At 41.5% G+C, this 144,179-nt stretch overlaps 2 protein-coding genes across 2 annotated transcripts in view; one reads left to right on the top strand and one right to left on the bottom strand.

The window, feature by feature from the left end:
• Window positions 1–29,779, top strand: part of LOC124552251 (TBC1 domain family member 5) — a 168,476-nt gene extending 138,697 nt beyond the window's left edge. Inside the window, exons 13-14 of the mRNA XM_047126533.1 lie at window positions 12,066–12,218; window positions 29,378–29,779. Of these exons, the coding sequence (XP_046982489.1) occupies window positions 12,066–12,218; window positions 29,378–29,779 (555 nt within the window). The remainder of the gene's footprint in view (window positions 1–12,065; window positions 12,219–29,377) is intronic.
• Window positions 29,780–69,043: 39,264 nt separating this feature from the next.
• LOC124552250 lies at window positions 69,044–118,373 on the bottom strand. The gene is made up of 4 exons (XM_047126532.1): window positions 118,029–118,373; window positions 100,215–100,422; window positions 89,177–89,414; window positions 69,044–69,220 (listed from the first exon to the last, which is right to left on the bottom strand). Exons 1-4 carry the CDS (start codon window positions 118,210–118,212, stop codon window positions 69,044–69,046), a joined length of 807 nt encoding a protein of 268 aa, XP_046982488.1. The 5' UTR covers window positions 118,213–118,373.
• Window positions 118,374–144,179: the final 25,806 nt, after the last annotated feature.

Below are 144,179 nucleotides of genomic sequence, written 5' to 3'. Positions count from 1 at the left end.
CCTCACACACCTCTCAATCCCCGTCACACCTATCCATCCCACCCCCACACCTCCCACACCTCTGTACCCCCCCCCCCCCCCCCACACACACATCTCTGTACCCACCCACACACCTCTGTACCCCCACACACACCCTCTGTACCCCCACACATACCACTGTACCCACACATACCTCTGTACCGCCTGCACCTCTGTACCCCCCCGCCCCACACCTCTGTACCCCCCCCCCACACCTCTGTACCCCCCTCCACACTTCTGTACTCTCCCACACCTCTGTACCCCCCCCCCCCCCCACACCTCTGTACTCTCCCACACCTCTGTACTCTCCCACACCTCTGTACTATCCCACACCTCTGTACTCTCCCACACCTCTGTACTCTCCCACACCTCTGTACTCTCCCACACCTCTGTACTCTCCCACACCTCTGTACTCTGCCACACCTCTGTACCCCCCCCCCCACACCTCTGTACCCCGCCACAACACACCTCTGTACCCTCCACAACATACCTCTGTACCCTCCACAACACACCTCTGTACCCCCCCCCCACACCTCTGTACCCCCCACACCACACCTTTGTACTCTCCCCCCCAACCCTCTGTACCCCCCAACCCTCTGTACCCCCCCAACCCTCTGTACCCCCCCCAACGCTCTGTACCCCCCCAACCCTCTGTACCCCCCCAACCCTCTGTACCCCCCCCAACCCTCTGTACCCCCGCAACCCTCTGTACCCCCCCCCAACCCTCTGTACCCCCGCAACCCTCTGTACCCCCGCAACCCTCTGTACCCCCGCAACCCTCTGTACCCCCCGCAACACTCTGTACCCCCCCAACCCTCTGTACCCCCCCCCCAACTCCTTGTACCCCCCCCCAACCCTCTGTACCACCCCCCAACCCTCTGTACCCCACCAACCCTCTGTACCCCCCCCCAACCCTCTGTACCCCCCTACCCTCTGTACCCCCCCCCCCAACCCTCTGTACCCCCCCAACCCTCTGTACCCCCCCCCCAACCCTCTGTACCCCCCCCCCCAACCCTCTGTACCCCCCCCAACCCTACGTACCCCCCCCCCAACCCTCTGTACCCCCCCCCCAACCCTCTGTACCCCCCCCAACCCTCTGTACCCCACCAACCCTATGTACCCCCCCACCACCCTCTCTCCCTCGCCATCTCTGTGTCTCCCCCCCCACCTCCGTCTCTCCCCCCCACCTCCGTCTCTCCCCCCCACCTCCGTCTCTCCCCCCCACCTCCGTCTCTCCCCCCCCACCTCCGTCTCTCCCCCCCACCTCCGTCTCTCCCCCCCACCTCCGTCTCTCCCCCCCACCTCCGTCACTCCCCCCCACCTCCGTCACTCCCCCCCCACCTCCGTCTCTCCCCCCCACCTCCGTCACTCCCCCCCCACCTCCGTCTCTCCCCCCCACCTCCGTCTCTCGCCCCCACCTCCGTCTCTCGCCCCCACCTCCGTCTCTCCCCCCACCTCTGTCTCTCCCCCCCCACCTCTGTCTCTCCCCCCCCACCTCTGTCTCTCCCCCCCCCACCTCTGTCTCTCCCCCCCCACCTCTGTCTCTCCCCCCCCCACCGCATCTCTCCCCCCCCACCGCATCTCTCCCCCCCCACCTCCGTCTATCCCCCCCCCCCCACCGCGTCTCTCCCCCCCCCCACCGCGTCTCTCCCCCCCACCTCCGTCTCTCCCCCCCCCACCTCCGTCTCTCCCCCCCCACCTCCGTCTCTCCCCCCCACCTCCGTCTCTCCCCCCCCACCTCCGTCTCTCCCCCCCACCTCCCTCTCTCCCCCCACCTCCGTCTCTCCCCCCCACCTCCCTCTCACCCCCCCCATGTCCCTCTCTCCCCCCCCACCTCTCTGCCCCATCCCTCTCTCCACCCCACCTCTCTGCCCCCCTCCCTCTCTCCACCCCACCTCTCTGCCCCCTCCCTCTCTCCACCCCACCTCTCTGCCCCCTCCCTCTCCCCCCCGCACCTCTCTGCCTCCTCCCTCACTCCCACACCTCCCTCCTTCTCTCCCCGGCCCTTCACCCTCCACTGCAACCATCTCCATTCACAACCTTCCGCTACTCCCCAACCCCTCTTCCCAACCCCTGCCTCTCCATCCCTCACACACCTCTCAATCCCCCTCACACACCTCTCAATCCCCCTCACACCTATCCATCCCACTCCCACACCTCCCACACCTCTGTACCCCCCCCCCCCCACACACACCTCTGTACCCACCCACACACCTCTGTACCCACCCACACACCTCTGTACCCCCACACACACCTCTGTACCCCCACACATACCTTTGTACCCACACATACCTTTGTACCCACACATACCTTTGTACCCACACATACCTCTGTACCGCCTGCACCTCTGTACCCCCCCCCCCACACCTCTGTACCCCCCCCCCCACACCTCTGAACCCCCCCCCCACACCTCTGTACCCCCCCTCCACACTTCTGTACTCTCCCACACCTCTGTACCCCCCCCCCCCACACCTCTGTACTCTCCCACACCTCTGTACCCCCCCCCCCCCACACCTCTGTACTCTCCCACACCTCTGTACTCTCCCACACCTCTGTACTCTCCCACACCTCTGTACTCTCCCACACCTCTGTACCCCCCCACACCTCTGTACCCCCCCACACACCTCTGTACCCCCCCCCACACCTCTGTACCCCGCCACAACACACCTCTGTACCCTCCACAACACCACCTCTGTACCCTCCACAACACACCTCTGTACCCTCCACAACACACCTCTGTATCCCCCACAACACACCTCTGTACCCCCCCCCCCCACACCTCTGTACCCTCCCACACCTTTGTACCCTCCCCCCAACCCTCTGTACCCCCCCCAACCCTCTGTACCCCCCCCCAACCCTCTGTACCCCCCCCCAACCCTCTGTACCCCCCCCAACCCTCTGTACCCCCCCGCAACCCTCTGTACCCCCCCCCAACCCTCTGTACCCCCACCCCCCAACCATCTGTACCCCTCCCCAACCCTCTGTACCCCCCCCCAACCCTCTTACCCCCCAACCCTCTGTACCCCCCCCAACTCTCTGTACCCCCCTTGGCCCCCCCCCACTACCCCCCTAGGCCCCCCCTGTCCCACCCTCCACTTGCACATCCCCCACTTCGCCCATTTCTCCTCCCCTATGCCCCCTCCTCCCTTCCTTATGGCCTCCTGTCCTCTCTTCCTGGTTTTGTCGCTGCTGTGTAATGGTGGTTCCATGTCTTTATCTGCAATTGTTTGATGACACTGGATTGTCTGCCAACCTTTCAAACATATTTCTGAAATGTTCTTCCTCAGTCACTTCTTCTCTGTTGCCAATCGGTATTGCATCTGTCACGCCATCAGTTTCTTCTATTAAACTTCATGCACATTATACTTGCAATCTCAAGTGTGATAATCTTGGTGAATATTATGTTGAGGATTTTTTTTATTTTCAAGGAAAAGAAAAATTTCATGTTTAACTGAAGCAATTTCCATACTAAAACTTTTACAAAACTTCTAGACATGCTAAATGTGTGTGCAGGCCCAAAATCAAACCCAGGAAACTGATTTAAAACTCCAGCCTTCAAGTGCCTGTCTTGTGCGTTTCCAGACTCCTCCTTAGATGCTCGTGTTCATCAGGAATGATGTGCGGTATCTCCAGGTGTAGGTTTTGTTTAGCTTGCTCAAGCTAAATAACATGATAGCTAAGCTCATATTTGGGTCTCCTTGTAACCAGAACAAGTAATCAGTATTCAGTAGCCTTGCTGTTTTTCTCTCGCCTTCCTTGGTTCCTTGAAGACACTATAGCAGCTTTTGGGACAAAGTTTGACTCATTGTGTGGGGTTTTGATGGTAGAGAATTGCTGCTGGAAAGTTCACACTGTAATGGTACAGCAAAGAAGATGCCAATGTGTCTCGTTTCTCAACTTCTGAGGAGCTTTTGGCACTCTATGCTAAAATATGTATTGTAAGTTCCAATGCATGGTATTTGCTCTGTATGCACTTACCTTGAATACTTCCTGAAAGTTGGAAGTGAAATGTTGCCTAGGGCTGAGCCTTCTGCAGAAATGTACACAATGTACAGCAGTTTGCCAGTAGGAAGAAGCAGCAGAAGAAGTGAAAAGAAACTGCAGTCCAACCAATAAAAACAGATATGGGATGTGTCAGTTATGCAAAGAATGGAAAAGTGTTACCAGAATGAATTTTTCACTCTGTAGCTGTGTGTGCCCTATTTTAAGATTCCTTAAAGAGGGGGATGACCAATTTAATACAACAATATAGTTCCTTGCATACTATCTCCCCAGTCTTCCACCTGCAAATTATTTTCTGGCATAGTGCTCCTGACTCCCTTTAACCAAGTTATTTGTTTGTCATCACTCAAGTGGCATATATGCCCATATCATCTGTCATTTTGCTTCATTAAAGTGGTCCTGAGGTACATTCTCTTATGAGTATCTTCATTTTGAATTTTGTCCCGTAGTGTTAACCTGCAACAGCACCTCCAAAATCCCAGCTCCATTGGCAGTAAGTTCCTCTTAATTCATTCAGATATTTACATACTTGGCTACACTTTTTTCAATAGTTTTAAATATCCTAATCTTGGCTTCGGAACGAATCTCTGTGCTCGAGGAAATCCCATTTACATGTTTGGTTGCTTGTCTGTCTTGGCCAGTGCTGTTCTGTATATGATCCATCTTGGTGAACGACACTCTAATGTTTGAGAGACCTCGGAGACCGTAGTACCTCAAAACCTAACGTGGGTGTTGATCCGTTTGTCTAATAACCAAATACCTCATCATCTCCATAATCACTTGGTCTTCAGCAAAATGGAAAGTAAGTAGCTTATCATTATTCACACTACTACTACTACTACTACTACTACTACTACTACTACTTTAATTCTACAATGTGTGCCATTATATAAAACTCTAACAGATTGAAAGTACTAACAGCTCATTTTATACTCTAACACTGCAGTCTGCAATTTACTGAGGGAAATTCTGCCACAGGTTTTCTTAAGATCAGTGAAAACCATACAGATCTCTAAATTCCTGTTTAGTCTTTTTTTCCATTCATTGAGCTGTTTTAGGCAAAGCATATTGTCTGTGCATGATTTTCTGTCATGGAACCCATTCTGTTACTCTTCACCCACAATCTGCTGTTCAAATCTTGCCTTTATAATTTTTCGATGTAATCTGGATACAGAATTTGTTACGCTTTCTCAGTTGTAGTTCGCACATTTTTTTCCTGTCACCCTTTGTATGTGTTGGATATGTATAAAGATGTTTTCCATTTCTGTTATAATTGTTTCCATCTTAGGAAGCAATTGAAAACATATGCTCCAATCTATGAGTGTACTTGGTTCAGTTTTGAACAATTTAATAGGCAATCCAATTTAGAACTGAAGTTCATTCATTGAAACTTGCTAATAAATTGAAACTATGTGCTGCACTGGGAGTTGAGTCCAGACCATTTCTTTTTGAGGCAATTTTCTTAGCAACAGAGTATCCATGTATGACTCTCAACCTATCCTCACATCTTACCTTCTTTCAGTGTCCTCCAGACAGAGTAAAACTATGTGTAGGACCAGGATTCAAACTCGAAACCCCGCCTTTTGCAGGCAGTTCTCGTACCATTCCTGGGTAGCTTAGTCAGTAAGAGCATTGCCATGAAAGGCAAGGTTCTGTGTTTGAATCCCGGTCCCACATGCAGTATTAATTAGCAATGAGTTTAAAGTGGTTATATGGTGAGAGATTCATTCTGGGAACAACTCCGTAGGCTGTGGCTAAGCCATTTCACAATAATATCCTTTCCTTTATAGTATTTTGCTGTGAAGTTCGGAAAGTAGAAGATATGCTGGTGGAAGTAAAGCTGTGTGGGAAGGCTGTTGAGTCTTCCCCAGATAGCTCACTCAGTAAGTGTGTTGCCTGTGAAAAGTGAGGTTTCAGGCTGTTCCAGCACATAGTGTAAAACATTCACTATGGCTGACACAGAAAAGAGTCGACACGAGCCACAAGCCACGCGCTGCTAATTCTTATAAGCATTTCCCTGTCTGATGAGCCAGTACTACAGACACTTATAAGCATGCACATCCACAGGTATATTATTCAACCTAGCTGTGAACACGTGTTTGTGTGAGCAATGGAGTCTCAGTGGACAGATTTTTATGCCTACAATATTGTAAAATATGATGCTAATATGTCTGGAACTGATATACAGCACCAGACGTTGTCACATTATTTATATGAATGGAAGACCATCTGGTAGCATCTGGGGGGGGGGTGTTAAATGAGGATGTACAGTTAGAGAATAAAAATAATAAAGGGACTGCTTCCTCCAGTCGAAATTCTACCAGAAATGAGAACACGCATTGTGCCAAAACAGTAACCAGTTAAAGGAATGGAGCAGTATTTCTTGAACCTATCTTTTTTCCTTGAATATGTCAGTTTTTTCTTTCTTTTTTTCCAAAGATGCACATATGCTCATTATTTGAATTTCAGTTTCTTTGCATTGACAATAAATTTGAGATGCTTTTGAGATTGTTCGAAAGAGTTCTTTTGGTGCTTACAAGCTTCTCTCTCTGTCAGTGTGTGCTTATGTGTGTTAAATTAGCTGTCAGTATTGCGTAAGTACAGAACACAAACTTCAAGCTTTTGAAATTTGCAGCACTTAAACAGAAATTTCCATTTAATAGATTTATCGCTCTTTCCTAAGCCATTAGCAAACGTGTTAATCTGCTGCTAGCAAATTTTGACAAAAATATTACCTTGCTACCATTGTGAAACAATACCATTGGACACAGTGGCAGTAAATTCATAATCATGAGAAAAATTGCATGATATGAAGTGAAGTGTGAGAAATATGCCCTCTCTTTTCATTTCAGAGAACATTCACACCGAGTGTCCTTGCTTAGTTGCATTTATTCCAGTAGCTGTTTTTCCCTACAATTTGCTCTCTGTGGGTGTGTCTAGTTGTACCATCCACATTATTCCTCAATGTCTTAATAAATATTCCATCATCTGGTACCTTCTTCTTGTCATTGTTTTTCATACATTGTTTCCTTCATCTATTCTGTGCAGAACCACCTTATTTCTTATCAGTTCAATTGTTCTATAGCAGGAAATCTTCTTTTTCGGTTTTTGCACAGGAGTGAAAAAGGAGAGAAATAGGAAAGGGGAAAGAAGGTTGGGTGCACTAGCAGAGGGCAGCACACAAAGAGGGTCGCAGGAGAGAATAGGGTGGAGGTGACAGGACAGAGGGGGTGGCAACTGTTGGGTGAAGGGTGTGGGGACAGTATGTTACCATAGGTGGTGCCTGCGATAATTTTTAGAGTGGGGAATGTGTTTCAAGGGTAACTTCCTTCTGCGCAGTTCAGAAAAACTGTTGTTGGAGCAGCCATTGAAATCGAGCATTTTATGTTGTGCTACAGGGTGGTCTGCTTTCGTCTTGGCCGCAGTTTGGCATTGGCCGATCGTGTTGGTGGACAGCTGGTTGGTAGTCATACCAATATAAATAGGTGTGCAATGATTGCAGCAGAACTGGTATATGGTATGGCGTCTTTCACATGTGCCCATGGCAAGAGTAGAGTACAAAGAGTTAGGTGGATGGATTGGGCAGGTCTTGTACGTGTGTCTTCCATAGGGATAGTATCCCTGTGGTGTAGAGATGGACTAGGATGTTATGGAGGTTTAGTGGGTAAGAGAATACCACTTCAGGATGGGTGGAAAAGATCTTAAGTATTAGTAACCATTTGCACTCTGTTAAAATCACTCGTGACAACTTTGCTGCATAAAGTAAATTTGTGATACAAAATGCCTAAATGTGGATGTGATGTCCTTTCTATGAGAGGTAAATATGAGATTAATGGAAGGTTAGAGGAAGAGGAATCTGAAACCAAGTTATCTAGTGGATACAAGGTTGATAAGCCAGTAACTGGAAATATAAAAACAAAAGATAAGCCTCACTAGTTTTACATCTAAGATTGATCCTATCAATGGAATCACAAAAACTATGAAACTTGTCATGAACACAGATCATGAAGATGCTCTTTATAAGTGGTTTGCACAAAAAAATCACAAGGAGAACCTACATCTGTTCCCATTCTGTTTGGAAAGGCGATTCACTTTAATGAAAATCTTGAGCACCATCGAATTTTAAAGTTAGTTTAGGCTGGTTAAAATGCTTTGTCATGAAATTTCATTAACGGATTTAAGATACAAGGATAAAAACTGTCTGCTGATTCTTCTTCACCAGCTGGTTCTTTCAAAATCAAACTAAGGGATTCATTGAAGGAAAAAAGACAATGTTCCTGAAAATGTTTACAATACTGACAAAACTGGGCTCGATTGAGAATCTTTGTCAAGAAAAAATCTTGCTTCACATTGTGAATTAGCAGTACCATGTTCTAAAATAAGGGAAGATCTTATTTCTGCTAATGCTTCTGGTAGCCACCGATTGCCTATGCTCATCTTTGGTATAAGTAAGAAACTGCATAGTTTGAATATAATAAAGGGAAACGTTCCACGTGGGAAAGTATATATTAAAAACAAAGATGCTGTTAACTTACCAAACGAGAAATCGATGGTATGTTGATAGACACAGTCAAAAACACACAAACACACACACAAATTTCAAGCTTTTGCAACCCGAGGTTGCTTCATCAGGAAAGAGGCAAGGAGAGGGAAAGACGTTTTTCCCTCTCCTTGCCTCTTTCCTGATGAAGCAACCTTGGGTTGCAAAAGCTTGAAATTTGTGTGTGTGTTTGTGTGTTTTTCATTGTTTCTGTCAACATACCATCGCTTTTTCGTTTGGGAAGTTAACAGCATCTTTAGCTTTTTTTTTTTTTATATAAACTGCATAGTTTGAAACACGTAAATATGTCTGTGATCGTCTTATTGCTTACACCTCACAAAAGAGTGCCTAGATGGATAGTAGGATTTGACAGAATGATTTCTCCCAATTACATTGGATAATCGACACCCTACTGTATGTGCAAAGTTTGGTGGAAGTAGTTAAGTGCTCTCATTTTCAAATACTGGATGAATGCAGTCTGGGTAATATGTTTGCCATGGGTAACATTGCCTCAAGGGGTATGCACAGTTCCTAACTGTAATACTTGATTTATTCTATTAGTTCTTTAACATAAGACAATAGCTGTTATTGAGTAGATGGTGACAGCATTTCAATTTATTTTATTTTATTTATTTATTTATTTTTTTTTTTTTCAATTTTGTCAGTAACTGTATAAATCACTGAAAATCAAATTCTTGTCGCCCGTGGAAGCTGTCAGATAAACATTCTACAATGGGATAGTGCCACAGGTTACCAATTTAGTAATATAGATGCTCTCTTTACCTGTGAGGCAATCTGCTGCTTTTACTCACCTCATTGAGTTTGTCATGTGTTTTTTACTTCTGAGGTCGTAGAATGCTTTCACTTTGTTTACTACATATTAGGTGAGGTGGCTATGTACGTGTATTTACCAGGAAAATACTCGAAATCGTAGTTCGCATAACTTGACTTACGCAGCTACAGCTGTTTGCATGACATCTGTGCCTCCGTGTGAGAACAGGTATTTTTGTGCACACTTCGCTTCACCTCAGCATCCTTGCAATAGCAGAGCTGTAGCACAGAGCACCTGTGTACAGGGCTGTTGGCTAGTAACTCGTACTAAATCCAAAGCATTGTGATGCAGATCCACCTGTTCGACAGGTGGTTGTTGTTGTTGTTGTTGTTGTTGTTGTTGTTGACGACAACGTTGTTGATATTTTTACTGTGGTCTTCATTCCAAAGAGTAGTTCATCCTGTACAAGCTCTTTCATTTCTGCATAACTGTTGCAAATTACATCCACTTGAGCCTGTCTCCTGTATTAAAGCCACTGAACGAGGTGGACCAGTGGTTTAAGGCACGCAAATGATGTTCAGGAGATTGGCAGTTCATTTTCCCATCTGGCCATCCAGATTATGTTTACCACGACTTCCCTAAATCGCTTAAGGCAAATACTGTGAATGTTTGTTTGAGAGGGAATGGCCCATTTCCTTCCCCATTGCTGTCTCTAATGACCTCATTGTTGATGGTGTGTTAAAATGTGATGTAACTTGCTTGCTATTGTATTCAAGCCTTTAAACCCTTCACAATCTTTACCCCCACACTTCCCTCCATCACCAAATTGACAATTGCTTGATGTCTCAGTCTGTGTCTTATCAGTTGATCCCTCCTTTAAGTCAAGTTGTTCATAGGTTTCCTTTTCTTCAATTTGATTCAGTACCTTCTCATCAGTTGCTCGATCTACCCATCTAATTTTCAGCATTCTTCGCTGCCACCACATTTCAGACTGCTGTCTTATCTTCTTGTCTGTTATTATTGAAGTTTCACTTCCATGCAGGGATGCACTCCAGATGAATACCTTCAAGAACATGTGCTAAGAGCTAAATTTATATTGTATCTTAAAGTATTTCTCTTTTTCAGAACAGCTTTTTTTTGCTTTGTCAGTCAGCATTCTATATCATCTCTGTTTCAGCCATCGATAGTTATTTTGCAGCCCAAACCTTGTAAGATTGTGTCAGCATCGCCTGATTTAGTTTGAGGATGGTTCATTACCTTAGTTTTACTTTTGTTGATATTCGGCTTACAACCGCTTGTTAAGACACTCCATTCTGTTCAACTGATATTCCAACTCCTTTGTTCTGTCTGACAAAATTAATACCTTAATGTTTGTCAATGACATTTCGGTTCTGTCTCCCTGAATTTTAATTCCCTTTCCAAATTTCTCTTAATTTCTTTTACTGTTTGCCCAATGTACAGATTGATTAGCAAAACAGAGAGGCTGTGAATCCTCCTCAGTCCATTTCCAATCAGTGCCTCACTCTCTAGTTCTTTCACTGTCACAAGGACACTACACAGAATTTGTGCTTTTGTAATTTTTTATATTTATGGTACGTGACATTCAGAACTTAAATATCAGTCCTTCACAGCAGATCTATGTGACACTCAAAAAATTCCACAGCAGTCGTCTTTGAACTTTCCTGAGTGACTCTAATAACTTAAAGTGTAGTCTGTTTTCTGACAGTGATAGTGAGTGTTGTGACTCACCTACCATGTAGGGGGTCTGGGTTCGATTCCCGGCCAAGGTAAGTTTTTAAAGAAGGGTGCATGTTCTAGGAGCATTTCTGTGAATTGGAAATTACATAAATATTTTTAAAAAATCAGTAGTGCTCGAGACTGGTAATTGCTGAATCGATAGTTCGAGTCATGTTTGTCATTATTTTTTTCATATTTTTCTTTGTAGTTCAAATACCTTCATCATTTAAATAGATAATTCATCAAATAAATAGTAATTAAACACGTATATAATTGTAATATTTATGAAACACTGACATCTTCTTATCCCTAATACTGTATGCACACAAGAACCCTGTTTTCTCTACAGATATGAATCTTTTATAAGATTGTTTAAATAAAAAATATTGTGAATTAAAATTTTTTCGTCTTCTATCTAGTTTACTTCTTATGGAACATTCACTGTTGTTTAAAAATTTACCATGCCTGGGAAATAGTGCTGTGCCACCCCCATGACAGGCAAGCATTCTACTGGAGAGCCATGTGGTCCACTGAAGAAATGGCAGTGCTTTAGGGTGCTAAAGATACACAGAAACCTTCAAAGTCAATTTTCTTGAGATTTGAGTTCCATGAAACTGCTCTGAGAGAGTGCGATTTGAGTTCTGAACTCCTTCACATATCATAAATATTTAAAAAAAAATCTGATTGCCCCGTGGTCTTCTTGTTAGAACCGCAGTCTGGTTTCTGTGCAAGTTGTGGATAACCTTTTGTTGCTATTTTGTACTAATCCATACAAATATGAGGGAATCACTGCATGGCACAAGCACACAACAAAGTCGTCCACAGAGCTAGTGTCAACTGCGTGTCGGATACGAGCAGTGGCTCAGTGCCTCACTTTGTGTCTAAACTCGGTACCTGAGTACAGAGCTCCTCTAGATGTCAGATGTAGCACGCTATTCCCTGGACCCCTTTATACGTGCTTTGCCTGTGATTGGTTTGCTTTCATTTCCTTTGCAGGACCCACTGCTGCTGTACGCAGAGCTGCACCACGCACGCTCCATCATGGCCCTGTGTCGGCTGAAGCTGGAGCAGTACCACTCCGACATCAAGAAGGCGATCCTACCCACCGAGCACCCGGATGTCGCCGAAGCACTCAACGGCATACTCGAGGTGAGTCTTCTACACACCTGCAGTATGTGACATCTATTGTTATAGCAGGTAATGGAGCAAGTTTTCCGACATACTTTGTAGGTGTTTAATGGTTATAGTTGCTTCATTACACCTCTCTTTAAAGACGTAAAATAAAATAAAACATTTATACACACACCAACAAAAGTTTTGCGTCATCCCTATATTTTGAATACATTCGTGTACAATACCAGGTGTACCGGTATGAAATGAGCTTTAAGATACAAATGTGTCGATAGGGAACATTTGTTGTGAACGAGCTTTAATTTCTTTTTGTTTGGTTGGTATGACATCAGTCAAAGATATTTAGTATATATCAAGTCATGGAACAAACATCATCATATGTTTTCATCGTGTTAACAATGTCGAATTTTGTACCAGAAAGTGATGATTTGCGGAAAGCATTAATTTTTTTGTTTTCATTTGAAAAAAAGTGCTGCAGAGTCGCATCGAACGCTTGTCGAGGCATACGGTGACCGTGCTCTATCAGGAGGAACGTGCAAAAGATGGTTTCGACAGTTAAGAAATAATGATTTTGATGGGAGAAATGAAGAATATGGAAGACCACCAAAAATGTTCGAAGATGCCGAATTGCAAGCAATATTGGATGAAGATGATACTTCGAGATTAGAGATTAGATTAGATTAATACTTGTTCCATAGATCATGAATACGACACTTAGTAATGATGTGGAATGTGTCAGGTTAATAAAAGATGTCTGTACAAGATATTACATTACACAAAATATTGCATGACACTAATGTTTAAGTTGTTTTTTCCCCTTAATTTATATCTAAAAATTCAGCCAATGAGTAGAAGGAGTTGTCATATAGAAATTCTTTTAATTTATTTTTAAATGTTGGTTGGCTACCTGTCAGGCTTTTGATGCTGTTTGGTAGGTGAACCAAAGACCTTTGTGGCAGCATGATTTACCCCTTTCTGTGCCAAAGTCAGATTTAACCCTGCATAGTGAAGATCATCCTTTCTCCTGGTGTTATAGCTATTCACTTTGCTATTACTTTTGAACTGGGTTGGATTATTAACAACAAATTTCATAAGTGAATGTATATACTGTGAGGTTACTGTGAGGATCCCTAGATCCTTAAATAGATGTCTGCAGGATGGCCGTGGGTGGGCTCCAGCAATTATTCTGATTACACGTTTTTGAGCAATGAATACTTTTCTACTCAACGATGAATTACCCCAGAATATGATGCCATACGAAAGCAGTGAATGAAAGTAGGCATAGTAGACTAATTTACTGAGATTCTTATCACAAAAATTTGCAATAACCCTAATAGCGTACGTAGCTGAACTCAGACGTTTCAGCAGACCATCAATGTGTTGCTTCCAGTTTAACCTCTCATCAATGGACACACCTAAAATTTTTGAAAATTCTACCTTAGCTACAGACTTCTGTTCAAAGTCTATATTTATTATTGGAGTTGTGCCATTTACTGTACGGAACTGTATATACTGTGTTTTATCAAAATTTAAAGAGAGTCCATTTGCTGAGAACCACTTAATAATTTTGTGAAAAACATCATTTACAATTACATCACTTAGTTCATGGTTCTTGGATGTTATTACTATACTTGTATCATCAGCAAAAAGAACTAACTTTGCATCTTCATCAATGTGGAATGGTAAGTCATTAATGTATATCAAGAACAGTAAAGGACTTAAAACCGAACCCTGTGGGACCCCGTACTTGATAGCCCCCCAGTTTGAAGAATCAGCTGTTGTTTTAACATTACATGAACCACTTATTTCAACTTTCTGCATTCTTCCAGTTAAGTATGAATTAAACCATTTGTGCACTGCCCCCCTCAAACCATAATGATTTAGCTTATCTAAAAGAATTCCATGATTTACACAATCAAAGGCCTTTGAGAGATCACAAAAAATACCAATGGGTGATGTCCGGTTATTCAGAGCATTTAATATTTGATCAGTGAAAGCGTATATAGCATTTTCTGTTGAAAAGCCTTTCTGAAAACCAAACTAACATTTTGTTAGTACTTTATTTTTACAAATATGGGAGGCTACTCTTGATTACATTACTTTCACAAAAATTTTTGATAGAGCTGTCAGAAGAGAGATTGGGCGGTAGTTGTTGACATCCGACGTATCCCCCTTTTTATGCAATGGTTTTACAATGGCATATTTCAGTCTATCGGGGAAAACACCCTGCTCCAAAGAGCTATTACATACGTGGCTGAGAATCCTACTTATCTGTGGGGAACAAGCTTTAAGTACCTTGCTGGAAATGCCATCAATTCGGTAAGAGCTTTTACTTTCCAGTGAGTTTATTATTTTACTGATTTCAGAGGGAGAGGTTGGTGGAATTACAATTGTTTCAAACTGCACAGGTATGGCCTCTTCTATTAGTAGCCTTGCCTCTTCTAGTGAAGATCTAGATCCTATTTTCTCCATAACATTTAAAAAATGATTATCGAAAATATTTTCAATTTCTGATTGTTTTTTAGTACATTTGTCATTCAGTTTTATGGCACTAAAGTCTTCCTGTGCTCTTGGTTGCCTTGTTTCCCTTTCAGTAATATTCCAAATTGCTTTAATTTTATTATCAGAGTTACTGATCTCAGACATGATACACATGCTTCTGGACTTTTTAATAAATTTTCTTAGTACTGCACAATAGTTTTTATAATATTGAACAATTTCGGGGTCAGTACTTCCTCTTGCTGTTAGATACAGTTCTCTTATACGGTTGCAAGATATTCTTATTCCTTTAGTTAGCCAAGGTTTTTTATATGTTTTCTTGGAATTATGTTTAACTATTTTCTTGAGAAGACAATTTTCAAATACCCTTAAAAATGTATCGTGAAATAAGTTATATTTCAAGTTTGCATCGGGTTCCTTATACACTTCATCCCAGTCTAGCTGCTGTAGGCTTTCCCTAAAGTTTGCAATATTTATATTGTTAATTGAATGCACTGCTTTGAAATTCTGATTTGATATACTGCACGGAGCTATGTCATGAACTGTAACTAGCTGTGCACCATGATCTGAAAGACCATTCTCAACAGGATAAGCATTTATGTCCTTAAACTTATCTTGGTCTATAAAAAAGTTATCTATCAATGTCCTGCTGTTCTTTGTTATCCGAGTAGGAAAATCAATGACGGAGCTCAAATTGAAAGAACTGAGTAATACTACAAGGTCATTCTTCCTATTACACTCTTTCAGGGAATCAACATTGAAATCCCCACAAATGATAATTTGCTTCCCCCTGTCTGACAGATAGCACAACAAAGCATCCAAATTTTCTAGAAATAGCTGGAAATTCCCTGAGGGGGACCTATACACTGTTACAATTATGAAAGTGCCATCATTTAGCTTTAGTTCCGTGCCACATGCTTCCATATGTTGCTCTACACAAAATTTTTTTGTTTCTAAATTTTTTACGCTGTGGAAGCTTTTGACTCCTCCTCTCATCATATTATCTCTACTTACATGTGCAGCTAATTTGTACCCATTGATGCTAACCTTTTGCATATCAGTGACAATGTGATGCTCAGACAGGCATAGTACATCTATTACATTCTCAGTTTCTATATCTTTTAAACAAAGCAGAAGCTCATCAATTTTATTCTTCAATCCCCCAATATTTTGATGAAATATACTAACATTATTTTTCACTTTACTTTTGTGAGTATCGTGAACTTTCTTAACATCTTTAGTACTTGCCTGGCTGAGTTTCCCACTGGACACTGATGTTACACTAAAAAAGAGTCTCCACCATGAGATGTAGTTCCTCCCCCCCTTTAAATTTCCTGCTATCAGCCCAGCCAGTTTACCCTTCCCTTTCTTGTTGAGGTGTAGGCCATGTCTAGTATAGTCCCACCTACAGAGTGAATCAACAGAAACCACACCAATGTGTGACCCTGCACCAGATCCAAGTAGCCGTTCCAACTCCAGATTAACTCTCCTGACAGAAGAACTCAAATGAGGTCGGTCTTGGTGCTCCAGAACCGACACAAACCCAACACTGGTATGACTCGATGTTGATGCCAGGTCACACTCTATGCTGTACCCCGGATCTCTGTCAATACTGTTACCCGGCCCACCTACAATAACCACAGTATCTTCCTTAGTAAAGCCTCTACATAGTGAACCTAAATCCTCTGTAACCTGCCCCAGTCCAGCACTAGGTTTGAAAAAACTTGTGACCTGGTATTCTGATCCTAATTCATCCTGCAGAAGTTGGCCCACACCCCTAGCATGCGAACTACCTAGCAACAAGACTTTCTTTCTCTTTGTAGACTTCCCTACATTTTATTCAATTTGCTGCTGAAAGCTTGTTGAGCCCTGTCTACATCTACTTCTGTGAGAGGCTCATCAGTTTCATACTGAGGCAACAGGTCAAACCTATTTTTTACATTAATAACAAAGCTGTCAGAAGAATTTCTTGGCCTGTTCCTTATGCCTGTTCCTTATGCCTGTTGCCACTTCCCACCCCTGTTTACCCTTCTCCCCCCTAAACCTGCCCAGTTCTCGCCTAGCCTCATCTAACTCAGCCTGAAGGGCAGCAATTTTCCCCTCCTGTTCCAAAATCTTTCTATCTCTACTGCATAGCCTACAGAACCACTGATGAGTCTCGCTCATTTTCCCAATTCCCACACCACTACAGTCGCCCCAATGAAAAAAGTTACTACATCCATCACACCAGACCCCGGAGCTAACGATTCTACGGCACGTCAGGCACTTTACACTCGTGGTACATATAGATTTTAGTGACAGAAAGACAATAAAGTTACTGGAAAACAATGAAAATACGTGTACGAAAAATTAGGCCTACTCGCGACAATGTAAACAGTGGTTCAGAAGTTTATTACTGGAAATTACTTAAGAGATGACGATACTCTACAGATATAAAGGGGCAGCAAAAGTATTTAGCACACTAAACTATCAGTAAATGCACTTAAAATTGCGGTATGAAGTTTAATCTGAAAGCTCAAAAGTTCGGCCTGGCCGCGATATGTAAACAAAACAAACTTTACGTGATTACTGTGAAAATACGCAAGTAAGACAAACACCTTTAATGGTAAACTTGAAGATCACTATTATTAACGTAATAACTTAGTTTAAAGTGTTAAAAACAGTTTATTACTACTTAAATTACTTATCCTGTACGAGAGCTGTGACTCAGACGTCCGTATAGCAGGCGCAGGGCTAAGTCAGAAGCAAATGGCAGGAATGCTAGATGTTGCACAACAAACAATTTCTGACTGTTTGAAAGCTATGGGAAAGATCCAAAAGTGTGGAAAATGGGTGCCACATGAAGTGAATGAAAGACAGATGGAAAACCGAAAAACCATTTGTCAAATTTTGCTTGAAAGACATGAAAGAAAATCAATTTTGCATCAAATTGTTACTGGCGATGAAAAATGGATTTATTTTACGAATCCTAAATGGAAAAAGTCATTGGTTAATCTGGGACAACCATCAACATCGACTGCAAAACCAGATCGATTCAACAAAAAGACAATGCTCTGTGTTTGGTGGGATCAGAAAGGTGTGGTGTATCATGAGCTTCTAAAACCCAGTGAAACTGTGAATACTAATCGGTACAGGCAGCAAATGATCAATTTGAACTATGCATTGATCGAAAAAAGTCCCGAATGGGCCAGAAGACATGGCAAAGTAATTTTTTTACACGACAATGCACCTGCACACAAAGCAAAACTGGTTCAGGATACAGTCAAAACACTTGGCTGGGAGCTGCTACCCCATCCACCATATTCAACAGACTTGGCCCCTTCCGACTACCATTTGTTTTCATCAATGGGACACGCGTTGGCTGAGGAACACTTTGATTCCTACTAAGAAGTCGAAAATTGGGTGTCTGATTGGTTTGCTTCAAAAGATGAACACTTCTATTGGCGTGGTGTCCACAAATTGCCAGAAAGATGGTCAAAATGTATAGTAAGCAATGGTCAGTACTTTGAATAAAATGTTTTTACTTTTCAATTCAAAATTAGTGTTTCATTTTCACACACACAAATAAAAAACACGCTCATTTCATGCCGGTACACCTGGTATAAAATATTTGTGTAACAACAAAATTGTCTGTTTCCCATTGAGGGGAGGGTGGAAGAGGTGGGGCAATTCACAGCACTTCTGAGCAATTTCGGAACATGGCGGAATATCTCCCGGCTCAGACGAAGGCTTGAATCTGAATTGGCACACCATCGATGAGCAAGCTAACCACAGTCCAAATGTTCTGCTCTTCAATGGTGTTTCTGCATAAGGTGTGGGTACGTGGTCGATGGCAATGACCGAAAGCAGCTTGTTTGAATCAGCTTCACACATTCTTTTTGTTTTGAGTCTGGCGAACAGGCAGGCCACTCCGTTTTGATGGTCCTAGCATGCTTAAGGAATGTGTTCACAAGAAAAGCAAGATGAGCAAGCAAGTTACCATCAATTAAGATAAAATTGTCACCAAAATGTTGGTGAGACGGTCCAACTATTGATTGCAGAATCTCTTCCCTCTACTGTACAACAATGAGATTGCCCTTAATGACCGTGTGAGGTTTATGGTGTCCTCAAGTTGTGCCACCCCATAATTTCATTCCACCACCACCACCATTCTTGTTGCCCAGTCTACTTGTTGCATCTTGCTTGAGGCATTCGATATTTCTAGATTGTCTCCAAATATTTTGGCTGTGATCATCAGGATAGAGAGAGATCAAAGTTTCGTCCGTAAAACAACACCCAATGCCAATACTCGGGTGCCCATTGTGCCTGACTTCTTGCCCTATGTAATAGTCTGTGGTGTTGTGGTGTACGGCATAGTGCTCACATGAAATGGTGATTCACATCATTCACTCATCTCCTAACAATTTGATGTTATACACAAAATTCTGTAGTCTCTTCAAATGCCAAATTCAGTTATGGAGCACTCGGCCTACAGTTCCTTTGACTTGGAAGTTGTAGATATTGGTTATCCTGTTGAATGTAAACGGTCTGTGCAGTGTAACTCCTCGACATTACCTGTCAGTCAGAACTGATTCCATGTCTGCACCAGATCATTTGGACTCCAGTGCACACATCATGAAACTTCTCTGGTGGACAAGCCTTTCGCATGTAATGTAATAATGCAGGCCTGCTGATTGGTCACAGTTGTGCTTTGTGGCATGATTGATGTTGCCCTGTTGTTAACAAATGTCTCTAATGTGTGTCTGCTGGAGCTTCGCATTCAACTAAAATGCTGCAATCCATTATAGCCTGGCACTCTACCCATAGCCAGCATCCCCAGTTAATGAGAGAAATGAAAATAACATATTAGCAGTGATGATGCAAACAACCCACGTGTCTCTACAAGAAAGCTTGGATATGTGAACGGGGTCAGCCAAAAGCATGTTTTGCATATAATATGAGGGCAATCTGGAAAGTAATCCCTCTGAATTTTTTACATACCGTGTTTACTCGAATCTAAGCCGCAGTTTTTTTCCGGTTTTTGTAATCCAAAAAACCGCCTGCGGCTTAGAATCGAGTGCAAAGTAAATGGAAGTTCTGAAAAATGTTGGTAGGTGCCGCCAGAACTAACTTCTGCCGTCGAATATATGTAGCGCTACACAGGCATGCTTTGCGGGCACAAAGATAAATACTGGCGCCAAAACTTCTGCGACAGTAAATAAATTTTTTTAAAAAAGAAGGTGTAAGACGAGCTTTTTTCTCCGCCCCGAGTTTCGACCACTGCATTTTCATACATTATCCAACGAAGTAAATACAAATTCCGTGTTGTTCATCTTCGAATGTAGCAGCATTTCAATGTACTACAAAAATCCGACTGGCAAGACTATTTGGGATGTTTGTCAATATGGCCAACTCTACGTTCTGAATTTTTTCCTACCTGTGAGAAGAGATGGTTGCTAATAGGAACTTTTATGAATTGCGAATCACATGCAGTATTTTCTTCAACATAGGAATAATACGGATATAAACATTTTGCCATGTATTCTTTCGTGTTTGCTGCTATCTCATTTAAATCCTGTCTACCTAATAACCTACAAAACTAGTGTGAGACAGCAGCAAGTGCGGAAGAATATACATACCATGTCATGTTTATATTCGTATTATTCTGATGCCTAATAGTGATACAATCAGAAATGAAGCACAGCAATTGACTAGATTTTTAAATCTAAGATGACTAATTTCTGTACAGAATGTAATGTACAAAAGAGGCGTCTGCAAAGATTTTCAAACGGAGAAAAATTTTAGCTAAACTGTCGTTCAGAACATCTATCATACGCAGTCTATTAGTTGGTTCTTGTTGATCATTATCAAAGAAAGCAGCAGTAAAATTAACAACAAATAGCAGTCTCTTGCCATTGTTTCACTAATGAGACAATTCCTTTCTTTTTTTTATTGTAAGCGGCAGTAGCACACACGTAAGCAAGCCATGCCGCGAGTGGCGACAGGTCGTAAACACTTACTATCAGAATGCGACAAGCAATACGTGACACAGTACAATAATGCATTTTCAGCCTAGAGTGACGTAAACACCTATAACAAAGAGAACGGCACTTATCAGATCAAAGAAAAATAAGCAACCCATTCAAACCAGACGAAGCACGCCTGACGCATAGCAGTGGCTACCTGGTAAAGCTTAACTGCTAAGCTTACGACTCGAACCAAACTACTGTAGCTGTATCGTCATTTATTCTACCTAAATTGTGTCTCATATTACAATAGACCAACTTTGTTTCGATTTGGAGGTGCTGCCTAAAACTTTTCTCTCCCCTCGAATTTCGAGTCTCAAATTTCGGGTGCGGCTTAGATTCGGGAAATTTTTTTTTCTTTGATTTCGAGTCTCATTTTTCAGGTGCGGCTTAGACTCGAGTGCGGCTTAGATTCGAGTAAATATGGTAGATTCATTAAAATTCTACATCTGTATTCTTAGGATCTGTATATCAGCCCTCTACCGCTAGAGGGCTCCAAATGGTAGTAACATGGTGGTGTGTAATGTAACTATGTCCGTGTGTAGAAACAACACACAATGCCAATACTGGGGTGAAGACAGAAAGCACGAGTTCAAAACGTTTGTCCCACATGGATCACCCTGTCCTTCAACAAGACAACGCCAGACCACACGCGAGTACTGCAACGTCTGCCTCGAGCCGACACCTTGGGTTCACTGTCACTGATCATCCTCCGTACAGTGCAAACTTGGTCCGTGCAATTTTCATCTGTTTCCAAAACTTAAAGAATACCTACAAAGCTTTCATTTTGATAGTGGTGCAGTGGTGCAAGCAGAGTGAGGTTGTGGCTCTGTCACAAAAGTCAAACACTCTACAGTGGTGGTATCAACAAACTGGTCTCCCATTGGGAAAAATGTATTTGTTTGCCAAGATGACCCTATTGAGAAATAAATATGTAGAAGTGAAGTATAGAGATGTAGAATGTTAATAAAGTTTGTTTTATTTAAAAAGCTGCAAGGGTTTTCATATAACAAAAATTTGGATGCATTGCTTTTCAGCACACCCTCGTACATTCCAATACATTTTATACTTTCCACATTTCGTGCTGTTGATAGCTTCATCACACTGACATTCAAAATTGGTAACAGATCTCTGAACAGTGTCTACAAAAACTGCAAAGTGATACAGCATTTTTGTGAAAGATTTTGTTTTCCTCCACTTGGTTTACAAACCACTGACAAATCAGTCTTTGCTGTATGCCACACTTGTCGATTTGGAAATCCACTCTGGCTAAGAGTAGCAGGTGAACGAGTGACCTTGGTATGTTAACTAGTGGTATGGTCATTTCAAGACTCACATGATTGGTCAGTTTTCTATTTATGGAACTCTAAATAACTACAAGTATCTAGACTTTCTGACAGATATTGAACTATAATTATTAAATGACATGCTGCAGGACATAAGGCAACCAACATTACAGATGCCCCACCCGTTCCTGACAGGTCATTACAGACCTTCTAACAATTCAGCATTTGGAAATATCATTTAGGAAACACAAAATGACGTTTGTGCTCACCAGACATAACATCTCTAGACATTTGTGTGCAGCAACTCTTAAAACACAATGTCTACCAAAAAAATCGACTCCCAGTGACACAAAATGCCATATAACACGGGCCTGTCCTGCTATAACTCCAGATGAAAGTCCATGTATGGTATTGTCTGCCTGTAATTGCTTTATAGCTTTGTAGCATATATCACTGCAGCTCAACATTCTGAACACTTGATATGAATGTCATAATATTATAACACATGAACCACACCTGTGTTTTGTATTCGCTTACATTTGGTATTGTAGGGCAGACATTCGTGGGACTCTTCTACTCCTGATGGCAGCACAGGTACTGTTTGACTGAGATCAACTCGTGTTATGTCACTGAAATGCTTTTTGACAGCTCTTTCCAAAGTTCTAGATAAAAGTACTTCTTAATAAAACATTCAGCAGCCTAGATCACATAAATATTTCTTTATTTAAGGTAACTGGTTTCGACAGACTTTGCTGTCATCATCAGGTATTAAAAATCAGCACATTATAAAAGGTTTGTTGTAAGTAAAGTATTTAAAAACCTAAAGCACCTTGTGCAAATGGTTATGTCCACATCACAAATGCTTGTTGCATCTCAAAAACACACTACACAGTAACACATCTGTTTATGTAAACTGGACCCATGTAAAATGGACACATTTCATAACAAGATGATTTTTGAAGACCTGAAGATGGTAGCAAAGTCTGTTGAAACAGGTTGTCGTAAATAAAGAAATTTTTACGCAATCTAAGCTGTTGAATCTTCAGATTGCTTCACGGAAACATTGCGTACTTTCTAGGTAGTATCACTTATTGACCATACAACCATAAGGCAGGAACTCGTGATGCACTATCAAATTGTAATCGAAGAAAACGGAGAACCACCTTCAGGTGTGACATGTGATTGCACTACTTGAAATTCCCCCCTCCAGTCTTGGCTACTCTGTCATTTTCCATTGGGATGGTTGGTCTTCTGTTTCAATGTTGTACCTGTAAGTCTGTGTTTTATCACCTGTTATAATCTTCTTTTGAAGTTCTGGATTGTTGTCAGCTTCATTCAGCAGTCCCTGAGCGATATGTAAGTGACATTGTTTTTGGTCAGAAAGCATCAGTTTTGGAACAAGCTTTGCTGCTACACATTTCATGTCCAAAACATCTGAAAAATTGCTTGGCATGGGCAAAAGTATATGCTGACATCATTAGCAAGCTCTGTAATGGTGATTTGATGATTTTCCAGAACCATTTTCCATACTTCTTCCACATTGTAGTCAGTAATCGGCGTATTAGGGCATCTGGGACAGTCGACATCTTCAGCGTCTTCTCGACCCTCTTTGAAAAGTTTACACCACTCGTAATCTCTTGTCACACTTATCGTAGATTCGCCGAAAGCCACAGTCAGCATTTTGAATGTGATGCTACACTTCTTCCATTTTTCAAAAAAAAATTTAAAGCATATTCCTTGATCCATCTTGTTCAAAAGTAAAAATCTGCCAAGCACTTGAAAACAATTATAACCTTCTTGACTGTTAACAATAAACTAAACATTCAAAACACCTGAAATGCAAACATACATCAGGAACAAGTGTACCAATGAGGTAATTATTTTTAATCGGCTTTATAGAGCCCACAAATTATAAAATTCCCGTTACTTTTTGATCGTGTCTCGTATATACACTGTGTGTCAAAGAAATTTGAAATAAATAAGAAAGGGAGGAGAGAATGAAATGTAACTTCACAGGTTGGGAGGATATTTGATGTTATTTCAGTGATCACAAAAACGAGTCAAATTTACATAGAGGTACACAGCTTGGGCCCACTTATCTGTATGAAATTGCACCCTCTGGCCTGGCTGCATACACCGATTTGTTTGGGAAGATCGTCGTAGAGCTGTTGTATCCTCTCCTGAGGCAAGCTGGTACACAACTGTCATAACTGAGCCTCGATATCCCGACTACTGACACTGGGATGTAGTCGACATCCGAGCTGCCTCTATACGTATTCTGTGGTAGACATAGCTTTGGATATTGTGGGCCACAAGAGGTCCCAGCACGACACAGACAGTCCGTAGACACACGTGCAGTTTGTGGAGGAGTATTGTCGCGTTGAAAAATGGCAGCACAATACTGTCATACGACAGGTAATACGTAGGATGCGGGGTGTCCGTTGTGTACACTTGTGCTGTCGGAGTTCCTCAAGTCACTACCAGCCGTGACCTGAAGTCGTACCCAACGGGTCCTCACACCGTGATGCCAGGAGTAATGCCTCTGTGCCTCTCCGAAGCACGAGTACTGGAAGAACAGAACTTCTCCCCATACAGCTGCCAGTAGTGCAGAATTGAAATGCATTGCTGAGCACGATGCGATGCCACTAGCAGTCCTCACTTCTCGGTCCCGGGGCGATTCCCATCGCAGACATTTGTGGTGTGGTGTCAGCAGTAGCCTGTGCGTGCACGCCGATTCGCTAGTCTGACTGTTGCTAGCCTCTGAACCAATAGTGCAGGAGAATAAAGACTGTTGCAGAGACATCATTACTTGTTCGCGTATGGCAGGCACAGTTGTGAAAGGTTCGAGACGTGCTCGGTGTAAATTACGGAAGTGCGTGTGTGTGGCGGTCAGTTGTAATCGACAGGATCTTTCATGGCTGTTCTCATGTTCCCATCCAGACCGAAATTGGGCCACTGGCATCTTCGAGTCCCCACAAATCTGGACACGGCAGAGTTTGGCCGGGCAGCGAGGTGGAGACGCACGGTGAGGCCTCTTTCAAACTCTGTCAGATACTGCCCGGTGGCTGTTCCACCTAAAGATGGCTACACAAATCATTCACACACTTGCTGATGTTGTGTACCTGTACGAAGTTGCTCTCATATCTGACTGTATCTTCTGGGTGATTAACTATTTTCTCATAATTATTTGTAAAATAATTAGTGTGAAAAGGGGCAAGAAATTTCAAGCGATTTTATGTTGTAGTTATGTTTCAATTATTGGTATATGGAAATTTAGATTAAAGAAACCAAGGTCTTTCAGTTGGAAGAACTCGATCAAATATCAGTAGAGTTCTTGCTGTCAGTCATTCAATTTTGAGAGTAGTAGATTCGTGAGGAAAATGGGCAGCTATATGTGCTCCATAACAGCACAAGAATAATGTGTCAAAGTGGCACTCGAGCCTTAACAATAAAAGTTCGGTCCTCCACTTGAGAAGTAAATAAATTCTGTTAAAGTGTCTCATTCTGTAGCTGAATGATTAGTATGGCAGACGGCCATGCGGGGGAGCTCAGGTTCAATTCCCGGCCAGGTCAGAGATTTTATCTGCTCGGGTACTGGGTGTTGTGTTGCCTCGTCATAATTTTGTCATTATGGGCATGCAATTCACCGAAGTGGCATCAACAATCCCAAATGGAGTCTCCCAGCCAAAAGTGTCGTATAACCATTTCATTCCATTTCAGTTGGTTTCTATTAAAGTTCTGTTACACACTGAATTACATAAATTTAAAGGCTCTCAATTCAACTAAACGTGTAGGGATTACAAATACAAACCCCTTAAATTGGAACCATCATGAAGCAAATATTGTAGTGAACCAAAGACTGCATTTTTTTGGCAGTACACTTAGAATATGCAGGAAATCTACAGAATATGCAACAAATCTTCTAAACAGACTGCATACACTATAGGATCCTTACCGCATGGGACTGACGACAGACATCAAAAAAATTCAAAGAAGTGCAGCCCGTTTTGTATTATCACAAAGCAAGGGAGAAAGTGTTCCAGGTATGATAAGTGAATTGGGGTGGGAATCATCGAAACAAAGGTATCTTTCATTGTGGCAAGATCTTTACACAAATTTTGAATCACAGACTTCCGCTCCCAATGGCAAAATATTTAGTTTATTCGGCCTACATACGAAGAAGTGACCATTGTAATAAAATAAATTGGAGCTTGGATGAAAAGATTGAGGTGTTCATTTTTCCCATGGGCTATTAGAGAGGAGGAGAAGCAATCTGAAAGTTGTAGATGCTAAGCACTTAAGTGTTAACTGCAGAGTAATCATGTAGATGTAGATCATGACCAAATGCTTTTGGTCCTTAGAAAACCTTTGAAGTGAATTACCTAGATTACATTGAGTCTCAGCCATTGGAAAGTTGACATTTTTCACATTAACAGATAATATTCGGAGGTGGTGAAGAAAGTGTAATCCTGGCTGGAGACTGAATCCGAGATCTTTGGATTTGTAGCATGGTGCTTACCAATAGAACTACATAGCCACGCCACAAAATGTAAATACATGTTGTGAGAGAAAAGGCACATTAATTCATTTTACCAGACACCTCAACTACTGCTCTTGTATGGCTGCTGTGTTGAACAAGTTCTTACATCAATGCTATATAGATACTTTAGTAAAAAAGCAGCACTAATATTCAGTCAAATCTGTGATGCTAAGATAGGCAACTTGTTTAAAAAACAATGTAAATTTTCGCACTTTGTCAGACAGTAAATGTAGTATTCTGGGCCTACAATATCAGTGGGTCACAGATGTACAAAGGCAAGTCATACAAAGAGCTGGGTGTAAAAGTTTGTGTGGTATGAAATGGGATGATCACATAGGCACAATCAGAGATAGTGGTGGGATGACTGACTAGTTTCAGCAGCTGAGTGGCAAGTCAATTGTTTTTTCATGCAGTGTTTTTTCCAGTTGAATAAAATTAGGCTACTACCCTGTCTCATTGCCTTCTCAATCAGTGCTTCCCTTCCATGCCTATTGACTCCTATTAACTGCCCTCTGGTTTCTGTACAAGTTGTAAATAGCCTTTCACCATGTATTTTACCTATGCTACCTTCAGAATTTCAAAGAGAGTATTCCAGTCAACATTTTCAAAAGCTTTCTCTAAATCTACCAATGCTATAAACGAGGATTTGTCTTTTCTTAACGTATCTTCTAAAGTAAGTCGTAGGGTCAGTATTGCCTCACATGTACCTACATTCCTCCGAAATCCTAACTGCACTTCCCCAAGGTCAGCTTCTATAAATTTTTCCATTCTTCTTCTGTAAAGAATTTGTGTTAGTATTTTTCAACCATGGCTTGTTAAACTTATAGTTGGTAACAGTCACATGTGTCAGTACCGCATTTCTTTAGAATTTCAGTTATTATATTCTTCTTGAAGTCCGAGGATATTTTTCCTGTCTCTTACGTCTTGCACACTAGATGGGAGAGTTTGGTAATGGCTGGCTCTTCTAAGTCTATCAGTAGTTTTGATAGAATATTGTCTACTCCGGGGGGCCTTGTTTTGACTTAGATCTTTCAGAGCTCTGTCAAATCCTCCTCGAAGTATCATATCTCCCGTCTCATCTTCATCTACATCCTTGTCCATTTCTATAGTATTGCCTTCAAATTCCTCTCCCTCGTGTAGATCTCATTCTGCCTTTCAGCTTTCCCTTCTTTGCTTCGGATGGTTTTCCATCTGAGCTCTTGATATTCATAAGGCTGCTTCTCTTTTCCCTAAAGGCTTCTTCAATTTTCATGTAGGCGGTATCTGTCTTTTCCCTGGTGAAATATGCTTATAAATCCATACATTTGCTCTCTAGCCATTCCTGTTTAGCCATTTTGCACTTCCTATCAGTATGATTTGTTAAATGTTTGTATTCCCTTTAGCCAGCTTCATTACCTGCATTTTTATGTTTTCCCCTTTCATCAGTTATATTCAGTATCTCTTGTGTTATCCAAGGATTTTTAGTAGGCCTTGTCTTTTTATCCATTTGATCCTCTGCTGCCTTCACTATTTCATCTCCTAAAGCTACACATTTGTCGTATACTGTATTCCTTTCTGCTGTTATAGTCAACCATTGTGTAATTCCCCCTCTGAAACTCTCAGCAACATCTGGTTCTTTCAATTTATCCATATCCCATCCCCTTAATTTCCTTCCTTCTTCCAATTTCTTCAGTTTTAATCTAGAGTTCATACCCAATAAACTGTGATCATAGTCCACATCTGCCCCTGGAAATGTCCTAAAATTGAGTATATGATTCCTAAATCTCTCAATCAATAATCAGCTACAAACCTTCCGGTCTCCCCAGTCCATATTCACCAACTATTTCTCCTTCTTTTCCTTTTCCTACTATTGAATTCCAGTCCTCCATCACACTTAAATTTGCATCTCCCTTAACTTTCTGAATAATTTCTTCTATCTTATATTTCTTCATCTGTGGAGATAGCTGATATACAAACTTGTACTATTTTGATGTGTGTGGGCTTCGTGCCTGTCTTGACTATGATAATACTTCAGCTATGCTGCTCATGGCAGCTTAGCTGCATACCTATTTTCTTCTTAGTTCTTAAACCTACTCCTGCATTAGCTATATTCACCCGATCAGAAGTGCTGTTCCTCCTGCCACCAAACTGCACTAATTCCTGTAAAACATACCATTGTGGCAGGGTGGTACAGCAACCAGTTTCAAATTATATCAGAATAAAACTGTGTGCCGGACAGAGACTCGAACTCAGGACCTTTGCCTTTCGCAGGCAAGTGCTCTACCAACTGAGCTACCCAAGCACGACTCACGCCCCGTCCTCACAGCTTTATTTGTGCCAGTATCTTGTCTCCTACCTTCCAAACTTTACAGAAGCTCTCCTGTGAACCTTGCAGAACTAGCACTCCTGAAAGAAAGGATATTGCGGCGATATGGCATAGCCACAGCCTGGGGGATGTTTCCAGAATGAGATTTTCACTCTGCAGCGGAGTGTGTGCTGATATGAAACTTCCTGGCAGATTAAAACTGTGTGGGGGGTGTACTCTGTCACGTTCTTCAGTGGTTTTCAGGATATCGACACAGATGTAAAAATTGATCCACAATTTAAATTTCTCACAGCCCATGTGAGTGCCAAAAGATCCGATATCTTCAGGAGAAACCTCACGAGACATCCCATTGTTATCAAAGTAGCCAAATTTATGCACAGGCTGAAATTTACTTCCACAACTGTGGATATCCACAGAGTCACAATATACAGAAATGTTTTTCAAGCTTCGCAGCACTGCATTACCTGCAGTTACAGTATTACGGTGCGGGCAAAGGGTCCCCGGGCCGATTCGGCACGTCAGTTTTCTTTTTCTGTCCGCAGCTGTGCGCACTGCTGACCTCCAGACAGGGTGCGGCACCCGCGGAAGTGGAGCCGGCGCTGGAAGCGGGGGAGCTGCACGCCCACGCGCAGGCCCAGCCCGCGGGCACGGAGCCTCCGCGCGTCTCGTCAGTGCTGCCCCAGCCGACCGGGGGATACCGGAGGAGCGCCGCACCGCCCGCCCAGCTGCCACTCGGGGCACCGGCCGGCAGTGGCGCCCCACCCGTCGGTGCGCGGGGAGCCCAGCCGCAGCCTCGCGACGTCCAGATGAAGGTTTTCCGCGAGCACGAGGGCTCGACCAGCTCCGTGGAGGGCGCGCCGGTCGAGAACCCTCTGGCTGCGGCCGTGGCGGCAGCGTGCGTCGGGCCGGAGGAGCAGCCTCGAGAGGCGGCGGATAAAATGTAATGCCTGCGACAGTCCTGCTGGGCTGCAGTCACTGTACAACCAGAGAGAAGTCTTGTGACTCGTCTATTAGAATACTAGACTATTGTATAGCATCATTCCAGTACTCTTATTATCATTCTTTTTTTATCCATTTTCTCATTTTCATTCTTTCTCTTGTTTCTCGCAGCTGGAAAGCGTGAGCAGTGGTGGGATGTATCGAAACTTCATTTTGGCCCCCCACCCCCCTCTGTGATTTAACTCTCATATTTTTTACAGGCAAATGTTAGCATTATGCCTCTTCTTGTTAACTTGTTATTGCTCTTTCTTCCATTTCTTCTTCTTTTCTTTTTTTTCCTTCTTGCAGTTGTCTCTCCTTTGTCTTCTTCTTCCCTCCTACCTCCTGCAACATTTTGTATAACACAACCACATTATCCATACTTTTAAATACTGTGCCCCAATCTCCTCCTACTTCTGATGTGCCAAAGACAGCCTGCTGTGAGAATAAACACAAAAGCAAAGCAGCACACTGTGGGTAAAAGTAAAAATGCAAAATTTGGGGGAAAGAATGTGTAACAAAATTTAAAATGAAACCGCAAAACTAAATTAAGTAATTGAAATGCGAGAGGAAGCAAGAGGAAGACAAAGTGTGCATAGGAAGTTCATCTCTAAACTTGAGTATTCATTACCTTCTTGCCTAACAGACATGGATTCAGTGTTATCTACATATCCCTCGTTTCTTGCCTGCTTGCACTCTTGAAGGAAACCACTTCTATTTTTGGTAGCCCGTGATTCTTACTCGTAAACAGTTTTTTGTTCTCATCACTTTTGCACTCGAGTGTTGCTGTTTCTCACAATTGATGCAAAGGGGCTTTTCATAGATTAATATATGGCTTATTATTTTTGTAATCTTTTGTATATTGTATCTATAGAAACTGTTCATATGCTATTTGAATTGTGAAAATCTTTTCAGTAGCCCTGTGTGTCTACAAATATTTACCCAGAGTGTATATAAAATCATATCGCACTTAAACGTTGGATAATTAATGGCTTTTTATATTCACTGCATAGTAAGTAAAGCAGGCCCACACATGGGAAATCGGTGTTAGAAAATGCGTTCTGTATTAGTGTAATTGCAGTCCGAATTATTTTTTAAAGTACAGCTCTGCATTATTGTATCGCGTCATATGTTCTGGCTGTACAGTACTGTATTGTGGTAGAGCATGTGTAAGAGAATTGAAAATATTGACCTGTTTGTTTTCAGCTACATCATTTGAGAAAACAGAATTCCATGGAAGATTTTGCATACATTATGGACTATTTACTAGAAAATATTTTGAAGCAATAGCTCCGTCATCTGTACAGGGAGTTTTGTTAATTGAGCAATCTGTCAGTTAACACTGGAAGAATTCATTGTTATAGATGGGTAGATTTACTTCATGGTGCTTCAAATAGATTCATCCATATGTAATTTGATGTGTAAAAGTTCTCAAAGTAATTCCTCGGAATAAGAATATTTGTTATTCAGTTATTGGTAGAATGTTAAAATGTAAATGTATATGTTGCAGAGTACAGGGGTATTCGTTGAATGGCAAATAATAACAGAATACAGGCAGATAAGATGCATGATTCATTTGGGATTGAGCGTGGACTGGAGATGTGTTAAGTAATCCTTGTAAACGGCTGTAATTTTAAATATGCACATGTAAATAAGATATGCATAATTTGTGTGTGTGTGTGTGTGTGTGTGTGTGTGTGTGTGTGTGTGTAGCTACTGGCTGTAAATATCAAAGCAGAGAGTGTACAATATTGAATTCCCATTCTTAGAATTGTCATATTTTCAGTGAATGCTGAACTGAGGGCTACTCTACAAAAAGTAATGACTGGGGTCTTTTGTTAGTGTGTTCTCTGCTTTGATGTCAGTTTTGAATTTATGTAATGTAATTGGTAATGCGACAAATTTTCAATTAGTGTGCCTAGCTCTCAACAGTTGATAAATAATTATCCCTACATTTCAATTTGCATTTTAAAATCAACATCAAAGTCTTTTTGTGAAGTAAAATTGTACGTAAGGATCATTTTCTGTTATCTATGTAGTCCATATTGCACACTTGCCCATGCTCGTATATTGGTTGCGAATAATTCCATTTTTCACCAGTAAGACTATTGTTCTTTATGACCAGTATTACTTTTAGTCGATCAACTATAAGCTAGACAGTGAGGATGTTCACAGCTCATATTGTCAAATGTTTAGTATCTATTTGAGAGCAGTTTGTAGATGGAGTGGTTTAAATGCAACTACATATTATTATTCTGATTGAAAGGAAGGTTTCTGAAGGTAAGGGGAATATGTTGCCTGTTATTTGTCTAACTGAAAATATGACGGCTTACATAAATGTGCAAGCTTTCAGAGCCAGTGGCTCCTTCTTCTGGCTGAAGGGTTGAAGGAGAAGGAATGGGGATGAAGGAAAAGGACAAGTGAGGATTAGGAGAGTTTGGAAAAGTTGCCCACAACCCCGAGTCGTGGGAGACTTACCAGACTGGGTGAGAATGGAAGACTGAGTATTGGAGACTACACCAGACAAGTTATGAAAACCAGAGAGCTTAAAGGTGAAAGATAGAATAATAAGCAAGTCATAGATTACTGACAAAATATCAAGCAAGAATTGATAAGAGTGGAAAGCTAAGTGCATTGTATGTGAAACATGTATAGGGTAGGGAAAAATAGACAGACCAGAAAACAAAATATATAGAAAATGAAAAGAGGTGTGGAAAGGAATAGTTACTGGGAAGAAATGCTGAGGCTGGAGAAACTAATGTAAATGAAGGCCATGTGGGTGGCGAGAACTGAGGACATGTTGTAATGCCAGTTCCCACGAGTGAAGTTCCGAGAAATGGGTATCGGGTCAAAGGATTGAGATAGCACGTGTGGTGAAAAAGACTGTGAGGTCACAACTGTCATACTGTGGAGCACACTTTGCAACAGCATATTGTCTGTTGCAAGTATACACCCTCTGTCTTTCCTTATTCACGCTAACTAATAACTTGGTGGTAGTCATACCTACGTAAAAGGCCAAGCATATGTGAAACGACACATGTTGTGTACTAGCAGTTATGTAAACAATGTTCGGCCTTTCACATTTGTATAACTACCACCAAGTTATCAGTTAGGGTGAATGTACTTAGAGGTTGTATACTGGCAACACAGAATACCTTGTTGCAGAGCATGCTCTACAACACGCAGATGTGACTTCAGTGCCTGTTTCTCAACAATTGCCATCGGGATTCTGCCTCCAGACACAAGTTTCTCAGAACTTTGCTGCTGGTAACTGGTGCTACGTGTCTGTGGTTCTCACTGCCTACCTGCTCTAAATTTACATTAATTTATTTGACACCAGCATTTCTTCGCTCCCTTTTAATTTTCTATATCTTTCATTTTCTGACCTGTCAATTTTTCATCACCCCTCCCCCATGTCTGCCACGTATAAATCACTTAGCCTTCTACTCTTATTAATTCTTGCGTGATTTTTGTCAGTAATCTCTGTCTTGCTTCTTTATTACCTTATCTTCCACTTTTGACCTCTTAAGTTTTTCAAACTCATCCAGTGCAGTTCCCAACAATCAGTCTGTCCCTCTCATCTCATTCAGTAAGGATTCTGGGCAACTTTTCCAAACCTTCTCATTTCCTAAGCCTTGCCATTGCTTTTCCTTTATCCCTCTTCCTTCCCCTTCAGCCCCTCTGCCAGAAGGACGAGCCACTGGCTCTGAAAGCTTGCACATTTACCCGAGCTTTATATATTTTCTCCTGCTGCGGCTTGGTGAGCAGATTTTTATCCATCCAATTACATTATATTTTCAAAAATCGATTATTTTCATGAGAGCATGTCGGTGGAGGTATTTCCCCTGTCGGTAGTCTCTTTCCAGCTGCATGCGTGGTTTCTGAATTCCCCCGATATCCAGTTTTCAGTCAGTGAAATTCAGAAGTCTTCAGGCCAGTAGTCATTGCCAATGAGCAATCTTTACTTTTGTGTGTGTTTTTATTAAACTCTTCTTACTGTTTCGGCGTAACGTACAACTACTTCTTCTCCTGCGCCAAACTTGCCAACACACCAATGTCTTCAGTTACTATTTCCTTTACACATTCCAATCTCTTGTCTGTCCCTCCACAGCTGCTTCTAAAAACTATGGATGTATTTTCGTGTTGTCTCATCACATGTCCCATCATCCTATCCCTTCTTGTTGTGAATCTTTTCCACATATTCCTTCCCTTGCCAATTCTGCAGAGAACCTCCTCATTTCTTACCTTATTGGCCCAGTTAATTGTCTACATCACCACACATCAGTCACACTTCATTACTCTTCTTTTTCAGCTTCTACTCAGTCCACAATCCACTTAGGTTTAATACTGTGCTCCAAATGCACATTTTCATTTTTGTCAAATTGTGGGTGACTCCTGCCAACTGCCTCCAAGGCAGTCCGCCTGTGGGGCGGGAGTCAGTTCTGTAACTTGCTGCCTTGCTGCACCCCCCCCTCCCCCTCTCCCCCCCCCCCTCCTAAACATGTCTCAGAAAGTGCACATTTTGTACAAAATAACAGCAGTTTGTGCTCACTTAGGGTTTTAATATGTCTTCCTCTTTGTGCATCAGTTTCTGGTTCTGAATATGCTCCAATAGATACAGCATACTGTATTTACACCATCTCTTATTTAGAACATAGTGAGAAATTTAGTTTAAATTACATAAATATTTCTTATTACTTCTGGACTAGTAAGTGGATTTTTTCCAAGATGCATTACAAATTATGTGGTATTTTTATTCTAGTTTTGTGCTGAAAATGGCCTTGTACACAAATTTTGGAAATTCTTTTATTTTGTATTATTATTATTATTATTATTATTACTGAACTCTAATTATTGTTGTTTAAAATTTAGTTGCAACATATTCACTCACATGAGAAATGGTTAAGTCCAGAAAGCTCAGTCACTAATTAGGAGTGGCCCACAAATTCCTTGCTAAGGAATTTGTACATGTCGTTGGACATGTCTTTGCTGCCCAGAGCCTCAGCATTATTTTCTCAATTTTTTTTTTTTTTTAACTGCCAAGATAATCATCTTCAGTAGTCTTTGAGCAGAGAGAGCGTGGAAGAAGTGCAGCAGTTGCACAGAGAGGTACTGGGGAAGAATAGGAGCAACACAGTTTTCATTCTCGGTATATCCGTTGCTGCCGCCATCATATTTAAATGCAATTTCTATAATTATAGTTTTGTTGCCTGTTCTTAGACGTTCCAGTTACTAGCAAAATTTTTCTGTATATACCACATGTATGTGGAAAAGAGAGGCCTGAAAGAGTAAAAGAGGTGCCTCACTATTGTATTTGTTTGGGATTGTTTGAAGTGTGTTGTTGTACCTCCACTATCACTGAGAATCTCTACTGTTTGTTAATGCAATTTGACATTTTTCCAAGTCCCTTAACCCCCATCCCCCATCCATTCTGGTAACATCTTACCACCACCTTACTAGTCAAACAAAAGAAGTAGTTAGGTATAGTGTTATACATTTTGCAAATTTTTCGCCATTGCACAATAGCAGTGTAAAGTCAGGAGATCGCAATTTATCATAAATGTTATTTCTTATTGTAATTAGTTTGTAAGTGATATCATTCCAGTAATCATCTCCATGCTTATCAAGCAGACATTCCTGTTTAACCCTAGCAGTACCAACACATTCTCCATAATGTGTACTACCAAGGGGGAGGGGAGGGTGGTATACTTTATACCCACCAGAAAAAAAAAAAATTTAAAAAGAAAATTTTGTTAATTGTTGTTAACCTTTATTAACAACATATTTTTAAATAGGTACTGTTGTATAAGTAGGGTCCAGAACCTGAAAATATCTTAGCACAATCTCAGAAATATCATCACATTTTCCACAATGTGTATGCCAGCAAGAAGGGTACTTTATAATCATAGAAAAGTTGTAAAAAATGCAAATTTCGTTGATTTTTCTTGCCTTTTTTTCACAACATATGTTCTAAAGGTGTATAGATGTTTGAGAAGGGTCCTGAACGTGAAAATATGAATGACATTTTTTGTAATAAGTCACATTCACTACTACGACTCAAATTTTTTGGTTAAGTTTAACTGAAAAATTTAAAACCATTTTGGAATTTGGTATAGGAAATCATTCAATTGTGTGTATAAAGTTCACGGCTAAATTACAATGTTTTCAGATGCTGAGAATGAAGTAACCGATCCCCCTACCCCCGCCCTCTTGGTATTGTGAAGTTTAAAGCATATTTTCATATCTGTATATAGTGTATCAGGGATCTTGTATTAGTGTTAAGAAAAATGTTTGTACCAATTTTTTTACTCATAAAGGTGCACTATGTACTTAAGGGAAAAGTGAATCAGTCAGTATAACATTGTTTGTGTTACTTTCATTTCTGCGTACTGTGCTTTTTTTATAATGTGCTTATTGAAGCTTTCTCATGTAAGTGTAGCCATTTGCTTTCGGATGCATTTTGTAAGATTTCTGGCTGTTTCTATTACTCTCATTCATTGACATTACTGCAGAGCTTTCTGTAAATACTCGATATCTTAAAATTTACAACATCCGTTGCTCAATTAGTATTACATTGCTCACCGAGTATTCTGCTTGCGGTAAACTCCAGAAAAAGTTCGCCGGTAACTTGCTTCCTATTGAAGGTATAGTTCCTATACTATTATTTGTAGATACTATTTAATTTAATAGTGCAAATTCTCATTCACAATCTGTCAAGAATTATTAGGATTTGAGAAAAATAGTAAGGTAGGTTATGGGGTGGAGTGTGTTTGACAATAAATCCGATCTGACATCGTAATCGTCGAGGAAGTCCTGCACGGAATAAAATTGATTTTAATGAAAAGCACTGACTGGGGGATGAGTACAGTAATAAATTCAACAATACAAACTGCTAACGTAATGCTACGGCATCAGAAGTGCGTGAGCACTTACAAGTTCAAGTTTTCTGTCCTGAGAGCCTAACCATTGAACACTGCCTTTGTCTCAAATCACATCACCTTTCTGGTATGTTACTACATTACTTTTTACCTTTCGCAGTGACTAAGTTGGTTTGGTTTCCTTTCCTTTTCCTACACTCTTTACAGGTTGCATCCCTTAGTACTGAAGTGACCAAACAGAATATTGTGAGAACAGTTCACAGCTGAATGCTGCAAGTTAGACCAAACTGTTTGGGTTTCTTTGGTATTCATGTATTAGACTTCTTATTTTGACCATTTTATCACACACACATTTCCGTAACAAAAGAAATTTCCGTGCGAAGTACCAATTTTTACGCTGGACTTTTTTCTTCTCAATTGCAGTAATATTAATTGTGACAAGTATCTGCAGAATTGTTTATAAGATCATTTATTAGGGCATGTGTCATTGAGAGCAGAATACTTTACATTACTTTGGTGTATCTGATAGCAAGTAGGTGCTACACGGTTCATTCCTTAGTAATAATGTATTGTGGCATATTGTCTGTGTGAATCGTGTCGGATATTCGAGACACACTCGAGGAATAATGTCTGTCGCGTGCCGAGAATGTTACAAAGTGTCATTCCTAAAGTTTTGATGTGAAACATTTTAGAGCATCTTAGTAAATGTTTGGCTTCCACAAATATCACAACTACTCGAAAAGCCGTAGTATTACTTATTAGGTGCCAAAGTGTATTATTTGTAGTTGTAGCCCAAATGGAGGACTTGTGCAGAAACTGGCGGATACACGTACTCTTGAGCTACTCGACAGTGTAGAAGATAAGGCAAAGGAAACACTACGATCTATCGTTTTCGTATTTCAGTTCTCAGATCAAAACTTAGAAATTTGCATTCTAGATAATTTCCTTATGATTTTCATTGAATTTCTTGAAGATTATTTGCACATTTTAATTGTTGCATTGACTGTTTTATTTTTATATGTAAAAAGAGTATTATGTGACAAATACATAAGTTTGTAAATAAAATATTCCTGAAATACTTAAAATTGTTCTTTGGTAATAACTAAACATTGGCTATTAAATTACTTTCGGATTATGGAAAAAATAAGAGGCTGATTAATTGATATGTTAATAGTAAGATAAGGAGGTCCAATATCAACAGTGGCATAATAAAACTGTTTTTCACAATGCAGGACAGCTATTGAGCAGCAAATAGTTATGTGGGCAACATGTTGAAATGAAATTTCACTATCAAGGTCAAGTTCTTTGTTAGAATGTGTGTGCACACACTGCAGCATTAGAGTAGTAGTGGAGAGGGACAGGTGGAGGCCAGTGGGAATTCATAGGCAAGGGTTTGTAGCATGTTCTACATCTACATCTGCATTTATACTCCGCAAGCCACCCAACGGTGTGTGGCGGAAGGCACTTTACATGCCACTGTCATTACCTCCCTTTCCGGTTCCAGTCGCGTACGGTTCGCGGGAAGAACGACTGTCTGAAAGCCTCCGTGCGCACTCAAATCTCTCTAATTTTACATTCGTGATCTCCTCGGGAGGTATAAGTAGGGGGAAGCAATATATTCGATACCTCATCCGGAAACGCACCCTCTAGAAACCTGGCGAGCAAGCTACACCGCGATGCAGAGCGCCTCTCTTGCAGAGTCTGTCACATGAATTTGCTAAACATCTCCGAAACGCTATCACGGTTACCAAATAACCCTGTGATGAAACGCGCCGCTCTTCTTTGGATCTTCTCTATCTCCTCCATCAACCCGATCTGGTACGGATCCCACACTGATGAGCAATACTCAAGTACAGGTCGAACGAGTGTTTTGTAAGCCACCTCCTTTGTTGATGGACTACATTTTCTAAGGACTCTCCCAATGAATCTCAACCTGGCACGCGCCTTACCAACAATTAGTTTTATATGATCATTCCACTTCAAATAGTTCCACACGCATACTCCCAGATATTTTACGGAAGTAACTGCTACCAGTGTTTGTTCCGCTATCATATAATCATACAATAAAGGAGCCTTCTTTCTATGTATTCGCAATACATTACATTTGTCTATGTTAAGGGTCAGATGCCACTCCCTGCACCAAGTGCCTATCCGCTGCAGATCTTCCTGCATTTCGCTACAATTTTCTAATGCTGCAACCCTCTGTATACTACAGCGTCATCCGCGAAAAGCCGCACGGAACTTCCGACACTATCTACTAGGTCATTTATATATATTGTGAAAAGCAATGGTTCCATAACACTCCCCTGTGACACACTAGAGGTTATTTTAACATCTGTATATGTCTCTCCATTGATAACAACATGCTGTGTTCTGTTTGCTAAAAACTCTTCAATCCAGCCACACAGCTGGTCTGATATTCCATAGGCTCTTACTTTGTTTATCAGGCGACAGTGCGGAACTGTATCGAACGTCTTCCGGAAGTCAAGGAAAAAAGCATCTACCTGGGAGCCTGTATCTAATATTTTCTGGGTCTCATGAACAAATAAAGCGAGTTGGGTCTCACACGATCGCTGTTTTCGGAATCCATGTTGATTCCTACAGAGTAGATTCTGGGTTTCCAAAAACAACATGATATGCGAACAAAAAACATGTTCTAAAATTCTACAACAGATCAACGTCAGAGATATAGGTCTATAGTTTTGCGCATCTGCTTGACGACCCTTCTTGAAGACTGGGACTACCTGTGCTCTTTTCCAATCATTTGGAACCTTCTGTTCCTCTAGAGACTTGCGGTACACGGCTGTTAGAAGGGGGGCAAGTTCTTTCGCGTACTCTGTGTAGAATTGAATTGGTATCCCGTCAGGTCCAGTGGACTTTCCTCTGTTGAGTGATTCCAGTTGCTTTTCTATTCCTTGGACACTTATTTCGATGTCAGCCATTTTTTCGTTTGTGCAGGGATTTAGAGAAGGAACTGCAGTGCGGTCTTCCTCTGTGAAACAGCTTTGGAAAAAGGTGTTTAGTATTTCAGCTTTACGCGTGTCATCCTCTGTTTCAATGCCATCATCATCCCGGAGTGTCTGGATATGCTGTTTTGAGCCACTTACTGATTTAACGTAAGACCAGAACTTCCTAGGATTTTCTGTCAAGTCGGTACATAGAATTTTACTTTCGAATTCACTGAACGCTTCGCGCATAGCCCTCCTTACGCTAATTTTGACATCGTTTAGCTTCTGTTTGTCTGAGAGGTTTTGGCTGCGTTTGAACTTGGAGTGAAGCTCTCTTTGCTTCGCAGTGGTTTCCTAACTTTGTTGTTGAACCACGGTGGGTCTTTCCCATCCCTCACAGTTTTACGCGGCACGTACCTGTCTAAAACGCATTTTAAGATTGACTTAAACTTTTTCCATAAACACTCAACATTGTCAGTGTCGGAACAGAAATTTTCATTTTGATCTGTTAGGTAGTCTGAAATCTGCCTTCTATTACTCTTGCTAAACAGATAAACCTTACTCTCTTTTTTTATATACCTATTAACTTCCATATTCAGGGATGCTGCAATGGCCTTATGATCACTGATTCCCTGTTCTGCACTTACATGAGGCTAAAAGTTTGGGTCTGTTTGTTATCAGTAGGTCCAAGATGTTATCTCCACGAGTCGGTTCTCTGTTTAATTGCTCGAGGTAATTTTCAGATAGTGCCCTCAGTATAATGTCACTCGATGCTCTGTCCCTACCACCCATCCTAAACATCTGAGTGTCCCAGTCTATATCTGGTAAATTGAAATCTCCACCTAAGACTATAACATGCTGAGGAAATTCATGTGAAATGTATTCCAGATTTTCTCTCAGTTGTTCTGCCTTTAATGCTGCTGAGTCGGGAGGTCGGTAAAAGGAGCCAATTATTAACCTAATTGGTTGTTGAGTGTAACCTCCACCCATAATATTTCACAGGAACTATCCACTTCTACTTCACTACAGGATAAACTAGTACTAACAGCGACAAACACGCCACCACTGGTTGCATGCAATCTATGCTTTCTAAACACCGTCTGTGCCTTTGTAAAAATTTCGACAGAATTTATCTCTGGCTTCAGCCAGCTTTACGTACCTATAACGATTTCAGCTTCGGTGCTTTCTATCAGCTCTTGAAGTTCCGGTACTTTACCAACGCAGCTTCGACAGTTTACAATTGTTGTTGTTGTGGTCTTCAGTCCTGAGACTGGTTTGATGCAGCTCTCCATGCTACTCTATCCTGTGCAAGCTTCTTCATCTCCCAGTACCTACTGCAACCTACATCCTTCTGAATCTGCTTAGTGTATTCATCTCTTGGTCTCCCCCTATGATTTTTACCCTCCACGCTGCCCTCCAATACTAAATTGGTGATCCCTTGATGCCTCAAAACATGTCCTACCAACCGATCCCTTCTTCTGGTCAAGTTGTGCCACAAACTTCTCTTCTCCCCAATCCTATTCAATACTTCCTCATTAGTTATGTGATCTACCCATCTAATCTTCAGCATTCTTCTGTAGCACCACATTTCAAAAGCTTCTATTCTCTTCTTGTCCAAGCTATTTACCGTCCATGTTTCACTTCCATACATGGCTACACTCCATACGAATACTTTCAGAAATAACTTCCTGACACTTAAATCTATACTCGATATTAACAAATTTCTCTTCTTCAGAAACGCTTTCCTTGCCATTGCCAGTCTACATTTTATATCCTCTCTACTTCGTCCATCATCAGTTATTTTGCTCCCCAAATAGCAAAACTCCTTTACTACTTTAAGTGTCTCATTTCCTAATCTAATACCCTCAGCATCACCTGACTTAACTCGACTACATTCCATTATCCTCGTTTTGCTTTTGTTGATGTTCATCTTATATCCTCCCTTCAAGACACCAACTATTCCGTTCAACTGCTCTTCCAAGTCCTTTGCTGTCTCTGACAGAATTACAATGTCATCGGCGAACCTCAAAGTTTTTATTTCTTCTCCATGGATTTTAATACCTACTCCAAATTTTTCTTTTGTTTCCTTTACTGCTTGCTCAATATAGAGATTGAATAACATCGGGGAGAGGCTACAACCCTGTCTTACTCCCTTCCCAACCACTGCTTCCCTTTCATGTCCCTCAACTCTTATAACTGCCATCTGGTTTCTGTACAAGTTGTAAATAGCCTTTCGCTCCCTGTATTTTACCCCTGCCACCTTTAGAATTTGAAAGAGAGTATTCCAGTCAACGTTGTCAAAAGCTTTCTCTAAGTCTACAAATGCTAGAAACGTAGGTTTGCCTTTCCTTAATCTTTCTTCTAAGATAAGTCATAAGGTCAGTATTGCCTCACGTGTTCCAGTATTTCTACGGAATCCAAACTGATCTTCCCCAAGGCCGGCTTCTACTAGTTTTTCCATTCGTCTGTAAAGAATTCGTGTTAGTACTTTGCAGCTGTGGCTTATTAAACTGATTGTTCGGTAATTTTCACATCTGTCAACACCTGCTTTCTTTGGGATTGGAATTATTATATTCTTCTTGAAGTCTGAGGGTATTTCGCCTGTTTCATACATCTTGCTACCAGATGGTAGAGTTTTGTCAGGACTGGCTCTTCCAAGGCCGTCAGTAGTTCCAATGGAATGTTGTCTACTCCGGGGGCCTTGTTTCGACTCAGGTCCTTCAGTGCTCTGTCAAACTCTTCACGCAGTATCGTATCTTCCATTTCATCTTCATCTACATCCTCTTCCATTTCCATAATATTGTCCTCAAGTGCATCGCCCTTGTATAGACCCTCTATATACTCCTTCCACCTTTCTGCTTTCTCTTCTTTGCTTAGAACTGGGTTTCCATCTGAGCTCTTGATGTTCATACATGTGGTTCTCTTATCTCCAAAGGTCTCTTTAATTTTCCTGTAGGCAGTATCTATCTTACCCCTAGTGAGATAAGCCTCTACATCCTTACATTTGCCCTTTAGCCATCCCTGCTTAGCCATTTTGCACTTCCTGTCGATCTCATTTTTGAGACGTTTGTATTCCTTTTTGCCTGCTTCATTTACTGCATTTTTATATTTTCTCCTTTCATCAATTAAATTCAATATTTCTTCTGTTACCCAAGGATTTCTACTAACCCTCTTCTTTTTACCTACTTGATCGTCTGCTGCCTTCACTACTTCATCCCTCAGAGCTACCCATTCTTCTTCTACTGTATTTCTTTCTCCCATTCCTGTCAATTGTTCCCTTATGCTCTCCCTGAAACTCTGTACAATCTCTGGTTTAGTCAGTTTATCCAGGTCCCATCTCCTTAAATTCCCACCTTTTTGCAGTTTCTTCAGTTTTAATCTACAGTTCATAACTAATAGATTGTGGTCAGAGCTCACATCTGCCCCTGGAAATGTGTTACAATTTAAAACCTGGTTCCTAAATCTCTGTCTTACCATTATATAATCTATTTGATACCTTTTAGTATCTCCAGGGTTCTTCCATGTATACAACTTTCTTTCATGATTCTTAAACCAAGTATTAGCTATGATTAAGTTATGCTCTGCGCAAAATTCTATCAGGCGGCTTCCTCTTTCATTTCTTAGCCCCAATCCATATTCACCTACTACGTTTCCTTCTCTCCCTTTTCCTACACTCGAATTCCAGTCACCCATGACTATTAAATTTTCGTCTCCCTTCACTATCTGAATAATTTCTTTTATTTCATCATACATTTCTTCAATTTCTTCGTCATCTGCAGAGCTAGTTGGCATATAAACTTGTACTACTGTAGTAGGTGTGGGCTTCGTATCTATCTTGGCCACAATAATGCGTTCACTATGCTGTTTGTAGTAGCTTACCCGCATTCCTATTTTCCTATTCATTATTAAACCTACTCCTGCATTACCCCTATTTGACTTTGTGTTTATAACCCTGTAGTCACCTGACCAGAACTCTTGTTCCTCCTGCCACCGAACTTCACTAATTCCCACTATATCTAACTTTAACCTATCCATTTCCCTTTTTAAATTTTCTAACCTACCTGCCCGATTAAGGGATCTGACATTCCACGCTCCGATCCGTAGAACGCCAGTTTTCTTTCTCCTGATAACGACATCCTCTTGAGTAGTCCCCGCCCGGAGATCCGAATGGGGGACTATTTTACCTCCGGAATATTTTACCCAAGAGGACGCCATCATCATTTAATCATACAGTAAAGCTGCATGCCCTCGGGAAAAATCACGGCCGTACTTTCCCCTTGCTTTCAGCCGTTCGCAGTACCAGCACAGCAAGGCCGTTTTGGTTATTGTTACAAGGCCAGATCAGTCAATCATCCAGACTGTTGCCCTTGCAACTACTGAAAAGGCTGCTGCCCCTCTTCAGGAACCACACGTTTGTCTGGCCTCTCAACAGATAGCCCTCCGTTGTGGTTGGACCTATGGTACGGCTATCTGTATCGCTGAGGCACGCAAGCCTCCCCACCAACGGCAAGGTCCATGGTTCATGGGGGGAGTTTACAATTACAATTACAATTACAATACCGATTTCTGCTTGGTCCCCGCATGTCCTGACTTTGCCCCACACCCTTTGAGGCTGTTGCCCTTTCTGTACTTGCCCGAGGCCATATAACCTAAAAAACCGCCCAGTCCACGCGACACAACCCCTGCTACCCGTGTAGCCATTTGCTGCGTGTAGTGGACTCCTGATCTATCCAGCGGAACCCTCAACCCCACCACCCTATGGCGCAAGTCGAGGAATCTGCAGCCTACACGGTCGCAGAACCGTCTCCGCCTCTGATTCAGACCCTCCACTCGGCTCTGTACCAAAGGTCCGCAGTCAGTCCTGTCGACGATGCTGCAGATGGTGAGCTCTGCTTTCATCCTGCTAGCGAGACTGGCAGTCTTCACCAAATCAGATAGCCGCCGGAAGCCAGAGAGGATTTCCTCCGATCCATAGCGACACACATCATTGGTGCCAACATGAGCGACTTCCTGCAGATGGGTGCACCCTGTACCCTTCATGGCATCCGGAAGAACCCTTTCCACATCTGGAATGACTCCCCCCGGTATGCACACGGAGTGCACATTGGTTTTCTTCCCCTCTCTTGCTGCCATATCCCTAAGGGGCCCCATTACACGTCTGACATTGGAGCTCCCAACTACCAGTAAGCCCACCCTCTGCGACCGCCCGGATCTTGCAGACTGAGGGGCAACCTCTGGAACAGGACAAGCAGCCATGTCCGGCCAAAGATTGGTATCAGCCAGAGACAGAGCCTGAAACCAGTTCGTCAGACAAACTGGAGAGGCCTTCCGTTCAGCCCTCCGGAATGTCTTTCACCCCGTGCCACACCTCGAGACGACCTCCCACTCTACCACAGATGAGGGATCAGCCTCAATGTGGGCAGTATCCCGGGCAGCCACAGTCGTGGTCCGATTGGGGGCATGCGTGGGACGAGCTGGCCGTCCCCGACAAACCCCCATCCGGACCCCCACAGTGATGCCCATTGGCAACAGCCTCAAGCTGTGTGACCGAAGCCAACACTGCCTGAAGCTGGAAGCGAAGGGATTTCAAGAAGTAGGAGGTGATTCAAGATCGAAAAGTGAGGATTCAGCTGTTAATCTGGCTGTACATACACGTATCATTTTTATTTACTAATGTAATTTGTCGAATCATTTGCTGGGTCTTGAAAGGCCACTGCTGTTTTCATTAATTTGGAGTCATGCAATATGCCAAAAAAATTGTTTTATGTAGATGAAGTAAATGTACATCCACCTCTGTAGACAGTTTCTCAGTGAAACTTTTACTTTTTGCATAAAAAACTGCAAATTGCTCTTTTTGGGATTCACACGTGTTCTCCACTATGCCATTTTTCTCATTTGATTTTGAGGGAACTATTCAGTAAAAAAATTTTTTTTGACATACTGTAATCTAGTGACACAGCTTGATGGTGAACTGGTTTTATTTTCATTATTGCCCATAATTGTTGTGATACTTTCCAAATAAGTAAACCTCAGGGCATATTTTGAAAAGTTTGCAGTGAAGAATGCTGGCCAGTTTACATTTGGTGAATTTTAGGTCATAGGTTGCTGTGTACAGAATATAGCTGATATATCAAAATTGTTTTTAATGGTGTAAGGAGAGTGATACCTTTTTCCAGTCCTGAGTAAATAATTGATACATTTTGATTTTTGGCTGCAGTTAGCTACAACACCTGGGCCGATTTGTGGGAAGTCAGTTACAATCATATTTTAAGTTAATATTGCATTAAAAGTTACACTGATGAAAAAACTCACAACACCAAAAAATGATTGAGGTAGAGTAATGAAATTTCAGAAATACATTTGCCTAGATGACAAATGATTAACATTGCAAGATCACAGGTTAATGTGAGTGCACGATAAGCCAGTGCAAATGTGAAATGCTGGTACATCAATAACTAGTCTAACTGCTAGAATGTTGAATTCAAACATGCAAATGTGCATGCATTGTGTTGTACAAGTGCCAGATGTCAGTTTGTCTGTCTGAATTAGTCGGTCAATACAGGAACAGTTAGTGCTGGTTGTGGACGATGCTGGATTTGCCAGCTTACGACGTCCCCTGTATGCTCGAATGGAGACAGATGTGTCGATCGAACAGGTCGAGATAACGTGTTGACACTTTGTAGATACCGGATAGCAACAACGGTATGTGGGCGAGTGTTGACCTGTCGGAAAACACCCCCTGTAATGCTGTTCACAAATGGCAGCACAACAGGTCGAATCTCGAGACTGAAGTACAGATTTGCAGTCAGGGTGCGTGGGATAACCACGAGAGCGTTCCTGCTGTCATATGAAATTGCACCACAGACCAGAGCTTCAGATGTAGGTACAGCTTGTGTAGCATGCAGGGAGGTTGGTTGCGGGTCCTCAGATAGCCGTCTCCTAAGCAACACGTGGGCACCGAGGCAGTTCCAGATTTCGTCGGAAAACACAACAGACTTCCACCGTGCCCTCCAACGAGCTCTTGCTCGACACCACCGATGTCGCAAAAGGCAGTGGCTCTGGTAAGTGGAATGCGTGCTACACAGCGTCTGGCTCAGAGCTGTGCTTGAAGTTAACCCTCGCATTTCCATGCGGGGTATTCTGACTACCCCCATGTTGATTTTTTCCCTATAATAATGTTATCTGAAGGGCCACATGCCTGTAGTTTCATGACTTTGTTCTAAAATGATTGATGTTGAATTCACACTCACGACTGTCTAATTTTTTTGGCTTTATCATTGTTATTGAAGTCATTTCTTGGTAGGATTGTGAGACAACTCCGCTTGGTGTGAAATGTGTTATTTTCTTATTTGTAGAAAAAGAAGATTTTGGGAAATGTATCTGACACTCAACTTCTTTGTTGAGTTTTGCCATAGATCCAATGTTTGTTATTGTTGCTGCTTACTATTGTTGAGTTGAATTTGACGTTCACTGTTGAGCTGACATTACACTAGTCAGTATTTCATCTGCAAGTAGGGATGTCCAAAGTATTTTCTAGTGAAGAGATCATGGAAATTCTATACAATTCTGATGTCAGTGACAATGAAAATGAATGATTGATAATGAACTGAGTGAATATATGGAACCTCTTGACAAAGACCATATCATAGCATCAGATGAAGCTGATGATGAAATATCAGAAGACACTACTCATTCACGTGAACAAGTAGAAGAAGAAGAAGATGATGATGATGATGATGAAGACGAAGACACTGGAGATTTGTTTGTTTCTAGAAGTGGACTACAATTTTCTAGTAAACCACCAAAAGGTGGGCGGCGTCGAAGTCGCAACATTTTGAACGTAACACCTGGCCCAGTGATTGATGGAAAAACAATCAAAACAATAACAAAGTCCTTTTTATTATTTATCTCACCAGAAATCGTGAGCATCATTGTAGAAGAAACGAACAGGGAAGCCCAACGAGTAATCTCTTTGTGGAATGCAGCTCATTCTTCGAACAAAACGACATGGAGAGATATAAATGCAACTGAAGTGTACGCTGTATTAGCAGTTCTAATAGGAGCTGGTCAAAGTCATGGACATCGCACAAGTGCTTCCGATTTGTGGGGAGGTAATGTTGCCTTTTGGCAAAAATTTTTTTCTGCTGCCATGTCAAGAAACCGATTTTTGTCTATACTGAAATTCTTGCGATTTGACAACAGAGACACAAGAGCGCACAGAATTGAAGAAACCAAGGACAAGCTACAAGCCATCAGGGTAGTGTTCAACAAATTTCAATCTAACTTGTGCAAGAACTTCTATCCTTATGAATACGTGTCTATTGATGAACGATTAGCAACATACTGAGGAAACTGCTCTTTTGGGGTTTATATGAAGAGCAAGCCTGGCATTAAAATTTGGGTTTGTGCTGATGTGAAGACATCTTACTTATTACAGATCCAAATTTACACAAGAATGGTGGACAATACTCGGGAAGTGAATCAAGGACAGAGTGTTGTTTTGGATATGGTGGAACCATTTCTGAATAACAGTCATGGTGTAACAACTGATAATTTTTTCACCAGTTTTCCATTGGCTGCTGAACTACTAAAATGAAACACGATATTGGTTGGTACCTTGTGTTCCAATAAGAAAGAGATTCCGAAGGAATTCTTGCCAAACAGAAAGAGAGAACTTCACTCTTCAATGTTTGGTTTCACAAATGACTTGACCCTAGTTTCCTACGTTCCAAAGAAGGGGAAGGCAGTAATACTACTCTCTACTCAGCATAATGAGAGACAAGTGAGTGGTGAAGAAAGTGAACACAAACCCGAAATCATACTGCACTACAACAAAACTAAAGGTGCTGTAGAGAATGGCGACAAAATAAGAGAATAAAATTGTGTTAGAGGAACGAGGTGGTGGCCACTAAGAATCTTCATGGAAATGATAGATATTGCAGCACTGAATGCGTATATTCTGTACACTCAATTTTCTGAATGGCAGAAGAATAACCGAAGTCAACGTAAACTCTTCACGACTGAACTGGCATTTGGACTCGGCAAAGGCAACATGGAAGAAAGAGCCAAAAATATCAACAGTCTTCATAAAGATCTACAAGATGCACTGAAAGCTTGTGGTATTGCAATTCTTACAGCAGTGATCCAGACCCAGTGTTCAAAGTTACCAACGCCACAACGATGTCAAGACTGCAACAGAAATGAAGATAGGAAAACAAGATTCTGTTGTGTGACATGCAAGAAACCTGTTTGTAATATACACAGAGAAGGAACTGTTACTGTGAGTGCATGTAGTGTAAAAATGTACTTGACTGAAAAGTTGAAAAAAGTCTTGTGTTATTTTACTGCAGTGACTGTTGAGGTACATAGATTATTAATTTCCTGTTTGTTGAGTACTGAATTTAGTGAAAGATATAGAACAAAAGCAAACTGGTGCTTTTCATTTATTATTATAATGTTGTTCTACCAAGAACCGACGGAAGATTCTGTTAATATAAAAAAAAATTTGTCTTTGTATCTGTGATCTAATTAAGTACTTCTAATAACCTGAAAAGCTGTTTTTCAATACTAAATAAACCCATTCAATGGAAATAACGAAATCTGAGAACAAATATTACAGTAAAATGCAAAATTCTTTTGGGGTAGTCCAAATACCCCGCTTGGTAAAACAGAGGTGTCAAAAAGCTTGGTAACGGGAGGGTTGAACAATTTGGTACGGTTTTTGTATCACTGTGGTGCCAACTCCTGCTGAATCTGCTGTTGCAGGTGCAGTGTTATGTGCCAGAGCCGTACGCCAAACGCGGTTGTCTTCCCTCTCGGTAGTGCCATGTGGGGGTCTGGAGCTCGGTTTTCTTGTGACTATACATTCTCGTGACCGCCGCTGCCAGCACTCGCGTACAGTGGCTACATTCCTGCCAAGTCTTACCGCACTATCGCGAAGGAACATCCAGTTTCTCGTAGTCCTATTACGCGACCTCATTCAAACTCGGTGAGGTGTTAATAATTGTGGCTTTGTCACCTCAGAGGCATTCTTGACTAACACGAACTCACCACATCCAATCTTAAAGGGAAATAAATAATGCTCACGGTATTTGGAGCAAACCCGATTCACATCCTCACTTGCGCTACTGTCACCACTCTTCTTGCGACTGTCGCAAAATTTGAGTGGACATCATCTTTCAGATGTAGAAACACACCTACCCATTTTTGTTTGCCACACAACTCCTCCTTGGGTTTGCAAATTTATTTTTTCCATCGGTGTGTTGTCATTTTAAAACTGGAAGTAGACAGTTATAGAGTCAGCATCAGAATCAGCTATATACTGTATACATAGATTTTTCTTGCCTAAACTAACAGTTTGTCACAAAATATTCAGTAACTATTTTTGTTCACGTATTGTCAGACAAATGGCATGTGTTCCAGGGAACAGTGAATGGGGAAACAGGAGTTTACTATTGATATACCAGTAACTGAAGTGTTCTGTTAGGAATATTTTATGCTGTCTTATCTGCTAACCTATTTTATGCTTATCTGTTTGAGGTTTTTCAATGCAGGCAGCATACATTAGAGAAAATGTCTGTTTGCATGTTTTTGTAATGTAATTACTTATGTTATTTTTGAAAAAATAGCATTATTTTTTTTATTTTTGTGGACAATGTTGAATCTGTGCAGTTACAACATTGTGGTGCTGAAACACAATGGTTTTTCTGTGTTACTTATTGCAGAAACAGAAACCTTATTTTGAGAAAGTACTACAACACAGGTAGAAACACAATGTGTACTGAAATACAAATCGGCACAAGCAGCAGCTGCAGCAGAAGATGCGGAAAACTTAAACAAACTTCGTGTTGCAATCACACTAAACATGCACCGTCAGCATTACATTTCTTGTCATCAGTAATTGTATTTTGCCAGACAGATATGCAAATCCACTTGTCACTTGGTTCAGGCTCATATACTGTCACATGTCAAATAAGGTTTCCTTTTGGCACTTTTTATTGGCTAATTTTATCATACTATGCTTTGACAAATGTGCTGTATGTTATGAGTTCTCCATCCCCTTAGTGTAGTAGGCTTCTCAGATGACGTATTTAGCCAGACATACTCTGTTACTTTGAAAGAGCCTATGTGCAATCCTTATTCTAGTGCACTGAGATCACTGAAATCCTCTTGTTCCGTCTCGCACAGGAGGATCCGTTGCCCTTGGCGTTGACAATGACTGTATTCCTGTTTTCTGGGTGTAAGGTTATTTTGTGCCTTCCTGTAAGGGCAAAATCTCTCTCATATGGTAGGAAACTAAGCCCTGTAATGAGAAATTTCTGGTCTACAATAGTGCAATATTTATTGATGATCAGATTTTGGAAAAGTGTCATAATGTTTTTAACATCTCTATCAAAATCAGCAATATTTGGGCTTACGTTCAAATGAAAACTATGAAAACTAGGAGTTAAGGTCAAAATGTTCCTGTTTTATTGCTTTTCTCTGAACGCTGCCCTTCACTTTGTTTAATGCAATAGAAAAACCCCTTTGAGACATTCTTTAAAAATGTTGTAAAAGTTCGGGATACATTTTCAGTTCTTTCATTACATTGAATGTGCCATATTTTGTTCCCTTTTTTTCAACTGTAATGGATATATCTAATATCTTCTTCATTGCTCAGCATTTACGAGTAACAAAAGACCCAGTGCATCAATGTCTCCATCTGATGAAGATGAAATATTCTGATCCATCAATAGCACAACTGTCCCGGTCTCTCTGACAGCGCCACTTTAGAGTGAACTGCTGACATCCTGCTCGTGACACGTCCTAGCCCTGCTACCAATGGCGTCCGTGATACACCGTGTACATAGATGTGTATTGGGCCCAGGATTACTCAGAATGTATGTCACTAATGTGTAGAATCCTGTTGTAATTATTCAATTCTGGGTAAGTAATTCAGTTTATCAGCACTAATGCTACACTCTGCATCTGGTAATGTGTGCTGCCCATGACCATTACGATGTCAGCGATACGGCACACTTAGCCAGTTTCCTTTGGATCCCAAATTGTATATGAGCCTCGGGGGAATGAGCTAGCAGATTGCTTAGAGGGGGATCAGCCAGACAGCTGACCTCAGTAAGAGAGATACCGGGCACAGATTTGCAAGCACGATGGGCTATCTGCCTCCAACAAACTGCACATTGTTGAGGTGACCCTCTTTCCTCTGTCACAAAGTGTCCACTGTCTTATGCTAGCTCAATAGTATTAGTCGTACCCGTCTGTTCATTGTTTTGTCGTGTACAAGAAGACACTTTCCCAATGTGACTGCAATGATTTGCAGGGTATTGTGTCAGACAGGGTCTCCAGTGTTTTGGGGAGATGAGCATTTGTGAGCCACGTTCCTCTCAACAACACAGATTTTTCAACCTATCAGCGGTAGTGGTGGATACGAGCTGAGTGGCGGATACGAGCTGAGAGTACTGAGATGCGGTGCCGTGTGAGGTAGAAAGAATCTTGGATGAAACCAGTTATATTTAATAGTATGTTTGTTAAGTGTGATAAATGTCAACAGAAGATAAGAAGTGGAAGTGCGAAAAGGAAGCATTACAGAGTTTATGGGAAAGTAGTGTAATGAGAAGTTATTAATAAAATGTGTAGGAAATTTACTGGTTCAAGTGTTTCAGGTTAACAATTGCATGTGAATGAAGAGAAATGGTACTTGCCTGAAAATGTCTTTGATTTAAGATTCACTGCATTCCATGGTAAATATTCCAGTGTGGTGATAAACTGAATGAAATTAGTGTTGTAAAGATAATGATGAGTGTAAGTACAAACAGAAGTATTCATACATTGAAACTAGGTAATAAACAGTGTTGTTAATTGCAAGTACTCCTTATGTAATGTAAATATAAAGTGCTGCAAATTATGCCAAAAGATGAAAACAAGTTGATGGGGTTGGTAATAAAACAGATGTTTACAGCTCTCAACCTCCCCATCTTTAGCTGTATGTAACTTCCTTGCCACAACTAAGTAAATTCTGATAGATATAATTAAATCTGTGACTGCTAAGTAAACACTTGTAACACTTCTCGCTCTGTGACAATGTTTAAATAGGTCAGGGACTGAGTGTCTGACATTCACATAAATAAGACTGAAAATGCTGCCAGTGATTTCAGCAGTATCTTCCTTCAGGAAAAAACACTACCACCATACACACCCTGCAGCAGTACTGTTGAAGTTCCTTTCATTGCATATCATCATCATCATCATCCAATTCAATCATGAAGTGATGTGGCCTCTTCAAATTGTGGATTCAGGTGGGCTTTCAGCAGGCCTCTCAAAGTGGAACGGTCTTGGGCAGTTTTCTGCCAGATGCTACCAGCGATCTTCTTGATATCTTTGTCCCATCTGTCCGGTGGTCTTCCTCCAGGCCTTTGATGCTCTCTCGGACTCCACTCCAGTACTAGCTTCGTCCATCTGCTGTCTTTTCTTCTCGCGATGTGGCCAGCCCACTGCCATTTCAAAGAGCCTACTGTCTCTAAGATGTCCTTAACCTTTGTCACAGACCGTATGTCATCTGTCCTTTTCCCATCCTTTCTTGTATAGCCCAGCATTGATCTTTCCATGGCTGTCAGTGCTGTCCTAAGTTTCCCTTTTGTAAATGAGTTCAGTGTCCATGTCTTGCAACTATACATCAGCACAGTAAGAATGCATTGATCAAATACTATTTTCTTTAGATTTACTGGCATTTTTGATGTGAATACCGTTGAATTCCTCCCAAGTGCTTGCCAGCCAAGCTTGATGTGCCATTAAATTTCTGATCTTTCATCTCCCTTCATATTTATAATCTGTCCAAGGAAGATATATTCACTGACTTCTTCTAATGGACTGTCCTTGACTTTCACATCTCCAGCTGGGACCGGATTTTCACCTGCCTCGAGATGACTGGGTGTTTGTCTTGTCCTCATCATTTCATCATCATTCATGAAAGTGGCAAGATCGGACTGAGCAAAGGTTGGGAATTTGTACCACGCAGTTGAGTGCCCCACAGACCAATCATCATCATCCAGCTGGGACCCATTTGTTGGAAATTACTTTTGTTTTGGAAAGGATCATGTTCAAGCCAACCAACTGACATTCCAATGCAGGATCTCTAAGTAAGTTTTGGAGCTCTGCGAAGTCATTGGCCAGTAAGGCAATATCATCAACAATTATAATTCCCTTATCTTTCCTGCTCAGCTCTGACAGCCATTTCCAGTACAGCTGAGAACAGCTTTGGGGAGATGGAGTTGCATTGTTTGACACCCCTCATGATGCGGAAGTCATGAGTTGATTCACTGATATTAACACAAGCTGAAGAAGTTTAGTAGAAACTGCTGAGCACTTCAATGTACGCTGCTCCCACTCCTTGCTCACTCAAAGCTTGGAGGAGAGCTATACAGCTAACGGAGTTAAACGCCTTTTCGGAATCAACAAAGGCAATGCAAAGAGGCAACTGGTATTCATTTGCTCTGCTTATCACTTCGCTAACCGTCAGAACGTGGTCAATAGTGCTAAAATTGCTTTGGAATCCTGCTTGTCCTACAGGCTGAGCTAAGTCTAGGGTGGAACTAAACTACTGGCCATTAAAATTGCTGCACCACGTAGATGACGTGCTACGGACACGTAATTTAACTGACAGGAAGAAGATGCTGAGATATGCATGTGATTAACTTTTCAGAGCATTCATACAAGGTTGGCGCCGGTGGCGACACCTACACCGTGCTGACATGAGGAAAGTTTTCAACCGATTTCTCATACACAAACAGCAGTTGACCGGCATTGCCTGGTGAAATGTTGTTGTGACGCCTCGTGTAAGGAGGAGAAATGCGTACCATCACGTTTCCGATTTTGATAAAGGTCGGATTGTAGCCTATCGTGATTACGGTTTATAGTACCGCGACATTGCTGCTCGCGTCGGTCGAGATCCAATGACTGTTAGCAGAATATGCAATCGGTGGGTTCAGGAGGGTAATACGGAACGCCGTGCTGGATCCCAACGGCCTCGTATCACTAGCAGTCAAGATGACAGGCATCTTATCCGCATGGCTGTAACCGATCGTGCAGCCACGTCTCGATCCCTAAGTCAACAAATGGGGACATCTGCAAGACAATAACCATCTGTACGAACAGTTCGACGACATTTGCAGCAGCACGGACTATCAGCTCAGAGATCGTGGCTGTGGTTCCCCTCGACGCTGCATCACAGACAGGAGTGCCTGTGATGGTGTACTCGACGACGAACCTGGGTACACGAATGGCAAAACGTCATTTTTTCGGATGAATCCAGGTTCTGTTTACAGCATCATGATGGTTGCATCCGTGTTTGGCGACATCGTGTTGAACACACATTGGAAGCGTGTATTCGTCATTGCCATACTGGCGTATCATCTGGTGTGATGGTATGGGGTGCCATTGGTTACACTTCCCGGTCACCTCTTGTTCGCATTGATGGCACTTTGAACAGTGGACGTTACATTTCAGATGTGTTACGACCCGTGCCTTTACCCTTCATTCGATCCCTGTGAAAACCTACATTTCAGCAGGATAATGCACGACCGCATGTTGCAGATCCTGTACGGTCCTTTGTGGATACAGAAAATGTTCAACTGCTTCCCTGTCCAGCACATTCTCCAGATCTCTCACCAATTGAAAACGTCTGGTCAATGGTGGCCGAGCAACTGGCTCGTCACAATATGCCAGTCACTGCTCTTGATGAACTGTAGTATCATGTTGAAGCTGCATGGGCAGCTGTACCTGTACACGCCATCCAAGCTCTATCTGACTCAATGCCCAGGCATATCAAGGCCATTATTACGACCAGAGGTGGTTGTTCTGGGTACTGATTTCTCAGGATCTATCCACCCAAATTGCGTGAAATTGTAATCACATGTCAGATCTAGTATACAGGGTGATTCAAAAAGAATACCACAACTTTAAAAATGTGTATTTAATGAAAGAAACATAATATAACCTTCTGTTATACATCATTACAAAGAGTATTTAAAAAGGTTTTTTTTCACTCAAAAACAAGTTCAGAGATGTTCAATATGGCCCCCTCCAGACACACGAGCAATATCAACCCGATACTCCAACGCCTTCCACACTCTCTGTAGCATATCAGGCGTAACAGTTTGGATAGCTGCTGTTATTTCTCGTTTCAAATCATCAATGGTGGCCGGGAGACGTGGCCGAAACACCATATCCTTAACATACCCCCATAAGAAAAAATCGCAGGGGGTAAGATCATGGCTTCTTGGAGGCCAGTGATGAAGTGCTCTGTCACGGGCTGCCTGGCGGCCGATCCATCGCCTGAGGTAGTTGACGTTCAGGTTTCATAACTAACCTTTTTCGTAGGACTCTCCATACAGTTGATTGTGGAATTTGCAGCTCTCTGCTAGCTCTGCGAGTCGATTTTCCTGGGCTGCGAACAAATGCTTGCTGGATGCGTGCTACATTTTCATCACTCGTTCTCGGCCGTCCAGAACTTTTCCCTTTGCACAAACACCCATTCCCTGTAAACTGTTTATACCAACATTTAATACACCAACTATCAGGAGGTTTAACACCATACTTCGTTCGAAATGCACGCTGAACAACTGTCGTCGATTCACTTCTGCCGTACTCAATAACACAAAAAGCTTTCTGTTGAGCGGTCGCCATCTTAGCATCAACTGACACTGACGCCTAGTCAACAGCGCCTCAAGCGAACAAATGTACAACTAAATGAAACTTTATAGCTCCCTTAATTCGCCGACAGATAGTGCTTAGCTCTGCCTTTTGTCATTGCAGAGTTTTATATTCCTAAAGTTGTGGTATTCTTTTTGAATCACCCTGTATTTGTCCAATGAATACCCGTTTATCATCTGCATTTCTTCTTGGTGTAGCAATTTTAATGGCCAATAGTGTAATTCGATTTAACAGGATCTTTGTGAAAATTTTATACAAAATTGAGAGCAAGCTGATAGGACAATAGTTTTTGATATTCTGAATACTTCCTTTCTTGTGTATCAGTGTAATCTTTGCCTTGTTTCATGATATTGTGACTGAAGCATAGTGCAGGCAGGATTAAATAATTTTACCAAGTGATTTATTGTTACCTCCCCTGTCAGCATCAGGATGTCAACACTGAGCTCATCACCATCCAGCACTGTCCCCCTCATCATGCTATCTAAAACACACTTGTCTTTCGATGTGAGTATACCTGGAACACAAGGTACATCATTTAATTGAGATACACTCAAATTTTCCCTCGGTTTGCTGTACAAATCGTTATAAAAGTCTCTGAGGAACTTCAAAACCACCACATTTTCAGTGATTCAACTGTCATTTCCATCAAGTGCGATAATCTGCTTTTTACCGATTGTGAGTTTGTGTTTGGCTGACTTTAAACTTGACTTGTTCTCTAAGCTTGCTCGTAAGGTGTCTTCACTGAATTCCTGCAGTTTTCATTTCTCTTCGCACCGCCTTGCACAGTTCGGAATACGGTACCGTGTCACGATCGATTTGCATTTTCATTTGTCTCCTCTGTTGTAAAAGGTTTTCAGTTTTGGCACTGAATTTCTTTGCTTGTTTATTCTTTTGGTATAGGCCGCCAACTTCTTGTGCACTTGAAACAATCATTTCCACCAAGTCTTCATCTTTAGTTACGTGGAACTTGCTTTGGAGGACTTCTTAGAATTTCGACGAATGTTCTTCCAGGTTTTTGAGGTTGATTACACTTCTCTTCCCTTTCATTTCCTACACTGAGTTCGACCCTTGCTCTCACCTGACAGTGATCACTACCAGTGTTTAACTGATTTAGCAGCGATACGTCTTTCACAATCTGCGGAATGTGTTACAGAATGAAGTCTATCTCAATTTTAACACTGAAATTTGGGCTCCTCCAAGTCTACTTTCAGTCAGGGTGCTTCTTTAAGAACGTATTCATTATGGACACATTGGTGTACTCAGCAAACTGGTCTAATCTCTCACCTCTATCGTTACGGTTCTCAATCCCATGGTTGCCCACCACTGGGTCACCTAATTTCTTGGTACAAATTTTTGCATTAAAATTGCCAATAACCAACTGGAAATGACAATTGCTACCTTTTTTACAGGTGCTATCCGGGATTTCATAAAAAGATTCAATTTCTTTGTCAGGGTGGTTTGAGGTGCGAGCGTACACCTGAACAATCTATTTTATACCTATTCGACACCTTAAGGACCATTCGAGCTATCCTACTGGAAGTTCCTTCTAAAACAGATACTCTATCAGCAGTATTCTTGTTAATTCAGAACCCAACTGCACCGAGTTTTCCTTCCGGGTCGCCACAAAAGTAGAACGAGTCACCAGAGAGCAAACGGAGACAGTCTTCCCCATTTCAGCATACTTCGCGTAAACTGACTATACTCCAGTTGATTTTTGTAAGCTCTTTCTCGGTCTCTTCTAGCTTCTCATTGCCTATCACAGAGCAACAGTTATATGTACAGACTTGAAAAATTTGCGTCTTCCTGTCAGCACATCTTTGTGTTCGGGACATCAAAGTTGCTCCCACCTGCAGATCTGACTGAGGCCCCTCAGTCATTGCATATACACCGTGCAAATTCAAAAAGTACCTTTCTCATACCCCTCAATGATCGCAGTTCACACACTGCATTGCAGTAGGTGAGCATATGCAAGTGATATTTGGTATGTTGCTGTTGTACGTTAACTGGTGCCTCCGAAGTGTTTGCGAGACTGTCTCTGTAGTGGCTGTGGTTCTTTATTCTGTTAACTGCAATGTTAGGCATGCAGTAAGATTTTTGAGATCAATCAACATTTTACCTGCTATATCCAAAGCTGTGGAATACAAGACAAATGTCTGTCCAGTTTCTGTAAACAAAGTGCAAACAATGCACCAATTAAAGTAACTGATAACCTGAAATAAGCCACAATATTGACATTACTAGACTTTAATAAAGCATTTGATTCCATCAGCTTTGAGGAAGATCCAGTGTTTTCATAATCTTTAAGTATAATTGTTCTGCAAAAAGAAGGGGAGGGACAATGCAGTAGGATATGTTTCAAAATAGTCGGTCGGACAGTAAGTGATTAAGCATTATTTTTTTCAGTTAGCAGATCTTTATTATCTGTTGGAAATAATGAAAAATAAACTTGTGTACACCGTAAATCTGTGTCGAGTTCAAACCTGGCTTCAGACTTTCGGGTGACAGCAAGGAAAGAAATGCCCTTGTCACACATTCAGTAATACGTATTACTGCAGATGTAATACACATATATATTTATAATTTTTAATAGTGCTGAAGCAAGTAACATTTCATTTTTCACAAAAATAAATTAAATGTTTTCAACAAGGAGGAAAAGTAAGTAAATCAATAATAATACTGAACGCTCGAATATAATTTTCATACTACATGTTGTTTATGACAAAATAACGCATAATAAATTATTTTATGAAACTAATTTGTTTATATCTTACACTCAGCACCAAACCATACTTTACCACAATTTTCTATAGTTACATATATCACATTAGTGATCACGTACACAGCGGTCTTATGAGGACAGTAATGTTCATTATTCGAATGAAAGTGAAAATGATACACTTTTCTGATATCTCAAATAGGTTACACATAATTTATAATTTACTATTATAGACTATGACATACACAGCCAGATACTTTGATTTCTTAAATTGCTCTTTAAGGTTCCGTATCACATACCAGTTCTGCTGTAAAATCTGCACAGCATTTTACAACCATCGACCAGCTGTCCACCTGGACAAATGGCCACTGCCAAACTGTAACTCGGAGCAGTCAACCACCCTGTTGGGAATCATACTACTGGGCACCAGTCGATCTAATTCGGTCACTACTTCGCGACCCTCGCCATCTGGACCCTTCCCCCTTACACCCAGCTTCTCCGACTGATGTCAGTCTCCTTGCAACACGTTCTTTAATCCCGTAACCCTTCCACTAGCCCCCTGCCCCTTCACTCTCACCTACCTCTTCCTCTGTTCTGTACCCCATTCCTCCCTGTGACTGTGCGCTACACACAACTCCCCCTGCTTGCAGCCAGTTAAGACTGTTGCCACATTCCTATCCTGTGCACCTGTTGTATCTCCCTCTAGCTATTACCCACCCCCACATCCTTTCTCCCATCAACCCTGTCGAGCTTTGGTGCACACAATAAGCTGTGCTTGTGTACGAGTATTCGGCAGCTCTGAAGGAAGATTTGTCCAAAAGCTAGCAATGTTTTCAGTCTTTATGTTCCTATAGGCATTTCAACTATATCTTTGCTCCTCTCACTATTTATATTCAACAAAGTACTTTCAACTACCACACCCATATTGGAAACATTGTAGAAAAGATAACTGGGGTCTCCCAGTTTCTCAAATGAAAAGACCACAATGTAGCTTGCACAGCTTAAGGAAAGCAAAACATCTATAATTTTACAAAAGTCTCACGTTAGTTTAAAAAAGTGAATGACAAAATGTCTCTTCATTCACAGGAGTTTGAGGAACCTGTTGCTCACCAATGAGAAAATGTTTGCTCTGTACATTCACGATCAAAGTTTTCTACTGCAGCCAACACGGCTGCCCTGGAAAAGAAAACATTCAAAAAATCCAACAGATCATTAGATCCCTTCTCCCAACCACATTTCTGGCTGTGTGTAGCATTCCCTTATTACCATAATACTACAGACAGTCTACAAATGGTCAGAGCATTCTGATCACATTACTCTACATTTCCTGTGTTCCACTACCGATATAAATTCCCAGCTATTAAGTATGTAAACACTACTGTGTAGATACTGAGAAACAGTCCTCATCACTACATATAAAAGCCTAAAATGTTTTTACAAGAACTGGAACTAACTACAAGGAGCACAGACAAAATGCAATACAAGTGACAGTATCTCAAAAGTAAAGATAAAAAAACAATCCCTCTTTCAAAATTTCTATAAAAGATAATTTTTTTCATATTGAAAAATAGTGCATAAAAATCTGTTCAGGGATCACGTCGGAACACACATCAATTCCATGTAACAACGTTGTTGTCGTCATTTGAAAAACAATTCCTTTTGTGCTTAAGTAATGCTCGACTGTGCCACTGTGTTAGGCTATCATCTATACGCAGTGCAAAAGTGTGACAGTTCGAATTTAATGATGATGCCCGAGGGGAATCTAAGTTAATCTAACTTACATTTTACCAGAAATGAATTCTTATTTTATAAGAGGTACAAGCAGACATTTAGGTTACACAAATTTTAGTTTATATTTGAGTCAATATCCAAAGTAGTTACAAATATGAAATATGGATCAACTGAATTCTGTACATACCCTCTGTGTAAAACTATACGTTCCTCATTAAAGCTGTTTTTTAGACTGCACAAAAACAGAAAAATATTACTTGCATGTGATATAGTGGAATTCCAGAACATAAACTTGCTTTCAGCAAGGTTCACCTGTCAAAGCATTCAGTTGATCCAACAGTCATAACAGTATTTTACAAGCTACAAAGAAATATGGAAGGTATTTTTACAGATATGCAAGATATCCCATCAAATTATGACAGTACATTTGTCCATAGCTGCATGTCGCCAACACCCGTTGTTTTAAATACTTGCTGATGCTTTTGTGGGAACTCCACGAATACCAAAGTCTCTTTGGAAAAAATAATGTCAATAACAATAAGAATATTAAGTAGCCATGTAAACGTTTTGTCTGATGTCCAATAAAGGATTGTGAGGGAGAACAGAAATAGCCACAAATGCTTACCATTTCTGTTACCAGATGAGAGCAGTTGCGCCCCTCTTCATGTAGAATAAACATGGTAAATGTATCTGTCATTGATACTGGTGTACCTAAAAAGCCTTGAACAGACCAGCAACTGTTATTCTGTTACATTGGTTTATTTCTCCATTATATTGCATTGTGATGCTGGGAACTCATCAGTTCCAGTGTACACAATTTGTGTTGTATGATAAGATGTGGAAGTTCACACTGATCCATGGAAGATGACATTTATATTCACTGCTATGTTATTAAATTCTGAAATAAAACTGTATAGAACACTCAATAGTGGCAATGGTTCCACCAACAGAGGAAGAACATGTATGCTGTCATAAAAATTGAAATGCTGCACTTCACATGTGGTAATGTTTTCATTATTTTCTATGCTACAGCATAGTAAAATTGATTAGTGCTTCAATACTTTTGACAGCAAAACATGTCTGATAAAAGGGGGAAAAAATTCTGATATTGTAAAATGCAAGACATTTATTTTGCATAAAAAGTGAAAAATTTTAACAGAATATGTAGCAAAATAGTCACTCAAAACATTAAAAATTGGTTCTGAGCTGGCTAAGCGGACGAAGAAAGGTGGAAAAAGAATGTTTCAACTGGGAGTTCTGTGTGATGAGAAGAGTAGGAAAAGATGGGTGGTAGCAATACACTGAAGGTAAGTTTTATTGAAAATGGTTAGGCAGTATGAAACTATGGAGCACTGAATGATTTGAGGCTGGAAAAAAAAACCAATGGAAGAAACTGGAAATCTGCCATCATATTTCCAGAAAGATGCTGCCATCACACTACCAAAGTAGAATCAATGCATTATTTTCATTTACAAAAGAAGCCTGCATTGGTTGTTAATGCAGAACATGTCATTACAATTCTTTAATGGGCTCTACTATGTGAGAATGAATTAACTTGAAAACTAGTGGGTGATGAGTCAAGCATCTAACTTTCATACACTGCTGTTTAGAATAATATATGGAAGAGCAGATGTACTGAAGGAAGATTAAGCAGGTAAACATTGCAGAGAGCCAAATCTGGTCTTGCACTTATTAATGAAAGGAAGACTAATAAAAATCAGGCCATACTCATTGCATTTGTGGACCTAGACAGAATGTTCAAATATGTAAGGTAGAAAAAAATCATTTGAAACCCTGAGATGAATACAAAGAGAGAAGTAATTTACAATATTTCCAAAAACAGAGTAGGAGTCATAAAATATGAGTGAGAAAGACAATGATGTGAGGCAGGTCTGTAGCTCTTCGTCACTGGCAAATTTAACACACATGCTGTGGTGGGGTTGGAGGGTTGATCGAGACTTTTGTAAAAACAGTAAACACACACGAGGATCTGCTACCAATGTCAGGATCCATAAACAGTGTGACTCTTCAGGTTGACAGTGAGAAAGATTATTCAGTGGAACTACCAGAAACTTTATGAAGAACAATTGGCAAATAGGAACCTGGTAAACATCAAAATTGTTATTAGCACAGTTGCAGAAGTTGTACCTTCTCTTACCTATGAAAGACAATAAAGGATGGCCCAATCAAGGAAGGTAGCAAGTGATACAGTGCACTTCAACCAAAAAACTTTACTGATGTGGAAATAAGGAAATAGTGCTCAAACGTGTCCATCTGGAGCACAAATTGTATGGATTGGAACAAAGGCCGTGTGAAAATCATAACTGGAACCATTTAAAATGTACTGATACAGAAGGGTGTTAAAAATTAAGTGAACAGGTAGTCCATAGAATGAAAGGCATAGATGATAGAACACGTAAAGAAAGATGCCTATGGAACCCATTACTAGAAGGAACTACTTAAAGATATATCTACTACAGTAGATATGCGTGAAGGAGCAATAGAGCAGATAAATTGTAAGAGTGGGCAGCGATTAGAAAATGTGCAACTGGTAGCAGAGGGAATCAGCTGTAGCAGATAGATGAAAAAAAATGATATACTAGAAGAGAGGCCAGAACTGAATCGGACAAAAGGTGGTGATATAAGAAATTGCAACAAACCAGTAGATAGTGACGAAAAAACACAACAGGAAGATGATGGTTAGGATGTGATATGTACCCTACAGAGATGTAAAATAATCACTAGCTGACAATTTACCTCCCCATCTCTTCTGCAGTGGCAGAAGATACATGAAAGTTCTGGAGACGTCATCTCAGCACCTCCGATACATATAAATACTGATCAGTTTCATTTGCAAGTAATAAATAGTTTTAAGTAACCCACCAATCCAAAAGCTTCTCACACCTAAGAATATGACTACCATGACATGCAGCTATTTCCATAACAAACGCCTTCTAATACACATTTTACACGTAACATCATGTGTACATTTGAACAACTTGATAAAAAAAATGATTTCAAAAAATTAAGAAACAAACAGGAAAATAATGGTCACTCAAATTGATAGCAAAATATATACATTTTTATTTTCTCTCTCAATTTTTGAGTGCAGTCAAGTCATGAATATTAGTTAATTTCTTCTTTTATGAAAGTGACACATTTGGCATTCATAATAACGACATCTTTTCCATTTTTTAAAAAAATATAAATTCTCATATACATCATGCAGTTCAATTACAAAAATTTATGTATATTGCAAAAATTTATTGATGCTGTAGTCATACGGATCATATCATTTTTAAGACTGTCATTTATCTATGCAGTGCTTGATTTGTAAAAACAGAGGTTCTGGTACTGTGGGAGTATTTCTTTTGTTATAATTTAGATGTCTTGAAACATTATTTTAATGCTTTTTTGGCCAGAGGTACCAGTAAGCCATACTGTCAAATCAAGCACTAGATATTTGTCTCCAAATATTTAGCACTTAATTGTAATATACAAAAAAGACCGTGTTTATCACTCTTATTGATAATTTAAAAGCCATGTGCCGGCTTCACAATACCTTTTTAAAGCCATGCAAAAAAAAAAAAAAAAAAAAAAAAAAAAAGAGAAGATTAAACTAGGCCATATGTAAATCTTGGATGGCTGTTTTGGACGGAATAGACTGACACGCACAAACAGGAGAGGTATAACAGCCTGCCTCCTTTTCAGGAAAGACATAAATACTTTACAGAAGAAGAATAAGGAGAAATCAAATTGTCTGTGATGAAGCAGAAGCCAAAGAATAAATAAAGGAATGAAAAACAGATCCCTGACATGCAGCCTACTGAGATATGACCAAAGATAAGATACTAAGGTCAGTAAGTCGTATCAAAAATGTGGTATTCAACTTGATGGCTTCCACTGCTACAAGTAATTTTTCAGAAAGAGCCTGTCAGAGCAAGATTGGCAGTAGCAAGCATTTTTACAAGAATCTTGTTTAATTCACTGTTGACAGAAGTCCACTATTCATGGGGGAATTAATGAGCTCCCTGACACTTCTCTGTATGTTCTAGCACCAGACTTTTGTAATTATCCATAACATAACCAGATTCACAAGCTGTGTGCATTGCAGTGATCTAAATGATGCTGCTATATGTGTTATACAAGAAAGGTTGATCAGATAAATACAGCATACCAGCATCTCCATTATGACACTTCCCTACCCAGCACTGTGGAATTACCACATTCTTCCTAAAAAAAACACACAGTAAACATGAAGAAAATAAATTATTTGCTTCATAAATAAACACCACATATAAAATAGCCCTCTCTATACCATGTTAATATATTTCAGTGCAATGATAAAATATTAAGTGCTATAACCAACGAAAATAATCAATTTTTTTTTTTACAAAATAAAGTAACTGGATAGATAAAAGACCTACAAGAAGGCGCCACTGGCTCCGGAACGCCCCCCCCCCCCTCCCTCTCTCTCTCTCTCTCTCTCTCTCTCTCTCTCTCTCTCTCTCTCTCTCTGTGTGTGTGTGTGTGTGTGTGTGTGTGTGTGTGTGTGTGTGTGTGTGTTCCTGCTGCAAATGTGAATATATCTTTTTGTCTATCCAATTACTTTACCCGAAAACACAATACCTTCATGCACTTGATTGGAATAATTTCTGATGGCACAAACACACCAAAAGCAAAACCCTGAGAAAGTAATAATATGTCAGTAGAACAGGCATTACTGTGATGGAGTACGTCACTGTATGTAGACAGTATACTAACAACAAATTACAAACATTAAATTCCCGCTGTAATAACTGTCATGTACTTGTGTTTTCTGCAAATTATCATCTTTGATGACAGTCTAACCTTGCCCAGTGATGAGCGGGGAAAAACTGTAGCGCAACACAAGTAATGTAGTGCCCCTTTTGTTAAAAACCACAGTCGTCTGATCTGACTGTCAGAAAAAACACAAAGAATTTGCAATTTTCATTTAGTGAATCACAAGCACAGTTCTTATGAACAACAGTGACAACTCCATCTAAAAATATCAGTGACTACAGAGAATAATTCTGTTTACAAGTAAAATATCTGTGGCAACCTTACAAACTGACAGAATGTGGAATCAATATATACATTTAACAAAAAGGATGACCACAATAAGCTTTGGAACACACTTGTGGAACAGAACTCTGAGAGCAAAAGACACTCCTCGGAAAGAACACAGGTAACATGTACACTGGAAGAGTAAGAGTTAGCGCAGCTGTTTCATACATCCGTATTCGAATAGAGAGTCAGTGGATTCTTTTTGTCTCAGAATTCGAATGTTTATGGATATATGTTAGGAATGATGATGATGATGATGATGATGATGATGAGTCCCATACTTCTTTACAGAGCGTAGGGGAGCGACACGGGAGTCCCGCGCCGCCTTACTAGGCAAGGTCCTAGTGGAGGTGGTTTGCCATTGCCTTCCTCCGACCGTAATGGGGATGAATGATGATGATGAAGACGACACAACAACACCCAGTCATCTCGAGGCAGGAAAAAATCCCTGACCCCGCCGGGAATCGAACCCGGGACCCCGTGCTCGTGAAGCGAGACCACGAGCTGCGGTTAGGAATAACCGTCTATATAGTTAGCTGTTGCTTTAAAGTTTTCAAAGTCCAATGGACTGTTCTACCAATGCTGGCAATAACCTTAAAAGTTGAAGACAGGTCATCAGTTCAATACAATTAAACTACTGACAGTATTATTATTATTATTATTATTATTATTATTATTATTCTTTGTATTTTCTTTCAAATACTGTTACTTGTTACTTTGTTAACACAAAGACAGAAAGGTAAAAGTAGGATTAATATGCTCAATATGGAACAATTGACACGCTAACAACAATAACATGATCAGATAAATAGCAATATGCATTAAATATAAACTATGTCCATTTTAAGCCTTATGTACAAATCACATAGTGCAAAATATACAGGTAAGTTACACTGGACGGCCTCCATTACAGACACGGTAATACTTGACAACATTGAAAATGATGTTCTCAATAAATGTAACAATTATCACCAAACAAAAACTGCAAATTTATATAAATAACAAGAAATAGCTATAAGGAAAAATACTGCTGATAGGCTGGAACATAACACGAAATTATTACACAAACTTGTGAACAAAACTAAAAATTTCACACCTGGAAGGGTGACATCTATTTTTATTTTACACATTCACAAAAAAGAATCTGTGGCAAATCAGGAACGACAGATGATTTACAGAATTGGGCACAACAGCAAACAGCTACAGGAATGTACTCTGAGGCTGAGAAGAATTAAGTAACTGGAGGGCAAAAAAAAAAAAAAAAAAAAAAAAAAAAAAAAAAAAAAAAAAAAAAAAAAAGTGTGCTTGCGGCCACTATGCTATACCATACATTTTAGACACTGCATCAGCACGTTTGGTGAGGTATTGGGAGTGCAGCCATATCATCAGTATTTCCCAGATCAACATTTCAATTAGGAACTTTCCAGTCATTTTAGGCAATTCACATTTATTTCTTCCAGGCAGGCCATTGAAGTGAGTGGCAGACATCAGGATACCCAATAGTGAAATTTCAGAGCAAAAATTCTTCTTACAGAGAAGGTAAAATGAACCAATCTCCATGCTCCATCAAAATGAAAACACACACATGCTGCCATGGAGTAACATTAGGGTGGCTTTGTAAATGTAATTTTTTTTAATTATGTAAAGTAAAGTAAAGGAAATGAAAGGCAACCACTCACTTATATCAACTGATTTATGGTACATAACAGAAAACATTATTCACACAGCTTTCAAGCTCTTGCTCTTTTCCTAACAATTCCCGGTTAGGTCAGAGATTTTCTCCACTCAGGGACCGGGTGTCCTGTTGTCCTAATCACCATCATTTCATCCCCATCAACATACAAGTCGCCGAAGTGGCGTCAAATCAAAAGACTTGCACCAGGCAAACGGTCTACCCGACGGAAGGCCCTAGTCACACGACATTTACATTAAGTGGTGTATGCCGTATTGTGACTGTTTTCTTAGCACAAATTCCCAAAAGATGAGGCATTGCCTGTAACCAGAATGTTATGTTTCATTAAATGACCTACATAGACACTATACACAGCTGCATTACATTTACTTCCCTGAAGAACCGGTTGTACCATTTGTCTCATACTACACACACGGTCCGTTTTGTAGGATGGCTCGATAAATCGGCTGTATTCCTAAAACCTCATCAAACATCATCTCTGCTAGTAAAACTTCAAGAATCACAATTTCTATGTCCTAAGTAAGGCAACGCAAACATCTGTGGTGCGTTGAACATCCTGATACCAGACGTCAGCTTTGATCTGTGATGTAAAATTGTTACGGTATATGTCGAAATAAGAGTGCTAAGTGAGACAGTACAGGACACTGGCAATATTTATTTTGTTTCTGTATTATTTTTGCAACTTTGGGTTATGGTGATAAACTGATCTGTAGCATAACCCGTGGCCTCGGTTAAACTGGAAGGTGACAATTTGATTGCGAGTTGAAAAATCCAACAAACGTGGCATTACAAGACTGACTATAATTCTTGTAACATCATAAATTTTTCCCATATCGGATTCTGACAAGTGTTGTATGTCCAATTTGCTGACATTGTGGGTCAAAGCAGAAGGATGGTATCAGCAGGTATTATTTTGTAATACTTCCATAAGGAAGTGCATAAAAACGTAATTGCACAAAATCTTGTACTAGTCAAGAAAATAAAAGGGTAAAACTACCTACAAAATAGTAGAAAACAAACTAACTAACAAGCAAACTGTTTACTCCACAGTACCATGCCAAATATGTTCTGCCAGCAACTCACCTCGAAGATTGCTACAAGATTATCAGCCGACATATTGGAAGAAGAAATATTATCCCAGATAAACTCAACAGTTTGCTCGCTAATTTTTTTAAATGGGCATGTAAGCTCCTTAAATAAAATGAGAGAAACATCGGTTGACAATCTATAGAAGAGAAATGAAGAGCTGCCTGGATTAAGTGACGATCTAATTTCCTTAGCGAATAAGCATACTTCCACCTTCCAGACCTGGAGCAAAAGGCTTCTGAGGAGACATGTGGAGTTCAAAAAAATACACAAAATCTGCTCCAAGATGCAAGAAGTGTAGCAAACCCAGAACTAAATGCAGCACACAATTTAGTATCAGAATCTGCAGTGTGGGGTCAGGCAAACCCCGACCCAGAGCCACACTACAGCTGCTCACAAACGATGAATCCGCCCACGACAAGCAGGACGAGGCCTGTCATTTCGCGGCGTAGCTGGCTGCCGAAACTGGCCGACGCGCGGTGCTTGCTGCGCGCCAGTTCCACCAACGGTAGCACCAGGTGCAACACGTCCGGCACCATGAGACCCAAGTCACGGACCACCTGCAGAACATCAAATAGAGTACAAATTCAGCATTAATCTTCCAGTCCGCAGTGGGCTTAACTAAGTTTTTATAGCTGCAATATTTTTGTGTTCGAACATCCCCTATAATTTTGTAAGGGTGCATCGGCCAGTTCAGTAACGGTTTACACGACACAATTGCGGTGACTCGGAGAATTTGAGAGTTCCTCGTACAGTTTTTGTGACAAGCAGTTTTGATCAGATCATTAATACCTTCTGAAAGGCAAGCTGTCACATATTTCATACACCAGTGTGGTCCTGTCAATCTACCTCAGTTTTGTAACTGCAAAAACATTTATTTGGTCTTGTGCATTATTTTGTAAAGCTACGATATCCGTCAGATTATAATTTTTTTTCATAATTTTTGTTCATAACTTGTAAATTGAATCAAATGATTTGTTTTGCACCATTAAATGTTCAATTAGAGTTTTTGCAATCACTACACTCAAGTTTGAAACTTGACTGACACATAGAGGAAAGCGCCCACATGACAATGTCGGGTGTCAATGTAACTTTGCACACGTACATACCGTCGGTGGCGATGTAGATGACTGAAGATGCCATTCTCTGTGACAAGTCGAGGCTGCATAAGGGGTGTGAATAGTGTCAAATGTCGAATGATAACTGCAAAGGACACAAAGATGCTGTGCACTGATGTGTGTGGTATCAGAACCTGACACAATCTGAAAGGGACATCATCTTGGGTCACCATTTGGCTGACCAGTCGAATTGTGCAATATCTAGATTTGTGGGGCATCGCCCGAAGTTAAACTGCGTGAGAACACAGTGATAGGAATACTCGGTGCACTCACTGCCTGTGAACAGATAACAGACTCCCTGCAACATTGGTCAGAGACCAGCAGTAGCCAGACTAGAGACTTACCATACCACGCGTAGGCTGCCGTTAACATCACAATGCAAACGATTGCATTTCAAGTGGTGCCGTTACTGGGAATTGTGGACTGCTGACGAATGGCAGTGCACTCCATTCAGTGACAAATCACAGTTCTGCACTACCCTCGATGACCACCGTTAGTGACAATGGCAGCGATCTGGGGTGCGCTATAGTTTTTTTGAATGTTTTAGAGGGGCACAGCAGAATTACTCCTGGCATCACAGTGTGGAGACCCATCGGATACGATTACAGATTGTGTATAGTGCAGATTGAGGGAACTACGATGGCAGAATGGCATATCACAGACTTCCCGCATCCTCACGAGTTATCTCTCACGGTGCCATTTTTCGACAAGGCAATGCCCACAGCTCTCAAACTGTCTGCGAGGTGTCGAGGTACTCCTGTGGTCGACAAGAAGCCCAGATCTGTCCCCGATAGAACACACGTGTGGGACCAGTCCCAGGATGTATCTGGAAGATCGAAGACCAGTTACGACAGCTGTGGGTCAGCTCGTCTCCGGAGAGGATACGACGGCGTTACAACACCCTTCCCGGCCGAATCTGTGCACGCATTCACACCGTAAGGGACGCAACACCGTACTGTGTGCCGGTATAAGCTGTCACTGGCACACCAGTCGGAAAAGGTGAAATGCGAAGATCGACTAGTAGATGCCGGATCGAGTGCACGTTTCTCGAGAGAGGCCAGAGACACACCTGCAAGCAACACACTACCGACGTCCTCTCGACAGCAGGTATTTAGGCTGCTGTCTCTGACTGGAGGGCCTCAGTCACTGACTCACTCTACAAGTCTGCCTGCCATCTGTGACACATAGAGCGAGTTTAGTTCATCACCGTCTATGATAGTACGTAGCAACCAGATTAGTGACTATTGTGGGACTTGTACTTTACCAGCAGTGAGACTAAAGTTTGTAATAGTGAGATTACCGATACTGTCTGCAAGACTACTGTCACTGATGAGCTTGTACCACAACACGTGGACTCTATTCAAGTTATGTAAATATTCATTATATATAAAAACAAAGATGAGGTGACTTACCGAACAAAAGCGCTGGCAGGTCGATAGACACACAAACAAACACAAACATACACTCAAAATTCAAGCTTTCGCAACAAACTGTTGCCTCATCAGGAAAGAGGGAAGGAGAGGGGAAGACGAAAGGAAGTGGGTTTTAAAGGAGAGGGTAAGGAGTCATTCCAATCCCGGGAGCGGAAAGACTTACCTTAGGGGGAAAAAAGGACAGGTATACACTCGCACACACGCACATATCCATCCACACATACAGACACAAGCAGACATATTTAAAGACAAAGAGTTTGGGCAGAGATGTCAGTCGAGGCAGAAGTGTAGAGGCAAAGAAGTTGTTGAAAGACAGGTGAGGTATGAGTGGCGGCAACTTGAAATTAGCGGAGATTGAGGCCTGGCGGATGACGAGAAGAGAGGATATACTGAAGGGCAAGTTCCCATCTCCGGAGTTCGGATAGGTTGGTGTTGGTGGGAAGTATCCAGATAACCCGGACGGTGTAACACTGTGCCAAGATGTGCTGGCCGTGCACCAAGGCATGTTTAGCCACAGGGTGATCCTCATTACCAACAAACACTGTCTGCCTGTGTCCATTCATGCGAATGGACAGTTTGTTGCTGGTCATTCCCACATAGAATGCGTCACAGTGTAGGCAGGTCAGTTGGTAAATCACGTGGGTGCTTTCACACGTGGCTCTGCCTTTGATCGTGTACACCTTCCGGGTTACAGGACTGGAGTAGGTGGTGGTGGGAGGGTGCATGGGACAGGTTTTGCATCGGGGGCGGTTACAAGGATAGGAGCCAGAGGGTAGGGAAGGTGGTTTGGGGATTTCATAGGGATGAACTAACAGGTTACGAAGATTAGGTGGACGGCGGAAAGACACTCTTGGCGGAGTGGGGAGGATTTCATGAAGGATGGATCTCATTTCAGGGCAGGATTTGAGGAAGTCGTATCCCTGCTGGAGAGCCACATTCAGAGTCTGGTCCAGTCCCGGAAAGTATCCTGTCACAAGTGGGGCACTTTTGTGGTTCTTCTGTGGGGGATTCTGGGTTTGAGGGGACGAGGAAGTGGCTCTGGTTATTTGCTTCTGTACCAGGTCGGGAGGGTAGTTGCGGGATGTGAAAGCTGTTTTCAGGTTGTTGGTATAATGATTCAGGGATTCCGGACTGGAGCAGATTCGTTTGCCACGAAGACCTAGGCTGTAGGGAAGGGACCGTTTGATGTGGAATGGGTGGCAGCTGTCATAATGGAGGTACTGTTGCTTGTTGGTGGGTTTGATGTGGACGGACGTGTGAAGTTGGCCATTGGACAGGTGGAGGTCAACGTCAAGGAAAGTGGCATGGGATTTGGAGTAGGACCAGGTGAAACTGATGGAACCAAAGGAGTTGAGGTTGGAGAGGAAATTCTGGAGTTCTTCTTCACTGTGAGTCCAGATCATGAAGATGTCATCAATAAATCTGTACCAAACTTTGGGTTGGCAGACTTGGGTAACCAAGAAGGCTTCCTCTAAGCGACCCATGAATAGGTTGGCGTACGAGGGGGCCATCCTGGTACCCATGGCTGTTCCCTTTAATTGTTGGTATGTCTGGCCATCAAAAGTGAAGAAGTTGTGGGTCAGGATGAAGCTGGCTAAGGTGACGAGGAAAGAGGTTTTAGGTAGGGTGGCAGGTGATCGGCGTGAAAGGAAATGCTCCATCGCAGCGAGGCCCTGGACGTGCGGAATATTTGTGTATAAGGACGTGGCATCAATGGTTACAAGGATGGTTTCCGGGGGTAACAGATTGGGTAAGGATTCCAGGCGTTCAAGGAAGTGGTTGGTGTCCTTGATGAAGGATGGGAGACTGCATGTAATGGGTTGAAGGTGTTGATCTACGTAGGCAGAGATACGTTCTGTGGGGGCTTGGTAACCAGCTACAATGGGGCGGCCGGGATGATTGGGTTTGTGGATTTTAGGAAGAAGGTAGAAGGTAGGGGTGCGGGGTGTCGGTGGGGTCAGGAGGTTGATGGAGTCAGGTGAAAGGTTTTGCAGGGGGCCTAAGGTTCTGAGGATTCCTTGAAGCTCCGCCTGGACATCGGGAATGGGGTTACCTTGGCAAACTTTGTATGTGGTGTTGTCTGAAAGCTGACGCAGTCCCTCGGCCACATGTAAATATTCATGTAAATAAAGAACAGTATTAATCCATGTGTGTATTTGTGTTGTAGAAAGACGATATCGGCTACCCGTAACAACATCCTCTCCCTCGCTTCCTTCTGGTACGAGACTCTACATATTGATAAGTGGGTTCATAGTGCCAATTTCTTTCTAAATTTTAATAGTGAGGTGTAACACATAATTGTAAGCAAAATCATGGGTTACACTGTCTGTCCTTCTCAATGATGAAAGATAATTGTGATATTTATATTTTTTTATTAACAGTTATGGACAGTATATTGTCAGAGAAATGGTTTATTATTATGTGCAGGTAATACGAGCACAGCATATCTGTGAGAAGGTGTGATAAATTTAGTGCCTCCACCTGCTATGGGTCACTCATTCTTAGATATCACGGCTTGAAGGTGTATTGTGGTTATGGAAGAATGGTGCTTACACTAACAATAGCTTCATCATAAAACCAAAAACCAAAGTTTTAAAAGTATCATTTTGGCATTTGTTTTTGGACATTTTGATCTTTCAGAATGTGTTCTTGTTGTCGAGTCAAATGAGACACAATCTTTATAATTGAGGCAGTTGAGTAACGATTGTATGATATTTGATGACAGTTATCCGTCAGTGTAATTATGTGTTTCATTTCACTATTAAAATCGGCAATATGAACCCACTTATCAATAAGATGTTGCACCCCTTATGGTATGAATGCACACACTGATGTGGTTGGGAAGTATGTCATACAGCTGTTATATCTTCTACGGAGGCAACCTGTGCCACATTGTTGTAACTAGTCCTTCATATCCTGGATGCTGGCACTGAGACGGAGTTAACGTCCAAGCTGGTCCCACTGTTCTATCAGGGGCAGTTCTGGGCTTGTTGCTGAATGGTGTTGAAAGAAGATATATCTTTCATCAATATGTATAACTGAAAAGGATCCCAGTTTTCATTCAGCCTCTAGCATTGAAGACACTGCAAAGGAAAAGATGTCCCCTAAGCAGAACACATGCTTGGCTATCCAGATTCTTATTAGCAAGTCCTAATCATAATCATTACATTGGTGCACAAGTTCATAGTGTTTTTGTTTTGCATGCTGGTATTCCATTTGTCAAATGCCATTTTTTATTTGTTGTTTATTAGAGTTTACATTTGTCATTTAGAGATAGTACGTGGGGCTGGGGACACTAGAAAATGGGAGTTCCAAGTGGAGAAATCAGAACATTCCCAACATATTCTTCTGTTTGAATTCAAACAGGAGTGACAGCAACGGAAGCAGCCACAAACATTTGCGGCTCATATGGGTATAACGCCACTGGACAGAACACAGCACGAATAAGGTTTTCTCATTTTATGGAGGATCGTTTTGATATTAGTGACTCTCCACATTCAGGAAGACCTTCAGGAATTGATGAAGATGGTTTAAGAACATTAATCCACAACAATACATGTCAGTGTATTCAACGACTGGCAAATGTGATGAACTGTGATCGTTCCACAATTGTGCGACATTTGCATGCAATGAGGAAGGTTCAAAAATCAAGTGTATGTGTTCCGGATGCTGTAAGCTAAAATCACAAAAAATCTGTGGGTGGCTATATGTGCATCTCTGCTCGCTCATTGGCTCGTGAATAACACTGACCATTCCTGTCTTGTATCATTAGTGGTGATGAGAAATGATGTCTTTATGCTAACATAATGAAAAGAATGGACTGGTCGAGTCCAAACAAAGCAAGAACTCCACGTACAAAGACCTGCATGCATCCGAAAAAGATAATGTTATGTATCTGGTGAAAAGGCGATGATGCAGTGTATGACAGATTGCTTCCCCAAAGTGTAACCACCTCTGCTGACATCTACTGTCAACAAGTGAGATGTGTTGCAGGTGCAAACCAATAACAACGACCAGAAAAACTGTGCAAAGTGGTGCTCGTTCACAATTACAACCCCCCCCCCCCCCCCCCCCCCCAATATTCTCCTATTCAGAGTTGAGAGGTCATTCCACACCCACCTTATTCACCAGGTCTTGCACCCTCATATTTTCAGTTTTTCTGCTCTCTGTCGAACAACCTTCGGGGAGCTTCTTTTCCAGATGAAAATACACTCTAAACATGGCTTGACAAGTTCTTTGCCGCAAAACAACACAGTTTCTACACCTGCGGAACCAAAAAGTTACCCCAGAATTGACAGACTGTTGTAAATAATAAAGGAGAATATTTATTGATCACTAAAGTCTCTGTTATGTGTATCTGTTGTGTCTATTAAACTTACTGAAATACACATCAAACTTATCCAAATTTCAGATTTTTATTTATTAAAGTGCCGGACATAAAGAAAATTAGCTAAAAGTCCTAAAACCAATGCTTGTTTTTATATAACCATGTTAGGAACAAATATGAATTGATTTGCATTATCATCTGAAGCCATTACAAAGTTACCAGTGCATAAAAATCAGTTAATTAGAATTTTCTTTTTTAACACTTTAGTCACTGTGCATTACATATGGTAATACAAAAATTGGTCAAAATTATTATTTGATTACAATTTGTTGTGTGACTGTGTGAATGACAGAGAGTGAATGTGGGAGATACATTAAAACTTAGTATGTCATTTTTCATAAAACCTTGTACAAATAGACCGTGAGAATGTTATGGTGCAACCAAGATTCAGATCATGTATGTCGGTGTGAGCTTGCTTTTGTATAAAAGAGCCAGAATCAAAGTTAGAGGCGCAATAAATTTATTTATCAATTTGGAGAATAATTTGTACTTCGCTTATTTTGATTAAACAATATACTAGAAATTGAAGTTTTATTGACGTTATTGATTGGATAAGGCAAATTTTGCTGTGAGAATGATCTGGAAGGAACATTCTGATTGGTCGTTTAGATCAACAGCCAATCAGAATTAAGATGTTCCCGTGCGAATATAGTGGAGTGGGCAGTGAGTAGAATAGTTCAAGATAGTCACTTGCTAAGTGGCTTACTGATAACACCATGTCGGATAGCTCCATAAAAATACTCTGGAAAATGAAGAAATAGTGAGTTAATTTGAACTTTCTGGTTGTAGTAACAATTCTGCATGGCATGTTTCGTGCTCTGTACGGAATACTTTGGCGAGCACTTCTTTCAAAGAAGACCACTGAAACGACCGAATGTTTAACTCATGAATAGTTGCGGGTCGGTACCTGCTAGAACGTGAAAATTAGTCGGGTCGGACTGCTTTTCGAGTGAAACTATGTTATACAGTGAATGATGGAGCATTACCATAGTAAATACAGACTTGATAGCCATTTCATGTGTTTCCATATGAATAAAAATTAGATTCAATCTAATTTTAAATGCTTTCTGTAAGTAGACTGCATCATCCAAATGCCTGATTTTTTAAAATGAACTTTCAGCAGCCTCTGTGTGGTAGGTATTAGGTAGTGGTTTCATCGACACTGCTTTACACTGCCTAGCATGTATCTACCACTTCAGAATGAAGGGACGTTGGAAAGAAGCATATCGAGGTAGGTGGACTTTTGATAAATGAAAGAGAGAACGCAGACAACCAACCCCGCCCCGCCGCAATTTGTGCATTTAGTGTCCAGGAAATGTGAAGTTCAAGTGAGTGCAAACTTTAAAAGCAGTAGTGTAGTTAACCCGATAAAAGAAAGACCCACACGGGCATAAATGAACTTTAATAGGAAGACAGGGGAGCCATTGTGATCAAGGGAAAGATGATTCAGAAAGGACAGCGATAGCGAAGTGGTAGATTTAGCGGCTAGAACAACCAGAGGAGACGACAGCTGACGACGTCGGCAACAGCTGAAGATTGCGTGACAACGAGCAACAACAGCCAGGAGTCTGTGGCAGTTGGCTGTAGTGGATGGAGTGTGGGCCCAGAAACTACATCTGCGGGGGCAGAGCTTGGCAAACAGACCAGCTGAAACATCTTGCCATGTTGACAATGGTGTGTGTGTGTGTGTGTGTGGGAGGGGGGGGGGGGGAGGGCGTCACGCAAAGAAACTTGTGAACATGGCGGAAAATAATAACCATGCTATAGTAGATGAGAAAGGGGAGGTAAATTTGAGGAAAGTGATATATGCAGATGATGCCGTGGCTGGTGAATTTAGTTTTGATGCATCACAACCAAATGATAGTGGCTTGCCAGATTCAATGAGTGTTAATCATGGGACAAACAATGAACAGAACACAATGGAAATCGATGTTAAGTCTACACCGTTTCGGGTTCAAAGGTTCTAAAGGGAATCGAAGGTTGAAAACTCCACACCTATTCCTATTTGGGAGGAAAAAGTGAAGCAGAATCTAATGTTAATGTTAAGTTTACACCTGTTATGGTTACAGAGATAAAGCAGGAACCTGTGTCAATTGCTTGTGACAGAAAGATAGTGTTTCAGAAATGTTAGCAAATATTTTGAAACATATGGGGGATATGAACACTAAAATGAATGGGTTGCATACTGAAGTTAACGTGTTGAGTTCTGATATGAACACTAAAATGAAGGAAATGGGTTCTGATATAAAGAACTCTTTAAGTTCTGAAGTTAATCAAGGGTTCACTAACATGTCAGTAGAAATGCAATCCAGAATGGAAAACAAAATTTCGGAATTAAGAGATTCATGGAAAAATGATATGATTTTGTTTAGGGACAGTGTAAAAAGTGAAATTAGTAAAGTAAAACAAGAATGTAATAATGCTGTTGTAACAGTAAAAAATGAACTGACCTCTCAGATTAACCAGCTTGCTGATGACAGCTAACAGTTAAGGGAACAAGTATATGCAGAGTTAAATGAAATGCAGGAACAAGTAAATAACGTGGAAAAACAATGTGAGGATAGTCACTACAATGGAAAATCAAATCAAGGAAGGAAAGGATGTGTGTGGGAAATTTGGTGTGCAAGTGGCTGCTAAATTTACTAACATGGAAACTAACATAAATCAGTTTAGTACAAGTGTAGATGAACAACTGTGTAACCATGATGATAGACTAAAAAGAGTAGAACAAAGTGTTACTAACAGTAGCGGATATGTAATATCTAATGGTGTGGTAGAATCCTCAGAAATTGAATATGTGAAACATTGGCAGTTTTTGCGATTTGATCCAAGTAAAAATGTACATCCTAAAGAATTTTGGGGTGATTTTGAGGATGTTTGCCCAAATTATGGAATGCTAAGCAAAATCTTGGTTTCATTACGACAAATTTGATGGGAGAAGCTAGAGTATGGGGAAACTGGGCAGTAGACAAGTATGACAAGACAGAGGATTTTAAACAGGCATTTTTTGAGGAATATTGGGGCAAATGGAAGCAGAAACAAGTTTTAAACAAATTTTGGTCAAGTGAAAAAATAGGATCTGAGGAAAGATATTATTAAAAGGTTTGTGCAAAAATGGGTCACAACTATGTCATATTTGAGCTCTAAAGTGGAGACAGAACAGATCATTATGGGGATAGAGAATAAGTTGCCTTTGTACTGGCGTAATAAAATAATATCAGCACCTAGGGATGATACTGATAAATTTATTCATTATCTTGAGATGGTAGAAAATATTTTAAAGGAGGAGGAGAATGCCAGGAGGAATTATAGACCTCCTAAGACAACTGAAAACAGAACCGAGGCACATGTAATTAAAATAGGAGTGCAAAGATCCAGTAATTGCAGAGGCAGGTACCGAGGGAGAGGGGGTCCTACTGAAAGTAAATATAATGACAGGGACCAAAACCTTGAATATAGGCAGCAGCAGTCCACTGTCTGGCAGAGTGGTGCAGACCGCCAGCAGAAAGGAATATCAGTGGCAATGACCACATATGGGGAGGCGGAAAACCAATGGCAGTCCGTAATGATGCTAGCGCTTTCAGGCTGCGGCACCATAGGCTAAATCCGCTAGCAAAACCTTTTGTAAGGCAGCCACCAGCTGAACATCTTGCGGGTGGTATCGTAGAAACAGATGTTGCAGAGCAGAGGGACATTGCTAAAAATTGTATTTTTCAGGGAAGTATAGTAGATTTTTGCAAAAGAAAGGTCATAAAAGCAATTCCAGGAACCATGTTAATGAGGAACAGCTATTAGAAAATAATGATTCAGAACAGGGTGTTAGTGTGAGTAAGCACTGCAATGCAGATGAGGAGCTTACAGTTAACTGTGGAGTTAGCACTATAATAGGGGAAACGGTATTAGAGGTATCCGAGGAAGAATATATAAGGGCAGAGGAAGTTTTACAAAGATTAGTTGTTGGCAATATTATTTCCTTTTCTTTTTGTTTCATATTGTCAACCTAACTCTTCATCATTTGGAACTTTTTTGCTATTTTCCCTCCTTCTTCCCTATCGTAGTAAATAAGGTATATAAATGTACACAGACAGTAAATGCCATCCAAAAATAAGAAAACTGGTAAAAGAAAGATAATTCTGGAGGTATACGATTACTGAAGATGAACACAAATGAATGTGGAATGAAAGAGATGTAGTAAGGTATACTGGAAAAAATAAGGTAATGTGACTCCTTAATATGTGTTTTCTAAACCAATTTCAGAACACGCAGAAATGATGTTGGAAGATGTTTGTGATAAGAGACATAGAATGTGTCTAGTAGAAGTAAGTAAATAGATTATGTATCTGATGTTTCTTTGAGAGCCACTTAAGTTGGCATAAATATTTTCAACATTTTCAGTAATTTTGCATTCTATGTGTATAATAGCTTGTTTTATGAAAAATCAGGAGATATTTAATAAGTAATATAAGGTAAATATTTTTTCTAAAATGAAAAGTTTAAGAAAATGTTTCTAATTTTTTTTAGAAAAATTTTTTTTATTTGCTTAAGAATTCTCTCACTATAAAATGCATTAAATAATTTTTTGAAAAGAGCAAAGTCATAGTGCCAATTTGGGTACTGTTGCTATTTTTGAATAATGGTTAATTCATTCTTTACTGGAAATAATTAGTACTGTATAAGACTATTTGAGAAAAGATGTTGAATTTCAATGAATATCGAGTTTTCTTGGAAAAAGGTTTTGTGAAAAGAAGCAGTAAATTTTGAACACACTAAAATTCTGGAAGGTTTCTTGCAAAGTTTTTCCTTTAGATTTGAGGGAAAAAAAAGAACTATGATACGTGTATATGTGTAAGGTTAGGGTGCAGAAACTAAGAATGATGACTTAGATGTACTGTATTTTGCAGGTATGAAATTTGGAAAAACCTGATACGAGACTATAGGAAACCAGGTGTAGGACTGATGACTGGATGCTGTATCACAGTGAAGTGCATCTAAAGCAACCGAAGTGAAAATGTGAAAAAGAAAAAATGTTATACCCCACTGCTGCTACAGAAAGTGTTTTCTTTTAATATGTCAAAAAGACACTCCCCTAAGTGAAAATAATATAACAAAATAAACATTTCATCCACAGCAATGATTAAAGCTAGGGTTATCCTGCTAGAAAATTTTGTGAAATAATGCTGGTCAAGGCGAATCTTTTGTATAACAATGTATTAGGTTCCATGAACACTAACATAGTGACTGTAAAGAGCATTAAATGGTTTCTTTCGTGTCAAAACATTATTTGATGTAAAAAAAAAAAAAGTAATGTATCTTTGATATTTCGTTAATTTGAAAAAACTGTAAGTAGGAAAAATTTTCGTTAAAAATCACATAGTTAAATTTGTCAATTCAGTTAAAGAATTCAGTAATAACATTACCATTATATGAACCTTAAATACACTTAAAAGTAAATGTCTGCTTGTGTCTGTATATGTGCGGATGGATGTGTGTGTGTGTGTGTGTGTGTGTGTGTGTGTGTGTGTGTGTGCGCGCGCGCGCGAGTGTATACCTGTCCTTTTTTCCCCCTAAGGTAAGTCTTTCCACTCCCGGGATTTGAATGACTCCTTACCCTCACCCTTAAAACCCACATCCTTTCGTCTTTCCCTCTCCTTCCCTCTTTCCTGATGAAGCAACCGTGGGTTGCGAAAGCTTGAATTTTGTGTGCGTGTTTGTGTTTATTTGTGTGTCTATCAACATACCAACGCTTTCGTTTGGTAAGTTTCATCATCTTTGTTTTTAGATATAAAAGTAATTTTAGATTCATACGGGGTGTGTAACATAGCAAATTATTACAAGATGACATTCGTTGCAGAAGGCACACAGACATTTGGTATGATGGCTGCAGGATGTCTACGTTTTTTGTCACTTTGCTCACAGCGCAGCTGACGCTGCTTGCCGTGAGAACTGCATAGCGCAACAGTCAGTCAATACGAAGATTCATACCCTCTACAAATCTAAATAATCGATATTACTTATTATGCAATTTTGTTCAAATTTGGTATACAGCCTTTTGTTATTAATGGAATGATGCTGCCCTGCTGTCCAAATTTCAGATTTTTATTTATGAAAGTGCCGGACATAAAGAAAATTACCTAACAGTCCTTAAACCAATGCTTGTTTTTTTTTTTAAAAACCATGTTAGGAACAAATACAGATTGATCTGCATTATCATTTGAAGCCATTACAAAGTTACCAGTGCATAAAAATCAATTAATTAGATTTTTCTTTTTTAAAACTTTAGTCACTGTGCATTACGTATGGTAATTCAAAAATTGGTCAAAATTATTATTTGATTATAATTTGTTGTGTGAGTGCATGAAAATGACAGAGAGTGAATCTGGGACATACATCCAAACTTAGTATGTCATTTTTAATAAAACCTTGTAGAAATAGACCGTGGTAAAGTTATGGTGCAACCACGATTCAGATGATGTATGTTGGTGTGAGCTTGCTTTTGTATAAAAGCAGCCAGAATCAAAGTTAGAGGCACAATAAGTTTATTTATCAATTTGGAGAATAATTTGTACTTTACTTATTTTGACTAAACAACATACTAGAAATTGAAGTTTTAATGTCATTAATTACTATCAGATTACTGATTGGATAGCTTTTCCACAAGAATGATCTGGAAGGAACATTCTGATTGGTCATTTAGATCAACAGCCAATCAGAATTAAGCTGTTCCCGTGCAAATATAGTGGAGTGGGCAGTGAGCAGAATAGTCTGAGATAGTCACTTGCTAACAGGCCTACGATAACACCATGTCAGATAGCTCCATAAAAATACTCTGGAAAATGAAGAAATAGTGAATTAATTGCGGTTCAAATACCTCGAGACTGAAGCAGCCGTAGTTACGAACATTTTAATAAAAGTTTGGTGTTTCTAAATTAAATAGTTTGAAAGCTATGAGCTTGTGAAGTTTCTGGTCATAGGAGCAATTCCGCGTGGCATGTTTCGTGCTCTGTACGGAATACGTTGGTGAGCGTTTCTTTTGAAGAACACCACTGAAATGACCAAATGTTTAACTCAGGAACAGTTGTGGGTCAGTACCTGGTAGAACGTGAAAATTAGTCGGCTCGGACTTGCAAAAATTCTGGCTGCTTTTTGAGTGAAACCATGTTGCACAGACAGTGAATTTTGAAAGATAGAGCATTACCATAGTAAATACGGACTTGATAGGCATTTTATGTATTTCCATATGAATAAAAAGTAGATTCAATTTAATTTTAAATCCTCCGAATGCCCGTTTTTTTTAAATGAACTTTCAGGAACTGACTTCCGACTAGAGTTACCCGGCCTCTGTGTGGAAGATATTAGGTAGTGGTTTCATCAATGCTGCTTTACACTGCCTAACACGTATCTGCTGCTACAGAGTAAAGGGAAGTCGGAAAGAAGCATATCGAGGTAGATGGACTTTTAATAAGTGAAAGAGAGAATACAGATGACCGACCACACCCCGCCGCAGGGTGCTTCTCTTTTTTTGGTCCACCAGTGTATTTACAACTACAAAAAATTGTCAAATCAAAGTCTATAAACATAAAAACATAATGCATAAAAGAAAAGTAGCATTCTCGTGCCATCCATGGACTTTGGTCAGCAGAGACAGGTAAGGGTAAGATTCTACACGTAGTAGTAGTAGTATTGATATCTGTACCCATACAATACCTGTTAGTGCTATAGAAATCATCGTCTTAAAGTTGCCTCGAGAACAAAAGTTCCTACAACGGAAGAACATTCCTGTGCTAAACAACTGTAGAAATGAGAAATTACTGGGCCTTGCAGCTCGGAAATGACCACAGTTTCTTCTATGTTGTAAATGAACTGGCTATGAAAGTACAGCTGCAGGGTTCCAAGACTGTCACCGTAACAATGCTGTTAATTTTTTTATACATACCCTACACACCACTCTTGAGTGCAACGGCACAGGATACAGTACGGATGTGTGCTGTTAATAGTGAGAGGCATGTCCCTATGTAGCGCTTACTGATGAATAACACTCAAAGTGGAAATATCATATCTGTAATTCCCAGATATTGTTGCCCTTCCTATGTTTACGCACACAGCGAGCAATGTATTTGGGGACAACATGAGTCTGAATGGTGGTCACGCTGATTTAAAAGGGAACGCCGAGAAGAAATACCTGCTTGGACGCAGTAATGGTGTCTCTGGAGTGTCACTGCAGAAGAAAGCTAACATTCCTGGAGTGTACATACAAGAATATCAATTGGATAGATAAAAAAAGGGGTCTAGTTTTGTCAGGTAGTCTGGAAGCAGCAGTGCTGTACTTTTTCATTAGGTAAGTAATATATGGATGATTAAACAGAATTGATGGCATTGGCTGCTTATTTAAGAACAAGTAAGCAAAAGCATATTAAATGTATTGTATGGTGGCCAATGTTATTGTTTTAAACAAGGAACCATCTGAAGATTGGAGAAGGAGTTCAGACATTTGTTGAATGAAGTCATTTGGACATTGGATATGCACATGACTAAATAACATTGCAGTACCTAGGACTGTACCACACATTTAGGTTTCTTCCCATTCCAGCGGCATACGGGGTTTGGGGTCAATGACTATTTCAATGTCTCTGTTGAGGGGTAACATATCACTTTGGAGAAAGTGATGTGTTATGTTCTCTGTCTCTCTAACCCATAAAGGATAGTTAAGATCTCGAGTAAGCATCTTGTTATTTCAGTAGTAAATAAGTGTTTGCTTTGAACCACATATTGTGAGGGAAATTTTCTGCACCCCCCCCCCCCCCTTCCCCCATGTAATGAGAGCATAAGTGGACACAGCATATATCGTATCTGTAAGGCAGGGGCAATGGGCATCTGGATTACTGTGCATGGAAACACCTGCTGATCAGAGTAGTTATTCCATGAAAACACACAATAATCATTACATCTCTTGTCAAGCGAAACCCAGGGAGGACGTACAGAGTGAAAATGACATAGGCATATTAACATGTATTGTAAGCTTTGTTAAAGTTGTATGCTGCAGTAAAATCTAATGTGGAATCTATTTCATGGAGGTGAAATACATGTGCAATAAAGCAGCAGCATGTGAATTTATTTTTTCGTGCTACAGCTGGGGTTAGATTTTTCCAGCTGGTACGGACCTGGCACCTTCGAGAAAGAGTCTGTGACCTCAAGATATAGCAACACAGTCAAGTCAAATGATTAATATAGATAAGTAACAGTGACCACAAAAACTTTTACATAGTCCACCTCCATAAGATTTCTGAAGAACAGCCGGCATACCGTATTTACTCGAATCTAAGCCGCACTCGAGTCTACGCCGCACCTGAGAAATGAGACTCGAAATCAAGGAAAAAAATTTTTCCCGAATCTAAGCGGCATCTGAAATTTGAGACTCAAAATTCAAGGGAGAGAAAAGTTTTAGGCCGCACCTCCAAATTGAAACAAAGTTGGTCCATTGTAATATGAGACACAATTTAGGTCGAATGAATGATGATACAGCTACAGTAGTTTGGTTCGAGTCGTAAGCTTAGCAGTTAAGCTTTACCAGGTAGCCATTGCTATGCGTCAGGCGCTCCATCCGTATTTATACGGGAACCCTTCCTTTTTCACGCGCTTCGTCTGGTTTAAATCGATTGCTTATTTTTCTTTGATCTGATAAGTGCGGTTCTCTTTGTTATAGGTGTTTACGTCACTCTAAGCTGAAAATGCATTATTGTACTGTGTCATGCATTGTTTGTCGCATTCTGTTAATGTGTGTGTATGACCTGTCGCCGGTCACGACATGGCTTGCTTTTGTGCGCGCTACTGCCGCTTACGATAAAGAAAGAGAGGAATTGTCTCATTAGCGAAACAATGGCAAGAGACTGATATTTGTTGTTACTTACACTGCTGCTTTCTTTGATAATGATCAAAAAGAACCAAATAATAGACTGCATATGATAGAAGATGTTCTGAACCAGAGTTTAGCTAAAATTTTTCACCGTTTGAAAATCTTTGCAGATGCCTCTTTTGTTCATTACAGAAATTAGAGTCATCTTAGACTTAAAAATCTACTCTATTGCCGTGCTTCATTTCTGACTGTATCGCTATTAGGCATAAGAATAATACGAATATAAACATGACATGATATGTATATTCTTCCGCGTTTGCTGTTGTCTCACACTAGTTTCGTAGTTTATTAGGCAGACAGGATTTAAATGAGATAGCAGCAAACATGAAAGAATACATGGCAAAAAGTTTATATTGATATTATTCTTATGGTGAAGAGAATAGCCTGCTGCATGTGATTCACAATTCATAAAAGTTCCTATTAGCAACCATCTCTTCTCACAGGTAGGAAAAAATTCAGAACGTAGAGTTGGCGATATTGACAAACATCCCAAACAGTCTTGCCAGTCGGATTTTCATAGTACATTGAAATGCTGCTACATTCGAAGATGAACAATACGGAATTTGAAACTTCCTGGCAGATTAAAACTGTGTGCCCAACCGAGACTCGAACTCGGGACCTTTGCCTTTTGCGGGCAAGTGCTCTACCATCTGAGCTACCGAAGCACGACTCACGCCCAGTCCTCACAGCTTTACTTCTGCCAGTATCTCGTCTCCTACCTTCCAAACTTTACAGAAGCTCTCCTGCCGGGATTTGTATTTACTTCGTTGGATAATGTATGAAAATGCAGTGGTCGAAACTCGGGGCGGAGAAAAAAAGCTCGTCTTCCACCTTTTTTTAAATTTATTTATTGACTCAGAGGTTTTGGCGCCAGTATTTATCTTTGTGCCCGCAAAGCATGCCTGTGTAGCGCTACATATATTCGACAGCAGAAGTTAGTTGTGGCGGCACCTACCAACATTTTTCAGAACTTCCACTTACTTTGCACTCTATTCTAAGCCGCAGGCGGTTTTTTGGATTACAAAAACCAGAAAAAAAGTGTGGCTTAGATTCGAGTAAATACGGTATTACATTACACTGTTTGCTGCAATTTGTGTAATCTCCTCTTAGTAGTGCCTACAGGAGCAATATGTGGGGAGCTGAATGATATGCCTATATTCTTCGCTTAATTCTGGTTTCTGAAACTTTCTAAGTAAGCTTTTTCAGGATAACTGGCATTTATCTTCAGTTGTCTCCAACTCAGCTTTTTGAGACTTTCCATGACATTCTCCTGCGAGTCAAATGAGAGAACATTTGTGTCCCACACCCTTTAGTGATATTGTAGGATGTGACATGATTAAACTCTATAGACTGACAGCCTCTTCTCAGTAATCTACTAATGAATCGAATTCTCCCAGCTACTGAGCATAGGTGATCATCCCATTTCATCTCCTTACAAAATGCCTTATCAAAAATTTTGTACGAGTTGACTGATTCCAACTCTAACTCACTGATGTTGCTGTCATACATTATTATTAACACATTTATGTGTTTTTTAAAGTGCACCATTTTACATTTCTAAACCTCCACAACAAGCTGCTAATCTTTTCACAATTTTGAAGTATTATCAAGATCTTACTGGATATTTGTGCAGATCTTTTCACATAGTACTTCATAACAGCAAATGGCATTCTAATTATAGGCTATGTAGTATTTTTTTAAAATGGTAAAAGGTACACTGGTACAAGCAAATATAACATTATTTCATTAAATTCTGACAGCAGTTGTAATGAGTTATCAGCTCTTTCAGCCATCAGCTGGCTAGGTGAATCTGAGGACGGTCATCTAGGGTTATGTGGAGGTGGTGGTGGTTAGTGTTTAACGTCCCGTCGACAACGAGGTCATTAGAGACGGAGCGCAAGCTCGGGTTACGGAAGGATTGGGAAGGAAATCGGCCGTGCCCTTTCAAAGGAACCATCCCGGCATTTGCCTGAAACGATTTAGGGAAATCACGGAAAACCTAAATCAGGATGGCTGGAGACGGGATTGAACCGTCATCCTCCCGAATGCGAGTCCAGTGTGCTAACCACTGCGCCACCTCGCTCGGTGGTTATGTGGACAAAGGAGGTAAATCCAGTGGAGATGGGCAGGCCAGTCTGAGAGTCTAACGCCAGGATCAGACGGACAGGAGAAGTCAGATATGAGGCAAGATGGGCAACTTGCCACAAGCCGGGGCTTTCTGTACAATCATTTCTACCCGTCGAGGAGCAAAAGTATTACTTTTGGCAGCATTAAAGTTTTGATTGATCTAATAAAGCTCCAAAAAATCTGAACACATCAAACTGTCTGATGATGATCAGATTGACAATTTTCAGGTGTTCTGGCAATAAAACCCAGATTATTATGACAATTTTGCTCTTTTGTATTTTCAGTATCTTAATTAAAAAGCTTACTATATGCAAATGTGTTTAGTTGCGTTAACAAGTGGTACCTGAAGTGAAAGGGAAGAGGTAAGTCAATAAGTAAGTTGTCTGTCAACTCAGCTTTTTCAGACTTACCATGACATTCTCCTATATGTCAAACCAGAGAACATTTGTGTCGCCTTTAACAATGATGTGTTTTCATCTCACTACAGTTCTTGTGCATTCACTTTGTTGGTTCAGTGAATAGCTCTATTTGTAGTGATTTCAAAGTATTTTATTTTGAGTGTCCCATTGTTCGTATGCACCAATGAATAAATGCAGAGAGCAATTCATTTTCTTTACTCTGACAAGACTAAAGGTGTAAAGGTTATTCACAGAATGCAGCTGTATTATGCTGACATGTCTCAGTGAACAAGAAATTCACAAGGGCATAAATCACTTTAAAAGTGGACATTTAACTGTCTGCAACAAACTGTGTTTGAGTTGGCCATCCACTTACAAAACAGGTATGAACATTACAAGAGCAGAGCAAATAATTTGTGATGATCTTTGTGTCAGAACTGATGATACAATACACAATCTGAAGATTGATAAGAGCTGTATCCAGAAATGCAGAGCACCAACAATACAGCCCATTTCTGTAGGTTGCTGAATCACGGGCCTGCTGGAGCTGCATCACTGAGGAACAAACACAATAGCCTGGTTGGCAACAGCAGCAACATAGACCAAACAGCACCATGTTAATGGGAACCAAACAACAGTTCAGCACACAACAACAGCAATGGTTTGTTGTCACAGGAAACTATGGCAGCCGCCTCTGCAACTGGCAGCACCCGCGTTGCCAACAGGCAGCGTTTCCGTCACCAGCAGGCTGCCTGGCAATTATGGGGCTACTTGCATCCACTAGGTCACATGTCCACAATTAATTCTCTCAACAAATTTCTCACAGATTTCCTTTACTGCTTATTTAATGTACAGATTGAATAACATCACTCTACTTTCCACTATTGCTTCCATTTGTGCCCTTTGACCCTCGGAACCACAGTCTGGTTTCTGTACAATTTGTAAATAACCTTTTGCTCCCTTACTGCATCTCTGCTACCTTCAGAATTTCAAAGAATGTGTCACTGTGATTATGAGATTCAAAAGCACAAGTTCTGACATTAATCAGAAGGATTTCATACACCAATAACTGTTTACAGACAATTCCTTACTCTAATCGCATCCTCTGTCACCACGATATACTCTACTGACGCTTCAACTTACCTGGTGAGTGTGACCCGCACCTCGGACGAGATTATCGACAAACTGGTCACGTGCGCCGGTAACGAGGTGCAGGGTCGCGATAGCCGCCACTCCGAAAGCTGCTCGCGGTGTCACGGAGAAGCTGGCGTCCGCCATGCGCAGCACGAGGGCGGTCGAGGCCAGCTCCGTGACGGTAAAGAACAGCTGGTGGTTCCACTGCGAGTAGAACTCGTCGTTCCAGTAGTTTACGTATGCCCACCTGCGGGAGAAATGTAACAGAGTAACAGTATGGGGAGTTTCATGAAAGAGAAAAGGGGAAAATGGAATAAAAGAGAACACACACAGTACAAAGTGCCAAGAAATGCAAAAGTGACACACTGTAACATGGAGCTGACACCACATCATCTCTATCCTGGCAAACAGTCTGGTGACTATTAAAATTTCAACAGTTGGAAGGCAATATGCAATAACCACCACATTGATATAAAGTGTACTACATGTTTTGATATACAACTGAAGGGCTCGATGTATGCTAATGTGCTACAGCAGACTGTAACTATTGTACTAAAACTTTGTCATTTCTCTTCGAATGAGAGTTGGACATTACACTAAAATTACACCATTTCTCTTTGAATGATAGCCAGAAATCACATTAAAAATTATGACATTTCTCTTTGAATGATAGCCAGAAATCACATTAAAAATTATGACATTTCTCTTTGAATACCTGCTGGTATGCAAATAAAATGAATGGAAACATTTTTTGTAGTTCTCTCTTGTGATAACTAGAAACCGTGGTCAGCCACGCTATGATCAACTCAGAGAAGGGATGCAGCTGTCTGTTATCAACTGTGTGTGCTCTGATGCTACTTCATCCCTTTTGGTACTATCCATCAGAGCTCCATTGCTCACAGTAGCAGGTCAGTATTTCTCTTTAAAGGTGTATGTTAAGTACTCTGCACGTATAGAGTATGAGGGATTTTTGAGGAGCAGGTGACATAATGGTACCATGGACCATTGGTAAGTTGCACTGACTGGCAATTCATCGGCTGAAGTTCGATTCCCACTTTTACTGTCTTCTTTGTTATTCTTCGCAATATTAAACTATTGATTATAAAATTTAAATCTATTTAACAGTTCATTTTACATACATTCAGACAGTTGCCAGAGACTGCAGTCGTGTGTGTGTGTGTGTGTGTGTGTGTGTGTGTGTGCGTGCGTGTCATCTATTTTTGACACAGGGCATACTGCCCGAAAGCTAATTTGTGACAAGACTTTTTGTTGTGCCTATCTGCGACTAAGCATCTCTGGTATATGGTGAGTAACAACTTTCCTTTTCATAATATTATTAATATATTCACTTAAGTTTTGATTACTACCCTTGCAAGTCAAAAGGCTATGCCAGCACATTATAGTACGAGGTTTGTCCGGAAAATATATATAAAAGTTGAATAACGTCTTTATGTTACAAGTTGCAGTCACCGCCAGGTGGGACTACTGCTGTAATCAATCCCATCAACGCTCAGTTCCAGTCAGAGCACTCTGCGTGAAGGTGGGAGTGTGCGGCAGCTTCTTGACGGTTCCCCTTTTTCACCTGCCGTCAGCATGGAGCTCTCTCTGATTGAGGAACAGCGCGTCAACACCAAGTTTCTTGCAAAGTTAGGCAAGAATGGCCGTGAGATTTTTGAGTGTTTGAAACAGGTTTACGGAGACAATTCTCTGAAGGAACCAACCATGAACAAGTGGTTAAAAAGGTTCCGGGATGGCCGAGAAGAAGTGGACGATGACCCTTGCCCAGTACGCCCGTCGACATCAAGTTCCGATGCAAATGTTGAACGAATTCGGGCTTGTGTTCTTAAAGACCGTAGATTGACAGTCAGAATGATTGCTGACGAGCTGTCAATCCCCAAAACAATCGTTCACGAAATCTTGACACAAAAACTTGAAATGAAGAAATTGTGTGCAAAAATCGTACCGAAGCTCTTGACGTCAGAACAGAAAGCTAAGAGGGTTGAGTGCTGTGAGGATTGGTTGGAAGCAGAGGAATGAGGGGACTTTCTAAACCGAGTCATCACTGCAAACGAGTCCTGGTTTTACGAATTCGATGTGGAGCTCAAATCTCAAAGCAAGGAATGGAAACTAGCAGGAGAACTGAGAACAAAAAAGTCACGAAAATCAAGGTCCAATGTGAAGACAATGTTGATTGTTTTCTTTGATTCTAGGGGCATTGTTCACAAGGAATTTGTCCCTCCCGGCCAGAGAGTGAACAGAAATTTTTACATTGAAATTCTGACACGTCTCAGAGCTCGTGTGGTCCGAGTTCGACCGAAGTTGGCAGAAGGGGGCAGGTGGATCCTTCATCACGACAATGCGCCCGCTCACACGTCGCTCGTTGTGCGCGAGTTTTTGGCCCGAAGCTCAATCACCGTGACAGACCACCCGCTTTATTCACCCGATTTAGCTCCGTGTGACTTATTCATGTTCCCGAAATGCAAAATGGTGCTTCGGGGCCAGCACTTGGGAGGTGTGGAAGCCATCAAGGTGGAAACGACACGGCAACTGAACAACATCACAACTGAAGACTTTCAGCAATGTTATCAACAGTGGAAACGGCGTTGGCAGAAGTGTATCGCGTCTCAGGGCGAGTACTTTGAAGGAGACCATATTGTAATAACTGAATAATTGTAAAATAAAGTTATTATTCAACTTTTATACGTATTTTCTGGACAAACCTCGTACACAGGTAAAATTTTGCATGAGCTGCCACCAGGGTTGAGAAAACCAAACCACTGGGTAAAATTAGGTTTTTATGAGGAAGCTTGGTTTTCTCTCTTTCTTTCTTTCATTTTTTTTTTTCTTTTTTCAAAACACTAACTCATTTTTCTTGTCCTGCCAGCACTGCATCCACTGAGGGACTCTACTCTACCTACAGGCTTGTTTGCTCTAAATTAAGAAATAATTAAATTTAGGAGAGAAAAGATCCAAGAAATTAGTGATAAGCTATAAATTTCTGAAGCTTCCATGTAGTAGTGAACTGTACTTTACAGTAATTATGATTCTACATTAAGTTAACAGTTTTTTTCTGGAAGTGTTAATGTTATTTAGCTGTGTTTCTTCTATTGCAAGAAATGATAAAAAAATTAATAAAATAAGTTCTTGTAATAGTAAACAGCTGCCTTAATTAAATATGTATCTCTTTTTAATTTGGGTAAGGCTAACTATGTAACATTTTGTACATTAATTAAATTTTTATAATTAAATATACTTGGGTTTTATTGTGTTTTTTTGCAGTTAAAAAAAAAGATTTTTTGGGTCAGGTTAAATTACAACCCTGGCCACCACTGAGTCTATTTTTTATTTTATTTTACACATCTAGTTCTATAGGACCAAAGTGAGGAGCAAATCTCCATGATCATGGAATGTGTCAGTACATGAAATTACAACAGAAAAGTAATAACAGATAAAATGTTTATGAATCTTAAAAAGAGACCAGGTGATAAAATTATGTAAACACAATCAACAACATAACACAGGAATCAGCTTAATTTTTCAAGAAACTCTTCAACTGAACAGGAGGAGTGACCCATGAGGAAACTCTTCAGTTCAGATTTGTGCTAAACTCTCCAGTTCAGATTTGAAAGCACATGAATTACTGGTAAGATTTTCGAATTCTTGTGGTAGCTTACTGAAAATGGATGCAGCAGTACAGTGCGCACTTTTCTGCACAAGAAATAAGGAAGTGCGATCCAAATACAGATTGGATTTCTGCCAAGTATTAATTACATAGCGAGGCCAATGTCAAAATCCAGATTAGTGAACAGGGGTCGACAAGAGGTTCGCGAACTTACACCACTTATTGCTCGAACTGCCTGTTTCTGAACCAAAAATATCCTTTTAGAATGGGAAGAGTTATCCCAAAATAAAATACCATACGACACAAGCAAATGAAAATAAGCAAAGTAGACTAATTTTTGTGTTGAATGATCACTTACTTCAGATACCGTTCGAACAGTAAAAATGGCAGTATTAATTCTTTGAACAAGATCGTGAACATGGACATTTCATGACAGTTTACTATCTTTGTTGAATTGTGTGTTAGAAATTGTAAAAACTGAGCCTCACTGTGATTTAGCATTAGTTTATTTTCTACAAGCCATGAACATGTCATGAACTGCACTATTTGAAACAGAGCCAATGTGTCATCAGCAAACAGAAATATTTTAGGATTACCCGTAATACTAGAGAGCATTAGGAACAGGAGTGGCCCCAACACTGATCCCTGGAGCACCCCTCATTTCACCGTACCACACTCAGGCCCCAATCACAGCCATTCTCAACATTGTGAGTAATGACCTTTTGCTGTCTGTTGTTATAGTAAAAGCTGCTACTCCCCGTATTCCGTAATGGTCCAACTTCTGGAGCAATAGTTTGTGATCAACACTACCAAACAAACGCCTTAGTTAAATCAAAAAATATGCCTAGCATTTGAAACCTTTTGTTTAACCCATCCAGTATCTCACAGAGAAAAGAGAATATAGCATTTTCAGTTGTTAAATGGCTTCAAAAGCCGAACTGTGCATTTGGCAGTAAATTGTGCAATATAAAATGATTAATTATCTTTACATGCACAGCCCTTTCAATAACTTTAGCAAACACTGATGGCATAGAAATAGGTCTAAAATTATCTGTATTATCCCTTTCTCCCTTATTATAATGCGGTTTTACTACTGAGTACTTTAATCATTCAGGAAACTGACCATTCCCAAAGGAAAAATTACAAGTATGGCTAAGAACAGGACTAATATGAGCTCCATAGTACTTTAGTATTCTGCTAGATACTCCATCATTTCCACGAGAATCTTTAGTTTTCAGTGATTTAATTACTGACTCATTCTCCTCCTTGTCAGTATCACAGAGGAGTATTTCAGATATCAGTCTCGGAAAGGCATTTTCCGAGAGAGTTATATGATTCTCTGTAGAAACTATGCTATGATCAGAAAGCGACTGTTAAATACAGTACATATACCTCACTTATCACTAACAGAAACATTTTTACAATGTGTTGACTTCATATCCTTGACCTTGTGCTGCTGACCAGACACTTCCTTCACAACTGACCATATGGTTTTAATTTTATCCTATGAATTAGCTATTGTATTTGCGTACCACATACTCTTTGCCTTCCTCATAATGTTTTTAAGCACCTTACAGCACTGTTTGTAATGGGCTACTGTAGCTCGACTGTGACTACTTCCAACATTTTGATACAATTCCCACTTTCTTCTACATGATATCCTTATCAGACTAGTCAGCCATCAGGCAGCATTTTATGCTAGTACCCTGTTTAGAACATTCTACTGGAATGCAATTTTCAAAGAGCATGAAAAATGTGTTAAGGAAAGCATTATATTTGTCATCTATGTTATCAGCTCCCTAAACATTCTGCCACTCTTGTTCCTTAATGAGGTTTAAAATACTCTCTCTTGCTATTGAATTAGCTTTTCCACATTTGTAATTGTACATAACACTTGTTTGAGTACAAAAAGCTTTTAGTGTTAAAATTTGTGTCTCGGTCTGAAAGGCCATTTACCCTTTCACTAGCAGAATGCCCATCTACAAATGAATAATGAATAAAATTATTGTCTATAGCTGGGCTACAGTTTTCTTGCACCCCAGTTGGAAGAAATATAGTATTCCATCGCATCCATACGAAGTACAGACGAGTAATGTCATCTCCATTTTGTGTACAAGGAACTATTACACACTGGGTTTGTCACTCAGTAATAGCATTTGAGTGTTGAGTGTTTTGGAGTAGATAGTGTTATGCCATACATCAGAAAGATAAACATCTACCAGCAAGAGTCGGGATTCGAAACTGGCACGATTGTGGCCTGTCGAGAATGAGGTTTATTGTTCGGTGATACTGCTAGAGTCAGTTGGAATCCCACGTCTGTCATGCAAATATGGAATCAAAGGATTCAGGAGGACCATATTCAACCCCACACAGGATTTCACTGACCCCAGGCAACCAACACCCGAAGACGCAAACCTGTTATTTACGGGCTCAGCACTTTGCGAGATGGTACGAGGCACACACAGCTCGATCTCTTTTGGCTTGCACAGCTGGTATGTGCTGGTAATTTGGACAGGAGGTATGACATTTCTGATGTGTTAAGGCCAGTGGCTGTCTCACAAGTTCAAGGCTTCAATGACATTAACTTTCCAGAAGATATCACAAGACTGCATGTTACCCATGATGTCCCACATGTCTCAACACAGAGGTTGTTAGACAATTGTCCTGGCCAGCGGGTGCTCCAGATATCTCAACCCCTGAAAATGTCTGGTCATTGGTTTGCCAAGATATTGGAACGCCAGCGTGGAAATGTCAAATGATGTACACAGATGAACAAAAACAATTCAAAGTATGTTACTAGAAATCGGAATGACTGCCTTTTGAATAGTCTATGTTTACACATCTGAATTTGCATATTGGATCACTATCTATTATATTAACTTCAATTAGCCACTGTAAGCGTATTGTCATACCGCTGGCTTAGTTGTGGGGTATCTTTGCAGGCAGCCGCGTCTGTAGTGCGGAACACAGTACTGATACGTTGTGTTGTGTGTAGCTCTGCATGTGAGAGGCTTTTTTTTAGTATTCAGGTTGAAGTGTTGCTACAAGTGCTGTTACAGTAAAGTGATGGAATACAGAAGTGATTTAGAGGAAAGTGTGTCAAGAAGTAATGAAAAAAATGAGCAGCGCCGTCGATAACGTGTTTATGTATCCTCTCGTCGCGTGTCGCACAGCATCGATCGTCCTCGCCGTGTTCGATCTCCCAGAATGAACTGATGTGATTCAGTAAAAATTTAGTTACCATAAAAGAGTGCAGTCAAGTGCCAGTTTCTTGAAGCGAGCACGAGGACGTGCGTTCGATCATCGCGTTTCTGCATTATCGACAATCAGCCCTGCCGCGACGGTTATGCGCACGCTCGTACAAGTGAGAACTGAGAACTGAAAAATTAACTTTACGAGCAGTGTTATATCATTACTAGTTACAAGGAGGACAAATTTCCATAACCGACACATGTGACCAAATCGCAGTCCCCTCACTACAGTACAGACTAGACATCAGTAATCATTTAAAATTAATGTGTGGGCTGGAATTATAGGTCACTGCCTGTTATTGCCACACATTCTTCCAGTACATTTTACAGGTGCTTCCTGTAAGGATTTTATTCAGTCCACCCTCCAAGACCTACAAGAAGACGCACCCCTGCAAACAAGAAGCAGCATGTGATTTATGCGTGACAGAACTCCAGAACATATCAGTCTCCATTACAGATGATAGGTACAGGATGACGAGTTTCGTGGCCTCCACGTTCCCCTGACCTCAGTCCTCCGAATTGTAATCTCTAGGGGCACACTAAGCAACTGGTGTGTGTGTCAACTTTGTTGTATGTAAGTGTACAATCTTGACAGGGTTTGTGCTGTTTTGGAAAATACTGTTTTATCTGTCTAGATGATTTGAAAATGGGTTCAGGTAACATGAAAATAAATTTCATTACATAGCTTTGGCTGTTTCTATACCATGATAGCTAGCCATGAAGTTTTAATTACCTGAAAAAGCAAATCAAGCTGAGACCACGAGTTAGTCCTCTTTATACTGCAATGGAATATATTTCTTTGTCAGTGACGGATGACTGGGTGGGGACCCTGGCCATTCTGTAATGTTCAGCCTCAAAAATTACCTCATCTTCATTCTGGAAATGGCAGCAATGCAGTGGATTCTCTGTGCAAAGAGAGAACAATTCACCAGGTGCTATGTCAGGAGAATATGTGGGTCGAGGTAAAACTTGACAGCCCAAAGAGGCAACGTGGGAATGGGTCTTATGCAGAATGAGTTGGGGTGTTGTTGTGGAGGAAGAACACACGCTCAGACACCTTCCTGTGGTGTTCCACCTTTACAGCCTTCTGTGATGGCATGGGGTTTCGGTAGGATACTGCTGTGATGGTTTGTCCCTTACAAGCACAATCTGTTAGCAGCACAACAGTAATCATAAAAACTATTCAACATCGCCTCGTCTGAGGGGAGTCGGATCTTTGCTTTCCTCGACAGTGACAAACCCACACATTTCCACTGCTCGCTTTGCTCTGTTGTTTTGGGGCATAGTGGTACTGCCAGCACTCATTCACAGAAATAAGGTGGCTAAAGATGTCGTCTGGATTGGTCCGAGACAGTTGCACCATTTCCACTGCTGCCTCAGTTCAGTGGGGCATCTGATTAGGTGTGAGCAGTTATGCATGAAGTCAAAAACTGGTTCACAACTGATTTTCACTTTTTCTGATATCACCTCAATTTGTGAAAAGACACTCTCGAACCACCAGGGACTCGCTTCTCTTGTGATTCTAACTCCTTCACAGAGAGACTTTGTTCTTCACCAGTAAGACTCATGAACACTAGCAATCATTTGTGAAAAACAACCACTGTGCAATATGATGGTGTATTCTTGTTGTACACTTCCACCAACTCTGCACAGATTGCTGCAGCACTGTTTCCTTCAAATGTAGAAAACAAATACCCACACAATACTCCGCTTTATCAGTAGCGTGTGCCATTCTGTCTCGACAGCTCTAGTGGCGTGCTACAATCCGAGATTATTATAATTGATTGAAGCAATGTCACAGATTTGCTGCAGCTATATTATCTGACATATTGTCAGAGGGCTTCGCACATACATAGTAAAACCAAAAAAGGTTTTTCTTTTTTGACATATTACAAGTGCTCCACACATTCAAAAGCCCTGCTGATGCTAGTTCACAATTCTGGTAGGTTTGTGCGGGTAGAAGACGTGTAACATTGCAACTTTCACAAAATCCCACAGAAAAAAAAAAAAAAAAACACACACACACACACACACACACACACACACACAATCTACCGGGAGAATGTGGAGGCCTCGACACGAGTTGCTGATCGTCAACTCCACCGTGATTGATCTATCGGTTTCTCAATTCTCTGTTTAACAATCCACAAACATCATGACGGAAGTGGGGGTGGAGCACCATCCTTTTGGTAGACGAAGTTCACACTGACAGTCTCCATTTGTGGCACGAGTCAATTTTCCAGCATGTCCAGATACAGATATCCTAAAACGGTCTTTTCACAGAAGTATAAGGGACCGTAAACTTTAAACAATGAGACTGCACAGAACACATTAACCTCTGGTGAATCTCAAATTTGCTGGAAGATGTTGTGGGGATTCTAGGTGCCCAAGATTCACACAACCTGCCTGTTCACTGTGCGATTCACAAAAAATGTTGTTTAGTTGCGGAAGACGAGTTTCTCACAAAATCTGTCGTCTTCTATAAGCTGTTGCAACTGTGTGGAAAATTCAAAGCATCATAGGGAGTAAGAACGTGAGCAATTGGAAGCAGTAACGCTCCAGCTTCAGCTGTTTTCTTAGATCTTCAAAATGGTCAGTTGTGGTACATTCAGCTCTCCGCGCTCTCTCTCTCTCCTTCAGCTTCTGTGGGCTTTGTGTGAGAATCGTCCACACGCAATCAACCGATTTTTCATTCACTGCAGGCCGACCCATTGATTTCCCCTTGGAGAGGTGTCCTGAAGCTTTGAACTGCACATACCATTGTGAAACAGAGTTGGCAGTTGGTGGATTAATGTTGAACTTCATTCTGAAGTGTTGTCACACTATTTCGGCAGACCGATGTGAATGTGTTTTGAGCGTAACATACACTTTATCATCGCCTGTCACCATCTTGCCAAACTACTCACTACTGCACTCTCGTGGCAGAAATCTAAACTTGTTGCAATAACACAAAACATTCTGAGTTTTTCTATGTGAGCATTCAGTTTTCTGACAATATGTCAATGCAGCTACACCGAATTTACGAAAAGGCTTCAGTCGTGTACAATAACCTTGAACTGTGGTGTAAGGGTTTCAGTGTGTATTAGAACACACAGGTTGTAAGGTGCTTCTTACGTGAGGAAGACATTTTTACCAGTTTTAATAAATTATTGTCTCTTATTGATGTATTCACGATAGTTAGGAAGTGCAGTAGTCTGTTGCCGGCCAGGAGTCAGCGACCATTTCCCACACTGGCTGGGTGGCTAGGTGACGAAGCAACCACATGTCGCGCGTAGTGGGGTGGGGCTCGGCGCTGGACCGTAGCAACAAGCGACAGCCTGGGAAATATACATGGCGGGAAGTAGCGCCATCTTGGCACCAAAGTAACCGATTTTGTTTATTTATATTTGATAATTAAAGTCATTTATGACAACACGAATACTAGGAGGAGCCTCTGGATGTTTAAAACTATTTATCATAATTTTGCCTCATTAAAATTCACACCCGTTCATTAACCAATGCATATCTTAGTAAGTACGAACTCGATCGGAAATCCACAAACTGTGACGAAACTAGTAAGAGGTATGGACTGCGCGCCAAAGTCGGCAGTTAGCGTTAAGAGCTCTTCCTGTCTCGTTCGATGGTAGCCACGCTCTCGGTTAGAAGTAGTTTGTGACGTGAGTGTTTCATTATTGATCTAATAGGAATAAAAGTGATATTACGGCATTCTGAATGTTAATTTTGAGTAAATAGATACCCCAAAGTTGATCTACAGCAATTTCAGATAATTAGCTTCCACCGACAGAGACATCCTACGTGCCAGTGAAGAATCTGCACGGGACGACATTTACGAGAGCTGCACCGCACACAGGTACGAGGAAATCCGACGACACGACCCACCGAGGCTGATCGAGGAAGGTCCGACTTACACTCGCAAATTTCGGGTGGAAATGCTGACCAGTTATACTGTACATCACATATACCACCCTCTACGGACTCTCGGCTAAGCTGAATAATAATAATATCAGTTCAGAAGTGAGGGGATCTTGCAAAGTGGAAACAAAAGAAAAATTGATTTTCAAGGCGCAACTCAAACCACTACCAGTCGATCTTACGTTGCCCAAAAGAGAAGAGCATGCGACAGAGCTACAGCGGACCTCGTCCAAAGTCGGCCGTGCCAGCTTCCGGTACTCACCACGCGTAGTAGTGTGCAAAGATGGAGGACAGGAAGAGCACCAGCATTGAGGCACGCAGCCGGTGCTGCAGGGCCAGCAGCGCCAGGTAGCGCACACACTCGTACAGCCCCAGCACGAACACCACCGTCACCACCCACATCTTGAGCGTGTTGGACGTAGCGTTGAAGTACATGTGCTTGTACGAGGCAATGCCAGACTCGTACGTACCTGCAATGCGCAACTGTGCTTGACACAACATTGTACCTGTCTAGGCTTTTTTTTTTTTTTTTTTTAATTATTTATTTTTTGATGTGTGTGTAATCACACCAATCTCAAAACATGGAAACAGAAAAGATTGTAACAACTACAGAGGTATCTCTTTAATCAGCATTGTGGGTAAAATCTTCTCAGGTATTGTTGAAAGGAAAGCGCGAGTATTAGTTGAGGACCAATTGGATGAGAATCAGTGTGGGTTTAGGCCTCTTAGAGGCTGTCAGGACCAGATCTTTAGCTTACGGCAAATAATGGAGAAGTGTTGTGAGTGGAACAGGGAATTGTATCTATGCTTTATAGATCTAGAAAAGGCAAATGACCGGGTTCCTAGGAGGAAGTTATTGTCTGTTCTACGAGATTATGGAATAGGAGGCAAACTTTTGCAAGCAATTAAAGGTCTTTACATAGACAGTCAGGCAGCAGTTAGAGTTGACGGTAAATTGAGTCTGTGGTTCAGAGTAGTTTCAGGGGTAAGACAAGGCTGCAACCTGTCTCCACTGTTGTTCATATTATTTATGGACCATATGTTGAAAACAATAAACTTGCTGGGTGAGATTAAGATATGTGAACACAAAAAAGCAGTCTCGTATATGCGGATGACTTAGTTGTGATGGCAGATTCGATTGAAAGTTTGCAAAGTAATATTTCAGAGCTAGATCAAAAATGTAAGGACTATGGTATGAAGATTAACATCTCCAAAATGAACGTAATGTCAGTGGGAAAGAGATATAAACGGATTTAGTGCCAAATAGGAGGAACAAAGTTAGAACAGGTGTACTTAGGATGCATATTCTCACAGGATGGCAACATAGTGAAAGAACTGGAAGTGAGGTGTAGGAAAGCTAATGCAGTGAGCGCTCAGCTACGATCTACTCTCTTCTGCAAGAAGGAAGTCAGTACCGAGACTAAGTTATCTATGCACCGTTCAATCTTTCGACCAACTTTGTTGTATGGGAGTGAAAGCTGGGTGGATTCAGGTTACCTTGTCAATAAGGTTGAGGTTACGGGTATGAAAGTAGCTAGGATGATTGCAGGTACTATTAGACGGGAACAATGGCAGGAGGGTGTCCACAATGATGAAATCAAAGAAAAACTGGGAATGAACTCTATAGATGTAGCAGTCAGGGCGAACAGGCTTAGATGGTGGGGTCATGTTACACGCATGGGAGAAGCAAGGTTACCCAAGAGACTCATGGGTTCAGCAGTAGAGGGTAGGAGGAGTCGGGGCAGACCGAGGAGAAGGTACCTGGATTTGGTTAAGAATGATTTTGAAGTAATAGGCTTAACATCAGAAGAGGCATCAATGCTAGCACTGAATAGGGGATCATGGAGGAATTTTATAAGGGGAGCTATGCTCCAAACTGAATGCTTTTCGGAAACTGAATGTAAATTTTAAGGTCATTGTTTTAGTAAGCTTTCATTCCTTTGCTGAGTGGTGTTGTGGAACATTCTCAGATACTAAGCACATTGTAAATCAGTAAAATGGCTGTCAGTAAGTATGATAAGGTCAATTTTTAAACTGTTTGTCACACAAATTCTTCTTCTTCTAGGTGTCATGTTGAAGGATAGATACTATTTAAATTTTTGCATCGTTCTTCTGTCACGTAAGCTTGTGCTAAAATTTTTTTGGTGTCCTAATAATTACACGATATTTCATTATAGGAACTGAAACTTAGTTATAAGTAATTAATTCCAAGGAACTGTAACAAATTTCCTGGCCTCTGTGATGAGCATTGTTGAAAGAGTTGGCTTCCCTAACAGTGATAGTTATGTGCAAAGTTTTTTTGTTGTCTTCGAACATAGATATTTTCATAACCATATACAACATTTTGGGTTCCTCTGTTTTAACTGTATAATATGGGTCAGTGTGACAGTGTATTAAAGTTCTGGTTGAGAATAATGAATTATTTAGGAGTAAAGGAGACAACTCACCGAAAGGCAGAAGTGCTGCGTCACTGACAGATATGAGGTGTGTTCAAAAATAAACCAAACTTTTGCTGTATCAGCTTTATTGCTTACTGTACAACATTTTAAGCACTGTCCCCTTCAAAATAGTTCCCTCGACTAGCAACACTCCACTCCCATCATTTCTTCCAGTTTTGGAATGCCTCCTGGAACATTTTTTGGGATGGCGCACAGGTTTCTCGTCGCATTGTCCTGTATCTCCTCTACGGTTTGGAAATGACGTCCTTTCAACTGTATTTTTCAGTTTGGGGAACAGGAAAAGGTCTGCCAGGGCTAGGTCCGAAGAATACGACAGACGGGGCACAACGGGAAAGCGATGTTTTACTAGATAGCAGCAGACAAGGAGTGACGCGTAAGCTGGCGCACTGTCGTGATGCAACATCCAACCCTGTTTTTCCCACAATTTAGGCCTCTTCCTGTGCACTGCATCCCTCATGTGGACTAGGGTTCCCTGGTAGACTTTTTTGTTTACCACCTGACCATGTGGCACAAATCCATGATGGATAATGCCTTTTTAGTCAAAAAACACAAGTAACATCACCTTCATCTACATCTACATCTACATCTACATCCGTACTCCGCAATCCACCCGCTGGTGCGTGGCGGAGGGTACTTTGAGTACCTCTATCGGCTCTCCCTTCTATTCCAGTCTCATATTGTTCGTGGAAAGAAAGATTTTCGGTATGCCTCCGTGTGGGCTCTAATCTCTCTGATTTTATCCTCATGGTCTCTTCGTGAGATATACGTAGGAGGGAGCAATATAGTGCTTGACTCCTCGGTGTAGGTATGTTCTCGAAACTTCGACAAAAGCCCGTACCTAGCTACTGAGCATATCTCTTGCATAGTCTTCCACTGGAGTTTATCTATCACCTCCGTAATGCTTTCGCGATTACTAAATGATCCTGTAACGAAGTGCGCTGCTCTCCATTGGATCTTCTCTCTCTCTTCTATCAACCCTATCTGGTACCGACCCCACACCGGTGAGCAGTATTCAAGCATTGGGTGAACAAGTGAACTGTAACCTACTTCCTTTGTTTTCAGACTGCATTTCCTTAGGATTCTTCCAATGAATTTCAGTCTGACATCTGCTTTACCAACAATTAATTTTATATGGTCATTCCATTTTAAATCACTACTAATGCCTACTCCCAGATAATTTATGGAATTAACTGCTTCCAGTTGCTGACCTGCTATAATGCAGCTAAACGATAAAGGATCTTTCTTTCTATGTATTCGCAGCACATTACACTTGTCTACATTGAGATTCAATTGCCATTCCCTGCACCATGTGTCAATTCGTTGCAGATCCTCCTGCATTTCAGTACAATTTTCCATTGTTACAGCCTCTCGATATACTACAGCATCATCCGCAAAAAGCCTCAGTGAACTTCTGATGTTCTCCACAACGTCATTTATATATATCGTGAATAGCAAAGGTCCTACGACATTCCCCTGCGGCACACCTGAAATCACTCTTACTTCAGAAGAGAATGACAAGCTGTGTTCTGTTATCTAGGAACTCTTCAATCCAATCACACAATTAGTCTGATAGTCCATATGCTCTTACTTTGTTCATTAAACAACTGTGGGGAACTGTATCGAATGCCTTGCGGAAGTCAAGAAACACGGAATCTACCTGAGAACCCGTGTCTATGGCCCTCTGAGTCTCGTGGACGAATAGCGTGAGCTGGGTTTCACACTATCATCTTTCTCAAAACCCATGCTGATTCCTACAGAGTAGCTTTCTGGTCTCCAGAAAAGTCATTATACTCTAACATAATACGTGTTCCAAAATTCTACAACTGGTCTATAGTTCAGCTCATCTGTTCGACGTCCCTTCTTGAAAACGGGGACGACCTGTGCCCTTTTCCATTCCTTTGGAACGCTACGCTCTTCTAGAGACCTACGGTACACCGCTGCAAGGAGGGGGGCAAGTTCCTTCGCGTACTCTGTGTAAAATCGAACTGGTATCCTGTCAGGTCCAGCGGCCTTTCCTCTTTTGAGCGATTTTAATTGTTTCTCTATCCCTCTGCCGTCTATTTCGACATCTATCATTCTGTCATCTGTGCGACTTGATCTTTGACCGACTCGTGTGCTTTTTTTGGATGATGTGACCCTTTGCCCATCCACTGCGATGACTGCAACTTTGTTTCAGCATCATAGCTGTACACCCGCATCTCATCGCCTGTTATTATGTTCTTAAGAGTTTTCATTGCCGATAACACAGGCAAGCTGTTCTTTGCATATTTCAACACAGATCTGTTTCTCATCTTCAGTCAACAAACACGGTACGAATTTTGCACTGACATGACATATCTCAGGTTTTTCACTCAGAACTTGATGGCACAATCCTACGCTGATGCCCACCTCTTCAACAACTTCCTGAACAGTTAAACTATGATTTCTGTCAATCACAGCATGAATACTATCCAATTGGCCATCATCTGTCGATGTGTAAGGGAAGGACGTCCAGACTCGGAATCTTCACAGACCGATATTCTGCCCCGTTCAAAACATTTAAACCACTCGTAGCACTGTGTGAGAGTCATACAGTCCTCCCCGTATGCTTGGCTAAGCATTTGAAATGACTCTGTGAAAGTTTTGTCTAGTTTGTAGCAGAATTTCACATACAAACGTTGCTCTTCAAGCTGCTTCACTGCACTAGCCTGACGAGCAGGCTGTACACACACTTACTTCAGCAGCTGTGGTTTGCTTGCTTATTGTCCCAGCAACAAGAGGCAAACAGCAGTTTGTCGTCTTAATCTGCTGCTAGGTGTGCTCAGCAGCCACTGCGCGCTCTCTCTGCTGGTTGGCATGCTACACTACTGGCCATTAAAACTGCTACACCAAGAAGAAATGCAGATGATAAACGGGTATTCATTAGACAAATATATTATACTAGAAATGACGTGTGATTACATTTTCACGCAGTTTGGGTGCACAGATCCTGGGAAATCAGTACCCAGAACAACCACCTCTGGCCGTAATAACAGCCTTGATACGCCTCGGCATTGAGTCAAACAGAGCTTGGATGGCGTGTACAGGTACAACTGCCCATGCAGCTTCAACACGATACCACAGTTCATCAAGAGTAGTGACTGGCGTTTTGTGACGAGGCAGTTGCACAGCCACCATTGACCACATGTTTTCAATTGGTGAGAGATCTGGAGTATGTGCTGGCCAGGGAAGCAGTCAAACATTTTCTGTATCCAGAAGGGCCCATATAGGATCTGCAACATGCGGTCGTGCATTATCCTGCTGAAATGTTGGGTTTTGCAGGGATCGATGAAATGTTGGGTTTTGCAGGGATCGAATGAAGGGTAGAGCCACGGGTGGTAACACATCTGAAATGTAATGTCCACTGTTCATAGTGCCGTGACCGAGATGTGTAACGAATGGCACCCCATACCATCACGCCAGGTGATAAGCCAGAATGACAATGACGAATTCACGCTTCCAATGTGCGTTCACCGCGATGTCACCAAACATGGATGCGGCTATAATGATGCTGTAAACAGAACCTGGATTCATCTGAAAAAATGAAGTTTTGCCATTCGTGCACCCAGGTTCGTCGTCAAGTACACCATCGCAGGCACTCCCGTCTGTGATGCAGCGTCCAGGGTAGCAGCAGCCACGGTCTTCGAGCTGATAGTCCATGCTGCTGCAAACATCAGCGAACTGTTCGTGCAGATGGTTGTTGTCTTGCAAACGTCCCCATCTGTTGACTCAGGGATCAAGACGTGGCTGGAGGATCCATTACAGTTGTGCGGATAAGATGCCTGTCATCTCGACTGCTAGTGATACGAGGGCGTTGGGATAAAGCACGGCATTCCGTATTACCCTCCTGAACCCACCCATTCCATATTCTGCTAACAGTCATTGGATCTCGACCAACGCGAGCAGCAATGTCGCGATACGATAAACCGCAATCGCGATAGGCTACAATCCGACCTTTATCAAAGTCAGAAATGTGATGGTACGCATTTCTCCTGCTTACATGAGGCATCACAACAACGTTTCACCAGGCAACGCCAGTCAACTGCTGTTTGTGTATGAGAAATCGGTTGGAAACTTTCCTGATGTCAGCACGTTGTAGGTGTCGCCACCGGCGCCAACCTTGTATGAACGCTCTGAAAAGCTTATCATTTGCATATCACAGCATCTTCTTTCTGTCGGTTAAATTTCTTGTCTGTAGCACGTCATTTTCATGTAGCAATTTTAATGGTGAGTAGTGTATTTCAAAAGTTTTCAATGCACCTCATACACAAACAACAGGTTTGCTTTGCTTTGCTAGTTTTCAGAATGAAATTCCTTTCTTAACCTGTAGGAGAAACACACACACACACACACACACACACACACACACTCTCTCTCTCTCTCTCTCTCTCTCTCTCTGTATCACATGCACACGCCTGTCTCCCTATATTGAGGTCCTCTGACTGGCACCTCTTTCCTGGCCCACGGTGAGTGTACTGGGGTGAAGTGAGGGTGCAGGGTGGGAGGGGGGATGGAGAGAGGCAGGAGCCAGGGAAAGGGTTGGGGGGGGGGGAGGGGGGGAGTGAGGAGCCATATGTGGGTTTGCTAGGGGTTCAGGTAGAGGGGGCAGGTGGCAGATAGCTGGGTACGCAACTTCAGACTAGAGCACGAGATGGCAGCACACAACTAGCTGGCATATATTGGGTGGGGCTAATGGGAAAGGGATGGTGTGTGTGTGTGTGTGTGCGCTGCACTTTCTTCAAGCAGTTCTGGTATTACATGTGTACTTGCTCGTTTGGCACAGCACACAATGACAGTCTCTAAAAGGTTACATTACACACAGGTACTGTATTGTCACATTGTGTGGTGTAACAGGGCATTTTATCAAACACCCTTGTCCACTATTGGTACTCATGCCAGCTAAAGATGATCGTGGCAGCAGATATTTGTTATGTAATGTGTCAGAAAGGAGCAGATATTGTGCATCCCAATCTGTGTTTGCACAGAGGGTGCATCACTACAACAAAAAGGGCTGTGGCGTGCAGTTGTGTGGTGTGTAGCATTTGCTTGCTGTATGAGGTTATACGAATGCTTTGGCACTCTCAGTTGCTCGCATCATGGACTATAAAGAGTCAGAGGGCCACTCACTATGTCAACAGGGGCCCAAAACAAATGAATCACTTTCATGTTGAAAAGAGCAGGTCAGATGTTACATATAAGAATGTGTTATGTTCAGTTAAATTCTTTTGAGTTACAGTCACTGGAATTTGTCATTGTGAGCCTCAAAGACTTTAAACACAGAGAAGCACAAACAAAAGTTCCGAGTTTATTTAGTAGCTAGAAGTAGGTTTTGTGATCTAACATTACAGCTTCACCCGGTGAGGATCAAAGTCTAGAAGAAAAGGAAGCTCGTACATGGCAGTGGGACAGAGTAGCTGGACCACTATAACAATTACTAAAGGTTACGAAGTCTTTCGCGACGTCTGACAGACCCGAAACATGGAAAACGTACCAAGTGCGGACAGAAGCTGAAGTGCAACACTGCAAACCAATGTTTTTCACCATCGTTGCCAATGTAGGCAGTGGCCAGACAAAACGCTTGTGGCCCAGAATCGACAGATCTCTACCAGTTGCAGCTGACAGAAACAGAGGAGTCCTCGTTCAGGACATAGTGAACAAACTGTAGTGCCAGCACTATGTGAGGAAAGCATAGTATGTTCTCTCTGCAACTCCAATCACCCACAGATGTCTATGCTTTGACTTTGAAAGGCAGGGCTCACTTTCTCTGCAACCCACGCACCCCTCCCCCTCCCTGAAAAATTGCGCAAGATATCGTGAACAAACTATACGTCCCACTACACTATCCTTCACACCAAATGTGCATATCTGTAATGACAAGACTACAGCTGAAAAGTAACTGCCACAGCTGGAGAGTAATGTAGTATATCATACAAATGTTTAGCAAAGCACCCGATACATAAATCTTTTTCTATTTATTGTTTTTCTCTTCATGTTTTTGGTATTGCCATATGGGTCTGAATATCTTGGAAATTGTTTTTATAAAAAGGCAAGATAATTTCCGATGAAAAAATAAAATTGTTTATGTAATACAAATATACAAATTGTACAAATTTAACACCACGTTAAACTGCTAAATTCTTGTGGGCAAGTGTTGAAGCCAAATATTAGTCATATAAAATCAAATATGAAATTAATGTATAGATTTTAATTTTGGCCTACTAACATTATTTTATGTTGGAGAAACAGGTGAATAAACAGAGAAAACAAAATGTAACATGATAAATTATGCAAAAATTATTTGTAAGTAATAAAACTAATAGTGTTGCATTTCATAACTCTGAAAGTTGCGAGCTAGTTATACAAAAAAAACACAAATATGTTGGTGGCAGAGGCCAGAGTTTGTTGTCCTGTTTTCGTCTTGCAACTTCAATAGCACGATGCACATTGTGCCAGCATGCTGTGGGTTAGGGCAGTTGGGATGAGGGTGTCATGAGCTATGCTTACCCAAACAGGCAGACACTTGAGAGCAGCTGATATTATTGGATGCGTAACTACTTTCTTACTCATCATAACAAAACTACTGATAAGCGAGTGGAACCACGGATATCAGCTAGTTTTACGTAGGTGAACTGTATTTCTATTTAATAATGGAAAGAAATTGAAGAAATGTATGATGAAATCAGAGAAATTATTCAGATAGTGAAGGGAGACGAAAATTTAATAGTCATGGGTGACTGGAATTCGGTAGTAGGAAAGGGGAGAGAAGGAAACGTAGTAGGTGAATATGGATTGGGGCTAAGAAATGAAAGAGGAAGCCACCTGGTAGAATTTTGCACAGAGCACAACTTAATCATAGCTAACATTTGGTTCAAGAATCATGAAAGAAGGCTGTACACATGGAAGAAGCCTGGAGATACTGACAGGTTTCAGATAGATTATATAATGGTAAGACAGAGATTTAGGAACCAGGTTTTAAATTGTAGGAAATTTCCAGGGGCAGATGTGGACTCTGACCACAATCTATTGGTTATGAAATGTAAATTACAACTGAAGAAACTGCAAAAATGTGGGAATTTAAGGAGATGGGACCTGGATAAACTGACTAAACCGGAGGTTGTACAGAGTTTCAGGGAGAGCATAAGGGAACAATTGACAGGAATGGTGGAAAGAAATACAGTAGAAGAAGAATGGGTAGCTTTGAGAGATGAAATAGTGAAGGCAGCAAAGGATCAAGTAGGTAAAAAGACGAGGGTTAGTAGAAATCCTTGGGTAACAGAAAAAACATTGAATTTAATTGATGAAAGGAGAAAGTACAAAAATGCAGTAAATGAAGCAGGCAAAAAGGAATACAAACGTCTCAAAAATGAGATCGACAGGAAGTACAAAATGGCTAAGCATAGATGGCAAGAGGACAAATGTAAGGATGTAAAGGCTTATCTCACTAGGGGTAAGATACATACTGCCTACAGAAAAATTAAAGAGACCTTTGGAGAAAAGAGAACATCTTGTATGAAAATCAAAGAGTTCAGATGGAAACCCAGTTCTAAGCAAAGGAGGGAAAGCAGAAAGGTGGAAGCAGTATATAGAGGGTCTTTACAAGGGCGATGTACTTGAGGACAATATTATGGAAATGGAAGAGGGTGTAGATGAAGATGAAATGGGAGATATGATACTGCGTGAAGAGTTTGACAGAACACTGAAAGACCTGAGTCGAAACAAGGCCCCGGGAGTAGACAACATTCCAGTAGAACTACTGACAGCCTTGGGAGAGACAACCCTGACAAAACTACCATCTGGTGAGCAAGATGTATGAGACAGGTGAAATACCCTCAGACTTCAAGAAGAATATAATAATTCCAATCCCAAAGAAAGCAGGTGTTGACTGATGTGAAAATTACCAAACAATCAGTTTAATAAGCCACAGCTGCAAAATACTTACATGAATTCTTTACAGACGAATGGAAAAGCTAGTAGAAGCCGACCTCAGGGAAGATCAGTTTGGATTCCGTACAAATATTGGAGCATGTGAGGCAATACTGAACCTACGACTTATCTTAGAAGCTAGGTTAAGGAAAGGCAAACATACGTTTCTAGCATTCGTAGAAAGCTTTTGACAATGTTGACTGGAATACTCTCTTTCAAATTCTAAAGGTGGCAGGGGTAAAATACAGGGAGCGATAGGCTATTTACAATTTGTACAGAAAGCAGATGGCAGTTATAGGAGTCGAGGGACATGAAAGGGAAGCAGCGGTTGGGAAGAGTGTGAGACAGGGTTGTAGCCTCTCTCCGATGTTATTCAATCTGTATATTGAGCAAGCAGTGAAGGAAACAAAAGAAAAATTTGGAGTAGGTATTAAAATCCACGGAGAAGAAATAAAATCTTTGGGGTTCGCCGATGACATTTTAATTCTGTCAGAGACAGCAAAGGAGTTGGAAGAGCAGTTGATCGGAATGGATAGTGTCTTGAAAGGAGGGTATAAGATGAACATCAACAAAAGCAAAATGAGGATAATGGAAGGTAGTCGAATTAAGTCGGGTGATGCTGAGGGAGTTAGATTAGGAAATGAGACACTTAAAGTAGTAAAGGAGTTTTGCTATTTGGGGAGCAAAATAACGGATGATGGTCAAAGTAGAGAGGATATAAAATGTAGACTGGCAATGGCAAGGAAAGCGTTTCTGAAGAAGAGAAATTTGTTAACATTGAGTATAGATTTAAGTGTCAGGAAGTCGTTTCTGAAAGTATTTGTATGGTGTGTAGCCATATATGGAAATGAAACATGGACGATAAATAGTTTAGACAAGAAGAAAATAGAATCTTTCGAAATGTGGTGCTACACAAGAATGCTGAAGATTAGATGGGTAGATCACACAACTTATCAGGAGGTATTGAATAGGATTGGGGAGAAGAGAAGTTTGTGGCACAACTTGACTAGAAGAAGGGATCGGTTGGTAGGACATGTTCTAAGGCATCAAGGGATCACCAATTTAGTACTGGAGGGCAGCGTGGAGGGTAAACATCGTAAAGGGAGACCAAGAGATGAATACACTAAGAAGATTCACAAGGATGTAGGTTGCAGTAGGTGCTGGGAGATGAAGAAGCTTGCACCGGATAGAGTAACATGGAGAGCTGCATCAAACCAGTCTCGGGACTGAAGACAACAACAACAACAACAACAACAACACAATGGAAAGTCAAGGGTAGAATAGCAACGATACTACAAAAAGGATAGAGTGCTACTCACCACATAGAGAAGGCACTGAGTCGCAAACAGGTGCAGTGAAACACCGCTACACCTTTCAACTTCCACACAAAAACATCCCCTTTTGGAAATACAAAAAACACACACATTCTGACTAACACAACTCACACATAGATGGCAAATGCCTCCTGCCTTTTGTGTGAGTTGTGCTTGTGTGAATGTGTGTGTCTTTTCTATTTCCAAAGCAAGATTTTCCATTTGACACAATTGTCCAGAAGCTTAAATGTTTAGCAGTCTTTTCATTGTGCCTGTTGTCACAGTGGTATAGATTCGTTTCAACAGGCACAATGAAAAGACTGCTAAACATTTAAGCTTCTGGACAATTGTGTCAAATGGACCTTTCAATATGATTCTTTTTCTTTACATCCAGCAAATAATTGAGGATGTACGTTGCAAGTGCTACTCTGAGATGAAGAGGTTAGCACAGGAGAGGAATTCATGGCGGGCCGTATCAAACCAGTCAGGGGGGTTTGCTGCTGTATAAATATTTTGTTTACTTTATGTGCACTGCCCCTGAAGATAGTTCTGTAAAACAATAGGGACTGAAAATATGCATTTTATAAATGGAAGACAGCAATTTGGAATTACTTTTGTTCTGCAGGAGCAAACAGGATCCTGAAAGAGATGACTTACTTCTCTGGGTCCAATAAGTAGGTATCTGTGTGGGCTTAGAGAAGCAACAAAGTGTGTTAATGCTGGGTGCCACAGTTGGTAAGTGTGGACGAATGAGGAAGTATGCTCACATTCCCCATAGTCGATATTTGCCTCATTCCATTACTGCTTTGTAACAATGATTGCAACAATTTTTACAATTACTGTTGGCCTATCGATGTTTTCAAAATGTTGCATACATAAGAACCATTATGTGACTTGGCAAGTTGGAACTATTCCATTTGTTACGAATTCAACTCCTGTTATTAACCTTTTTTTTCCCTTTTTTCACTTTCCTTATATCTCAAACCAAGCACTCTTTTGAAATAGTACATGTGTGGGAGGTGTTCAAATATTCCTAAACATCAATTAAACTGTATCCATCCTAGATTCATTACTCAAGATAATATTTTTGATGAGCTGATCCTAATGCTGCACTTAGTATTACTAGGAAATAAGTTATACCTAACTGAAAATTCCACCTCATACATAATAAGAAAAACCTTGTGGGCTAATATGTATTTCTAGATATAGTGACACCCCTAGTTATAAAGATTGGCAGTTCAACTTTCAAGTAATGTATCACAAATTCTGTGAACCTAATTAATTTATGATATAATTAATATTCAATCTTAGAAACAGCTACATTGTGCATTGCAGATTTTCCCTCTGTGCTTACTAAATTCCAATCTTTGCCACTATGCTTTTGTAGGCTTGAATTTTATGCACACTGCATTAACCGATTATCTCAGTAAGATATTTTTGTAATTTACTATAATTTTCATCATGGTGTTTGTACTCATAAGCCAGGTGTTACCAACGTATACCCAGAAAATGATTCCATAAACTTTTCTAAATTCCTAACCCACCACATTTTTTACAAACCAAATTTTTATCAATACTTAAAGTTCATCCTGAATAGCAAAATCTAACCTAGCCATTTCTCAAATGATTGTGCAATTTCCAAAACAACAATTTGTTCAGATATCAGTCTTTAAATAGTCAGACGTCACTCAAAATCATCAGTCTGTGCCCACACCTGATGAGCTACCATACATGTCACACCCATGTCAAGTCTGTTCCCAGTGTTTGCTTATACAATAGCTATGTGCAATATGTTCATGAAAATGTGTGTATCAGCCTCTGCAATAACTCAGTACTGTCAACATCTGAAAACTTTCAAGTGATTTCTGTCACTCAAATTAATGACTTTTTTGAGTGAATTGTATTGTGTTGGTAGGAAACTTGATCTATTGTTGTGATTACAAGTGAGTGTTCAGAGCAGTGACTTCCATTGGGGACAGAATTAAGTGAACTACTGCTGTGTTCTTTTATCTGGTGAATTACTACAAAATAGTATACGAACTGTGATGTTTAATGTAAATAAGAGCAGTGTTCTGTGCTGCCCTTAATCACTCTGTTTCAGTGTTTTGTTAGAACTACTACTGATTCTTTTACAGTGTTTATAAAAGACTGTGCTTCAATAACTTTGTAAGTTATTCAATGACTTCTGCCACTGAACTCTTGATTGTCTGTGGGTACAGAGTTGATTTACACAGTATTAAAAAGCTGTCCGCAGCTCGTGGTCGTGCGGTAGCGTTCTCGCTTCCCGCGCCCGGGTTCGATTCCCGGCGGGGTCAGGGATTTTCTCTGCCTCGTGATGACTGGGTGTTGTGTGATGTCCTTAGGTTAGTTAGGTTTAAGTAGTTCTAAGTTCTAGGGACTGATGACCGTAGATGTTAAGTCCCGTAGTGCTCAGAGCCATTTGAACCATTTTTTCACACAAAGCTAAAAACTTGTCGTCGTAAACAATAGTACCTTGAGGACGAAAAATGTGCGTAAAATGCAACCAAAATTGTGGTGGTGTGTACATCTTTGAGCAAACACCATTCCGTACTCCTTAATACTTTTAGCTTGATGACTACAAACTGATGTGCTACCAACGAGACAATGCAGGAGAGACTACTACATTCAGGCTGGTGTGCTTACACTCTGTTTGTACAAATCAAAGAAAATGTTGTTTCTTGTCCAGTACCGCTAAATGCAACTATAAGGAGCTAGTTTTTCTTTATGTTACAAATTAGTTCATCATTTCTTGTAGCTGAGTACAATAATAGTGTTGTCTCATACAGTGGGATAAGTTCAAATATCTGTTATGTCAGGAAGATAGATAGTTGACCTTATCACAAACTGTAGGACAGAGGGCTGCCTGTGGAATGTGTGTAGCATGAACTGTAAAAATTCTGAGTCAAAATATGACTCCATACAGCAAATCTCTGCTGTGCTAAACACCAGCAGCAAGTGCATAGAAAAGAAATTCACATCCCTGCCAACACAAGAAAGGTGAAACATATTGGGCACTATCTGAGGCGGAACTTAATTTATACAAGAGAACAGAGAAACTGTCAATGTGTGCATGGTAGGCAGATCAACAGTAGCGTTACATTCCCCAATTTGTTGAGACATTGTTGTAGAAGAGGTGCTGAGTGTTGATAATGAAGGTGATTTGGTTTTACACATTAATGTATTATAAGTACTCAATATTTACTTCCGTGTTATTTACTTAATTGGACTGCCTTTGCACTATACTTTGACCACTTTACCTCACAAACTGGAGGGACTGTCTGAGATATAGCTGGCCTTGAAGTAAACAATAGCTATTCAAATTGTTGAAAATAACTTCTTGTTATCAAAAATTGTAGCCTAGTACTAATACTCTGCTTTCAGGAACTGTTTCTCAGAAATTTGTTGTTTTCTTTGAAACAAATGTTAGAATTTTAAAATCCTCATTACAAAAAAAGTATCGTCCGCCACATTCAGCTCATGCAGCATACCATTTCTGCCACATCTGCTATAATATGTTTTTGTCCACTACACCTTTGTCGGTGTCTATTTATATAGTCAATTACCATTAACGCAGCACCACATATAATTAGTTCATACTCTTGTCTAAATATACACAACATGAAATGTTTACTGACAGCTTCAAGCATAGTAGATGACGAAAATATACGTACAAAAATGTTTGTTGCTAGTGTGGATGTAGAAGTAAACAAGGAACACGGTTGCAAATATGTTGTGGATCTGACTGGAAGCAATGTCGCAAACAAAAACATATAAACTCGGAGTATATGTGGCTTATTGTAGTACAGCAATTACAAGGTAAAATATGTGTTTGTTTGATGTTTTGTGTGGTTCAAATGAACTTCCACAGTGACTGTAAAGTTGAAGACTAATGAAATTAAGTACTTTCAGTTACATAAGTTTCTTATTCAGGAACTTTTCAAGTCATACAACAAAGTTGCCTTGAGGACCTTGCAATTGGTAAACTCACATTCCAATACATTTATTACCTATTAATATTTGTGGTTAATAAATATAGTGTTTACAATTGACTGCAGAATTCAAGACCACAATAGCCGAAGTAAATACAATTTCCATGTTGGCTGCACTTCTCTGTCTAGGTTTCAGAATAGTGTTTTACATTCTGATGCAGAGGCCTATGTTGGGGTGCTGGTAGACATAATGCAGATTATTGAAAATCTCCATACATTCAAAGAAAAATTTATTATAAGAGAATGTTACTGACCACTACTATGATTTTATCAGAATATTTGGACTCATTAATATGCAAATTTTTTAGCATTCAGATCAAATACATTTATCAGTATACAAGCAGCAGAGAGCATTCTGTGTTGTTACATACATGTTTTGTCTGAAATGCAGTAGTTGTGGAGTGTAAGAGGAAACTGTTAATATTAGCCTACTCAGTGCTCAAGTTATGATGATATGTGCCAGTACTCTGTACCTCAACCACTGGTGAAAACAAAGTGTTAGAACAATGTTTTAAGATGTCTAAATTTCGCAAAAATGCACCCCCGCCCTCCCCCACCCAGAAGGTTACAGTACCAGAACCTCTTCTTTCTTACCTATTGGCTGTATTGTAGAGGAGTTGCCTGCTTCTTCGTGTTAATGTGTAGCTTGACTTCTTCACTTCCCTGAAAATTCTCCTTTGTAATGTTTACGGAAAATAAAATGTGTGAATGAATTAATAAAGAAATGGAAATATAATCATTATGTTTAGCAGTAGGGTTTTCCCACTTGTTGAAAAAACATTTTAACCCCATAAAAAATTTTATTTTTATGGCTTCAGAAGGGGTAGTTGGATAAAATAAGTTTCTCGCTTATCCCATCTACAGTACACTGCTGTCAAAGCTCCTTCCACTCCCTTTCTAATTATGTCACGTATAAACTCAACCTGTATCAAACAATTCTATCATTCACTTTGACAAAGATACTTACGTCTTTTGTGTCTAATCCCCTGCCCCCTCCTCTCAACTCCCCAATTAACCTTTCCCAAGATGCCACACTGATTTTGCTTTAGTATAAAGTAAACGAGACCCCACGACCAGATCACTGTAAATAGCTCAAATGAAAGTTTTCATAAATTAAATGATAAGGCAAGGGATACATATGATGTGCAAACTTAGTGAGTGACAACTCTTTGTTGGAGACTCAGTAAAAATTCTCATTACAAATCTAATCTCATTCCTTGAAGCAATCGTTATGACATTTTCAGAGTTTGTGAACTGGAACCTTTTCTCTATGTAGAACCATGTTAAAAAGCATGGGACACAGTGGCCTTATTACTGTGTACTAGCTAATATTAAAAAACAATTCCACTGCTACAGCCCTTATTTCATACGAGATACCCGCAATGAGTTGTGATTACATTGATAACCTATAGAGAGACAGAAACCAGAACAGACTGCCTTCACCACAACCCACTAACACGCAGAGATGGCCTAAAACATTCTTACGAGACTGTCATCTCTGCAGCACACACTGATGAATAGCGTAGCGATGTATCTGATTTCTTTTGATTTATGGCTTTATATAATAGTTGTAAGTTAAGTTGTTAATGTGTGCCCTGATATTGCTCCAAAATACACCACTAAATATTTACACGAGAGCTTCACATTGTTGGTAACTATTCAGTGTATTTCTATTGCACAAAAATGATGTCTGTAATAACACAGAGTGAACAAATCTTATTAAAGATTGTCATATGACCATTTCTGGGAGTAGGCTCTACAAACTTATGCTATTCAGCAAGCTCTCTTTGTTAAAGCTCATGAATATATGATCACACAATGACAGCTGATATTGTTTCATGCAGTATTTAATGTCATGTAAGACCCAGTCACCCATCCATTCACTGATATCAGTGGATCACAAAGGAGAACCTTCAGGGATGAAGAATGAATCAAGGCATCCATTTACTACAAAAGACAAGCATATCATAAAAACTTAATACATGCACTCTTATTAACAATAAACTATCACTATCATGTTCAGTACTCCAGCTAACGTGACATAGTAAACTAATAATAAATCCACTGTTGCAAAAAATAAAATAAAAAAAATAAAACTACAGTTTCTGGGGTAATATTAAATCCAAGCCTTTGAACCAAAGGTCCTCATGCGTCTTTTAACCCCTTACACAAACGATGAAAGTTCCATTTCGAATTGTATCAACAGAACACTTGACATCATGGGAAATACAATCCTGATGTACATTAAATAATCCAGCAATAACGGTTAACAACTAAAATACCGTCAGAGAGAAACTAACTCTTGCATAAAGAAGCGTATTAATGACCCGAATGTCATACACTGAATACTTACCTTTAAATACTGTATCCCAGCAAGAGCAGGAACAGAAATGTCTGTCAACTTTTCGGGCGTACTGGTTCCAGAAATAATACAGGACGCCAATATGAAGAGGAGGAAAGAAAGCAGGCGCGAAGAAACCGCATATTTTTGCTATATATCTATGGCCGGACTCTGTAGACTGGCTGCCAAGAACCATCTTTATTGTAATTGGTCCATGTATGTCATCAAAACCAAGCACGATATTTGTGCACCTCAACAGAAGTTTGATAAACGTTAATCTTTGCGTTACGAATCACAGTCATGTTTTTATCTCGATCAGACGTGTCAACATATGTTGCACTATCTATTGACACTATCTACATGTACTCCGCCTACTTTACTGTTGTCTCCATGCTATTTATACTTCGTTGATTGATTACCCCGCCATGCTGTTTGTGTTACCTAGCAACCATTGCATCTTCAAACAGCTGATCAACACTATCGATAGGTTTGTCGCTTAATTATCGAAATGACAAATTTCAATTTTGTTCTGCACGATCAGCACCTCCTATAGAGGGTGCTGGCACGATGCAAATATGTGACGCAAACCAATGTGTATCCATTTCAGTCCCATCATACTGCAATACGCATTTAGAATTTGAAGCAAAAAACATGGTGTGATCAAGAGGATTTTTTCAAAGTCTTTGCCAGGAGGTTAGATTTAGTAGAAGAAATGTATTTCACAATACAGTATCGAAGATAAACAAGTGCTCGCAGCTCTTAAGGTACACATTTTACTGGCTACACTAAATGGCCTTTTTTCTAGTTTTGGTCCGTGCTGCCCATGGTGACATAGAAACTTCGGGTTTAGTGAAGCAGGGAATACAACTCGTCGGCTTTGACCAATAACGTCAGAATTGGCCACAGGGCATTTATTACACAGATGAAAGAGCTGACAAGACTGTTCAGAAACAAAGGAATACGAGGGACGAAAAATATAGTTTATATATATATAGGCAAGTAGTATTTTCTCGTTAAAGATATCGCGGATTTGTGTCGTATTAGTTCTGTGGAAAATGAAGGGGTAAAACGGATGGAAATGTTGATAGCATAGAATACCTCGCGTCACATATATATGGATTGTATCCCGAACCTCATTCCAACTGTATTGGTTAACTGCAGTACGGGATGCAAGTTTAGCGTATGTCGATTTCTTCGTTTTCGTTAGCATTAATATCCTGTTGTTCAGTTGAACAGGTCAACTGAAGCACGGGATACAAATTTTACATGTGTTGTTTCTTTCTCCTCCGCTACCATTAATAGTCTGTTCTTACGTAGGTAGTAGTACTACCGATGGCAGAAGGTGCTAAGTACATAATATTTGTGTCCCATACTTCCGTTGACCTACATACATGTACACTGCTAACGAAAACGTGGAAATGGCGTACGTTACATTTGCAACCTGTACCTCAGTTGAACTACGCGAAGAGGCAGTAAGACGACACATACACAAATTGTATCCCGTACTTCACTATGGGGCACACCTTCGGTGCTAATAGTATCGACTGGAAGTTATAGTTCTGATCACATCAGTGACAATAACATCCCATTCTTTAGTTGAGCTATGTAGCTATACACATCATTTGTATCCTGTTAACATATATAGGTATATTTAATCAATGTTACATAGACCCCATGTCGTTCTTTTCGAATAGGTAGTGCCAGGGTAAAGGTCAACTGAAGGACGAGATACAAATTTTAGTTGTGTCGGGCGTTTCGCCTTTAATATTGCTAGTACAGATTCGAAAAAATCGTACTGATACTAGTGCTGGAAAACGAAAGAACGACAGCTGCGAAATTTCTATTACGTACTGGAGTACACGAAAACATACGTAATGGTGTGACACAACAATGAAATACGTCAAAATAGTAAAATGCAGTAAAAGAAAAAAATAGAAAATTGAACTTACCACACGGAAACTTCTTAAAAGAACCGAAGCCGCCTAGAAAGACATCAACAAAAATCACATACCCACATACACAACAAACAAAACATTACGAGCACACACTGACACAAACACACATACTCGCACAGACATACATATTCACCCCCCACCCTCCATCCTAATGTGAAATTAGCTAACATATTTCGAACGGTACATTTGGCCAACACGTTTAACAAAACATTTAAACGGGCAATATGTTTGCGCCTCCATGAATATTCGACTACGTAACTTTGAAGTGTGGAAATCCGGCGTTTCCCCTCCCCTACAAGAGATTTCACAGCTGACCAATAATCCTCGGTGCTATTTGTGCAAGCCCCTGTGGATAATGATTTGAACTCAATATTGTGATTAACTACGGGATGCTGATAACCCCTTTCCCCTAAATCCCTATATGAAGAAAAACCATCTGAAATTACAGTGGACCTTCGTTCCTTCCATTGGTTACTACTTTAAACACTACGTTGTCACACTCTTGACCTGAAACTACAGCACCCCAAACCCATGATTCCTCCGGAGGTTCCTCCGTGTTGTACTTCCTTTTGCCAAAATGCCACTCGTCAGTTTCGACCATAACACCCGGCCCCCTATATTTCAAGTATTCCCCACAAACTTCCCTACAAAAAGAGTACCAATCCACAATTGTACACTTACCCACACGCCATTCATGGACACACAGCTATACAGGATATCTCAAACACCAACAGTACGTGATTTTCATAATGTCTCTCAAGGCGAGCTTAGATTTTTCGAACCACGTCCCTCGTCTAATGGACCGACACAACAGATCTTTGCTGCAGCGCCATACGAATAAGTCGTGAGTACGGTGACGAGATACACTTGTGAGGCGCACATGTTCGCCACACTCGCGACATCGAACATACTCGGCAACGAGACCACACATTTCTAAAAAACAAATCGTGGCCAACATGTCTACGCCCATAGCCTCTCTCAAATCATCCAGGTTCATCGGAACAGATAAATCCATACCTGCAAACGGAAATGAGATACTAAAAATTGTCCTAAAATAAGAAACTAATATTCCAAATTACCTCAATAGCACGAAGAATGAAATTAAGTACCGAATGAATTGTAAAGAACCAATTAATTAAATAAATGCATACGAAGAATATTTTGAGCCAGGCTATATGTAGTGATCTCTTTTAAAATCACATTCAATTATTTTAATGTACAATGATAGCGCTTATCCGGAACACAGAACTGTTTTACTATCTATGGCTGAAAGTGAAGACATTATTATCTATGAGTAACGTAAGACGTCATTTGTCAAAGCCGACAGGTTGTATCCCTTGCTTTACCAGACCCGAAGGTTCTGAGCTTCATGCCACAGTTCAACAGTCACGTCAATCCGTTTCGTTTTAGTTGTTGTTGTTTTCAGTCCAGAGACTGCTTTGATGCAGCTCTCCATGCTACTCTATCCTGTGGAAACTTCATCTGCCACCTACATCCTTCTGAATCTGCTTAGTGTATTCATCTCCTGATGTCCCTCTACGACTTTACCCTCCACACTGCCCTCCCCTACCAACGATCGCTTCTTCTAGTCAAGTTGTGCCACAAACTTCTCTTCTCCCCAGTTCGATTCATTACCTCCTCATTAGTTAAGTGATCTACACAATTAATCTTCAGTATTTTTCGGCAGCACCACATTTCGAAGACTTCTATTCTCTTATTGTCTAAACTATTTATCGTCCATGTTTCACTTCCATACGTGGCTACACTCCATACAAATACTTTCAGAAAAGACTTCCTGCCACTTAAACCTATATTCGATGCCAACAAATTTCTCTTCTTCAGAAACGTTTTCCTTGACATCGCCTGTCTACATTCTGTATCCTCTCTACTTCGAACATTATCAGTTATTTTGCTCCCCAAATAGCGAAACTCATCTACTACTTAAAGTGTCTCATTTCCTAATCTAATTCGCTCAGCATCACCTGATTTAATTCGGCTACATTCCATTATCCCCGTTTTGCTTGTGTTGATGTTCATCTTATAACCTCCTTTCAACACACTGCCCATTTCATTCAACTACTCTTCCAGGTGCTTTGTTGTCTCTGACAGAATTACAATGTCGTCGGCAAACATCAAAGTTTTTATTTCTTCTCCACGGATTTTAATCCCTAATCCTAATTTTTCTTTTGTTTCGTTTACTGCTTGCTCAATATGCACATTGTATAACATCAGGGATTGAATAACATCAGGGATAGACCACAACTCTGTCTCACTCCCTTCCCAACCACTGCTTCCCTTTCATGCCACTCGACTCTTGTAACTACCATCTGGTTTCTGTACAAATTGTAAATAGCCTTTAGCTCCCTGTATTTGACACCTGCCACCTCCAGAATTTGAAAGAGAGTATTCCAGTCATCATTGTCAAAAGCTTTGTCTAAGTCTACAAATGCCAGAAACGTAGATTTGCCTTTCCTTAATCTATCTTCTAAGGTAAGTCATAGGGTCTGTATTGCCTCACGTGTTCCAATATTTCTACGGAATCCAAACTGATCGTCCCTGAGGTCGGCTTCTACCAGCTTTTCCATTCGTCTGTAAAGAATTCGTATTAGTATTTTACAGGAGTGACTTATTAAACTGATAGTTTGGTAATTTTCACACCTGTCAGCACCTACTTCCTTTGGGATTGGAATTATTATGCTCTTCTTGAAGTCTGAGGCTATTTCGCCTGTCTCATGCATCTTGCTCACCAGATGGTAGAGTTTTGTCAGGGCTGGCTCTCCCAAGGCTATCAGTAGTTCTAATGGAATGTTGTCTGCTCCCAAGCCCTTGTTTCAACTTAGGTCTTTCAGTTTTAATTTAGTTCAGTTTAGTTGCGACAGCAGCGCACCAAGCGGCCAGGAGGCTACAGTTCTGTTTACGATATTGGGTGGGTGGGAGTAGTATCATTTACCGGGTGATCATAAAAGTCAGTATAAATTTGAAACTGAATAAATCACAGAATAATGTAGATAGAGAGGTGCAAATTGACACACATGCTTGGAATGACATGGGGTTTTATTTGAACCAAAAAAATACAGAAGTTCAAAAAATGTCCGACAGATGGCGCTTCATCTGATCAGAATAGCAATAATTAGCATAACAAAGTAAGACAAAGCAAAGATGATGTTCTTTACAGGAAATGCTCAATGTCCACCAGCATTCCTCAACAATAGCTGTAGTCGAGGAATAATGTTGTGAACAGCACTGTAAAGCATGTGTGGAGTTATGGTGAGGCATTGGCGTCGGATGTTGTCTTTCAGCATCCCTAGAGATGTCGGTCGATCACGATACACTTGCGACTTCAGGTAACCCCAAAGCCAATAGTCGCACGGACTGAGGTCTGGGGACCAGGGAGGCCAAGCATGACGAAAGTGGCGGCTGAGCACACGATCATCACCAAACGACGCGCGCAAGAGATCTTTCACGCGTCTAGCAGTATGGGGTGGAGCGCCATCCTGCATAAACATCGTACGTTCCAGCAGGTGTTTATCAGCCAGGTTGGGATTGATGCGATTCTGTAACATATCGCCGTACCTCTCACCCGTCTTGGTAGCAGTTACAAAACCAGAATCACGCATTTCCTCGAAGAAAAAATGCCCGATAACGGTAGATGTGGAAATCCAACCCATACCGTGACTTTCTCGTCGTGCAATGGAGTTTCCACGACAGTTCTAGGATTTTCGGTAGCCCAAAGTCTGCAGTTGTGGGCGTTGACAGACTCTCGGAGCGTGAAATGAGGTTCGTCGATCCACAACACGTTACTCAACCAATCGTCATCTTCCGACATCTTTTGAAACGCCCACACCGCAAATGCCCTCCGCTTCACTAAATCGCCAGGTAACAGTTTATGATGCCGATGGGTTTTGTACGGATAGCATCGGAGGGTACACCTCAGTGCCAACCAAACAGTAGTGTATGGAATGCCGGTGCGACGTGCGACTGCACGAGCGCTGACTTCCCCGTGCATAGACGAACCCGCTACAGTCTCCATTCCTTTCTGAACTGTCTCAGCAGCATTACGCCTTGTGCTCGGTCGGCCCCTACGGGGTCTATCGTCTAAACGGCCCCTGGCTTCGAACTTCGAAATCATTCTCGCCACAGCCGCATTTGTCAACGGACATATACGCATTCGAATCCATTCTGATAATACGGCTTCACTAAAAAGAGCCTTTTCAGGTAACGTCAACATGTTGCGATTGCTGGCGCATCTGATTCTCTCTCTCATTACAGCTCCTTTTATACACGATTATCATGCGCACTCACTGACGTTTTGCTGACCGTCGGACATTTTGTGAACTTTTTTTTTTTGTTCTAATAAAACCCCATGTCATTCCAAGCATGTGTGTCAATTTTTACCTCTCTATCTACATTATTCCGTGGTTTATTAAGTTTTCAAGTTTATACTGACTTTTTGATCACCCGGTATATTAATTTGTAACATAGGTTTTTTTACAGTAGAGTGCGTATATAGTGCCATAAAACTCGATAACAACTAGAAAATGACACCACATTTGTCTTTTCTTAGTTTCCTAAGGACCCTGGCAGGTGTGAAACAGTACATTACAGGACAATTTACTTACAATTCTCTTGTAAGGTACCGATATTTACTGTAGTATGTAGTTTTAGTTTCAGACAAAAAATCTAATAAACACTAGAAGACCTGACCTTTTACAGAAAGACGTCGTATATCTACCCAACAACATGAAGTTTTGTTTGCTACACTTCCAGACAAATCAGTCAATGTACTCGTAGAACGTAAGAAACGAGTATGGAACGCAATACTTACATTATTTAATGTATAAAGTACGTCACCACAGCTGTAGTTGATGAGAAAACGACACATGCGTGTTAATAAACGTCAACAGCAATAAAATCGTTTCCCAATACAGAAGAAATCAGTTCCACAATTGTTACTACATCTGTGCCACGAACAGCAAGAATCTCTAACACATTTGCTCATGAAACAAAACGAATTACATTTACAAAAATTATCGTGTATTAGAAAGTTAGGTGAAGTGCAGACGAATCATTAGACCCCATAAACATTGTTAATGTGTCAAGGAAAGTCCCTTTCATACAATCAGTCAGGGTAACTTTTCACCCATCAGGGTATCTTTGTACCACTTATCACGTTTTTTCAAATGGTTGCTGCTCCACCTTCTTGCATTATTTTGTACTAAAATTATCAGCTTCATTACCTCTGTGATTCCTAGTTTGTATTTCAGTTGTCTTTCCAACTTCCTACGAGCTCTTGGGCTGGTGATTATCCTTTAATTGCATTGGCCTTGAGGAGTGGACGTGTACGGGTATGGAGACAGCCTCATGAATTCATGTACCCCGCATGTCGGCAGGGGACTGTTGAAGCTGGTGGAGGCTCTGTAATGGTGCAGGACGTGTGCAGTTGGTGTGACATGGGACCTCTGATACGTCTAGATATATCTCTGACACGTGACACGTACATAAGCATCCTGTCTGATCGCCTGCATCCATCCATGTCCATTGTGCATTCCGACACACTTGGGCAATTCCAACAGGACAAAGCGACATCCCATACGCCCAGAGTTGCACAGAATGGCTCCAGGAACACTCTTCTGAGTTTAAACACTTCCGCTGGCCACCAAACTCCCCAGACATGAACGTTATTGAGCATATCTTGGATCCCTTGCAACGTGCTGTTCAGAAGAGATCTCCACCCGTCGTGCTCTTACGTATTTATGGTCAACCCTGCAGGATTCGTGGTGTCAGTTCCCTCCAGCACTACTTCAGATACTAGTCGAGTTCATGCCACGTCGTACTGTGGCACTTCAGCATGCTCGCGGGAACCATATGCAATATTAGGCAGGTGTACCAGGTCCTTTGCCTCTTCAGTGTATCATACATTTCGTCCACGCAACCTATAAGTAGAATTTAAAATATTACTGCATCATAGCAAAAACTAGCCACCAGAACTGTTTATAGCCTATGGGTACATTGCCCCAAAATGTAAACTACATAGTAAAAATATGTACATATTCCAGGCCACTGAAGATGCCTTGCAGAGAATAAAGGCGAAACGCGTATGGCACGAAAATTTTGGTTCATTCAGTTGTAGTCAGACGGTCCAAAAAGTAAAAATTATCAATATACCGTGTACCCAAGTGATTTCTTTCGTCTATGCTGGAGTTTGTGGGAAAGTATTCAAACGTTGTTCTGTCTAGTTGCCTTGTAGTTGTTCAGTAAGTAAAGAAGCATTTCCGAACAGACTTAAATACATATCGGTAAAATCTGCGTACAGGAATAGAGTGTAAATTGCTAACTGGTGCTTCGTTGGCATTTGCAGATATCAATATTGAGAAAGCCATACATCATTCCAGAAATTAAGTCCTGGCAGGAACAAACAGAAAACTTTTCAGTGTTTATTCATTTCAGTTACAGTTATTACCCTTGTAAGTAAAGAGGCAATAGGGGTGGTAAAAAAGGAATATACACTCCTGGAAATGGAAAAAAGAACACATTGACACCGGTGTGTCAGACCCACCATACTTGCTCCGGACACTGCGAGAGGGCTGTAAAAGCGATGATCACACGCACGGCACAGCGGACACACCAGGAACCGCGGTGTTGGCCGTCGAATGGCGCTAGCTGCGCAGCATTTGTGCACCGCCGCCGTCAGTGTCAGCCAGTTTGCCGTGGCATACGGAGCTCCATCGCAGTCTTTAGTACTGGTAGCATGCCGCGACAGCGTGGACGTGAACCGTATGTGCAGTTGACGGACTTTGAGCGAGGGCGTATAGTGGGCATGCGGGAGGCCGGGTGGACGTACCGCCGAATTGCTCAACACGTGGGGCGTGAGGTCTGCACAGTACATCGATGTTGTCGCCAGTGGTCGGCGGAAGGTGCACGTGCCCGTCGACCTGGGACCGGACCGCAGCGACGCACGGATGCACGCCAAGACCGCAGGATCCTACGCAGTGCCGTAGGGGACCGCACCGCCACTTCCCAGCAAATTAGGGACACTGTTGCTCCTGGGGTATCGGCGAGGACCATTCGCAACCGTCTCCATGAAGCTGGGCTACGGTCCCGCACACCGTTAGGCCGTCTTCCGCTCACGCCCCAACATCGTGCAGCCCGCCTCCAGTGGTGTCGCGACAGGCGTGAATGGAGGGACGAATGGAGACGTGTCGTCTTCAGCGATGAGAGTCGCTTCTGCCTTGGTGCCAATGATGGTCGTATGCGTGTTTGGCGCCGTGCAGGTGAGCGCCACAATCAGGACTGCATACGACCGAGGCACACAGGGCCAACACCCGGCATCATGGTGTGGGGAGCGATCTCCTACACTGGCCGTACACCACTGGTGATCGTCGAGGGGACACTGAATAGTGCACGGTACATCCAAACCGTCATCGAACCCATCGTTCTACCATTCCTAGACCGGCAAGGGAACTTGCTGTTCCAACAGGACAATGTACGTCCGCATGTATCCCGTGCCACCCAACGTGCTCTAGAAGGTGTAAGTCAACTACCCTGGCCAGCAAGATCTCCGGATCTGTCCCACATTGAACATGTTTGGGACTGGATGAAGCGTCGTCTCACGCGGTCTGCACGTCCAGCACGAACGCTGGTCCAACTGAGGCGCCAGGTGGAAATGGCATGGCAAGCCGTTCCACAGGACTACATCCAGCATCTCTACGATCGTCTCCATGGGAGAATAGCAGCCTGCATTGCTGCGAAAGGTGGATATACACTGTACTAGTGCCGACATTGTGCATGCTCTGTTGCCTGTGTCTATGTGCCTGTGGTTCTGTCAGTGTGATCATGTGATGTATCTGACCCCAGGAATGTGTCAATAAAGTTTCCCCTTCCTGGGACAACGAATTCACGGTGTTCTTATTTCAATTTCCAGGAGTGTATAAGAAAATTTAATATGAAAATGTATTAAAAAGAGTTAGCTCAGTGGCTGCAATGTTTGCAATGCAGTGTCTTGCTTTCCATGTTTGTTGTTTGGGAGCAGTGGTGTATGGGAAACGAGGGGAGTGGGTGACTTAGGACATACTCTATGTGATCAAAAGTATCCTGACACCCCGAAAACCATATCTTTTTCATAGTAGGTACATTATGCTGCCACCTATTGCCAGGTACTCCGTATCAGCGACCTCAGTAGTCATTAGACATCGTGAGAGAGCAGAATGGGGCGCTCCGCGAATCTCACGGACTTCGAACGTGGTCAGGTGATTGGGTGTCACGTCTATACGCGAGATTTCCACGCTCCTAAACATCCCTAGGTCCACTGTTTCCGATGTGATAGTGAAGCGGAAACGTGAAGAGACACGTACAACGCAAAAGTGTACAGGTCGATTTCGTCTGTTGACTGACAGAGACCGCCGACAGTTGAAGAGGGTCGTAATGTTTGATAGGCAGATATATACCCAGACCATCACACAGGAATTCCAAAATGCATCAGGATTCACTGCAAGTACTATGACAGCTAGGCAGGAGGTGAGAAAACTTGGATTTCATGGCCGAGCGGCTGCACATAAGCCACATGTCACGACGGTAAATGCCAAACGACGCCTCGCTTGGTGTAAGGAGCGTAAACATTGGACAATTGAACAGTGGAAAAGCGTTGTGTGGAGTGAGGAGTCACGGTACCCAATGTGGCGATCCGATGGCAGGGTGTGGGTATGGCGGATGCCCGGTGAACGTCATCTGCCAGCGTGTGTAGTGCCTACAGTAAAATTCGGAGGCGGTGATGTTATGATGTGGTCGTGTTTCCCACGGAGGGGGCTTGCACTCCTTGTTGTTTTGCGTGGCACTATCACAGCACAGACCTACATTGATGTTTTAAGCACTGTAAGTAGGCTGTTTAGGTTTTTATGCTGGTAACGCCATAGCGCTCTGTATGAAAATCACTGACTGTGCTGTGTGCAGTCTGTGGCTGGTTTGCATTGTTGGAATATTTGCTATTCTAGTGTCGGCAGTTGGATGTGAACAGCGTGTAGCGTTGCGGAGCTGGAGGTGAGCCGCCAGCAGTGGTGGATGTGGGGAGAGAGATGGCAGAATTTTGAGAGCGGACGATCTGGACGTGTGTCCATCAGAAAGAGTAAATTTGTAATACTGTATATCATGAACTGATCTATATATATGATGACTTTTGAATATTATTAAGGTAAATACATTGTTTGTTCTCTATCAAAATCTTTCATTTGCCAACTATGCCTATCAGTAGTTGGTTCCTTCATTAGTTAGACTCTTTTATTCAGCTGGCAGTATTGGGGCTCGTTGTATTGCAGTAGTTTGAGTAACGAAGATTTTTGTGAGGTAAGTGATTCATGAAAGCTATAGGTTATTGTTAGTCAGGGCCATTCTTTTGTAGGGATTATTGAAAGTCAGATTGCGTTACGCTAAAAATATTGTGTGTCAGTTTCGTGGCACTATAACAGCACAGGCCTACATTGATGTTTTAAGCACCTTCTTGCTTCCCACTGTTGAAGAGCAATTCGGGGACGGCGATGCATCTTTTGAGCACCTGTTCGTAATGCACCGCGACAATAACATCCCTGTAATGGACTGGCCTGCACAGAGTCCTTACCTGAATCCTACAGAATATCTTTGGGATGTTTTGGAAAGCCGACTTCGTGCCAGGGCTCACCGACCGACATCGATATCTCTCCTCAGTGCAGCACTCCGTTAAGAATGGGCTGCCATTCCCCAAGGAACCTTCCAGCACCTGATTGAACGTATGCCTGCGAGAGTGGAAGCTGTTATCAAGGATAAGGGCGAGCCAACACCATACTGAATTCCAGTATTACCGATGGAGGCCGCCACGAATTTATAAGACATTTTCAGCCAGATGTCCAGATACTTTTGATCACATAGTGTATTAGTGCATTAATAAAAATATCATAGAAAACATGAACATATAAACGACATACTTGATGTTAGTGCATTTGGTAAAATTAATATCGCAACAATATTAATCTGTGCCTATCATGAAGTCACAGTGAAACACGATATGTTTATTTTTGTAATCTTGCATCATACTGATAAAATTTAGCACGAGCTGCCCCTGCTCTGTGGTTCCGCGCAGTACTCTGGCGATAGTGGCCCAGCAGCTGGTTGAGTTTAGTAGCAGTGTGGAATGCTGAAGCAACAAATCAGCAGTTTGAGGTGGCGGTGGCTTCGCCTTCCTAGGACTGTGTGCAACAAGGCAGCAGGGGGCGTCTACTGTCTGGAGCCTATGGCGTCTGGCAGAGAGCCGACAGGCCCCACGCCGGTCCCAGGTCCCACGGCGACAGGCTGGAGAATCAGGCGATGGCACTCACAGGCCAGCCTCACCTCGGCAGACCCAGTTCGAAACCCGGCACCGTCAGGGCTAGCTGATGGGTCTAGATCAGGGCCGGCCAAACGCTGCACAGTGTGTAGACGTGCGGAAGTGCTGCACATGTGCGACAGCGGCATCTGTTGTTAGACATTTCTCCTAAATGAACGGCGGCGGCTCCACTTCCCTGTTTATGTGGCACAAGCAAGAGCGCAACATACCCAGTCTCGTTTACCCCTGGTGACCGTAACCTTAACAGAGAAGGACTGAGGAATGGCAGGTACTGTGAAAAAGCAAAGGACAGGAGATCTATGTTCTCAGTCGTTTAAAAATGACTGGGAACTGTAATTCTTTTTTGCAGCCGTTGGCGAAAACTCACAGTGTTTGCTGTGCCGCCGAATAATAGGCGGCCATCGTAAGTTTTCAATTGAAAGACACTACAATACATATCACAAAGACGAGTGTATTGTACTCAACAGTGAAGAACGGCAAGCAAAATTAAATGTCCTTAAGAAGATGGATGAGACACATCAACTGGATTTTACTGTACGTCAAAGTAACTGATACTTCTTGAACTCTTAGTTTCTTGTGTTAAATTTATGTCTATTTTACTGTACACTGTACAATGTACTGTTTTCAATTTTCCAGAATGACAACCACACTAAATCTTTACTGCGAGCAAGTTTTAAAATCGCATTAAGAATTTCACAATCTGGGAAACCCTTTTCCGAAGGGGAGTTTGTGAAAGGGTGTCCGATTGATGCTGCAGAACTTGTGTGTCCCACGAACGTTAGCAGGTTTCAAGAAATCAGTCTGTCCAAACAAACAGTGACAAGTCGTATCAGTGCTATGGCCGGCGATGTGCACAGACAGCTAACAAGTAAGGCTAAAGACTTTGTTGCTTTCTCTGTTGCGCTCGATGAAGCAACAGATTTTACAGGTACAGCCCAGGTTGTGATGTACATACGAGATGTCGATAACGCACTTTGTGTAACAGAGAACGTTTTGGACTTAGTACTTTTGAAAGGGACTACTACAGGTGCGGACTTACTGCAAGCTGTCGAGCAAGCGATTGATGGTGTCGCTATGGACTGGAATCGGTTAGTCTCAGTGACCACAGATGGAGCACCATCAATGCAAGGCCACCAAAGACGACTCATAGCACGGATTCGCAAAAAGCTAGGGCGCACAGACGAGACGTTGTATGGAATTCACTGCATTCTGCATCGAAAGGCGCTTTGTGCAAAATCAGTAACGTTAGCAAACGCCATGCAAATTGTTGTGCGTACTGTAAACTATCTGAAGACACATGGGCTTACGCATCGCCAGTTACGGTGGTTCTTGGAGGAATTAGGAGCGGAGTACGGCGACATATCTTACTATACCGAAGTACGCTGGTTCAGTCGAGGTAAAATGCTGAAAATATTTTTTGACTTACGTTTGGTCATAGTAACATTCTTACATGAGAAGGGAAAAAGTGAACCTATGTTGGAAGACCCTTGTTGGATATCAGACCTTGCATTGCTCGTGGGCATTACGTCTCACATGGACAGGCTGAACGTCAGTTTTCAAGGTGAAAATAATTTAATTTCTGACCTGTTGGAAAAAGAAAATGCCTTTGAAAGGAAGTTTGAGCTTCAGGAGAGCCAGCTACTGACAGAAAACACTGCACCTTTCCCGACTCTTGGACTGGTCCATGAAAGTGCTAGATTTCAAGAATACGTGTCAATAATTGTAAAAATTAAGGAACAATTTCGAGCACGATTTGCAGATGTTACGAGTTTGTCTCCTGTCATTCGCCTCTTTGCTCGACCGTTCTCGTCGTCAGTTGAAGATGCTCCGAATGATCTACAGATGGAACTGATCGACCGACAGTGCAATACAAGACTAAAGGACAAGTTCTTTGGAATGCGAAGTACAAAAGAATTCTACGAAAATTTTTCACAACAAGAATTTCCACACCTGCACCGAGAAGCCGCGAGAGTTATGTCCATGTTCGGGTCGACATATGTTTGTGAAAGATTTTTCTCGGTGATGAAAATGAATAAATCAAGGTTTCGGTCAAACATAAGGGATGAAAATCTTCGCAACTGCTTGCATTTGTCAATGAGCCGTGCTTTTCAAATGGTTCAAATGGCTCTGAGCACTATGGGACTCAACTGCTGAGGTCATTAGTCCCCTAGAACTTAGAACTAGTTAAACCTAACTAACCTAAGGACATCACAAACATCCATGTTCGAGGCAGATTCGAACCTGCGACAGTAGCGGTCTTGTGGTTCCAGACTGCAGCGCCTTTAACCGCACGGCCACTTCAGCCTTCGCCGTGCTTTTGTGCCCGATATTAACTATATCATTTCTCACGACCAGTGATAAACGTGTTTGGATTTATGCCTTTCATAATTAAAAGTTATTGTTTACTAGCTATGCATTATTACCTCATTCTGCTCCATGTTACATTATTATCAGGAAAATTGATCATTAAACCGATTGTTCCAATGTATACTTACATTTAGGGTTGTTTTTTAATGTGTGAAGGGCTACGCTCAGCTAAGTCGATAAAACATAACATTCATCTAATTGTCGGTTATTATGCAGATTTCAGACGGAGCTGATGAAAGATGTAGCAATAATGGTATTAAAACAACAGGTGATCATCGAGAGGTCTGCGGCTATCATCCCTTTCAGAGGTCAGTGAGACAGAAATTATGCGGGTGTAACTGAGGGCATCGAGAATTAGTTATAGGAAACCTTGCATTAATTTAATGTTATTTGAAATCATGAATAAGGTTCGTTGGAAGTCGCTAGGAGCTCTCTTTCTTAAATACTAGATGAAAAACACTAAGCGTATCTACGTGCCGTCAGTCAAGCTGCCTTAATAAAAACCCACGGTTGTTAACTGTATTACGTGTCTTACTGGGTTAAACTGTTAACATAATAGTAGACGTCTCAATGAGCAGACTGTGACAGTATTTTAAATGTTTAATACGCGAAATACCTTCCCATGGTTGGCTTGCAAGCTGTGGAAAGAGCACTAGAATGCGCCGGTACAGAGTATCCCAGCAAGTGGATAAAGCGACATCTGTGCGTAGAGACATGCACTACGTGAACGCTGACGGCTGCGGCGTGCACGCTGTGACCCGGAAGTTGCACACGTGCAGGAGCACCGCACGCGTGCAGAATTTCTGGCCGGCCCTGAACTCTAGATGAATGGCTTCGCCTAGTGGAGATCAGAACTGAGCTCCGTATACTCGCTGTAAACACGCCAGCGAGTCCTGTGACGTCACCTTCAAACTCGGCGTCTCCGTGTGCCTGTAGGCTCGACTCGTGAGTGTCCGTCACAGCCCACTCGTCACCTGAGCCTGTTTTTTTTTTTGTCTTTATTGTTATTTTAACAGCTGAACAATCAGGTAGGCTGGCAGCGGCATGCTACGCCGCTCTTCAGCCATAGAGTTGACAATCACAGTACAAGAATGGAGAATGAAAATGAACATAGTGACGGGCAAAAAATAGTGGTCACAGTCACACAAAAAACACGGAGCCGTTCACACTCGACGAGTAAGACACTGAAAACACGTTGACACGGCGCACATAACACTGATGAATCCGTTGGCACAAGTGAACGGAGAAGCTTGACGGCGGACACTAAAACACTAAACGACGTCACACACACGAGACACAGATGGCGATGATCTCCGGCGCGCGAAAGTCCACGTAGCGTGTGCGAGTCCGGGGACCTGCCAAGAGGGGAAGAAGGGTGAGGGCGGGTGGACAGGGTGGAGAGGGGAGAACAGAGATGCCAATGACTGAGGAGAGGGGAGGAGGAGTAGAAGGACAGGGGAGGGGAGGCCCAGGGGAGAAGTGGGGAGAAGGGGGGGGAGGGATGGAGGGTGCCCAAAGGAACAGATACAGGAGGAGGGAGGGAGGATCAAAGTTGGTAGGAGGGGTAGATGGAGGGGAGGAGGACATCATCAGGGAGGGGGAGCTGGCGGAAGCCACCTTGGGAGAGGGTAAGGAGGGTGGAGAGATGGAGACCGGGTGGGACGTGGCGGCAGCGGGCGGGGGGGGGGGGGAGAGGATCGGGGAGACGAGTGGGTGAGGAGGATCGAGTTTGCGGGAGGTGTACAGGATCCGTATCCTTTCAAGGAAAAGGAGGAGGTGGGGGAAGGGGATGAGATCGTACAGGATCTGCGTGGGGGAGGGGAGACAGATGCGATAGGCGAGGCAGAGAGCATGACGTTCAAGGATTTGGAGGGAGTTATAAAAGGTAGGGGGGGCGGAGATCCAAGCCGGATGGGCATAACAAAGGACCTGAGCCTGTTGTGGGGTACAATTAATGGACTCGACTCGCTCAGAAAGGAGAGCGAGTACACGAATTCGAAAGTACGGGGTGGTTATAATTATACTTTCAAACCACTGTAGAAATAACACAACTGGTCAGAATGGCGTCAAATTGCAGTGGAATTGTTACGCCTTGCCGTCGCCAAGGTAGCCCGTGCGGGCCGGCAACACATCTAACACCACACAGGAGCAAAGTTGTATATGCCCAAGGCGTAAGCATTGGTAAACATCGGTTGTGAGTTCGAGATGGCCTGCAGGAAGTACAGGGTTATTACAAATGATTGAAGCGATTTCAGAGCTCTACAATAACTTTATTATTTGAGATATTTTCACAATGCTTTGCACACACATACAAAAACTCAAAAAGTTTTTTTAGGCATTCACAAATGTTCGATTGTGCCCCTTTACTGATTCGGCAGACATCAAGCCGATAATCAAGTTCCTCCCACACTCGGAGCAGCATGTCCCCACCAATGAGTTCGAAAGCATTGTTGATGCGAGCTCGCAGTTCTGGCACGTTTCTTGGTAGAGGAGGTTTAAACACTGAATCTTTCACATCACTATGCGTGAAACTTGCCCGCACGCATTCAACCGTTTCTTTGCTCACTGCAGGCCGACCCGCTGATTTCCCCTTACAGAGGCATCCAGAAGCTTTAAACTGCGCATACCATCGCCGAATGGAGTTAGCAGTTGGTGGATCTTTGTTGAACTTTGTCCTGAAGTGTCGTTGCACTGTTATGACTGACTGATGTGAGTGCATTCCAAGCACGACATACGCTTTCTCGGCTCCTGTCGCCATTTTGTCTCACTGCGCTCTCGAGCGCTCTGGCGGCAGAAACCTGAAGTGCGGCTTCAGCCGAACAAAACTTTACGAGTTTTTCTACGTATCTGTAGTGTGTTGTGGCCATATGTCAATGAATGGAGCTACAGTGAATTTATGAAATCGCTTCAATCATTTGTAATAGCCCTGTATTACTACACCGACATCTGATTGGCTGGCCAATACTTTTTGAAGGCTAGAACCAGCACTGGATGTCAGTTCACGCCGAATACCGCCCTCAAGGACGTCTCCACGGAAGAATACGTCTTCGCCATCGGAATAGGACTTGGAATTAAGTGTATGCGTGTTACCGTGGACTCTTGTGGGAAACTTCGTTGTTATTCAGTCATTTACATGTAGACTCACATATACGAAAGTTGTGTTGTAAGAACTTTCAAATTGTCAGTTTCAACAGGAATATTAGCGAAACAAAATGGCTCTGAGCATTATAGGACTTAACTTCTGAGGACATCAGTGCCCTAGACCTTAGAACTACTTAAACCTAACTAACTTAAGGATATGACACACATCCATGCCCGAGGCAGAATTCGAACCTGCGATCGTATCGGTCGCGCGGTTCCAGACTGTAGCGCCTAGAACCGCTCGGCCACTCCGGCTGGCATTAGCGGAGAAAGGGGAAAACGTATGGCAGAAGAAAAATAAACAGTTACAAAATGTAGTAATAGATGGCGCTGTAAGCATCATAATTCAATAGTGGTCGACTGCAAATGACAAATGAATCATACAACAATGCTGGGGTATACTTTTGACGTTAAACAAACTGTAGTGCTGAATGTGCACGGGTGTACAGGTGTGACACTGCTAGTTACGTAAGCCCACCCACCATGCATGCCAAGGTCATATCACATCAGATGGGGAAATCGGTTTTAAAAAAAGGCGTAAAAAGCATCACTCACATCGATTTTTAATTCTCCTGAAGCCAAAAACCGCATAAAAAACATCAACGGCATCGGTTTTTAATTGCCCTAAGGTCAAAAACTGCACAAAAAGCATCAATCACATCGGTTTGTAATTGTGCTGAGCCCAGAAACTGCATGAAAAGCATCAGTCAAAATAAAGTCGGATTATTAATTTGCCATGTGACTGGCGTAAAATATGTTCAATATGCTGTCCACTGTTTTCTACAACAAGTTGAAATCGAGAAACAGCACGTTCCACAACTGATCGAAGTGTTCCCGGGGTCACGTTCAGAACGTGTTCCGCAATGTGTGCCTTCAATGCAGCTAAGTTTGCGATCGGAACGTTGAACACAATATCCTTCATATAACCCCACAGCCAGAAGTTACACGGATTAGGATCAGGTGATCGGGACGCCAGGCTGTAGGGAAATGGCAGCTCATAATTCTAGCATTTCCGAAATGGCGCTTCAGCAGCTGCTTAACTGAATTTACAATGTGCGGAGGTGCGCCATCTTGCTTAAAATTACCCCATCCACACATCTACGCTGTTGGAGAGCTGGAACGACGTGGTTACACAAGACACTCGTAGCGCTTACCAGTGACGGTACAGGTAACAGGGCCAGAAGCACCTGTCTCTTCGAAAAAAATATGGCCCTATGATAAATGATACCGTAATCCCGCACCACACAGAGACCTTTTCAGGATGAAGTCGTACTGGTTGATTTGGGTGTGAATTTTCCGTTGCCCATATTCGACAATTCTGTGTATTGACATATCCTGTCAGATGGAAGTGGGCTTCGTCTGCCTACAAAATCATCGACGGCCAGTCAGTGTCCACCTCCATGCGAGCAAGAAATTGTAAAGCAAAGGCCTCTCTTACTGGCAGGTCAACAGGAAGCAACTCGTGCGCGTGGGTAATTTTGAATGGATAGCAAACAAGGTTGTTTCGTAGGATTTTACGCACCGTGCTCACGGGTATGGCCAATGCTCGGGCATTTCTCCGTGCACTGCACTTTTGCACACCACCACTCGTCTCCTCCTGCATTGCTGTGGCCACTGCTTCCACTGACGTCGAATCAAATCGTTTCCTCCCTCCACCAGGCTGCACACCAAACGAACTCGTCTTTTCGAATTTCCGAATCATTTTCTCCAGACGGAAGGCAGTCATCGGACCAACGCCTTTTTTCAATCCTTTCAGTGTCCGTAAGTTCCGCAGAGCGACGTGTGCACGGTCATCATTCTTGTAACACAGCTTTACAAGCAGAGCACAATCCTGTATTGAGACAGTCATGGCGAACGTCGCAAACGCGAATGGAGGAAAAGTCGTTTACCTGGTGTGTTTATACCAACTTTAATGGGTCGTGCGGGTGATAGGTGTTTTCATGTACGTATGCTGGCACATACAGCGCCATCTATTGATCAATTTTCACAGTAGTTCTTTTTCTTCTGCCGTAAACCCTAGGCATTGTTGTATGATTCATTTGTCATTTGTATTCGACCACTATTAAATTATGATGCTTACAGCGCCATCTATTGCTACATTTTGTAACTATTCCTTTTTCTTCTGCCATACGTTTTCCCGATTCTCCGATAATATTCCGTTGCTATTTGACGTCATTCTGACCAATGGTGTTATTTCAACAGCGTTTTGATAGCTTAACTTTAATTATAATCACCCTGTATAACCGCATACTCGCGACATTCCTCATACAAGGGCGACTGTTTGGAAAGAAATTTCCGCCATTAAATTGTGAATTACTATTCATTTATTTCACGTAGCAGAGATTTCGGCTTTATAGGCATTCTCAAATTCAAGTTAAAATGTCACAAAATGTTCGACCTGCCTAAATAACAGAAGCAAGTTAGATACCAGTACAATGACTCACAATGGATATTGTTCTGTTTGTGTACAGGTTTGTACAACTAAAACATTCTCGAAGACTACGGTAAATTTATTTTAACGTTTAATATGTGTTCAAAGAATGTCCAACAATGACGCTGACATATGCACACTTTCGATGTGTTACCGACTCTGTATGGACGGTAACAGAAAACATGACTTGAGAATGAGATGCAATCTCTCAGTAGTGATTAATTATTAAAATAAATTACAGAAATGAACGATAGCTACACAACTCGCTGTTACCCAATAAACGCAACCTGCCATGACCGAATGATTACAGAAATAGCGTGTTTTTTGTCGCAGCGATACAACAGTGACGTTGCTCTGTCCCAGTTTTCGTTTGACGCGGCACACATGTTTTCTCATTGTGGAGATAGAATAAACAAGAATACAACCTTTTTGTTTGCATGGAATGAAATTTGTATGTTTTCCTGCTGAGGCGTGGAATATAAAGTGAAACTTATTTCAATGAGTAAAATCTTCTCGGGCTTCCAGCCGCGTCAGGTGGTTAAAATCCCACGAGCTTTCGACCGAGCTCTCCTCAGTCATTGTGAAGTGGTAAGACTGACTGCTGTGTCGCCGTGGCCGTGTCGTTATACAGTCGCACTGCTGCTCGCCTCAGACGCTGAAAGTCTTGCCACTAGAACTGAGCCACCTCCGAAAAGTCTTCCGGGAAAACGGGTACAGGTATCACAGGTGTCTGGTGCGACACGCAAGAAACATTGCAACAGAGAACACCACCGAAGGAGAAATCAAGAAACTAGTGCTTTTGGAGGAGGAGGAGGAGATTAGTGTTTAACGTCCCGTCGACAACGAGGTCATTAGAGACGGAGCGCAAGCTCGGGTGAGGGAAGGATTGGGAAGGAAATCGGCCGTGCCCTTTCAAAGGAACCATCCCAGCATTTGCCTGAAGCGATTTAGGGAAATCACGGAAAACCTAAATCAGGATGGCCGGAGACGCGATTGAACCGTCGTCCTCCCGAATGCGAGTCCAGTGTGCTAACCACTGCGCCACCTCGCTCGGTAGTGTTTTTGCCTTCCTGTGGTACAGTGTGGGGAAAGATTAGCTGGCTCCTAAAGAGATGTAACATTTCATCGGCGTTCAGGCCCCCAGAAAAAATTCAACAGCTCATGAGGCCTGGAGTGTACAAGATACCAGGTCAGTGTGGCTGTTGCTACGTCGGTCAAACAGTACGCACTGTGGAGCAACGCCGGACGAACACGAGAGGTGCTTGCGCCTACGCTATCCAGAAAAATCAGCCGTGGCAGAACACGCCTTAGAAAATGGACACCGAATTCTATTCGACGAAACATCTGTCGTTATGATTGGGATAGCGTTATAAAAGAAGCCATTGAAATAAAAACCTCTAAAAACACCATCAACAAGGACGGCGGTTTGCAGCTCAGCACAGCCTGGGACCCTGCCATCGCGAAGTTAAAACGGGCGCGACGGACACGGGCTGAAAACTTTACCATATACAGGGTGATTCAAAAAGAATACCACAACTTTAGGAATTTAAAACTCTGCAACGACAAAAGGCAGAGCTAAGCACTATCTGTCGGCGAATTAAGGGAGCTATAAAGTTTCATTTAGTTGTACATTTGTTCGCTTTAGGCGCTGTTGACTAGGCGTCAGCGTCAGTTGATGCTAAGATGGCGACCGCTCAACAGAAAGCTTTTTGTGTTATTGAGTACGGCAGAAGTGAATCGACGACAGTTGTTCAGCGTGCATTTCGAACGAAGTATGGTGTTAATCCTCCTGATAGGTGGTGTATTAAACGTTGGTATAAACAGTTTACAGAGAATGGGTGTTTGTGCAAATGGAAAAGTTCTGGACGGCCGAGAACGAGTGATGAAAATGTAGCACGCATCCAGCAAGCATTTGTTCGCAGCCCAGGAAAATCGACTCGCAGAGCTAGCAGAGAGCTGCAAATTCCACAATCAACTGTATGGAGAGTCCTACGAAAAAGGTTAGTTATGAAACCTTATCGTCGGAAATTGGTTCAAGCACTGTCTGCAGCTGATAAGATTAAAAGAATCGATTTCTGTGATTTTATCCTTGCTTAAATGGAAACAGATGAATCTTTCGTTTCAAAGATTGTGTTTAGTGATGAAGCAACTTTCCACACTAACGGGAAAGTCAACCGTCACAATGTCTGTATATGGGGCACTGAGAATCCGAGGGAAACAACTCAGTATGAACGTGACTCGCCTAAGGTGAACGTTTTCTGTGCCATTTCAGCCAATAAAGTTTTTGGTCCCTTTTTCTTCGAAGGTAACTGGACTACAGTATCTGGAGATGTTAGAGAATTGGCTGTTCCCTCAGCTCGAACAAGAAGCACAACAATTCATATTTCAGCAGGATGGAGCGCCACCACATTGGCACTTATCTGTCCGTAACTACCTGAACGTCAAGTACCCGAGGCGATGGATCGGCCGCCAGGCAGCCCGTGACAGAGCACTTCATCACTGGCCTCCAAGAAGCCCTGATCTTACCCCCTGCGATTTTTTCTTATGGGGGTATGTTAAGGATATGGTGTTTTGGCCACCTCTCCGAGCCACCATTGATGATTTGAAACGAGAAATAACAGCAGCTATCCAAACTGTTACGCCTGATATGCTACAGAGAGTGTGGAACGAGTTGGAGTATCAGGTTGATATTGCTCGTGTGTCTGGAGGGGGCCATATTGAACATCTCTGAACTTGTTTTTGAGTGAAAAAAAACCTTTTTAAATACTCTTTGTAATGATGTATAACAGAAGGTTATATTATGTTTCTTTCATTAAATACACATTTTTAAAGTTGTGGTATTCTTTTTGAATCACCCTGTATGGTGAGGAAGAGAGCACTAGTCAGGTGACAGCCAGCAGTGCGGCTATATAACGACACGGCCACGGCCACACAGCAGTCAGTCTTACCACTTCACAATGACTGAGGAGAGCTCGGTCGAAAGCTCGTGGGATTTTAACCATCTGACACGGCTGGAAGCCCGAGAAAATTTTGTTAATTCATATCGCCACGAAACCATGCATTCATATGAAACTTATTTCAGATTATCACTCCTATAATGGAAAACATGCCAATTGTGCACTTTGAATCAATTAATTTTCGTCATTCTCCCTTCACAGTCTCACAAAACACTATTTCATTAAAGGCCGTCTGATCCCGACAATCGGCTATTTCGCCTCGTCAGTGCTACCTTAAAGCAACAAAATCGTGTACTTACCTTCTTTACTAACCATGGCGTACAGAGTATACACAGTCGGACGGTGTTAGGTTTGAATATGGAAAGATGGCAGCTATCGACAAATATGATGAGAATGCACATAACTTTTCCACATTTAAGCATTATGATATAACAGATGAATTTAAGTTCTTTGCTAACAAGTATGATGCTGTTATTATTAACAAAATTATTACCTATGTCTATCGTATTAACGTAAGAGTAGAGCGACTGACATTAGATGATAGGGCTAACAAAAAAATATTTGAAGACCAACGTGCTTTAGAAAAGGTTAGACTAGCGTGTACCAATAAACTTGGACCGTTTAGTTTGAAGCCGGACAAGTCATCCGGTGTGCCATGGAGGAAATATGGTAGGCGTAATGCCTTTAAGTTTGTTACGTATTCAAAACCGGAATGTAGCCTTCCCCTTCTGCATCCTTCAGTGATTGAGAACGTATGAAGCGACCACGCCGCTTTGATTTGTGAAAAATGCAACCCGACATATGATTTAGAAATATGTACCCTACTAAACAAAGCCCTCAGCAGAATTCAGGCAACGGCAATGAGATTCGTTAGAATTATGAGCCAAACAACTAGTAAGGACAAAATCAGGAAAGTGGTGAATAGAAAAGTAGCTCGTATTGAGATTCCTGTGGTTTCAGTGGTATGGGCACATAATCGAACGAACAGCGAAAGACCTGTCAAAGGGCATTTCAACCTGAACCTCGTAGAAAGCAGATCGCGGGGCAGACCAAGAAAACGCTTGATAGAGACTGTTAGATCAGGTGTGGAGGAGAGAGCTCACAAATGAGAAGTTGTCCTGGAACAGAAGATGTATGAAGACAAAAGGAGATGGCAAGCGCTTGTACACCAAACCCAACTGGAGTTGGAAAACGATGACGATCATGATGCAACCCCAATGTTAGACTCGAACTCGCTCCGTTTTTTATCTCTATCATCTAGTAGTTGACGCTGCTCGATGAGACTGGAGCAGCTCAGCCATGCATTCGACCGGTGGCTCTTCTTCTTTTGTGTTTATCCCAACTGGTAGTAGGGTCTGCTGAGAAGATGCATTGTCTCCATTTTGTTCGATTATGGGCGTGTCTGGATGAAGATTCACAGGCTTCGGGTCATAGTGCAGAGTATCAGCCCATCGCTGTCTTGGTGATTCCTTGGGTCTCTTTCCCACGACTTCCACTGTGTACACTGCCTGTGCAGTGGAATTGTCCTCAGCGTACAGCACATTTCCAGACCATCGCAGGCGGCTTTCTCGCATTTTCTTCTGGATTCGTGCGACCCCGAAACGTTCCTTGTAGCATCGTTTGAAAAGTGGTCCAGTCGAGTGATGCCACATGTCCATCTAAGCTCTTCACCTCCATGACCCTCAGTTCTGCCTTTCTTGTAGCAGGCCAATACTTGGTTTCTTAGATAGCGACAGTATGGATGACAGTTAAGTAGATCTTTGACATCAGATGATCCTTTAACGGACGATTGCAGACGACTGCTGTTGTCGTTTGCCACTTCATCCAGACAGCCTGCGTTCTTCTGTTGACCTTGTCTGTAAGTTGGCCATCGCTAAGGATTGTACAGCCTAAATACTTAAAGTTTGGTACCCGTAGGTCTTCTCCACCGGCACTGGCCGTCCCAACTACACGTGGGTCTGATGTCGTGCAGCTGGCGTGGAGACTGAGCCAGTCGAATGCACGATGCCGAAGGAATGCTGTCAACTGGCTGAGTTGAGAGCATTTATAGTCCCTGTGGCTGGGAGCTAGCCTTCCATTACATAGTTGGCTGTAAAAGATACTTGTTGGATCGCATGTGGATTTTCTGTCGTCCAATAGCGTTTGTTTTGGGAAGTCAACACATGAACATAAAATGAGATTTAACGTATTGAATACGATTACTCATCGTCACAACAGGTGCTGATGATGACCTCTGTCCACTTCAGCACATACGTGAGCACTCTTGAGGAGGTTCATAGACACCCTTATCAGTTCTTTTGTTGTGATACTTCTGATGACATGCTGGATCCTGATCTTGAGTTCTTCAATTGTGTGTGAATTTATGTCGTGTACAGTCCCCACAAGCAAACGTCTCATGCGGACAAGTCTGGTGACTGAGGAGGCTACATGCCTTCGCTGATTGTCCTCTCTGGTGTAAACAACTCATGCACACGAGACAATGATCCAGCTGAACTTACGCTCCTCTTCTGTCAAGTTTGAATAAAACTCTTCCAGGATCCCCAAATACGCGTCACTGTTCACTGTCGTCCCAAAGAATATGGGCCCCATAACGAGTATGGCGGAAACTGCACACCAATCTTCTCGCCATGTAAAGGTACGTGTTGGATCGCGTGTGGATTTTCTGTCGTCCAATACAGTTTGTTTTGGGAAGCTATGTACCCAGACAGGTGGAACCACGCCTCTTCACTCATGATGAGCGTTAGTGCGCCAAGACACTAATGGCAGCACTTCACAACAGCCACAAACATAAATGCAGTCTGTTCTGCACGTCAGGCTCCATTAGTTCTTGTACAACACTTACCCGGTACGGTTTTAACTTCAGTCCCCTTAAGACACGTCTGCAACTTCTCTCACTCGCATGAACGTGTAGACTCAGTCTCCTGGTTGACTTACGAGGACTTCTCGTCATTATCTCCTGCACCC

The sequence above is a fragment of the Schistocerca americana genome, chromosome 10 (assembly GCF_021461395.2).
Source record: "Schistocerca americana isolate TAMUIC-IGC-003095 chromosome 10, iqSchAmer2.1, whole genome shotgun sequence".
Taxonomy (NCBI): domain Eukaryota; kingdom Metazoa; phylum Arthropoda; class Insecta; order Orthoptera; family Acrididae; genus Schistocerca; species Schistocerca americana.
Note: the sequence above shows the minus strand (reverse complement) of the source record. Positions and strands in the feature narration are given on the sequence as shown.

Excerpts from the sequence above, each read along its gene's own strand:
- LOC124552250 (XM_047126532.1), bottom strand. The coding sequence starts at position 118,212 with ATGGTTCTTGGCAGCCAGTCTACAGAGTCCGGCCATAGATATATAGCA. Across the intron at positions 89,415-100,214 it reads TTTGCACACTACTACGCGTG|GTGGGCATACGTAAACTACT; the intron begins GTGAGTACCGGA and ends TTTCTCCCGCAG. Across the intron at positions 69,221-89,176 it reads GTGCGGGTCACACTCACCAG|GTGGTCCGTGACTTGGGTCT; the intron begins GTAAGTTGAAGC and ends GATGTTCTGCAG.